Raw genomic sequence first — 144179 nt, 5'->3', positions numbered from 1 at the left:
ACATTCAACCAAATCTTTCCTTCTTGACACTAATACTTTCCTTGACCTTATTAGGAACATCAAGAAAATCAACCCCTCAGACCTCTTAGTCACCCTTGATGTTAATAGCCTTTACACTTCCATAGCTCACGACAAAGGCATCAGAGCAGTTCATGAACTACTCAAACAAACCTCATACTCGACTGACATTATTCACCTATGCCTGGAATTACTAGAAATCGTTCTTACTGAGAACCACTTCATGTTCCAAGACTCCTTCTATATTCAACGTCAGGGCACAGCTATGGGGTCCAATGTTGCACCCCCATATGCAAACACGTACATGTCATTTTTCGAAGAAACATACATATACTCTAACCAACTCTTTATAGCCCACTGCCGCATTTGGAAACGTTATATCGATGACGTGTTTTGCATATGGGGGGGCCCATTGGACTCCCTACAAGAATTTCTCAGTGACCTTAACTCCATATGGCCAGAATTGCAATTCACCCTACACAGTGACAAACACCAAATCAACTTCCTCGATACCTTGATTATTAAAGAATCTGACGGGTCACTGTGGTCCGACCTCTACACGAAGCCTACAGACCGTAACAATCTCCTCCATTTTTCTAGTTACCATCCCACAGCCACAAAGAACTCACTGCCCATTTCCCAATACAAGAGACTAGAAAGAATAGTCAGTAAACCTGAGGTCCTGACCACTAGGCTGGATGAAATGCAACAGAAATTTTCCCAGAGAGGCTATCCCTCCAACACACTATCGCAATACAAAAGAAAACCCCCCAGACCAGATAAGACCCCCACCAAACGGATACCATTTGTGCATACATATCATCCGTTCTCTTTTAAAATTCACAAGATAATACGCAAACACTGGCCTATCCTACAAAGAGGACATCCCAACATTCAGGAATTCAAAGAGCCATTCCTACCATGCTTCAAACGCCCTGACAACCTACGAGACAGACTAGTTAAAGCAGACATAGGATCAGACACCAGATTACCAAAGCAACTTTTTCTGAGAACTCAGAAAAAGGGTACGTTCCCATGCCTTAGATGCGCCCAATGCAACAACGTCCAAAAGGGTGACACATTTACACATCCACAAACCGGTAAGCGATACCCAATACGAGATTTTTTCACATGCAACTCCGATTTCGTTATTTACCTAATCAAATGTCCCTGCGGACTAGCATACATAGGTGAAACTACTCTACCCGTCAAAGAAAGAATCTCCAAACATAAATCCACTATCAGACTCAAGAACACACTTTTACCGGTACCAGCTCACTTTCTGGAGGCCAACCACTCAATTAATCAGTTGAAATTCCAAATAATTGAACAAGTAGGGACCCCGAGACGCAACGGGGACCGAGTCACAATTCTCAAGAAACGTGAATCCTTCTGGATTCACACCCTAGAGACATTATCACCCAAAGGACTCAATAGGGACTATAATATACAAAGTTTCTGCTAATCCCGTTTAACATATCACCATTCTAATTTCTTTACAGAGACGTTGAAAAATTTTCTAGACTGTTACCAACGACATGGTATTGTATAATTCTCTTCATTTGTACAATATGTTGGCACAATTTCAATTTGGCATATATCTTCTATATCTATGCATAACCAAAATATCCCTCATTTATTTTCATTGTATCTTGTACAATAATGTTGTTCATCTATATATTCGTGTTTTTCTCCATACTCTAATATAACTTTTATACTAAATACACATTCATTATCTCTTGTCCAACATTACCCATAACCAATACATAACTCCTGTCCGTATTTTACTTTCATTTTCATTTTTGTCATTTTCACTTTTTCTATATTGCACTACAATGTTGTTCCATTTCCATACGTTACTCCCCATTTCAAACTGATACATGCCATTCCTAATAGTCATTGAATTTCCATCTATCCCCTTACCAGTTTTTTGACAAGAACTGGTCTCTCACACTATCGATATATACCTCCGTTACTCCAGCCACAGCGCATGTCCAAAGTTATTTCATGCGTTCCACCACGATCTCCAGGTGGAACGCACACGATGACGCACTTCCGGTCTAAACCGGAAGTGACCGCGTAATCACGCGGTACCACCCACAACCTTTAAAAACTCACCTAACACACACCAGACTGAGCGCCTTCTCCATACAGAGCGGTTCGCCCGCCAATTTCCTCAGCGCCACCAGCCTGCACAGCAGCAACAAACACTTTTTCCTATTCTAAATGGTGAGTCTCATACTTTCTCTTATATATCCTTTTTCCACAGGACCTTTTTTTGCCGCTAGCCAGCATTAACCTTTGACTCTGACTCAGACTCATTCCTAATCACCAGAGAAACCTCCTCAGCGACACTCTGGCACAACGGTTACCCCACTTCTGATGCATATAACTATTGTATTGCCATGTATTATCTGACTTTGTATCCCCCCACCCAGGACTTTGTATAAACTTTTTGTATATATGTATATAGTTTGTTGAACACCCCTCTTTATAAATTGTCCATGTCCTCTCTCAATGCGACATATACTTATTATTGTATCACAATGTTACTATATTTTCAGTGTCCGATGAAGGTCAGGGACTGACCGAAACGTTACACACAATTTTTGCAATAGTAAAATAAAACTACTGTAAGCAACCAAAACCAGTGTGACTGGATTCCATGATTTATGTATACTACAGGGGACTGGCCGGCTGTATACTACCTGGGGCTGGCAGGCTGTATACTACTGGGGGCTGGCAGGCTGTATGCTACTGGGGGCTGGCAGGCTGTATATTACTGGGGGCTGGAAGGCTGTATGCTACATGGGGGCTGGTAGGCTGTATACTACATTGAGCTGGCTGTAAACTACATGGGGGCTGGCAGACTGTATACTACATGGGGGCTGGTAGGCTGTATACTACATGGGGCTGGCTGACTGTATACTACGGGGGGCAGGATGGCTGTATACTATATGGGGGCAGGCTGGATGTATACTACATGGGGGCAGGCTGGCTGTATACTACATGGGGGCAAGCTGGCTATATACTACATGGGGGCAGGCTGTATACTACAGGGGGCTGGCTGTATACTGCACGGGGGCTGGCTGTATACTACATGGGGGCTGGCTGTATACTACATGGGGGCAGGATGGCTGTATACTGCTAGGGGTTGGCAGGCTGTATACTACTGGGGGCAGGCTGGCTGTATACTACATGGGGGCAGGCTGTATACTACAGGGGGCTGGCTGTATACTGCACGGGGGCAGGCTGGCTGTATACTACATGGGGGCAAGCTGGCTGTATACTACATGGGAGCAGGATGGCTGTATACTGCTAGGGGTTGGCAGGCTGTATACTACATGGGGGCTGGCTGTATACTACATGGGGGCTGGCTGTATACTACATGGGGGCAGGATGGCTGTATACTGCTAGGGGTTGGCAGGCTGTATACTACTGGGGGCAGGCTGGCTGTATACTACATGGGGGCAGGCTGTATACTACAGGGGGCTGGCTGTATACTGCACGGGGGCAGGCTGGCTGTATACTACATGGGGGCAAGCTGGCTGTATACTACATGGGAGCAGGATGGCTGTATACTGCTAGGGGTTGGCAGGCTGTATACTACTGGGGGCAGGCTGGCTGTATACTACATGGGGGCAGGCTGGCTGTATACTACATGGGGGCAGGCTGGATGTATATTACATGGGGGCAGGCTGGCTGTATTCTACATGGGGGCAAGCTGGCTGTATACTACATGGGGCAGGCTGGCTGTATACTACATGGGGGCATGCTGGCTGTATACTACATGGGGGCAGGCTGTATACTACATGGGGGCAGGCTGGCTGTATATTACATGGGGGCAGGCTGGCTGTATAGTACTGGGGGCTGACTGGCTGTATGCTGCTAGGGGCTGGCAGGCTATATACTACATGGGGCAGGCTGGCTGTATAGTACATGGTGCTGGCTGTATACTACATGGGGCTGGCTGGCTGTATACTACAGGGGGCTGGTGGCTGTATGCTACTAAGGGCTGGCTGTACACTACAGGGGGCTGGTGGCTGTATGCTACTAAGGGCTGGCAGGCTGTATACTACATGGGGGCAGGCTGGCTGTATAGTACATGGGGCTGACTATATACTACTGGGGGCTTGCTGGCTATATACTACAAGGGGCTGGCTGGCTATATACTGGGGGGGGGGGTCTGTGACCAATGCATTTCCCACCCTCGGCTTACACTCAAGTCAATAGTTTTTCCCAGGTTTTGGTGGTAAAATTAGGGGTCTCGGCTTATACTCAGGTCGGCTTATACGCGAATATATACGGTATTTTAACTTTTTTCTTTTGCCCCAGTGACATTTTTTGCTGTATTGGGACCAAGGATTATCCATAAATCTTCATTACAGACACCTTACAGCTGATCATTGCAGCCTGGGACTATAGTAACATCCAGAGAGGTCACCAGAGGTCACAGGGGGCAGAGGGTCTGTAACTAGAGGTCGTCTGTAAGTCAGGTGTCCTTAAGTAGGGGACCGCCTCTATTTCAAAGAAAACAAGTTTCTTATATGTCCTCAGGATAACAAAACAGCACATTCTCTAATTCACTGTAACAAAAATCCAGCATTTCACAGAAATAATCCCAGGTCTCTATCAGTCTCTATCAATTTGGTTGTCCCTGGATACGACCACAGATTGGTCTGGCAGATTCCTCTCTCATATGAATCTCCTGTCCTGCAGGGGGAGGGTCGGGAGGCACTACAGGAATCGAAGAAAAGATTTGTGACCTTAGGAAGGGCATGGAATAGCGAGGGGAATAAAGAGGCATTGGGAAATTATCTGCAGAAAGTCCAAGAGTTTTGTGAGTCGCTGGATGTTTGGTCATTTAGATGGGAGGAAACTCTAACTAAACGTTCCCGAGCACTAGTTACATTTATAATTGGTGAAGATCAGAAGATCCTGGAATCTTTTGAGAGATAAAACACAACAGACTCTTATTGCTGAGAATTCAAGAGTTTTGAGCAAACTTTGGAGCTTGGACCTTAATAAGCGGGAGAAGGAAATACACAACATTTTCGGAGAGAAAGTAACAAAGTATATTGGTGGCAGAGATTCCCAATCACACTCCATTGCATCCTCTGTGTCAGCGGGAGAATGTGGGGGCTCCAGGGCAGGGGTCCCCGCGTACAATCCAAGAACCCCCTCAGTCAGATGCAAGGGAGGCCGATCCAAGAGCAAGGACAAGCGCAGCAGGAACAGTAAAAGACAATTGCGCCTCCTAACCATGTCCTGACCCCGCAGTGGCACAGAATGGATCATCTTCCTCATCCACTGATAACAATGATATAATCAATACTATTAAAGATCTCACTCTTGACGCGCTTCTGAAGAAACATTTTGGGGATCAGATAAAAGCCCCTAAACCTTATCGCAGGTTGGAGCACAGGATGTATGAGGATCTTCATGCTTTATGAAGGGGACACGGTGAGTAGTGTCGGACTGGCCCACCGGAGTAGCAGAGGATCCCCCGGTGGGCCCTGGCTCAACCCAATACTGAACCCCAGAGGTCCATAGGAAAACAACACAGTTTGGAGGTGCTGGGGGATAATGAAGAGTGGACCCCCAGATTGATTTTCTCTGGTGGGTCTAAGGAAACCCAGTCCGACAGTGACGGGGAGGGACTTAGTATGAGGACCACAACGTTTATACAGGAGGTCACCGTATTCCCCTCTTGGCAGCTTCTTTTCCAATGGAAATACTCTTTAAGCAGCTGAGAAAAGGTTTGGAGAAGATTGACCCAAAATATGTTCACCCAAATCTCACTAGAAGACAACGTGAAGCTTCTCAAAAATTAAGACAATTACAACTCAGTGAGGCACATTTACTAAGGACCTTGCACCAGTTTTCAGGGACTTTGGGGGTTATTTATCATTCGGCTCCTTGGGGCAGTTCTATGTCTAATTTTGGAGCTTCGCTGCATCCGATTCATCAAAGTGACTTTGACCCTTTAATAAATGTTCTTATGTCTGGGATTTTTTTTCAAAAAGTCCCAAAAAAGTCTCTAAATGCATAAAAAGTCCCAGCACATAGACCAGCAGGGACTGGAATGTCTATGACACTTTTTATGAGACATGACTCTGGCTTTGCACGTTTTGCACTTGCAGTAGTTCTATGTTTCGGTCAGATTCATGAAGAGGTGTATGTAGTCCTGTGAGACTTCTAAGCAGTGAAAGCCCTCAATGGGACTACTTTGAGACCTTTTGACACCAAAAAGCCCAGGAAAACCTATGATTAATGACCCCCATTGTGTGTTCTTTTTGGTGCAAACTCCTCGTCTCCCGCAATCCTTTTGTGGTGCGGCTGCACTATTCTGCACTGCAGGAGCGTTCCAGTGTTCCGTCGCACCGTGCGCCAGATTCAGAATGCAAAGTGCAACAGAATTTTGGGCCCCCTGACACTGCTGGCCCCGTAGCAGCTGCATGGGCGGATCTCTGTATACCCATACACATACATACAGTACCATATACAGACATACAGTATATACAGACATACAGTATATATACACACATACAGAACATGCACACCATATACAGACATACAGTATATACACATCACTAGTCATGTGGCTGGGCCCCCTGACACTGCTGGCCCCGTAGCAGCTGCATGGGTGGATCTCTGTATACCCATGCACATACATACAGTACCATATACAGACATACAGTATATATACACACATACAGCACACGCACACCATATACACACATACAGTATATACACATCACTAGTCATGTGGCTGGGCCCCCTGACACTGCTGGCCTTGTAGCAGCTGCATGGGCGGATCTCTGTATACCCATACACATACATACAGTACCATATACAGACATACAGTATATACACCTAGCTAGTCATGTGACTGGGCCCCCTGACACTGCTGGCCCTGTAGCAGTGGCATGGGTGGATCTCTGTATACCCATACACATACATACAGTACCATATACAGTATATATACACACATCCAGCACACGCACACCATATACAGACATACAGTATATACACATCACTAGTCATGTGGCGGGCCCAATGACACTGCTGGCCCTGTAGCAGCTGCATGGGCTGATCTCTGTATATCCATACACATACATACAGTACCATATACAGCATATATATATATACACATACAGCACACACACACCATATACACACATACAGTATATACACATCACTAGTCATGTGGCTGGGCCCCCTGACACTGCTGGCCTTGTAGCAGTGGCATGGGCAATATTCTGTATATCCATACACATACATACAGTAGCATATACAGACATACAGTATATATACGTACATACAGCACACACACACCATATACAGACATACAGTATATATACATACATACAGCACACACACACCATATACAGACATACAGTATATACACATCACTAGTCATATGGCTGGGCCCCCTGACACTGCAGGCCCTGTAGCAGCTGCATGGGCGGATCTCTGTATATCCATACACATACATACAGTACCATATACAGACATACAGTATATATACGTACATACAGCACACACACACCATATACAGACATACAGTATATATACATACATACAGCACACACACACCATATACAGACATACAGTATATACACATCACTAGTCATGTGGCTGGGCCCCCTGACACTGCTGGCCCTGTAGCAGCTGCATGGGCGGATCTTTGTATATCCATGCACATACATACAGTACCATATACAGCATATATATATACACATACAGCACACACACACCATATACACACATACAGTATATACACATCACTAGTCATGTGGGTGGGCCCCCTGACACTGCTGGCCTTGTAGCAGTGGCATGGGCAATATTCTGTATATCCATACACATACATACAGTACCATATACAGACATACAGCATATATATATACACATACAGCACACACACACCATATACAGACATACAGTATATACACATCACTAGTCATGTGGCAGGGCCCCCTGACACTGCTGGCCCTGTAGCAGCTGCATGGGCGGATCTTTGTATATCCATGCACATACACTGGGATGTCCTGGATGTCACATATACATTAATCACGTAGCTGTTACATATCATAAGACCCAGTAACACATTAGTCTGAGGATAAGTCCTGGAGGTCCGGCTGCTTCCTCCCCCCTGAGGGTCTCATCCATCACTAATGAACCTTCTTCTATTTTATAAATCTATTTCCTGAATCATTAACTTTAAATTTTAAATACAAAAATAGATTTCAGTATCAAACAAAAATGCAGGAAGCTTAACCCCTTACCCCCCTCATACGTGGCAAGTATTTGCATATGAGGTCAGTCCGGAAGATTTTTATTACGACTATGAATAATTATAATGAAACGACTTGACCTTTGGTTCACTGACAAATCCAACAGCAGAGAAGCCGATCAGACGCGTAGGAAGGACCCGCAGGTAAGAACCTTCTCTCTGGTATTTGGGGGGGACTTGGGGAGATGGGTCAGGGGTCGTGTACAATCATCTGTGACCCCTAGAGATGGAGAATTATAAAGTGAGTGTGAATAAGCCCCACCACCCCCTTATAGCTCTCACTGGTCCTGTCGGATCTGCCCCAGTATATTCCCATGGTGCAATGTCCCCACCAGACGTGGACGTGGCCCTTGTAGAACACTGACATTTATTGTACTGACACTTTCTTATTGTCGTAACATTGGGGCAGATTTACTTACCCGGTCCGTTCGCGATCCAGCGGCGCGTTCTCTGCGCTGGATTCGGGTCCGGCCGGGATTCATCAAAACAGTTCCTCTGACGTCCACCAGGTGGCGCTGCTGCGCTGAAGTCCGCTGGAATGCCTCGAAACACACCGGCCTATCCAGGATGAAGGTGAGTGAAATTTTCGCGACACAAATTTTTTTTTAAATGCGGCAGTTTTTCCGAATCCGTTGGGTTTTCGTTCGGCCACGCCCCCCGATTTCCGTCGCGCGCATGCCGGCGCCGATGCGCCACAATCCGATCGTGTGCGCCAAAAACCCGGGGCAATTCAGGTACAATCGGCGCAAATCGGAAATATTCGGGTAACACGTCGGGAAAACGCGAATCGGGCCCTTAGTAAATGACCCCCATTGTGTCCAGTCCCAGAAGAAGAATTTCATCCTCCACTTTTACACTGAGCCCTTGATATGGTGTGAAGGGAACCCGGCACCAGGATTTACCCCACTACAAGCCCTTTCAGATGAGTCAAGTTTAGTGGTATCAGTGCCAAACCAGAAGCCCCTGTTCTCTAGCACCCAGAAACATGCTGCTGGTGTCATATTAAAGACAAGGATCTCATCTTCCACATCCCACCAGCCTTATAGTTTTGTGGTTTGCAGAGCGGACATACAATAAATAGTCAGAAACTGGATCTTTATTTGCTGCTTGAATTTCCAGCTATGTATTTATCTGTCTGTATCTCTGGTTCTGTGGCTCACATAAGCCTGAGGGGATCTGACAGAGGAGATTGTTATCTTTAATATGACCTACCTGCTTCTAGAAGACAGTGGCTTCTGAGGAGACACTACACCTGCAACCACTAAACTTCACTCATCTCAGGAAATGAGGTGAGAAGAGTCATATTTGCCTGACTTTGGAGGAGGTTATTTATAGGTAAATCAGAGAAATTCGGAGGGAATTCTATCAAGGACACCTGAGGGGACAAGTAGTTTAGTGTGGTAAACCCTGGTGACAGGTTCCCTTTAAGACCCAAGACCCCCATAAGGAAAACACAATGTTGTGTGTAGGAAGGTCTCATAGCTCACCTCTGATAATGTTTGGAATAAAAGATCAAGTATGTTATTCTGTAAATCCCCAGCCTCTTCCCACACAATCCCTATATATATATATATATTCAGGCCGCCTTGTAGGCATGTGGAGACTCTGATGTGACAGTAGGGGATTCTGGGAAATATGCAAATATGTATTCCAGGATGGGAAAAAGGAAAACATTGCCTCTTAGGAGCAGATTCCCAGCAGTAGACAGCTCTGTTTCCAGGTCTTCGTATCTTATCAGTACAGTGTAGGGAACTGGTTTAGCTGAGGGGGAGGCTTTTTGAGTTTAGTTGTCAATGGCTGTAATTCTTCTCTTCTTCTCTTAAGTGATAAAGTCTCTGTAAGGAGAACTCTTACTTCCTGACCCTAGTCACAAGCCTCTCACTCAGCTTAACCAGCTTCCTACACTGTACTGAAGAGCCCAACCAGGTGGATACAGCCCTGTCTACAGCTGGGAGTCTGCTCCTTCTGGAATAGATAGACTGGATGAAGGATTGTAAACCAAGCACACTGACATACTGGTGTGCGCCCCCCTGGCAGGAGCCGCTCATCTTCTGGCTTCTTGTGACGTTTTTTTTAAAACAAAGTTTAAAATTATGCAAATGTGAGGATTATTTGCATAACTGTTAAAGCATTAAAAAAAAAGAAGAAGCTTAAAGAAGATTGGATCTTGCTAGAGGGGGCGCGCACCAGTATGTCAGTGTGCTTGTTGTACAACCCTTCATCCTGGTGATAGATTTCCTTTAATCCTGAATCATGTCGTCAGGCTACCTTAAAGTCATGCTTGATGGTACGGGGGCTGCCTTACAAGGTAGCTAAGAGGCAATGTTTTCCTTATCCCATCCTGGGAAACTTTCTACTGCAGTCTTTTGTAGCTCATTCCAAGTGCTTTATAATCCTGAGTTTAAGGGATCATTTCTGTAGCCGCCGCCACTTCTACTCCGATGATCACTTACAGACCAGTATTTTAGGAACCTTCTTTTATATTTTCCTGGAGGCAGACATTACTAATGGATCTCCCCACCATTCCCACCTACGGGGCTCCCCCTGTGACCCATCAACAACGCAATCTGTTCCCGGTGGTCCCTCATGGAAGCCAAGAACACTACCGGTCCATCATCCAAGCTCAACCAAAACTTTTTGGGGTAGGTAACAAAATGCAGACACAGAAAACACGGATGAGATAACAGTGCAGAGCGATCGGATAGAGACTCGTAGTCCTGCCATGGATGGTGATATGACTATATTCTGCAATCCAGTAGTAATGCTGTATACTGCATGAGTGATCAGACCCTGCAGGGCGAAAATACCCAAGGGGGTCTGAAATAATAGTAAAGAATAAAAAAATATATAGAAACAGAAAGTAAAAGTTTAAATCCCCCCATTTCCCTAGAACACACATAAAAATAAATTAACAGTAAAAATCATAAACTTGTCAGGTATCGCCGCGCCCCAAAATGCCTGATCCATCAAAATATAAAAAAGATTATCCCCAACTGTAAACACAGAAAATAGCGCCCAAATGTCCGAATCGCCACTTTTTCCTCATTTTTCCATCCACGAATATTTGAATAAAAAATAATCACACAGTCACATATAAAGGTCCCAAACTGATGCAAACTAAAATGTCAGAGCGTCCGGCAAAAAATGACGCGTTTCTTACCTTTACTGAGAATAACTTAGTGGCCTCAGAATTTGGCAAATATTTATTTTGTACAAAAGATTGACATTTTTTTAAATCTACTAAAACCTCATAAAACCGACATAAATGTGATGTCCCTGGGATTGGATCGACCCAAAGAATAAAGAGAAAGTGTCATGTGATGCGCAGAATGAAAGCCGTGAAAACAGTCCATACGGAAACGCAGACAAAGATTGGGCCACTTTTATGAACGTGTTTGCGCCAGTTTATGTTGCGGCCGCTCTGTCGGGGCGTTCCGGAATTTGGACCATGCGACACATTTATTAATGCGTCTCAACAGAGGTGCATCGTACGCCCCATGTTAACCCCTTCACACTGTATGAAGAGGGCGCACGGGCTGAACCCTTCCATGCAGGTTGCCCCGGTCCAATAGATACAGTCCCGGTGCCGGATCTATGAGCGATGTCCCTGGTTTATCCGGATGGGTTTTCATGGCAGATTTCCTTCAATAACACAGCAGAAGGGACTGCGGAAAGTCTGGGCCGGATGTGAGGGATTCGCGGATCGCCATGATTATACACAAGCTGCACATTATCAGACACGTTCTCACTTCGCTCCTTGTATTTCAGGTTGTGCAGATTGTTCTGCTGAGCTTACAGCTGGCGCTGGGGGCAATAGTGACATCAGCCCTGGAATATGACGCTTATGTCACAGCACACAGCGGAATAAACTACTGGGGGTCACTGATAGTGAGTATACAGGAGAATGCACAGGCCGCAAGCATGGAATACATCACAGGGACCTGAGCACATTGTACATAGTGTCCTATCTGCAGGCAGCATGTTATAGAGCAGGAGTAGCTGAGCAGATTGTACATAGTGTCCTATCTACAGGCAGCATGTTATATAGCAGGAGGAGCTGAGCAGATTGTACATAGTGTCCTATCTGCAGGCAGCATGTTATAGAGCAGGAGGGGCAGAGCAGATTGTACATAGTGTCCTATCTGCAGGCAGCATGTTATAGAGCAGGAGGAGCTGAGCAGATTGTACATAGTGTCCTATCTGCAGGCAGCGTGTTATAGAGCAGGAGGAGCTGAGCACATTGTACATGGTGTCCTATCTGCAGGCAGCATGTTATAGAGCAGGAGGAGCTGAGCAGATTGTACATAGTGTCCTATCTGCAGGCAGCGTGTTATAGAGCAGGAGGAGCTGAGCACATTGTACATAGTGTCCTATCTGCAGGCAGCATGTTATAGAGCAGGAGCAGCTGAGCAGATTGTACATACTGTCCTATCTGCAGGCAGCGTGTTATAGAGCAGGAGGAGCTGAGCACATTGTACATGGTGTCCTATCTGCAGGCAGTATGTTATAGAGCAGGAGGAGCTGAGCATATTGTACATAGTGTCCTATCTGCAGGCAGCATGTTATAGAGCAGGAGGAGCTGAGAAGATTGTACATAGTGTCCTAACTGCAGGCAGCATGTTATAGAGCAGGAGGAGCCGAGCAGATTGTACATAGTGTCCTATCTGCAGGCAGTATGTTATAGAGCAGGAGGAGCTGAGCAGTGTGTACATAGTGTCCTATCTGCAGGCAGCATGTTATAGAGCAGGAGGAGCTGAGCACATTGTACATGGTGTCCTATCTGCAGGCAGCATGTTATAGAGCAGGAGGATCTGAGCACATTGTACATAGTGTCCTATTTGCAGGCAGCATGTTATAGAGTAGGGGGAGCTGAGCAGATTGTACATAGTGTCCTATCTGCAGGCAGCATGTTATAGAGCAGGAGGAGCCGAGCAGATTGTACATAGTGTCCTATCTGCAGGCAGCATGTTATAGAGCAGGAGGAGCTGAGCAGTGTGTACATAGTGTCCTATCTGCAGGCAGCATGTTATAGAGCAGGAGGAGCCGAGCAGATTGTACATAGTGTCCTATCTGCAGGCAGCATGTTATAGAGTAGGGGGAGCTGAGCAGATTGTACATAGTGTCCTATCTGCAGGCAGCATGTTATTGAGCAGGAGGAGCCGAGCAGATTGTACATAGTGTCCTATCTGCAGGCAGCATGTTATAGAGCAGGAGGAGCTGAGCAGATTGTACATAGTGTCCTATCTGCAGGCAGCATGTTATAGAGCAGGAGGAGCTGAGCACATTGTACATAGTGTCCTATCTGCAGGCAGTATGTTATAGAGCAAGAGGAACTGAGCACATTGTACATAGTGTCCTATCTGCAAGCAGCATGTTATATAGCAGGGGGAGCTGAGCACATTGTATATAGTGTCCTATCTGCAGGCTGCATGTTATAGAGAAGGAGGAGCTGAGCACATTGTACATAGTGTCCTATCTGAAGGCTGCATGTTATAGAGCAGGAGGAGCTGAGCACATTGTATATAGTGTCCTATCTGCAGGCAGCATGTTAAAGAGCAGGAGGAGCTGAGTAGACTGTACATAGTGTCCTATCTGCAGGCAGTATGTTATAGAGCAGGAGGAGCTGAGCAGTGTGTACATAGTGTCCTATCTGCAGGCAGCATGTTATAGAGCAGGAGGAGCTGAGCAGATTGTACATAGTGTCCTATCTGCAGGCAGCATGTTATAGAGCAGGAGGAGCTGAGCAGTGTGTACATAGTGTCCTATCTGCAGGCAGCATGTTATAGAGCAGGAGGAGCTGAGCAGATTGTACATAGTGTCCTATCTGCAGGCAGCATGTTATAGAGCAGGAGGAGCTGAGTAGACTGTACATAGTGTCCTATCTGCAGGCAGCGTGTTATAGAGCAGGAGGAGCTGAGTAGACTGTACATAGTGTCCTATCTGCAGGCAGCGTGTTATAGAGCAGATTATACATAGGGGCAGATTTACTTACCCGGTCCGTTCGCGATCCAGCGGCGCGTTCTCTGCGGTGGATTCGGGTCTGGCCGGGATTCATCAAGGCAGTTCCTGCGCCGTCCACCAGGTGGCGCTGCTGCGCTGAAAAGCATCTGAACGCACTGGAATTCACCGAGCTGGACCAAGTGAAGGTAAGCGCGTCCCAAGCGACACTTTTATTGTTTTAAATGCGGCGGTTTTTCCGAATCCGTCGGGTTTTCGCTCGGCCACGCCCCCCATTTCCGTCGCGTGCATGCCAGCGCTGATGCGCCACAATCCAATCGCGTGCGCCAAAATCCCGGGGCAATTCAAGGAAAATCGGCGCAAATCGGAAATATTCGGGGAAAACGTCGGGAAAACGTGAATCGGGCCCTTAGTAAATGACCCCCATAGTGTCCTATCTGCAGGCAGCATGTTATAGAGCAGGAGGAGCTGAGCAGATTGTACATAGTGTCCTATCTGCAGGCAGCATGTTATAGAGCAGGAGGAGCTGAGCACATTGTACATAGTGTCCTATCTACAGGCAGCATGTTATAGAGCAGGAGGAGCTGAGCACATTGTACATAGTGTCCTATCTGCAGGCAGCATGTTATAGAGCAGGAGGAGCTGAGCACATTGTACATAGTGTCCTATCTGCAGGCAGCATGTTATAGAGAAGGAGGAGCTGAGCACATTGTACATAGTGTCCTATCTGCAGGCAGCAGGTTATAGAGCAAGAGCAGCTGAGCAGATTGTACATAGTGTCCTATCTGCAGGCAGCATGTTATAGAGCAAGAGCAGCTGAGCACATTGTACATAGTGTCCTATCTGCAGGCAGCAGGTTATAGAGCAAGAGCAGCTGAACACATTGTACATAGTGTCCTATCTGCAGGCAGCATGTTATAGAGCAGAAGGAGCTGAGCAGATTGTACATAGTGTCCTATCTGCAGGCAGCATGTTATAGAGCAGGAGGAGTTGAGCAGATTGTACATAGTGTCCTATCTACAGGCAGCATGTTATAGAGCAGAAGGAGCTGAGCAGATTGTACATAGTGTCCTATCTGCAGGCAGCATGTTATAGAGCAGGAGGAGCTGAGCACATTGTACATAGTGTCCTATCTGCAGGCAGCATGTTATAGAGCAGGAGGAGCTGAGCAGATTGTACATAGTGTCCTATCTACAGGCAGCATGTTATAGAGCAGAAGGAGCTGAGCAGATTGTACATAGTGTCCTATCTGCAGGCAGCATGTTATAGAGCAGGAGGAGCTGAGCACATTGTACATAGTGTCCTATCTGCAGGCAGCATGTTATAGAGCAGGAGGAGCTGAGCAGATTGTACATAGTGTCCTATCTACAGGCAGCATGTTATAGAGCAGAAGGAGCTGAGCAGATTGTACATAGTGTCCTATCTGCAGGCAGCATGTTATAGAGCAGGAGGAGCTGAGCACATTGTACATAGTGTCCTATCTGCAGGCAGCATGTTATAGAGCAGGAGGAGCTGAGCAGATTGTACATAGTGTCCTATCTACAGGCAGCATGTTATAGAGCAGAAGGAGCTGAGCACATTGTACATAGTGTCCTATCTGCAGGCAGCATGTTATAGAGCAGGAGGAGCTGAGCACATTGTACATAGTGTCCTATCTGCAGGCAGCATGTTATAGAGCAGGAAGAGGTGAGCACATTGTACATTTACTAGTCCAGTGCGTTCCGATCCTTTTCAGCGCAGCAGCGCCACCTGGTGGACGTCGGAGGAACTACCTTAATAAATCTTGGCCGGACCCGAATCCAGCGCAGAGAATGCGCCGCTGGATCGCGAACGGACCGGGTAAGTAAATCTGTCCCAATGTCTTATTTGCAGGCAGCATGTTATAGAGCAGGCGGAGCTGAGCAGATTGTAGATAGTGTCCTATCTGCAGGCAGCATGTTATAGAGCAGGAGGACACTACACATAGTACAGACTGCACTGGTTCTGATAAATCTGGGCCAATGTATAGACTGGATGGAGGATCCATGGGGAACATTCTATTATATATATATACAGCGCTGTGCACATTGTGCTTTCCCCCCGCAGTATCTCACTTCCGGAGTTCTCTCTATTTTGGCAGAGTTAAAGCCCAGTCGCCTCCTGGTGAGTAGACACGGGACACGTTCACAGATTTTCTTCTTGTTCTAATTCATAATTCATTTCTTTTTCCTTCTTATTGAGCAGGTGAAGATGTTACTGGTTTCCAGCATTTTGAGCTGCTTGACTTCATTCATAGAGTTTTGCCTGATCTGTAAGGATTTGCAGCCGATCTATTATGAATTCTTATTTAAGGTAAGGAATGCAGAGACATATAGGGATGTATAGGGATGTATAGGGATGTGTAGGGATGTGTAGGGATGTATAGGGATGTATAGGGATGTATAGGGATGTGTAGGGATGTGTAGGGATGTATAGGGATGTATAGGGATGTATAGGGATGTGTAGGGATGTATAGGGATGTATAGGGATGTATAGGGATGTATAGGGATGTATAGGGATGTATATAGATATAGAAATGCAATACTGCTAAAGCATAAAAAGGCCAGAAATGGAACTTGAGGGATTAAAGGGATTTTCTTACTGTTCTTCCTGTTTAATCTTATTAATCTGCCATATATATATATACACACACATTTTTTAATTGGATTTTATTTTAAAAAATGTTCCTGTGTGAAGATAATTTCCTATGATTGTAGACATGTCCCTTGGAAATGAGATAGCTGTCCTTGGATACAACCACCCCGCACTCTGGCAGCGGTGGTCAGACATGCGCTATTGAGCCCTGCCTGACCTCCTGGATTCACAGATCATAACCACAGGACGGCTGCAGGACCTGCAATAATTCCCGGACATTTCATATCTAAAGAATATTTGTTTCTTTCCGCAATTCAGCAGAGGTGGTCGTATCCAAAGACAGCTGTCCTCTGTTTCTAAGGAACCATATGGCTACATTTCTGGCAAGTTATCTTCACACAGAGACATTTTTTTATAACTTCCAATTGAAGAAATGTTTATACATGGCAGATGAATTAAATGTGAATACCCATTTGAAGTAATTCTAGCACCAAAGGAGCTATACTATAGATGCAGGTGCCGTGTTCTTATACTTCTTATCCATGGCCTCCTCCCTTTTAAAATCAACTTTTATATTTATTCTAATGAGCTAGAATGGCTCTGAGGGACATTATCAAAGCTACTCCATGCTGTAGCTTCACAGGCTGTTATACTGTGCAGATGCTCTTCCCCTTCTCACTGTGTGAGATTACACTGTTCTGAGAGGGGCTCTGGTTATGTCCACAGCAGCCCTTCAGGCTCATTAGCATAATTTAAAAATTATATTTTAGAGGCCATGGAGAACAAAAACAATAAAAGGAGATTAGCACAGTCCCGGTGCCTGGATCTATGAGTAATGTCCCTGGTTTATCGTAAGGGATTTTATGGTAGATTTCATTTATGCATAACATGACATCATTTATAGCAGGACAGTACAACACAGGCAGGACAGTACAACCTCCAGGGCAGGACAATACGACACAGGCAGGACAATACGACACAGGCAGGACAGTACAACCTCCAGGGCAGGACAATACGACACAGGCAGGACAGTACAACCTCCAGGGAAGGACAATACGACACAGGCAGGACAGTACAACCTCCAGGGAAGGACAATACGACACAGGCAGGACAATACGACACAGGCAGGACAGTACAACCTCCAGGGCAGGACAATACGACACAGGCAGGACAGTACAACCTCCAGGGCAGGACAATACGACACAGGCAGGACAATACGACACAGGCAGGACAGTACAACCTCCAGGGCAGGACAATACGACACAGGCAGGACAGTACAACCTCCAGGGCAGGACAGTACCATGCAGGCAGGACAGTACAACCTCCAGGGCAGGAGAATACGACACAGGCAGGACAATACGACACAAGCAGGACAGTACAACCTCCAGGGCAGGACAATACGACACAGGCAGGACAGTACAACCTCCAGGGAAGGACAATACGACACAGGCAGGACAGTACGACACAGGCAGGACAGTACAACCTCCAGGGAAGGACAATACGACACAGGCAGGACAGTACAACCTCCAGGGAAGGACAATACGACACAGGCAGGACAGTACAACCTCCAGGGAAGGACAATACGACACAGGCAGGACAGTACAACCTCCAGGGAAGGACAATACGACACAGGCAGGACAATACGACACAGGCAGGACAGTACAACCTACAGGGAAGGACAATACGACACAGGCAGGACAATACGACACAGGCAGGACAGTACAACCTCCAGGGCAGGACAATACGACACAGGCAGGACAGTACAACCTCCAGGGAAGGACAATACGACACAGGCAGGACAATACGACACAGGCAGGACAGTACAACCTCCAGGGCAGGACAATACGACACAGGCAGGACAGTACAACCTCCAGGGCAGGACAATACGACACAGGCAGGACAATACGACACAGGCAGGACAGTACAACCTCCAGGGCAGGACAATACGACACAGGCAGGACAATACGACACAGGCAGGACAGTACAACCTCCAGGGCAGGACAATACGACACAGGCAGGACAGTACAACCTCCAGGGAAGGACAATACGACACAGGCAGGACAGTACAACACAGGCAGGACAGTACAACCTCCAGGGCAGGACAATACGACACAGGCAGGACAGTACAACCTCCAGGGAAGGACAATACGACACAGGCAGGACAATACGACACAGGCAGGACAGTACAACCTCCAGGGCAGGACAATACGACACAGGCAGGACAGTACAACCTCCAGGGAAGGACAATACGACACAGGCAGGACAATACGACACAGGCAGGACAGTACAACCTCCAGGGCAGGACAATACGACACAGGCAGGACAGTACAACCTCCAGGGAAGGACAATACGACACAGGCAGGACAATACGACACAGGCAGGACAGTACAACCTCCAGGGCAGGACAATACGACACAGGCAGGACAGTACAACCTCCAGGGCAGGACAGTACCATGCAGGCAGGACAGTACCACGCAGGCAGGACAGTATGAGGCAGGCAGGACAGTATGAGGCAGGCAGGACAGTATGAGGCAGGCAAGACAGTACGATACAGGCAGGACAGTACAACCTCCAGGGCAGGGCAGTACAACACAGGCAGGACAGTACGAGTCAGGCAGGACAGTACGAGGCAGGCAGGACAGTACGAGGCAGGCAGGACAGTACCACGCCGGCAGGACAGTACCACGCAGGCAGGACAGTACCACGCAGGCAGGACAGTACCACGCCGGCAGGACAGTACCACGCAGGCAGGACAGTACCACGCAGGCAGGACAATACAACACAGGCAGGACAGTACGACGTACACAGAACAGTACCACGCAGGCAGGACAGTACCACGCAGGCAGGACAGTACCACGCAGACAGGACAATACCATGCAGGCAGGACAATACAACACAGGCAGGACAGTACGACGTACACAGAACAGTACCATGCAGGCAGGACAGTACAACGCAGGCAGGACAGTACCATGCAGGCAGGACAGTATGAGGCAGGCAGGACAGTACGATGCAGATGGGGGAGCAGATTACCCTGTAGCAGAAGCCTCTTCCCGCTTTCCCGGTGCCTTGTACTTAAACACTTCTATGATTTTGTCCACAGGTGAAGAACATTGCGTTTGCTTTCCTCTTTCTGGCCACGGTCGTACAGTTCTGCATCTCCACGTTCTTGGCCCTAATAACCTGGAAGTCACTGAAACACAACTTTGACTTTGCGTCACAGGTAAGACACGTCCACACATCGCAGGACCATGGGCGGATCACCAGATACTGGAGTAACATCCAGCGCAGGACCATGGGCGGATCACCAAATACTGGGGTAACATCCAGCGCAGGACCATGGGCGGATCACCAAATACTGGGGTAACATCCAGCACAGGACCATGGGCGGATCACCAAATACTGGGGTAACATCCAGCGCAGGACCATGGGCGGATCACCGAATACTGGGGTAACATCCAGCGCAGGACCATGGGCGGATCACCAAATACTGGGGTAACACCTAGCACAGGACCATGGGCGGATCACCAAATACTGGGGTAACACCTAGCACAGGACCATGGGCGGATCACCGAATACTGGGGTAACATCCATCGCAGGATCATGGGCGGATCACCAAATACTGGGGTAACACCTAGCACAGGACCATGGGCGGATCACCGAATACTGGGGTAACACCTAGCACAGGACCATGGGCGGATCACCGAATACTGGGGTAACACCTAGCACAGGACCATGGGCGGATCACCAAATACTGGGGTAACACCTAGCACAAGACCATGGGCCGATCACCGAATACTGGGGTAACATCCAGCGCAGGACCATGGGCGGATCACCAAATACTGGGGTAACACCTAGCACAGGACCATGGGCGGATCACCAAATACTGGGGTAACACCTAGCACAGGACCATGGGCGGATCACCAAATACTGGGGTAACATCCAGCGCAGGACCATGGGCGGATCACTAAATACTGGAGTAACATCCAGTGCAGGACCATGGGCGGATCACCAAATACTGGGGTAACATGCAGCGCAGGACCATAGGCGGATCACCAGATACTGGAGTAACATCCAGCGCAGGACCATGGGCGGATCACCAAATACTGGAGTAACATCCAGCGCAGGACCATGGGCGGATCACCAAATACTGGGGTAACATCCAGCGCAGGACCATGGGCGGATCACCGAATACTGGGGTAACATCCAGCGCAGGACCATGGGCGGATCACCGAATACTGGAGTAACATGCAGCGCAGGACCATGGGCGGATCACCAAATACTGGAGTAACATCCAGCGCAGGACCATGGGCGGATCACCAAATACTGGGGTAACATCCAGCGCAGGACCATGGGCGGATCTCCGAATACTGGAGTAACATCCAGCGCAGGACCATGGGCGGATCACCAAATACTGGAGTAACATCCATCGCAGGACCATGGGCGGATCACCAAATACTGGAGTAACATCCAGCGCAGGACCATGGGCGGATCACCAAATACTGGAGTAACATCCAGCGCAGGACCATGGGCGGATCACCAAATACTGGAGTAACATGCAGCGCAGGACCATGGGCGGATCACCAAATACTGGAGTAACATGCAGCGCAGGACCATGGGCGGATCACCGAATACTGGGGTAACACCTAGCACAGGACCATGGGCGGATCACCGAATACTGGGGTAACACCTAGCACAGGACCATGGGCGGATCACCAAATACTGGGGTAACACCTAGCACAAGACCATGGGCCGATCACCGAATACTGGGGTAACATCCAGCGCAGGACCATGGGCGGATCACCAAATACTGGGGTAACACCTAGCACAGGACCATGGGCGGATCACCAAATACTGGGGTAACACCTAGCACAGGACCATGGGCGGATCACCAAATACTGGGGTAACATCCAGCGCAGGACCATGGGCGGATCACTAAATACTGGAGTAACATCCAGTGCAGGACCATGGGCGGATCACCAAATACTGGGGTAACATGCAGCGCAGGACCATAGGCGGATCACCAGATACTGGAGTAACATCCAGCGCAGGACCATGGGCGGATCACCAAATACTGGAGTAACATCCAGCGCAGGACCATGGGCGGATCACCAAATACTGGGGTAACATCCAGCGCAGGACCATGGGCGGATCACCGAATACTGGGGTAACATCCAGCGCAGGACCATGGGCGGATCACCGAATACTGGAGTAACATGCAGCGCAGGACCATGGGCGGATCACCAAATACTGGAGTAACATCCAGCGCAGGACCATGGGCGGATCACCAAATACTGGGGTAACATCCAGCGCAGGACCATGGGCGGATCTCCGAATACTGGAGTAACATCCAGCGCAGGACCATGGGCGGATCACCAAATACTGGAGTAACATCCATCGCAGGACCATGGGCGGATCACCAAATACTGGAGTAACATCCAGCGCAGGACCATGGGCGGATCACCAAATACTGGAGTAACATGCAGCGCAGGACCATGGGCGGATCACCAAATACTGGAGTAACATGCAGCGCAGGACCATGGGCGGATCACCAAATACTGGAGTAACATGCAGCGCAGGACCATGGGCGGATCACCGAATACTGGAGTAACATGCAGCGCAGGACCATGGGCGGATCACCAAATACTGGAGTAACATCCAGTGCAGGACCATGGGCGGATCACCGAATACTGGGGTAACATGCAGCGCAGGACCATGGGCGGATCACCAAATACTGGAGTAACATCAAGCGCAGGACCATGGGCGGATCACCAAATACTGGAGTAACATGCAGCGCAGGACCATGGGCGGATCACCAAATACTGGAGTAACATGCAGCGCAGGACCATGGGCGGATCACCGAATACTGGAGTAACATCCAGCGCAGGACCATGGGCGGATCACCAAATACTGGAGTAACATGCAGCGCAGGACCATGGGCGGATCACCAAATACTGGAGTAACATGCAGCGCAGGACCATGGGCGGATCACCAAATACTGGGGTAACACCTAGCACAGGACCATGGGCGGATCACCAAATACTGGAGTAACATCCAGTGCAGGACCATGGGCGGATCACTGAATACTGGAGTAACATCCAGCACAGGACCATGGGCGGATCACCAAATACTGGGGTAACATCCAGCGCAGGACCATGGGCGGATCGCCGAATACTGGGGTAACATCCAGCGCAGGACCATGGGCGGATCACCAAATACTGGGGTAACACCTAGCACAGGACCATGGGCGGATCGCCGAATACTGGGGTAACATCCAGCGCAGGACCATGGGCGGATCACCAAATACCGGGGTAACACCTAGCACAGGACCATGGGCGGATCACCAAATACTGGGGTAACACCTAGCACAGGACCATGGGCGGATCACCAAATACTGGGGTAACATGCAGCGCAGGACCATGGGCGGATCACCAAATACTGGAGTAACATGCAGCGCAGGACCATGGGCGGATCACCGAATACTGGAGTAACATGCAGCGCAGGACCATGGGCGGATCACCAAATACTGGAGTAACATCTAGTGCAGGACCATGGGCGGATCACCAAATACTGGAGTAACATCCAGCGCAGGACCATGGGCGGATCACCAAATACTGGAGTAACATGCAGCGCAGGACCATGGGCGGATCACCAAATACTGGAGTAACATGCAGCGCAGGACCATGGGCGGATCACCAAATACTGGAGTAACATGCAGCGCAGGACCATGGGCGGATCACCAAATACTGGAGTAACATGCAGCGCAGGACCATGGGCGGATGACCGAATACTGGAGTAACATCCAGCGCAGGACCATGGGCGGATCACCAAATACTGGGGTAACATCCAGCGCAGGACCATGGGCGGATCACTGAATACTGGAGTAACATCCAGCGCAGGACCATGGGCGGATCACCAAATACTGGAGTAACATGCAGCGCAGGACCATGGGCGGATCACCAAATACTGGAGTAACATGCAGCGCAGGACCATGGGCGGATCACCAAATACTGGAGTAACATGCAGCGCAGGACCATGGGCGGATGACCGAATACTGGAGTAACATCCAGCGCAGGACCATGGGCGGATCACCAAATACTGGGGTAACATCCAGCGCAGGACCATGGGCGGATCACCAAATACTGGGGTAACATCCAGCGCAGGACCATGGGCGGATCACTGAATACTGGAGTAACATCCAGCGCAGGACCATGGGCGGATCACCAAATACTGGGGTAACATCCAGCGCAGGACCATGGGCGGATCACTGAATACTGGAGTAACATCCAGCGCAGGACCATGGGCGGATCACCAAATACTGGGGTAACATCCAGCGCAGGACCATGGGCGGATCACCAAATACTGGAGTAACATGCAGCGCAGGACCATGGGCGGATCACTGAATACTGGAGTAACATGCAGCGCAGGACCATGGGCGGATCACCAAATACTGGAGTAACATCCAGTGCAGGACCATGGGCGGATCACCGAATACTGGGGTAACATGCAGCGCAGGACCATGGGCGGATCACCAAATACTGGAGTAACATGCAGGGCCTGGTCTGATCCTTCCTCTTTAGATGATTCAGTAGATCGGCAGCTCCGGTCCCCATTACTCTCGTTGGGTACAGACTTGTCCCATAAAAAACCCCATCGCCTTTTCCTTCAGTTGTGGGTAAAAAAGTCCAATAGAAAGTTTACAACATTTTTTGCCATTTCTGTTTATTGAGCTTTTCAGATCAAAGTCATCACTTACCTCCATCCTGTCCTGGGAGCTGAAGGGTCTTTGTTTGGGACCACCAATGCTGGGGGGGGGGGGTCCAGCTTCTACTTTGTTAGATGAAGATTAAGGGAAACAATTGCGAGTTTTCCAGGAACATTTAAAGCCCCACGGCAGGGGGGGGCAAGACAAGAACTCATACTTACCCCACCCCGGCGCTACATCCTACATATGTGTCTACAGAGAAGCGGCCAAATAGACGTCTGTTACACAGATGGGCTGATATATAACATCATAGAATATAAACTAGGGGGGGAAACCTACCATGTGATGCAGTATGAAGCAAACATACCCTGAGACTGCTGTAGCTACACTGATGCAGGATCGGATCTTGGTTAATCCCTGAGCTGAGTGGTTTTGCTGATAAAACAATTATAACATTCAGGACCTTGGGAAAGCTTGGTCAGCATGGCTGCCTAGTTCACGGAGCTTAGAATTAAAAATGGAGTTTAGTCAAGACATGACTAATCAACCTGAGCTGGATCACTCACGCACAGCAGCTGGGGGATGGTGCAGTAATTGATTGTTCTGTCTGGCAGGGAGAAAAGTGATTGCATCATCATCTCCTGCAGAGAAAAACTCACATGCTAGGAGAAGCGCGGAAGAAAATGCTGAAGCAGCCATAGAAGGGACAGAACTTCATTATCCTTAATGTTATATCTGTTTTATCAGCAAAACCCCTCAGCTCAGGGATTAACCAAGATCTGATCCTGCATCAGTGTAGCTACAGCATCTCAGGGTATGTTTGCTTCATACTGCATCACATCACATGGTAGGTTTCCTTTAATTAATACATTCATTCACTCATCTGTTTTATCAATGTCCCCACAGGTGTGTGTTGTGAACAATGAATACCGATATGCTATGTCTTCTGAATGTCCACAACCAGGTTACAGCAATCCAAATTAACCCCTAGAGGAAGAGAACCTTCACCTCCCCAGGAAGAAGAACCAAGAAAAATCATTGGAGCAAGTACAAAACTCCTTCTATGAAGATCTGTGATGTCACTGACCTCCGCGTCTCTTTGGTTCTTTGCAGTTTCCTTTATTCCAGGATTTCAAGGAGATTTTTGTGACCTGCAAGTGATCAATCGTTGGTTTCTACTGTGACCCAAGCCAAACCTGAAAAGATCCTCTGCCGACCTCACAAATCTGGACCTGATCAGATCATCATAAAGGTCACAACGTTTGTCAGCGCAGGAAATAATCTCATCCACAAGGGGTTTTTTTGTGTTTCTCAGACCTGGTTGTGAAGTCCTTAGTCACTGGAGCCGGAGACTGATGGCCAACGACTTCCATAAAACTTCACGTTTTTGCTGCTAGGAGATAAAAACCTTTTTAGAAAAATCCCAGGACGACTTGGGATTGAACGGAGTGTTTTATATTTGGACACTTGAATATAACATTTAAGAAAATCTAATATCAAAATCCTTCATGATAAACCAGGGACACTAATAGATCCGGGCACAAGGAGAACAATAAGATACCACAGTCCCGGTGCCCGGATCTCTGAGTAATGGAGTAACTTGTACCGCCCATACATTATAGTTATCACCCTATACTATACATAGAGGGTAAACGTCTTTCCTAATAAAGGTCCTTAATGACAGAAATATCTTATACTTGGATGGGACAATGCTGCAATACCATGCACTGCCAATAGATGGCAGATAAGGAATGATATCGGCATTGAGACACTTGCACTGCGTTGGGCCAAGCTGATTGGTGGGATGCCAAGAGTAAGATTCCCGACTATCTGATACTGATGGTCCATTATAGGGTACTGTAATAAAAAACCTCCTTTAGAGTCTAAGTGGTGCCCGGTTTTCACCAGAGCCCGCCGCGGGTTGGACTTGCTGTGGCGTGGTACCACCAGGTCTTTGTCCGTGGTGGCAGCCAAAGTGAAGTACGAGGTCGTGTAGCAGAACCATGGTCAGGGACAGTCAGGGGGTCGCGGAGGTTCAGGACAGGCTGCACAGCATCAGAATCGGGGACGTAGCGGAAGGTCAGGACAGGCTGCACAGGAGCGAAGTCAATAATGGAACCAGGGTCACAACAGGAAATCACAGTATAAGCTCAGAGAACAGGAACAAACTTTCTCAATGGCAAAAAGGCAGAAAGATCAGACGGGGTGTGTAGGGAGAGGTTGGCTTATCAGGGATTCTGGGAATGGCCAGCACCAATCAACGGGGGCTACTGGAGGGGCACAATAAGAGAGGGAGATGCTGGGGGCACAATACGAGGGGGGGCTGCTGGAGCACTATAAGAAGAGGGCTACTGGGGGCACAATAAGAGAGGGAGATGCTGGGGGCACAATACGAGGGGAAGCTGCTGATGCACAATAAGAGGTGGAGCTGCTGGGGCACAATAAGAGGGGGAGCTGCTAGGAGGGCACAGTAAGAGGGGGTGCTGCTGGGGCACAATAAGAGGGGGAGCTGCTAGGGGCACAATAAGAGGGGGAGCTGCTAGGGGCACAATAAGAGGGGGAGCTGCTGGAGCACAATAGGATGGGGAGCTGCTAGAGCACAATAAGAGGGGGGGCTGCTGGAGCACAATAAGAGGGGGAGCTGCTGGGGGCACAATAAGAGGGGGAGCTGCTGGAGCACAATAGGATGGGGAGCTGCTAGAGCACAATAAGAGGGGGGGCTGCTGGAGCACAATAAGAGGGGATGCTGCTGGAGCACAATAAGAGGGGTAGCTGCTGGAGCACAATAGGATGGGGAGCTGCTAGAGCACAATAAGAGGGGGGGCTGCTGGAGCACAATAAGAGGGGATGCTGCTGGAGCACAATAAGAGGGGGAGCTGCTGGGGCACAATAAGATGGGGAGCTGCTGGAGCACAATAGGAGGGGGAGCTGTTGGAGCACAATAAGATGGGGAGCTGCTGGAGCACAATAAGAGGGGGAGCTGCTGGGGCACAATAAGAGGGGGAGCTGCTGGAGCACAATAAGAGGGGGAGCTGCTGGGGCACAATAAGATGGGGAGCTGCTGGAGCACAATAGGAGGGGGAGCTGCTGATGCACAATAAGATGGGGAGCTGCTGGAGCACAATAAGAGGGGGAGCTGCTGGGGCACAATAAGAGGGGGAGCTGCTAGGAGGGCACAGTAAGAGGGGGTGCTGCTCGGGGCACAATAAGAGGGGGAGCTGCTGGGGGCACAATAAAAGGGGGAGCTGCTGGAGGCACAATAGGAGGGGGAGCTGCTGGGGCACAATAAGAGGGGGAGCAGCTGGAGCACAATAGGATGGGGAGCTGCTAGAGCACAATAAGAGGGGGGGCTGCTGGAGCACAATAAGAGTGGATGCTGCTGGAGCACAATAAGAGGGGGAGCTGCTGGTGCACAATAAGAGGGGGAGCTGCTGGGGGCACAATAAGAGGGGGAGCAGCTGGAGCACAATAGGATGGGGAGCTGCTAGAGCACAATAAGAGGGGGAGCTGCTGGAGCACAATAAGAGGGGGAGCTGCTGGAGCACAATAAGAGGGGGAGCTGCTGGAGCACAATAAGAGTGGATGCTGCTGGAGCACAATAAGAGGGGGATCTGCTGGGGGCACAATAAGAGGGGGAGCTGCTGGAGCACAATAAGAGGGGGAGCTGCTGGAGGCACAATAAGAGGTGGAGCTGCTGGGGCACAATAAGAGGGGGAGCTGCTAGGAGGGCACAGTAAGAGGGGGTGCTGCTGGGGGCACAATAAGAGGGGGAGCTGCTGGAGCACAATAAGAGGGGGAGCTGCTGGGGGCACAATAAGAGGGAGAGCTGCTGGAGCACAATAAGAGTGGATGCTGCTGGAGCACAATAAGAGGGGGAGCTGCTGGGGGCACAATAAGAGGGGGAGCTGCTGGAGCACAATAGGATGGGGAGCTGCTAGAGCACAATAAGAGGGGGGGCTGTTGGAGCACAATAAGAGGGGATGCTGCTGGAGCACAATAAGAGGGGGAGCTGCTGGGGCACAATAAGATGGAGAGCTGCTGGAGCACAATAAGAGGGGGTGCTGCTGGGGGCACAATAAGAGGTGGAGCTGCTGGGGCACAATAAGAGGGGGAGCTGCAGGAGGCACAATAAGAGGTGGAGCTGCTGGGGCACAATAAGAGGGGGAGCTGCTAGGAGGGCACAGTAAGAGGGGGTGCTGCTGGGGGCACAATAAGAGGGGGAGCTGCTGGGGGCACAATAAAAGGGGGAGCTGCTGGAGGCACAATAGGAGGGGGAGCTGCTTGGGGCACAATAAGAGGGGGAGCAGCTGGAGCACAATAGGATGGGGAGCTGCTAGAGCACAATAAGAGGGGGGCTGCTGGAGCACAATAAGAGTGGATGCTGCTGGAGCACAATAAGAGGGGGATCTGCTGGGGGCACAATAAGAGGGGGAGCAACTGGAGCACAATAGGATGGGGAGCTGCTAGAGCACAATAAGAGGGGGGGCTGCTGGAGCACAATAAGAGGGGATGCTGCTGGAGCACAATAAGAGGGGGAGCTGCTGGGGCACAATAAGAGGGGGAGCTGCTGGAGCACAATAGGAGGGGGAGCTGTTGGAGCACAATAAGATGGGGAGCTGCTGGAGCACAATAAGAGGGGGAGCTGCTGGAGGCACAATAGGATGGGGAGCTGCTAGAGCACAATAAGAGGGGGACTGCTGGAGAACAATAAGAGGGGATGCGGCTGGAGCACAATAAGAGGGGGAGCTGATGGGGCACAATAAGAGGGGGAGCTGCTGGGGGCACAATAAGAGGGAGAGCTGCTGGAGCACAATAAGAGTGGATGCTGCTGGAGCACAATAAGAGGGGGAGCTGCTGGGGGCACAATAAGAGGGGGAGCTGCTGGAGCACAATAGGATGGGGAGCTGCTAGAGCACAATAAGAGGGGGGGCTGTTGGAGCACAATAAGAGGGGATGCTGCTGGAGCACAATAAGAGGGGGAGCTGCTGGGGCACAATAAGATGGAGAGCTGCTGGAGCACAATAAGAGGGGGTGCTGCTGGGGGCACAATAAGAGGTGGAGCTGCTGGGGCACAATAAGAGGGGGAGCTGCAGGAGGCACAATAAGAGGTGGAGCTGCTGGGGCACAATAAGAGGGGGAGCTGCTAGGAGGGCACAGTAAGAGGGGGTGCTGCTGGGGGCACAATAAGAGGGGGAGCTGCTGGGGGCACAATAAAAGGGGGAGCTGCTGGAGGCACAATAGGAGGGGGAGCTGCTTGGGGCACAATAAGAGGGGGAGCAGCTGGAGCACAATAGGATGGGGAGCTGCTAGAGCACAATAAGAGGGGGGCTGCTGGAGCACAATAAGAGTGGATGCTGCTGGAGCACAATAAGAGGGGGATCTGCTGGGGGCACAATAAGAGGGGGAGCTGCTGGAGCACAATAGGATGGGGAGCTGCTAGAGCACAATAAGAGGGGGGGCTGCTGGAGCACAATAAGAGGGGATGCTGCTGGAGCACAATAAGAGGGGGAGCTGCTGGGGCACAATAAGAGGGGGAGCTGCTGGAGCACAATAGGAGGGGGAGCTGTTGGAGCACAATAAGATGGGGAGCTGCTGGAGCACAATAAGAGGGGGAGCTGCTGGAGGCACAATAGGATGGGGAGCTGCTAGAGCACAATAAGAGGGGGACTGCTGGAGAACAATAAGAGGGGATGCTGCTGGAGCACAATAAGAGGGGGAGCTGATGGGGCACAATAAGAGGGGGAGCTGCTGGGGGCACAATAAGAGGGGGAGCTGCTGGGGGCACAATAAGAGGGGGAGCTGCTTGGGGCACAATAAGAGGGGGAGCTGCTGGGGGCACAATAAGAGGGGGGCTGCTGGAGCACAATAAGAGGGGATGCTGCTGGAGCACAATAAGAGGGGGAGCTGCTGATGCACAATAAGAGGGGAAGCTGCTGATGCACAAAAGGAGGGGAAGCTGCTGATGCACATTAAGAGGGGAAGCTGCTAGAGCACAATAAGAGGGGAAGCTGCTGGAGCACAATAAGAGGGGCAGCGACTGATGCACAATAGGAGGGGAAGCTGCTGATGAATATTAAGAGGGGGAGCTGCTGGAGCACAATAAGAAGGGGAGCTGCTGGGGCACAATAAGAGGGGGAGCTGCTGGGGCACAATAAGAGGGGGAGCTGCTGGAGTACAATAAGAGGGGATGCTGCTGGAGCACAATAAGAGGGGGAGCTGCTGGGGCACATTAGGAGGGGAAACTGCGGAGGCACAATAGGATGGGGAGCTGCTGGAGCACAATAAGAGGGGATGCTGCTGGAGCACAATAAGTGGGGGAGCTGCTGGGGCACAATAAGAGGGGGAGCTGCTGGAGGCACAATAGGATGGGGAGCTGCTAGAGCACAATAAGAGGGGGACTGCTGGAGCACAATAAGAGGGGGAGCTGCTGGGGCACAATAAGAGGGGGAGCTGCTGGGGGCACAATAAGAGGGGGAGCTGTTGGTGGCACAATAAGAGGGGGACTGCTGGAGCACAATAAGAGGGGGGCTGCTGGAGCACAATAAGAGGGGGAGCTGCTGGGGCACAATAAGAGGGGGAGCTGCTGGGGGCACAATAAGAGGGGGAGCTGTTGGGGGCACAATAAGAGGGGGAGCTGCTGGGGGCACAATAAGAGGGGGGCTGCTGGAGCACAATATGAGGGGATGCTGCTGGAGCACAATAAGAGGGGGAGCTGCTAATGCACAAAAGGAGGGGAAGCTGCTGATGCACATTAAGAGGGGGAGCTGCTGGGGCACAATAAGAGGGGAAGCTGCTGGAGCACAATAAGAGGGGCAGTGACTGATGCACAATAGGAGGGGAAGCTGCTAATGCATATTAAGAGGGGGAGCTGCTGGAGCACAATAAGAGGGGGAGCTGCTGGGGCGCAATAAGAGGGGGAGCTGCTGGAGTACAATAAGAGTGGATGCTGCTGGAGCACAATAAGAGGGGAGCTGCTGGGGCACAATAGGAGGGGAAACTGCTGAGGCACAGTAAGAGAAGGAGCCACTGGGGCACAATAGGATGGGTAGCTGCTGGAGCACAATAAGAGGGGGAGCTGCTAGAGCACAATAAGAGGGGAAGCTGCTGGAGCACAATAAGAGGGGGAGCTGTTGGGGCACAATAAGAAGGGGAGCTACTGGAGGCACAATAGGAGGGGGAGCTGCTGGAGCACAATAAGAGGGTGAGCTGCTGGGGCACAGTAAGAGGGGGAGCTGCTGGGGCACAATAAGAGGGGGAGCTGCCGATGCACAATAAGAGGGGGAGCTGTGATGCTCAATAGGAGGGGAAGCTGCTGGAGAACAATAAGAGGGGGAGCTGTTGGAGCACAATAAGAGGGGGATCTACTGGAGCACAATAAGATGGGAAGCTGCTGGAGCACAATAAGAGGGGAAACTGCTGGGGCACAATAAAAGGGGGGGCTGCTGGAGCACAATAAGAGGGGGAGCTGCTGATGCACAATAGGAGGGGGAGCTGCTGGAGGCACAATAGGAGGGGGAGCTGCTGGAGCACAATAAGAGGGGGAGCTGCTGGGGGCACAATAAGAGGGGGAGCTGCTGGGGCACAATAAGAGGGGGAGCTGTGATGTACAATAGGAGGGGAAGCTGCTGGAGCACAAGAAGAGGGGGAGCTGTTGGAGCACAATAAGAGGGGGAGCTTTTGGAGTACAATAAGAGGGGGAGCTGCCGGAGCACAATAGGAGGGGGAGCTGTTGGAGCACAATAAGATGGGGAGCTGCTGGAGCACAGCCTCCAGTAGCTCCCCTCTTATTGTGCCCCAGAAGCTCCCCCTCTTATTGTGCTCCAGCAGCTCCCCCTCTTATTGTGCTCCAGCAGCTCCCCCGCTTATTGTGCCCCAGAAGCTCCCCCTCTTCTTGTGCTACAGCAGCTCCCCCTCTTATTGTCCCCCAGCAGTTTCCCTCCTATTGTGCCTCAGCTGCTCCCCCTCTTATTGTGCCCCAGCAGCATCCCCTCTTATTGTACTCCAGCAGCTTCCCCTCCTATTTTGCATCACAGCTCCCCCTCCTATTGTGCCTCCAGTAGATCCCCCTCTTATTGTGCCCCAGCAGCTCGGGGCTGATGCACAATAAGAGGGTGAGCTGTGATGCACAATAGGAGGGGAAGCTGCTGGAGCACAATAAGAGGGGAAGCTGTTGGAGCACAATAAGAGGGGGAGCTGCTGGAGCACAATAAGATGGGGAGCTGCTGGAGCACAATAAGAGGGGGAGCTGCTGGGGCACAATAAGAGGGGGAGCTGCTGGAGCACAATAAGAGGGGGAGCTGCTGGGGCACAATAAAAGGGTGAGCTGCTGGAGCACAATAAGAGGGGGAGCTGCTGGGGCACAATAAAAGGGGGAGCTGCTGGAGCACAATAAGAGGGGGAGCTGCTGGGGCACAATAAAAGGGAGCGCTGTATTTGTGAAAAATGTAGTGACAGGTTCCCTTTAAGATGTCTATGCCCACCAGCCGAACTGTGGTTGTAGCTGCATTATTCTGCCACTGCCCGTGTCTCTGCCTGTGATTGCTCTTTGCGCTACACCAAGTTTGTTATTGGGATTAACTAGAGATGAGCGAACATACTCGTCCGAGCTTGATGCTGGTTGGAGCATTAGCGTACTCGAAACTGCTCGTTGCTCGGACGAATACTTCGCCCGCTCGAGAAAATGGCAGCTCCCGCCGTTTTGCTTTTTGGCGGCCAGAAACAGAGCCAATCACAAGCCAGGAGACTCTGCACTCCACCCAGCATGACGTGGTACCCTTACACGTGGATAGCAGTGGTTGGCTGGCCAGATCAGGTGACCCTGGGATAGACTAGCCGCTGCCCGCGCTGCTCGGATCATTCTGTGTCTGGATGCCGCTAGGGAGAGAGCTGCTGCTGGTCAGGGAAAGCGTTAGGGTGTTCTATTAGCTTACTGTTAGGCAGGAGTGATTCTCCAAGAACCCAACAGCCCTTCTTAGGGCTACAATAACGTTCTACTTTTTTTTTTTGTTGTTTGCTTGTGGCTGGGCTTGCTGGCATTAGTAGTGCAGCTAGTACCATATTGTGAGGAATTTGCAGGGGGACTTGCTACCGTTGTGTTTAGCTCTTAGTGACACACATATCCACCTCAAACACCAAAGTGGGAAAATTTATTAGGGGTTGGATTTCAATTAGGCACAGTCTGCCATTTCCTTTTTATTTTACGTTTATTTTTTCATAACTCAGCGTCATCTCATCTGGCATAGCAGTGTGCTTTCATACTTGGCTAGAAAATAGCCATAGCAATAGGATAGCATCGTTTGGTTTTAAAAACTAAAAAACACAAAAAAAAACTAAAAAACACAAAAAAACACAAAAAAAAGTTAAAAAAAAATTAAAGTTATAACTCTCATTTAACCCGAGGGCTAGGGGTAGAGGACGAGGGCGGGGACGTGGGCGTCCAACTACTGCAGGGGTCAGAGGCCGTGGTCCTGGCCGGGGTGAGACACCACCTGCTGATGAGGGAGCAGGGGAACGCCGCAGAGCTACACTCCCTAGGTTCATGTCTCAAGTTACTGGGACTCGTGGTAGAGCACTGTTGAGGCCAGAACAGTGCGAACAGGTGATGTCGTGGATTGCTGACAATGCTTCGAGCAATTTGTCCACCAGTCAGTCTTCCACACAGTCCACCCATGTCACCGAAATCGCCACTCCTCCAGCTCCTGCACCTCAGCCTCCTCCCCCCCAGTCTGCCCCCTCCCAGGAAAATTTGCCATTTGAACCGGCATACTCTGAGGAACTGTTTTCTGGACCCTTCCCACAGTCACAAACCACTTGTCCGGTTGCTGCTGAGCAATTTTCCGATGCCCAGGTTTTCCACCAGTCGCAGTCTGTGGGTGATGATGACCTTCTTGACGTAGTGGAAGAAGTGTGTAAAGAGGTGTCCGACGATGAGGAGACACGGTTGTCAGACAGTGGGGAAGTTGTTGTCAGGGCAGGAAGTCCGAGGGGGGAGCAGACTGAGGGATCGGAGGATGATGAGGTGACAGACCCAAGCTGGGTTGAGAGGCCGGGTGAACACAGTGCTTCTGAGACGGAGGAGAGTCCTCGACCAGAACAGGTTGGAAGAGGCAGTGGTGGGGCCAGACGGAGAGGCAGGGCCAGAGCAGGTGCATCAGCGCCAAATGTGTCAACTAGTAAAGCTCCCGTGGCGAGGGCTCCCGCGGCGAGGGCTAGATTTTAAGAAGTCTGGAGGTTCTTTAAGGAAACACCGGATGACCGACGGACTGTGGTGTGCAACCTTTGCCAAACCAGGCTCAGCAGGGGTTCCACCACTACTAGCTTAACTACCACCAGTATGCGCAGGCATATGAATGCTAAACACCCCACTCAGTGGCAACAAGCCCGTTCACCTCCGGCCGTGCACACCACTGCTCCTTCCCCTGTGTCAGCTGATAGTGAGCCCCCTGCCCAGGACCCTGGCACAAAAACCCCATCGTCGCCTCCACGATCCTCCACAGCATCCACCAGCGTTCAGCTCTCCATACCCCAGACACTGGAGCGGAAACGCAAATATAGTGCAACCCACCCGCAAACCCAAGCCCTTAATGTCCACATCTCCAGATTGCTTAGCCTGGAGATGCTGCCCTATAGGCTAGTAGAGACCGAGGCCTTTCGCAACCTCATGGCTGCGGCCGCCCCTCGGTATTCGGTCCCCAGCCGCCACTACTTTTCCCGATGTGCCTTCCAGCCCTGCACCAGCACGTGTCAGACAACATCATCCGTGCCCTGACCAATGCCGTTTCTGACAAGGTCCACCTGACCACGGACACGTGGACGAGTGCTGCCGGGCAGGGCCACTATATATCGCTGACGGCACATTGGGTTAACTTGGTGGAGGCTGGGACCGAGTCTGACCCTGCGGCTGGTCATATACTGCCGACGCCGAGGATTGCGGGGCCTACCTCGGTCCAGGTCTTTCAGGCCTACTATGCCTCCTCCTCCTCCCACCCCTCCTCCACCTCCTCCTCCGAACTACCATCCGTGGCCATGCCGCCATCAGTCGGTAGCTCTAGGCACAGCAGCAGTGCCGTCGCTAAGCGACAGCAGGCGGTGCTCAAACTGCTGAGCCTAGGCGATAAAAGGCACACCGCCCAAGAACTATTACAGGGCATCATGGCGCAGACTGATCTGTGACTGGCACCGCTGAACCTGAAGCCAGGCATGGTTGTGTGTGACAACGGCCGTAACCTGGTGGCGGCTCTGCAACTCGGCAGACTGACACATGTGCCATGCCTGGCCCATGTGTTAAATCTGATAGTTCAGCGTTTCCTCAAGACATACCCCAATCTGTCTGATTTGCTCACGAAGGTGCGCCGCATCTGTGCGCATTTCAGGAAGTCCAGCACAGATGCTGCCACTCTCAGGGCAGCGCAGCGCCGCCTCCAACTGCCCGCTCACCGACTGTTGTGCGAAGTGCCCACGAGGTGGAATTCAACATTAACCATGTTATCCAGAGTTTACCAGCAGCGCATAGCGATTGTAGACTGCCAGATGTCAACTTCCACCAGAACTGGTAGTCAGGTCAGTCAGCTTCCTCAAGTCTACAATGAGGAGTGGACGTGGATGTCTGATATCTGTCAGGTGCTGAGTAACTTTGAGGAGTCAACACAGATGGTCAGTGGCGATGCCGCCATCATCAGCCTCACCATCCCGCTGCTTGGCCTGTTGAAAAACTCTCTGATCAGCATGAAGTCGGAAGCTTTGCGCTCGTCACAAGAGACGGGGGAAGAAGATTCCCTTGTTGATAGCCAAAGCACCCTTAGGTCTGTTTCTCAGCGCATATCGGAGGAGGTGGAGGTGGAGGAGGATGAGGAGGAAGAGGAGGAGAATGTTGGCGAGACACAAGAGGGGACCATTGTTGAGTCCTTCACTGTTCAGCGTGTATGGGCAGAAGAAGAGGAGTTGGAGGAGTTGGAGGAGGAGGAAATGGACAGTCAGGCCAGTGAGGGGAGTGAATTCTTACGCGTTGTTACTCTGGCGCATATGGCAGATTTCATGCTAGGCTGCCTATCCCGTGACCCTCGCGTTCAAAGAATTTATTCCAGCACCGATTACTGGGTGTTCACTCTCCTGGACCCACGGTACAAGCAAAATCTTTCCACTCTCATCCCTGCAGAGGAAAGGAGTGTGAGAATGCATGAATACCAGCAGGCCCTGGTGCACAAGCTGAAACAGTATTTCCCTTCTGACAGCGCTAGCGGCAGAGTGCGTAGTTCTGCGGGACAAGTAGCGAGGGAGAGTAGGCGAGCAGGCAGCTTGTCCAGCACTGGCAAGGGTACGCTTTACAAGGCTTTTGCCAGCTTTATGTCACGCCAGCAAGACACTGTCACCTGTCCCCAGTCTCGGCAGAGTAGGGCTGATCTTTACAGAAAGATGGTGAGGGAGTACGTAGCTGACCATACCATCGTCCTAAATGATCACACAGCTCCCTACAACTACTGGGTTTCAAAGCTGGACATGTGGCACGAACTGGCGCTGTACGCCTTGGAGGTTCTTGCCTGCCCTGCCGCTAGCGTCTTGTCCGAGCGGGTTTTCAGTGCAGCTGGTGGCATCATCACCGATAAGCGTACACGCCTGTCGACTGACAGCGCTGACAGGCTGACACTTATTAAGATGAATAAAGCCTGGATTTCTCCTAATTTCCAATCTCCAGCAGGTGAAGGAAGCTCAACCTGAATAATTGATCCACTCCTCCTCCTCCTCATTTTCCTCCTTCTCCTCCTCTTTGTACAGTAAAGCAGAGGAAACTGGCTATTTTTTGACAGGGCCCACTGGCTCTAGCTATAATACTTTATGCATTTAATTTTTCTGGAGGGCCACCTACCCGGTCCTCTGTTTTAAACAATTTTTGGGAGTGCCACATACAGGCACTCAATCTATTCAATTTTTCTGGAGGGCCACCTACCTGCTCCTCTGGTTTGAAAACTTTTTTGGACTGCCACATACAGGCACTATCCAAATTAAATTGTCTCCATAGCAGCCTCCACACGTTGTCTCCATTGCTACCTCCAAAAGTCGTCCATATAGCTGCCTCCATACATCGTCCCCTTATCAAACGAGGTGTGTCAGGCAGAAATTTGGGTTGTTTTCATGGATTCCACATCAAAGTTGTTAACTTTGTCGCCACCCAGCTGTGTTATCCACAAAATATACTGGCAAACTTTTATCATTTACCAATATTATTTCAGCGCTTCTTGCGCTTCTGTTTACATTCCCCTCACCCGGCATATCCTAAACTTATAAGAACGCTACTACACTTGATCTTATCCGAAAGGTTCTTAGAAGTGCTGTTTGGGGAGTAGCCTAGAGACAGGGGCTTGGATTGGCGAAAGCTCGCCTGGCAGCGGAGCGCCAGCTCCATGCCAAGATCCAACTAACATAGTTTTAACTGCAGCACCTTTAATCTACTACTAGTTCACTGCCTCCATACATGGTCCCCTTATCAAACGAGCTGTGTCAGGCAGAATTTTGGATTGTTTTCATGGCTTCCATGTTAACTTTGTCGCCACCCTGCTGTGTAATCCACGAAATATACTGGCAAACTTTTATCATGTAGCGATATTATTTGAGCGCTTCTTGCTCACCTCCTTTGGTTCCTCTCTGCCACCCATTGGTTTGAAGCCTGAGTCCATTTAGGGTATGTCGCCATGACACTCTCTAGCCTGCCGCTGCTGCCGCTGCCTCTGCATGCCGTCCCCTATAGTGTCAGGGTCAATTATTGGATGTTTTAGATGCTATCTAGCTTCATTCTGTCACTCTGTCATGGCCATGCTGTTGCCCATAATTTTGGCATAATGGTGCGATTAAGCAGCCTCAGAGGCATCCATGCATGCTGCCCCTGCTGTTTCCTGTCCATTTCCGTGGTGTTTCCATCCTTTTCTGAGGTTCCCAGGTGTTTGGCCAAGCTTCCCTGTGCAGAGCCTTGGTCCCCTTGAAAAATGCTCGAGTCTCCCATTGACTTCAATGGGGCTCGTTATTCGAGACGAGCACTCGAGCATCGGGAAAAGTTCGTCTCGAATAACGAGTACCCGAGCATTTTAGTGCTCGCTCATCTCTAGGATTAACCCCTAACACCAGATACAGCTACATCTGTTCTCACCTGCATTTTATTCCAATTACGTTTGCCACAAAAAAACACATTTTTCCAACAACAACTTTTCGTTGTCGCTCAATTTGGGCACAGCTTTTGTTTCCAACACTTTTCCCACTCCTCTTTTTGGCCTACATATCCATTAACAAAAAGTCTACAAACTTTTAAACTTTTTAAGTGTTATTTCTGCCGCCCATTCTTTCTTCTTGCGGTGCACAAATAAATGAAAGCTGCGTTACAATGCAAAATAATGCAGGAAAAAACTAGAAGTGTCGGAAACAAGAGCCGTGCAAGTCCCCAGCGCAAAATCCTGTTAAATACCTGTGAAAGCTGCACAAATCCCAAAAACCGTGAACAGAACTTCGAAAGTGCGATCCGCAACCCTAAGTAAATAAGCCCCATTATGATGCATCTAGATCTGTGGGGTGACATTATAAAGGTACAAGGTGTATGTAGACTTTCATTTGGCTTCTGTACTGACACATAGAAGGAGATGAGAAAGATCAGAGATACACAGAGATTACAGAGAGACTGTATTACACAGAGACTGATAGACCATTACACTGTTACACTGTGAGCTCTGCTACATCTCACAGACCTGTGCCTGCCTCCCCCTTGCCCTGGATCACTTATATCCTTGTAGCTTGCAGTTTGCAGCCTCTCTCTCTGCTCACCATGTGAAGACAGGAAGTGATCAGTAAGAGTCTCTGAGCTCCAGGCAGGGGGCGGGGCTACAGACACACAGAAGAGACAGACAGAAATCTCAGCTCCACCATCACATCCAAGATGGAGCCCGACCCCAAGTCAGAAGTTACAGGGTCGTGTCTAGGGGCAACTGAAATTGTGTCCAGCAGGACAGATAGAGACATGTTGGACTTCTATCTGTGAGATGCTGCATTTTTGTTAATAACAGTGAATTAGAGAATATGTGGTATTTTGTTATCCTGAGGACATAGAAATATCACTTTAACACTTTTACCTTTGAAATGTCACGTCCAAAAAAACTTATTGTCAGGAAATTCTCACCAGATGGATTTTATCTTCTATAAAATCTTGTGAGGAGCTTTCCACTTCCACATCAGGACCCCAAAAGTGTTCAGTGGAACCAAAGGTCCTGAGACAGATCTCTGAGGTTACACATCATAAGATGAACCTTGTGGAGCCTAAGGGTCATGCCACACGTTGCGTTTTTGGTCCGTTTTAGAGCCTGCGTTTTCAGACCGTTTACCATACGTTTGGCTGATTAGAACCTGTTTATCTATTAAGATAATCAAGAAAAACGGTGAAAAATAGACAAAAATGGATGTGTTTTAAAAATGCATCCGTTTTTTTAATGGACTGAACGCGCATGCTCTAAAACGGACCAAAAACGCCACGTGTGGCATCATCCTTAAGCCGGCGGGACACGTGGCGTTTCAAACTCGTTTTTGGTCCACTTTTAAGCAGTCCGTTAAAAAACGCATCAGTTTTTGACAGATTTTTCCAATTATCTAATGAGGATAATTGGAAAACGAACAAAAACGGTCAAAAAACTGATACGTTTTTCAACCGTTTTTCTGTATTCCAATTATCCTCATTAAGATAATTGGGGGAAAACGTGTTCAAAACGCCACGTGTGCCGCCGGCCTCAGTGATGAGACACCTGTTTATTGAGCAGCTGATGTAATAATTCACCAGGTGGCAGTTTTGCTTTCTAATCACTGATGGATTTCAGCGGTGCCATGACTTTCCGTGGCTGTTTCGTGGTACTTCTTGTAATTTATATACATCGTAGATTATAATAGATTGAATGAGTTGTTACTGACATCTGCGAGAACTTCATGTGGAAAGCGCCATTATTATATTATACTATTATTTCAGCCCCCGGGTACAGGTTTTATAGTGAAGTATCCACAGTATTTTGGCTTCTAGGGTAATGTAGAAAGTGTCCGCTTTAATCACACAATCAGAACATCGCGGTGACATCATTGAACCCAGCGCGGAAAGCAAAGGTTAAGCTGACGTCATACATCACACTGCCAAATATTTTGGCCTTCATTTTATATGTATAACACAATCTTCTTACCTACTTTTATAGTTTTATTGACCCTGCTTACCCTGTGTGTCTGTTATTTTTATAGGTCATCGTCATAATACAGATAGAGAAATGAAGAGGGAATTTCCTGCTTCTAGATAATATTTTACTGGGAGCCGATAAACTGTAAGCAGCCACAGGGATGGTCAGGTAGACGCTGACGAGTAGAACATCTGCTGGACCAACACAGCTCGACATAGCAATCATTGAGGACAATAGGTGATACAGAGGAGAATTGATCGTGTGAATGTCCATCCTTCATCTTCCTGGTGCATGTAAGTGCATTGTCCGTGTATAATGCGCTGTGTGGGGAGTTACTAAGATCCTGCGCCCGATATCCTGCATGTGTCACTTCCCCGCTCAGGTCCCTGGAGTTCACCTTCTTCTTCCTGGTGCATGTAAGTGCATTGTCCGTGTATAATGCGCTGTGCGGGGAGTCACTAAGATCCTGCGTCCGATATCCTGCATGTGTCGCTTCCCCGCTCAGGTCCCTGGAGTTCACCTTCTTCCTCCTGGTGCATGTAGGTGCATTGTCCGTGTATAATGCGCTGTGCGGGGAGTCACTAAGATCCTGCGCCCGATATCCTGCATGTGTCGCTTCCCCGCTCAGGTCCCCGGAGTTCACCTTCTTCTTCCTGGTGCATGTAGGTGCATTGTCCGTGTATAATGCGCTGTGCGGGGAGTCACTAAGATCCTGTGCCCGGTATCCTGCATGTGTCGCTTCCCCGCTCAGGTCCCCGGAGTTCACCTTCTTCTTCCTGGTGCATGTAAGTGCATTGTCCGTGTATAATGCGCTGTGCGGGGAGTCACTAAGATCCTGCGCCCGATATCCTGCATGTGTCACTTCCCCGCTCAGGTCCCTGGAGTTCACCTTCTTCTTCCTGGTGCATGTAAGTGCATTGTCCGTGTATAATGCGCTGTGCGGGGAGTCACTAAGATCCTGCGTCCGATATCCTGCATGTGTCGCTTCCCCGCTCAGGTCCCCGGAGTTCACCTTCTTCTTCCTGGTGCATGTAAGTGCATTGTCCGTGTATAATGCGCTGTGCGGGGAGTCACTAAGATCCTGCACCCGATATCCTGCATGTGTCACTTCCCCGCTCAGGTCCCTGGAGTTCACCTTCTTCTTCCTGGCGCATGTAAGTGCATTGTCCGTGTATAATGCGCTGTGCGGGGAGTCACTAAGATCGTGCATCCTATATCATGCATGTGTCGCTTCCCCGCTCAGGTCCCCGGAGTTCACCTTCTTCTTCCTGGTGCATGTAAGTGCATTGTCCGTGTATAATGCGCTGTGCGGGGAGTTACTAAGATCCTGCGCCCGATATCCTGCATGTGTCACTTCCCCGCTCAGGTCCCTGGAGTTCACCTTCTTCTTCCTGGTGCATGTAAGTGCATTGTCCGTGTATAATGCGCTGTGCGGGGAGTCACTAAGATCCTGCGTCCGATATCCTGCATGTGTCGCTTCCCCGCTCAGGTCCCTGGAGTTCACCTTCTTCCTCCTGGTGCATGTAGGTGCATTGTCCGTGTATAATGCGCTGTGCGGGGAGTCACTAAGATCCTGCGCCCGATATCCTGCATGTGTCGCTTCCCCGCTCAGGTCCCCGGAGTTCACCTTCTTCTTCCTGGTGCATGTAGGTGCATTGTCCGTGTATAATGCGCTGTGCGGGGAGTCACTAAGATCCTGTGCCCGGTATCCTGCATGTGTCGCTTCCCCGCTCAGGTCCCCGGAGTTCACCTTCTTCTTCCTGGTGCATGTAAGTGCATTGTCCGTGTATAATGCGCTGTGCGGGGAGTCACTAAGATCCTGCGCCCGATATCCTGCATGTGTCACTTCCCCGCTCAGGTCCCTGGAGTACACCTTCTTCTTCCTGGTGCATGTAAGTGCATTGTCCGTGTATAATGCGCTGTGCGGGGAGTCACTAAGATCCTGCGTCCGATATCCTGCATGTGTCGCTTCCCCGCTCAGGTCCCCGGAGTTCACCTTCTTCTTCCTGGTGCATGTAAGTGCATTGTCCGTGTATAATGCGCTGTGCGGGGAGTCACTAAGATCCTGCGCCCGATATCCTGCATGTGTCACTTCCCCGCTCAGGTCCCCGGAGTTCACCTTCTTCTTCCTGGTGCATGTAAGTGCATTGTCCGTGTATAATGCGCTGTGCGGGGAGTTACTAAGATCCTGCACCTGATATCCTGCATGTGTCGCTTCCCCGCTCAGGTCCCTGGAGTTCACCTTCTTCTTCCTGGTGCATGTAAGTGCATTGTCCGTGTATAATGCGCTGTGCGGGGAGTCACTAAGATCCTGCGCCCGATATCCTGAATGTGTCGCTTCCACGCTCAGGTCCCCGGAGTTCACCTTCTTCTTCCTGGTGCATGTAAGTGCATTGTCCGTGTATAATGCGCTGTGCGGGGAGTTACTAAGATCCTGCACCTGATATCCTGCATGTGTCGCTTCCCCGCTCAGGTCCCTGGAGTTCACCTTCTTCTTCCTGGTGCATGTAAGTGCATTGTCCGTGTATAATGCGCTGTGCTGGGAGTCACTAAGATCCTGCCCCCGATATCCTGCATGTGACGCTTCCCCGCTCAGGTCCCCGGAGTTCACCTTCTTCTTCCTGGTGCATGTAAGTGCATTGTCCGTGTATAATGCGCTGTGCGGGGAGTCACTAAGATCCTGAACCCGATATCCTGCATGTGTCGCTTCCCCGCTCAGGTCCCCGGAGTTCGCCTTCTTCTTCCTGGTACATGTAAGTGCATTGTCCGTGTATAATGTGCTGTGCGGGGAGTCACTGAGATCATGCGCCCGATATCCTGCATGTGTCGCTTCCCTGCTCAGGTCCCAGGAGTTCACCTTCTTCTTCCTGGTGCATGTAAGTGCATTGTCCATGTATAATGTGCTGTGCGGGGAGTCACTAAGATCCTGCCCCCGATATCCTGCATGTGTCGCTTCCCCGCTCAGGTCCCCGGAGTTCTCCTTCTTCTTCCTGGTGCATGTAAGTGCATTGTCCGTGTATAATGCGCTGTGCGGGGAGTCACTAAGATCCTGCGCCCGATATCCTGCATGTGTCGCTTCCCCACTCAGGTCCCCGGAGTTCTCCTTCTTCTTCCTGGTGCATGTAAGTGCATTGTCCGTGTATAATGCGCTGTGCGGGGAGTCACTAAGATCGTGCACCCGATATCCTGCATGTGTCACTTCCCCGCTCAGGTCCCCGGAGTTCACCTTCTTCTTCCTGGTGCATGTAAGTACATTGTCCGTGTATAATGTGCTGTGCGGGGAGTCACTAAGATCCTGCCCCGATATCCTGCATGTGTCGCTTCCCCGCTCAGGTCCCTGGAGTTCACCTTCTTCTTCCTGGTGCATGTAAGTGCATTGTCCGTGTATAATGCGCTGTGCGGGGAGTCACTAAGATCCTGCCCCCGATATCCTGCATGTGTCACTTCCCCGCTCAGGTTCCCGGAGTTCACCTTCTTCTTCCTGGTGCATGTAAGTGCATTGTCCGTGTATAATGCGCTGTGCGGGGAGTCACTAAGATCATGCCCCCGATATCCTGCATGTGTCGCTTCCCCGCTCAGGTCCCCGGAGTTCACCTTCTTCTGCCTGGTGCATGTAAGTGCATTGTCTGTGTATAATGTGCTGTGCGGGGAGTCACTAAGATCCTGCACCCGATATCCTGCATGTGTCGCTTCCCCGCTCAGGTCCCTGGAGTTCACCTTCTTCTGCCTGGTGCATGTAAGTGCATTGTCCGTGTATAATGTGCTGTGCAGGGAGTCACTAAGATCCTGCACCCGATATCCTGCATGTGTCGCTTCCCCGCTCAGGTCCCTGGAGTTCACCTTCTTCTGCCTGGTGCATGTAAGTGCTTTGTCCGTGTATAATGCGCTGTGCGGGGAGTCACTAAGATCCTGCACCCGATATCCTGCATGTGTCGCTTCCCCGCTCAGGTCCCTGGAGTTCACCTTCTTCTTCCTGGTGCATGTAAGTGCATTGTCCATGTATAATGCGCTGTGCAGGGAGTCACTAAGATCCTGCGCCCGATATCCTGCATGTGTCACTTCCCCGCTCAGGTTCCCGGAGTTCACCTTCTTCTTCCTGGTGCATGTAAGTGCATTGTCCGTGTATAATGCGCTGTGCGGGGAGTCACTAAGATCCTGCGCCCGATATCCTGCATGTGTCACTTCCCCGCTCAGGTCCCCGGACGCATGCATTAACCGCGATGTTAACAAATGCGTTAACAATGCATTAACGGTTGCATTTGTAAACACACATGTTAACAGCTTTTTAATTAGGCAAATCCCTCTTCAGCTATTCCAATGCGTTTTAAACGCATCCATTAAACGCTACGTGTGACCGCACCCTTTGACATCATATTGACTTTTGTGCAAATAGCTGACCATATAACGCTACATGTATGTGATAATACTTTAGCAATGCAATATTTGTGAAAATGTTCACTCTTAAAGAGGACCTGTCACCCAAAATTTCGGGTCTTGAACAAATGCCACAGTGTAATAAGGATAGCGTTACCGGAAACACTGGGGCGGTCCGCTCGCAAAGCTGTCCACCGTGCATGAGGGGGCAGGGTTGGGGCGTGGTTAGGAGCGGTGATTTCCGCATGATGCGCGGCAGTCACAGCCACCCTATGGAGCGAGTGGGGTGGTCTGGGGAAGAGGTAGCGAGGACTACACTGTACCCCGCCGCGGTGTTTGAGGTTTCCGGTAACGCTATCACTCTAACACTGCAGCGTTTGTTCAAGCACTAGGAGCTGCGCACTTTAGTGCCGAAATTATGGGTGACAGGTCCTCTTTAACATGTATTATGCGCAATACTCAATAAAAATATATTGAACCATAAGGACACAGGGTTTTTTTCGCTCGTTTTTGGTCCTTACACTGTGATGTGAGAGGCTAAGTCCTGGGACCTGCGCACTGCCTTGTGGTGCTGCACACATTCACCCGCATGTGCACAAGAAGAACCTCTATTGGGTAAAAGGTCCCGTGTAAGGACCAATATTGGGTACTAAGGATATGTTGTCACTCCAATACAAGGCTATGATTTGTCTAACACTACATCTATCCACCTTCTGACCTATACTAGTCCCATAGACAAGGGAGCCTGCACGTATGGTCAATCTATGGAACGGGGAGGGTCCCGATAGGCTTTATAGCCCCAAACAATGCATGCCGCCATCATGTAGAGCCCATTCCCCCTGAGGAGTCAGAGAGCTGGCCAATCATGTTGGGGGCTGTTAGAATTAGTCTTTTAGCAACAATGAATGAGTGGAAGTACTGAGCTAAATAGCGTGGTTAGGCAGCTCTGAGCTGCAGACAGTTATCCTACATCAGGCGCGTAGCCTGCAGATAGTACCAGCGGTCAGTCCAGTATAGGCGGAGCGAGTGCTTGCTGGAGTGTTGTGGACACCTCGTAACTTCTCAGTTCAAGATGTACACGGACATTCCCTGTAGGAAAAGAAACATTAAACAATACTGACAACAATTAGACACTTCCTGATACATTGGGGGTCATTTACTAAGGGCCTGATTCGCGTTTTCCCGACGTGTTACCCGAATATTTCCGATTTGCGCCGATTTTCCCTGTATTGCCCCGGGATTTTGGCGCACGCGATCGGATTTTGGTGCATCGGCGCTGGCATGCACGCAACGGAAATTGGGGGGGGGGGGCGTGGCCGAACGAAAACCCAACGGCTTCGGAAAACCGCTGCATTTAAAAAACAAAAATCTGTCGCGGAGCTTGCACTTACCTTTACTCAGCCCGGCTCGGTGAACTCCAGTGCGTTCCGATGCTTTTCAGCGCAGCAGCGCCACCTGGTGGACGGCGGAGGAACTGCCTTAATAAATCCTGGCCGGAACCCGAATCCACCGCAGAAAACGCGCCGCTGGATCGCGAATGGACCGGGTAAGTAAATCTGCCCCAATGTATATATTTAAATGAGCCGAACCCAAGCAATGCAACTGTGCAGAACACTGATTGCTGGAAAACATTAGCAATCACATTGATGGCTTTACAGACAGCAAGAGAAATAATTTCTTCCACACAAACATTGGGGTTTTATTTGCTTAAATCATTTCTGTTTATTTTATTCAAAACTAATAAAAGTTACATTTTATTGACACCTGGATACGGCCCTGGCCAATATTCTGTAAATAAGTGAACCCTGCCGAGTGTTATTAGACCTCAAGTTCTGTCAAGTAACAAATGTAACTTTACCGTGATGTTATTTATTATTCCCTGCCGTGTACTGGGAAGCAGGAAAAAAATTCCAAATGTGGAAAACTTGGAAAAAAAAACGCATGTGCGTCACGTTCTTGTGGGCTCAGCTTTTAGGACTTTCACTCTGCGCTCTGCTTTATTCTTTGGTTTGGTACCAGGTTTATAGGTTTTAATACATTTTCCAAAATTAAACGAATGTGTACGAAAAACTAAAAATTGTACTGTGTGAGGTGTCATTTTCATTGCTGCCATATGAGGTCCGTGCGACATTTTGATCACTTTTAATTCAATTTATTTATTTGTGATGTAAAATGGTGTAAAAGTTGCGTTTCGGACATTTGGGCGCTATTTTCCGTTAGGTGGTTCACCGCCGGCAATAACCGTTTTTTTTTATTTTGATAGATCGGGCATATCGGGACGCAGCGATACCTGATGTGTCTGTGACTTTTACTGTTTATCACGTTTTATATCAGTTCTAGGGAAAGGGGGGAGGAACTTTTAGGTTTTTAATTTTTTTAAATTATTTTTTAAACTTTTTTTAAACTTTTTTTAAACTATTTTTTAGACCCTCTAAGGTACATTAACCCTAGACGGTCTGATTGTTCCTACCATATACTGAAATTCTACTGTATTGCTGTATATGGCATTTCTACACAGTATTCATTACACTGGCTCATTGTAACAGAACTGCAGAAATCAGACAGCCTCAGGTCTGACAAAGAACTTGGCAACCGAACTTTTGCAGGAACCAACCTTTATATTCAAAAAAGAAGGAACTTGTAATATTTTTGTTGAGATGTCTCCTGATTTTGTCCTCTAAAACAAGCTAAGGGCGCAGTCACACAGTGCGTTTTGGTAGCATTTTCGTTAGGGTTAGGCCCCTCCCACACTTGCGTTGCAGATCACGTCAGAGTTTGATCAGGGAGCGATCAGGGTTTGGTCAGTGAAAAACGCACATTTTGCATCAGAGTTTGTTCAGTGTCTCAGTTTTTCATGCGCGTTTTCAATGCATTTTCAATGCGTTTTTCATGTGCAGATAACGCACGGGATAAGGACTCAGGACTGAACTCTGTCTTTTCTATGGCAATTGATGCGTGAAAAACTCGCATTGCACTTGCTTGTGTCTCAGAGTGCGATGCGTTTTTGATGCGTCTCCATAGACTTGTATGGTGCGTTTTTCACACGCGTGACTTGCAAAAGTAGAGCATGTCGAGATTTAAACGCTCGTTTAAAAAAACGCGTGTGTGCGTGAAAAAAAATGTCTGAAAAGACCCATTGGTTACAATGCGTCAGAGTGCAATGCAAGTTCTGCGCGTCAAAAGCATGCGCAGAAAACGCGCGTGAAAAACGCAAGTGTGAAAGGGGCCTTAGGGTTGAGATGATGTGATTTGCCTAATTACATTACTGTTAACATTTGCGTTTACAAAACGCTGTATAAACCCGATGTTAACAAAGGTGTTACCAAAACACAGCGTAAGCACAAGCGTTAAAATGGCATTTACACTGCGTTTTTTAAACGCAAATGTCACAGTAATGTAATTGGGCAAATCACCTCATCTCAGCTGTGGTAATGCGTTTCAAAATGCAACCAGAAGGCACCGTGTGACCGCGCCCTAAAAATGCACAGTCACTGGAGCCTTTTCACCCCGCATCACTAAGGGGTTAAACAAATCCCCTCTCCAAGCTGTTGAATTGTTTTCTAAAATGCAACGTAAATGCAACACGTGCCGCACCCTGAACATGCGCCGAGTCCTCATTCTTTATAGGATGAAGAACATTCAGCTTGTAAAGTAATTAAAGTGAAATAAAACAGACTACAAGGGGTTAAGGAGACACAAGCTCCGCCCATTGATTCTTTACAAGCAGAGAAAATCCTTCTTCCTGGAGAATCAGTAAGTGCGGATGAGCCGAGAGACGAGAGGTAAGTGCACTGTGTGCAGAATAGAGTGATACTATACTGTATATAGATATAGGATAATGTACGAGGAGGATCTTCCCCACATGTGCTGCTGCACTAGACGCTCAGTTACCAGTCATGTGGCGGCTGAACATTGTAAAACTTCCTGTGTGATGCATTTTCATAAGTGGGGTCGGCCCATGGGGGTTTTCATTCTAAAAACACCTGAAAATCACCTTAAAACTGAATCGGGAATTGTGAAAGTAAGTTTGGGAAATTGTATTGAACACTAGAATTATTGTAGCTTTCATTTATACAATTTTAATTTAAAGGGAACCTATCACCAGGATTTACCTCGCTAGATTCAGATACAGTATGAAATGTCTTTCTAGAATTTCCTCTTTTATATGAAATTCCCCAGAAGTCAGGTAAAAATGACTCTTCTCAGCTTCATTTCACATGAGATGAGTCAAGTTTAGTGGTTACAGGAGCAGTATATATATATATATTCAGAAGTAATTAAAAAATAGGTGTGAATTGGATTTTTATCTGCAGCTCACATTTCCGACATTTCCGTATCTCCAGTTCTGACAGGTTTTTGCCAGTTTTCCTCTGTAACTGAGGCATCTGAGCCCCTTTAGACCGGGAGCTCTGCTCCTCCGTGCACAGCGCTCATTCAGTGCCATTCTGTGAGGAGCGGAGACGGGACAAGTGGTAACTGAAGGCTCCAGTGCGAGAAGAGTTCATGTATTTTGCTCAAACGAGAGTCCGAAATTACAACCACATTCATGAAGGGGTTAAGAAGTTGTTGCCTTTTTGTTTGTCTTATTTTGCACCAAAAATGTAGCCAAAAATTGTGTCTGCAGAGAGCAGCTGCTTTGTGGTGCCAAAAAATCTGCCAGGACAGGCACAAAGGGATAAACACTGGTATCGCCCGACAAAAACCAGGCGCAAAACCACAGGGGGAGGGGGAGGGGGGGGGGAAGGTTTGTTTTCCCTTTAATTTTACTTTTCGAAAATGTTCGTAAATGTATTTTTATTCACAAGTTTTAATCTCTTGCTAAAAATATTTTTTGCCTTGTCGCCTTTCCAGACCTATTTTTTTTTTCTAGCAATGAATTATGTGGGGACTTGTTTTTTGTGGAAAGATCAAGTTAATTCTACATAAAACATTTTGATTGATTTGTCGGCATTTCTTCTCTGTGAAGGGTAAACAGTAAAACATCTGATGAGGAAGTTTTTATTGTGACTTGCAGGATAAATATAATTATATACTGACGCGGTGAATGTGAATATTTATCACTATTTTGATGTAGAAGACACTCGGGTTGTTGTTTTATACTTTTCACCACTGCTCTGGTGCAGATTCTATGACGTCCGGCGTTCTGGTAAGGAATGGACTGATATACCATAGGCAGACGTGGGTCCTCCATAGACTCTGGGCTGCTGTATGAGCTTATCAGGACCCATCTCTGAAGACACTCAGGTGATGCAGGCAAATGATGACTTCCGCATCTAAGGCTCCTTACACACTTGTGTTTGTGATAGGCGCAGAACTTGGATCGCTCTCTGACCCATTGTAATCAATGGGCTTTTTCAGACTTGCATTTTTTTTCACGCACACACATGCGCAAGTCACGCGTGTGAAAAAAAGCACCATACAAGTCTGTGGAGACGCCTCAAAAACGCATCGCACTCTGAGACACAGGCAAGTGCAATGCATCTTTCACGCATCAATCGGCATAGAAAAGACAGAGCTCAGCCCTGGGTTCTTATCATGCGCGTTATCTGCGTGTGAAAAACGCATTGAAAACGCGCATGAAAAGCTGAGACACTGAACAAACTCTGACTGAAAACTGATTGATCTCTGATGGAAAATGTCAGTCACTGACCAACCCCTGATCGCCCCCTGATCAGACTCTGATGTGATCTGCAACGCGAGTGTGGGAGGAGCCTAAGGCATTAAACTCCCAGGACTGACACCTTCCAAGCAAATATTTTTGAGCAGCAGAAGACGAGAACCATCCGGACCCAATGTATTGTTAACATCTTCTGAACGGCACCACGTAGAAAGGTGAGAGATCCTCAATCTCTTCCAGCAGCCTTACATAGTTGTAGATGTCAAATCTTGAAAATGGGGCTCAATGCCCCAACCGGCTGTGGCAGGAAGCGCTTAGCACCTGTACTACCCGGTACCTGCACTTACACCTGTACTACCCGGTACCTGCACTTACACCTGTACTACCCGGTACCTGCACTTACACCTGTACTACCTGGTACCTGTACTACCTGGCCCCTGCACTGTCTGGCCCCTGCACTGTCTGGCCCCTGCTATGTCTGGCCCCTGCTATGTCTGGCCCCTGCTATGTCTGGCCCCTGCACTGTCTGGCCCCTGCACTGTCTGGCCCCTGCACTGTCTGGCCTCTGTACTGGCTGGCCCTTGTACTGCCTGGTACCTGTACTACCCAGTACCTGCACTTGCACCTGTACTGTCTGGCCCCTGCACTGTCTGGCCTGTGTACTGGCTGGCCCTTGTACTACCTGGCCCCTGTACTGCCTGGTACCTGTACTACCCGGTACCTGTACTTACACCTGTACTACCTTGTACCTGTACTGCCTGGCCCTTGTACTACCCGGTACCTGTACTTACACCTGTACTGCTTGGCCCCTGCACTGTCTGGCCTCTGTACTGCCTGGCCCTTGTACTACCTGGCCCCTGTACTGCCTGGTACCTGTACTACCCGGTACCTGTACTTACACCTGTACTACCTTGTACCTGTACTGCCTGGCCCTTGTACTACCCGGTACCTGTACTTACACCTGTACTGCTTGGCCCCTGCACTGTCTGGCCTCTGTACTGCCTGGCCCTTGTACTACCTGGCCCCTGTACTGCCTGGCAACTGTACTACCCGGTACCTGTACTTACACCTGTACTACCTTGTACCTGTACTTCTTGGCCCCTGCACTGTCTGGCCTCTGTACTGCCTGGCCCTTGTACTGCCTGGTACCTGTACTTACACCTGTACTACCTTGTACCTGTACTGTCTGGTACCTGTACTTCTTGGCCCCTGCACTGCCTGGCCCTTGTACTGCCTGGTACCTGTACTTACACCTGTACTACCTTGTACCTGTACTGCCTGGCCCCTGCACTGCCTGGCCCTTGTACTGCCTGGCCCTTGTACTACCTGGTCCCTGTATTGCCTGGTACCTGTACTACCCGGTACCTGTACTTACACCTGTACTACCTTGTACCTGTACTGCCTGGCCTCCGTACTGCCTGGCCTCCGTACTGCCTGGCCCTTGAACTACCTGGCCCCTGTACTGCCTGGTACCTGTACTTACACCTGTACTACCTTGTACCTGTACTGTCTGGCCCCTGCACTGTCTGGCCTCTGTACTGCCTAGCCCTTGTACTAACTGGCCCTTGTACTACCCGGTACCTGTACTTACACCTGTACTACCTTGTACCTGTACTGCCTGGCCCCTGTACTGCCTGGCCCCTGTACTGCCTGGTACCTGTACTACCCGGTACCTGTACTTACACCTGTACTACCTTGTACCTGTACTACCTTGTACCTGTACTGCCTGGCACCTGTACTGCCTGGCACCTGTACTACCTGGTACCTGCATTTACCCCTGTAATACTTGGCCCCTGTACTAACTGGCCCCTGTGCTATCTACTACCTGCTACCTGTACCACATGGCCCCTGTGCTATCTACTACCTGCTACCTGTACTACCTGCTACCTGTACCACCTGGCCCCTGTACTGCCCTTACACCTGTACTACCTTATACCTGTACTACCTGGTACCTGTATTTACCCTTGTACTACCTGGTACCTGCACTTACACCTGTACTACCTGCCACCTGCACTTACACCTGTACTACCTGCCACCTGCACTTACACCGGTGGCTCCGGACACACCTGTGATATTGTGGATTTGAAAGGTCGATGATTCAGAACATTTTGGCTGCGATGATACAATTACACGATGAGGCAAAGTCCACGTCCGCGCCATTTCCTTTTGTCAGGGTGGAGAACGATTGATTTGTATGAACAGAACGTCGTCTCCTGAATGATCCATCACCAGCAGGAAAGTAATAACAATGAGGTGAACTTGGCGCATTTGGTTTTAATGTTATTGATAGAAATGTCTGATTCCCTTTACGGAATCTTTCCCAATTTGGGTCTGAATCAAATTGGTCTAAACCCAAGTTGTCTTAAAGGAAATCTACCACCAGGATGAAGGATTGTAAACCAAGCACTGACATACTGGTCTGTGCCCCCACTGGCAGGACCCAATCTTCTTGTAGGCAGGACTCCCTCCCTTTAAAATCTATTTAACATTTTTACTTGTACAGATACAAGGGTTTCCTGCGTAACAAATTCTACCTTCCTGGTGACGCTATTTCATATTCCATGCCATGTACAGGCAGTCCCCCGGGTTACGTACAAGATGGGGTCCATAGGGTTGTTCTTAAGTTGAATTTGTATGTAAGTCGAAACTGTATATTTTATCATTGTAGATCCAGCAAATATTTTTGAGCAGCAGAAGACCAGAACCATCCGGACCCAATGTATTGTTAACATCTTCTGAACGGCACCACGTAGAAAGGTGCGAGATCCAAAGATGTGTCCTCAATCTCTCCCAGGAGCCTTACATAGTTGTAGATGTCAAATCTTGAAAATGGGGCTCAATGCCCCAACCGGCTGTGGCAGGAAGCGCTTAGCACCTGTACTACCTGGCCCCTGTACTACCCGGTACCTGCACTTACACCTGTACTACCCGGTACCTGCACTTACACCTGTACTACCCGGTACCTGCACTTACACCTGTACTACCCGGTACCTGCACTTACACCTGTACTACCTGGTACCTGTACTACCTGGCACCTGTACTACCTGGCACCTGTACTACCTGGCCCCTGCACTGGCTGGCCCCTGCACTGGCTGGCCCCTGCACTGGCTGGCCCTTGTACTGCCTGGTACCTGTACTACCCAGTACCTGCACTTACACCTGTACTACCTGGTACCTGTACTACCTGGCCCCTGCACTGTCTGGCCCCTGCACTGTCTGGCCTGTGTACTGGCTGGCCCCTGTACTACCTGGCCCCTGTACTGCCTGGTACCTGTACTACCCGGTACCTGTACTTACACCTGTACTACCTTGTACCTGTACTGTCTGGCCCTTGCCGTACTGTACTGCTGTACTTGCCGTACCTGTACTGTCTGGCCCTTGCCGTACTGCCTGGCCCTTGTACTACCCGGTACCTGTACTTACACCTGTACTGCCTGGCCCTTGTACTGCCTGGCAACTGTACTACCCGGTACCTGTACTTACACCTGTACTACCTGGTACCTGCACTTACACCTGTACTACCTTGTACCTGTACTTCTTGGCCCCTGCACTGTCTGGCCTCTGTACTGCCTGGCCCTTGTACTGCCTGGTACCTGTACTTACACCTGTACTACCTTGTACCTGTACTGTCTGGCCCCTGCACTGTCTGGCCCCTGCACTGCCTGGCCCTTGTACTACCTGGCCCCTGTATTGCCTGGTACCTGTACTACCCGGTACCTGTACTTACACCTGTACCTGTACTGCCTGGCCCCTGCACTGCCTGGCCTCCGTACTGCCTGGCCCTTGTACTACCTGGCCCCTGTACTGCCTGGTACCTGTACTTACACCTGTACTACCTTGTACCTGTACTGTCTGGCCCCTGCACTGTCTGGCCTCTGTACTGCCTGGCCCTTGTACTAACTGGCCCTTGTACTACCCGGTACCTGTACTTGCCCCTGTACTGCCTGGCACCTGTACTGCCTGGCACCTGTACTGCCTGGCACCTGTACTACCCGGTACCTGTACTTACACCTGTACTACCTTGTACCTGTACTACCTTGTACCTGTACTGCCTGGCCCCTGTACTGCCTGACCCCTGTACTGCCTGGTACCTGTACTACCTGGTACCTGCATTTACCCCTGTACTACCTGCTACCTGTACTACCTGGTACCTGCATTTACCCCTGTACTACCTGGCCCCTGTGCTATCTACTACCTGCTACCTGCACTACCTGCTACCTGTACCACATGGCCCCTGTATTGCCCTTACACCTGTACTACCTGGCCCCTGTAATACTTGGCCCCTGTACTAACTGGCCCCTGTGCTATCTACTACCTGCTACCTGCACTACCTGCTACCTGTACCACATGGCCCCTGTACTGCCCTTACACCTGTACTACCTTATACCTGTACTACCTGGTACCTGTATTTACCCTTGTACTACCTGGTACCTGCACTTACACCTGTACTACCTGCCACCTGCACTTACACCGGTGGCTCCGGACACACCGGTGATATTGGGGATTTGAAAGGTCGATGATTCAGAACATTTTGGCTGCGATGATACAATTACACGATGAGGCAAAGTCCACGTCCGCGCCATTTCCTTCTGTCAGGGTGGAGAACGATTGATTTGTATGAACAGAACGTCGTCTCCTGAATGATCCATCACCAGCAGGAAAGTAATAACAACGAGGTGAACTTGGCGCATTTGGTTTTAATGTTATTGATAGAAATGTCTGATTCCCTTTACGGAATCTTTCCCAATTTGGGTCTGAATCAAATTGGTCTAAACCCAAGTTGTCTTAAAGGAAATCTACCACCAGGATGAAGGATTGTAAACCAAGCACTGACATACTGGTCTGTGCCCCCACTGGCAGGACCCAATCTTCTTGTAGGCAGGACTCCCTCCCTTTAAAATCTATTTAACATTTTTACTTGTACAGATACAAGGGTTTCCTGCGTAACAAATTCTACCTTCCTGGTGACGCTATTTCATATTCCATGCCATGTACAGGCAGTCCCCGGGTCACATACAAGATGGGGTCCATAGGGTTGTTCTTAAGTTGAATTTGTATGTAAGTCGAAACTGTATATTTTATCATTGTAGATCCAGCAAATATTTTTGAGCAGCAGAAGACCAGAACCATCCGGACCCAATGTATTGTTAACATCTTCTGAACGGCACCACGTAGAAAGGTGCGAGATCCAAAGATGTGTCCTCAATCTCTCCCAGGAGCCTTACATAGTTGTAGATGTCAAATCTTGAAAATGGGGCTCAATGCCCCAACCGGCTGTGGCAGGAAGCGCTTAGCACCTGTACTACCCGGTACCTGCACTTACACCTGTACTACCCGGTACCTGCACTTACACCTGTACTACCTGGTACCTGTACTACCTGGCCCCTGCACTGTCTGGCCCCTGCACTGTCTGGCCCCTGCACTGGCTGGCCCTTGTACTACCCAGTACCTGCACTTACACCTGTACTACCTGGTACCTGTACTACCTGGCCCCTGTACTGTCTGGCCCCTGCACTGTCTGGCCTGTGTACTGGCTGGCCCTTGTACTACCTGGCCCCTGTACTGCCTGGTACCTGTACTACCCGGTACCTGTACTTACACCTGTACTACCTTGTACCTGTACTGTCTGGCCCTTGCCGTACTGTACTGCTGTACTTGCCGTACCTGTACTGTCTGGCCCTTGCCGTACTGCCTGGCCCTTGTACTACCCGGTACCTGTACTTACACCTGTACTGCTTGGCCCCTGCACTGTCTGGCCTCTGTACTGCCTGGCCCTTGTACTGCCTGGCAACTGTACTACCCGGTACCTGTACTTACACCTGTACTACCTTGTACCTGTACTACCTGGTACCTGCACTTACACCTGTACTACCTTGTACCTGTACTTCTTGGCCCCTGCACTGTCTGGCCTCTGTACTGCCTGGCCCTTGTACTGCCTGGTACCTGTACTTACACCTGTACTACCTTGTACCTGCACTGCCTGGCCCCTGCACTGCCTGGCCCTTGTACTGCCTGGCCCTTGTACTACCTGGCCCCTGTATTGCCTGGTACCTGTACTACCCGGTACCTGTACTTACACCTGTACTACCTTGTACCTGTACTGCCTGGCCCCTGCACTGCCTGGCCTCCGTACTGCCTGGCCCTTGTACTACCTGGCCCCTGTACTGCCTGGTACCTGTACTTACACCTGTACTACCTTGTACCTGTACTGTCTGGCCCCTGCACTGTCTGGCCTCTGTACTGCCTGGCCCTTGTACTAACTGGCCCTTGTACTACCCGGTACCTGTACTTACACCTGTACTGCCTGGCCCCCGTACTGCCTGGCCCCCGTACTGCCTGGCCCCCGTACTGCCTGGCCCCCGTACTGCCTGGCCCCTGTACTGCCTGGCCCCTGTACTGCCTGGCACCTGTACTACCCGGTACCTGTACTTACACCTGTACTACCTTGTACCTGTACTGCCTGGCCCCTGTACTGCCTGACCCCTGTACTGCCTGGTACCTGTACTACCTGGTACCTGCATTTACCCCTGTACTACCTGCTACCTGTACTACCTGGTACCTGCATTTACCCCTGTACTACCTGGCCCCTGTAATACTTGGCCCCTGTACTAACTGGCCCCTGTGCTATCTACTACCTGCTACCTGCACTACCTGCTACCTGTACCACATGGCCCCTGTGCTATCTACTACCTGCTACCTGTACTACCTGCTACCTGTACCACCTGGCCCCTGTACTGCCCTTACACCTGTACTACCTTATACCTGTACTACCTGGTACCTGTATTTACCCTTGTACTACCTGGTACCTGCACTTACACCTGTACTACCTGCCACCTGCACTTACACCTGTGGCTGTTGTGGATTTGAAAGGTTTTGGCTGCGATGATACAATTACACGATGAGGCAAAGTCCACGTCCGCGCCATTTCCTTCTGTCAGGGTGGAGAACGATTGATTTGTATGAACAGAACGTCGTCTCCTGAATGATCCATCACCAGCAGGAAAGTAATAACAATGAGGTGAACTTGGCGCATTTGGTTTTAATGTTATTGATAGAAATGTCTGATTCCCTTTACGGAATCTTTCCCAATTTGGGTCTGAATCAAATTGGTCTAAACCCAAGTTGTCTTAAAGGAAATCTACCACCAGGATGAAGGATTGTAAACCAAGCACTGACATACTGGTCTGTGCCCCCACTGGCAGGACCCAATCTTCTTGTAGGCAGGACTCCCTCCCTTTAAAATCTATTTAACATTTTTACTTGTACAGATACAAGGGTTTCCTGCGTAACAAATTCTACCTTCCTGGTGACGCTATTTCATATTCCATGCCATGTACAGGCAGTCCCCCGGGTTACGTACAAGATGGGGTCCATAGGGTTGTTCTTAAGTTGAATTTGTATGTAAGTCGAAACTGTATATTTTATCATTGTAGATCCAGACAAAAATGTTTTTGCCCCAGAATTGGAGTTTCAAATTTTTTGCTGTAATTGGACCAAGGATTATCCATAAATCTTCATTACAGACACCTTACAGCTGATCACTGCAGCCTGGGACTATAGTAACATCCAGAGAGGTCACCAGAGGTCACAGGGGGCCGTCTGTAACCAGGGGCCGTCTAAGTCGGGTGTCCTTAAGTAGGGGACTGCCTGTACTGGGAAGCTGGAAAAAATTTGAATGCAGTGAAATTATAGAAAAACACATTTGCACCATTTTCCGGAGCTTTCACTGTCTGCCCCAAATAACCCCTCCCCTTTTTCTTTTTGTCCGTGTGATTACACAGATACCACATTTGTGTGGGGTTTATTGTGTTTTAAAAGATTTTAAAAAATGAAAGCTTTTCTAAAAATGATTACTTTTGCCATATTCTGATAGTAAGAACTTTTCCATATTACGGTGGGCGGAGCTTGGGGAGACATTTTTCGTGGTACGATCCGATGTCTTCGTTGCTACCATTTCAGGAACTGTATATCCTATCGGTCGCTTCTTCTTTTATGTATAATGACGAAAAAGCTGCAATTCAGAGATTTGGCCACTATGTGCCTTCACCGAAGATATAATCCGCATAATCGTTTTAAAACTGAGGCAGGCTATATACTGGGAGAAAGTGGGTGAGTGGCTATATACTGGGGGGGCAGGGGCTGGCAGGCTATATACTGGGGGGCAGGGGCTGAATAGCTATATACTGGGAGAAAGGGGGTGAGTGGCTATATACTGGGGGGGCAGGGGCTGGCAGGCTATATACTGGGGGGCAGGGGCTGAATAGCTATATACTGGGAGAAAGGGGGTGAGTGGCTATATACTGGGGGGGCGGGGGCTGGCAGGCTATATACTGGGGGGGCAGGGGCTGGCAGGCTATATACTGGGGGGGCAGAGGTTTACAGGCTATATACTGGGGGCAGGGGGCTGCTGGCTATATACTGGGGGGGCAGGGACTGGCTGGCTATATACTGTGGGGCAGGGGCTGGCAGGCTATATACTGGGGGCAGGGGGCTGCTGACTATATACTGGGGGGCAGGGACTGGCTGGCTATATACTGTGGGGCAGGGGCTGGCAGGCTATGTACTGGGGGCAGGGGGCTGCTGGCTATATACTGGGGGGGCAGGGACTGGCTGGCTATATACTGTGGGCAGGGTCTGGCAGGCTATATACTGGGGGCAGGGGGCTGCTGGCTATATACTGGGGGCAGGGGGCTGCTGGCTATATACTGGGGGCAGGGGGCTGCTGGCTATATACTGGGGGCAGGGGGCTGCTGGCTATATACTGGGGGGGCAGGGGCTGGCAGGCTATATACTGGGGGCAGGGGCTGGCAGGCTATATACTGGGGGGCAGGGGCTGGCAGGCTATATACTGGGGGGCAGGGGCTGGCAGGCTATATACTGGGGGCAGGGGGCTGGCAGGCTATATACTGGGGGCAGGGGGCTGCTGGCTATATACTGGGGGGGCAGGGGCTGGCAGGCTATATACTGGGGGACAGGGGCTGGCAGGCTGTATACTGTGGTGCAGGGGCTGGCAGGCTATATACTGTGGTGCAGGGGCTGGCAGGCTATATACTGGGGTGCATTTTCCACCCTCGGCTTATACTCGAGTCAATAGGCTTTTCCAGTGGGAGCCTCGGCTTATATTGGGGTCGGCTTATACTCGAGTATATACAGTGTTTTATCTAGTTTCACAGATGGACACATGAAGCGCACATAGAGCCGTCAGAGATAAGGTCGCTCTCAGTTTCTTTCACGTACACAGCGAGGCTGAATATAACGAGGACCCGTATACTGGGACCTTTCTTATAACACAATGAGGACATAATAAATATTCCCGTGTTTATTGCAGATGTCCCTCTATAAAACCTGTAAATGTTTTGTGGTCTCCCTCATAAGAAAGTCCTGGAACATCACCCAGACAATGGCCGCCTGACGGAAAGTCCTCAGGGATGAGATGTAACCAGAGAATTCACCCACAAACGCCGGATACAAATCACATCGGACACAAGGATGATACGAAGGACCCCGCATCCTATAGTACAAAAAGTAGGGGGAAAAAACAAAACAAAGGCAAACAAGAGGACGGCGCCTCGTGTGATACTGTGAGGATAAGGAGAAAGAGGTACGTATGGTATCCAATGGAACCACGCAGAAAATAGGGGGGGGTATGTAGGAAGTGACCCCCCCTAGAGGTGTGCTCACCTTATTATAAAGCTTTTAAAGTATCCGTAAGCTGCCCTTCAGCGTGCTGGTGTCTAACCTAAGTTAAACCAGTGATCCAATAGACAGAAAGGGTGGTTTAGAAAACCAAAAGAGGGCTGGAACGGCGCTATTCGGACAAGGGTCTTCAAGAGGGTTAAAATGCTTTATTCCATAGTAGACGCGTTTCGGGCTAATCAGCCCTTCTTCAAGTACAATTGGATAAAATATGAGGTGATATTCAGCGGCAGCTTAATCCGCCAAACCAATCCTATAGTACAAATCTAGGGATTGAAATACAGAAGCTTAGGATGTGTGTTTGGACCCATGGATCATGGCCGGACGAGCACGTGCACCGCCTTTCCATTCACTGTCTATGGTGCTGATGGCGATCGCCGAGCTCGATGCAGAACTACCCCCCGGCAGCTCGGAGCAGGATGTGTCCATTGTGGTGGAACGGACCCGGGTTCTGGTGATCACTGGGCACCCCGATTGATTATTTGCAATATAACAGGGGGGAGCGGCTTTCTATGGTTCACCTCAGGCAGTATACATATATAAATATAAGTCTCAGGGTATATGGGATGTGTCACAACACAAAGAACAATGTTTGGGAGGGGTCAGGGATAGCTTCCCCTCCGGTTGGGGATTCAGTGTCTCGCACTATGATCCCCTCTTGTGGGACTACATTTAAATCCGGTATCGATTAGATAATATAAACCTATATGCACAAAGACCAGATTTCCTTTGTTAAATATTAAAATTCATGAATTTTTATTGAAAAATACACAGTATCACAAATACATTAAAATTGTTGGAGGAGTGGGGGAGGGGGGAGGGGGTTACAAGTGTGAGTAGGGTCGAACAGTCTGTGCTGATGAGACAATATATAACAAATATCCAGTACACGTGGAGCGGTAAGTATAATGGGTTACACTATACAAGTATGGTACAGGTCACCCCTTGACGAAGGCAGCGTGCCGAAACGCGCGTCGGGGTGTCAGCTATCCAGATCCACGTGTACCCCCATCAGCAGGTAACAATGTAGAGACTCCAATCATATGTTGTATGGACACACTGGCCTTACAGGGACTTGATGCACATCCAAAAGCACTTTAACCAAACCAAGGGCAAGTGCAATACATTAAATACGTATAACAGGTCATTTAAAACACTTATAAACCCAGGTGTGTCCCTGTGATGGCAATTTTTGGTTACCATGTTAAGCTACAATGTTTACCAACTAACCTGTACCATACTTGTATAGTGTAACCCATTCTACTTACCGCTCCACGTGTACTGGATATTTGTTATATATTGTCTCATCAGCACAGACTGTTCGACCCTACTCACACTTGTAACCCCCTCCCCCCTCCCCCACTCCTCCAACAATTTTAATGTATTTGTGATACTGTGTATTTATCAATAAAAATTCATGAATTTTAATATTTAACAAACGAAATCTGGTCTTTGTGCGTATAGGTTTATATATGGGATGTGTGTATGGGGTATATTGGACAAGCGGCATGGACTGGGCACTTGCTGCAGACGGCAAATTTTCCCACTCGAAAATCCGCTGGCTGCATTTCTCCCTAAACAGGGCACTTCCTGGCATGTAAATAGACTCTGTGTAGCCCCAGCAGATGACCCCCATACCCCCCGGCAGATGACCTCCACACCCCCCAGCTGATGACCCCCACACCCCCCAGCAGATGACCCCCACACCCCCCAGCAGATGACCCCCACACCCCCCAGCACATGACCCCCATACTCCCTGTGTATCTCGTATATCCCCAATGTCCAGTGATCCGTTCTCATTGACCTCCTGTGTTTGATAAGTGACAGATGACGTCCTGACGCCGGATCCTCTTGGCTTCGTGTTTGGCTAATTCCATGTTACACACAGTAAATACTCGGGATCATGCGGCTACTTACCTGCGTCCGTCTCCGTTACACTTCCCTATTATCTTTCTTGCGTTGCTCTTCTTATGTTTTTTGCATTTTTTGCTTATTTGTCGTCCTGTGTCATTATTTTTGGAGAGATAATTTGTATCACAATTTTAAACGATAAACTTACAAGAACAAAAGACGAAAGATGAAGAATTGTTGTTGTTCTGTAAAACTTCAATTCATCAAATCTTTTATTTTCCTGAATTTTATTTTGCGCAGCCGGAAACGATGGATGTAAAGAGTGAGAATGGCCGCGTCTCGTGTCAGACCGCCGAGGGAACCGTGCTCCATATCAATATCAACCAGCGCTCTGCCGGGGACTGCCTGCTGGACGCCCTGCGCTTCTTCCGAGATGTGAAGAAAAGTGGGGGGAAGACCGGACCCTCCCCCATATCTGGTGCTGCCGCAAACCTAGGATTCGGGGTAAGATTTCCCACTCTGTGTAGATACGGAGATCGGGAGCATGAGATGAGCAGAACCTCGGAGATCTTGTCTTATCAGATGTCGTACGGGAACATAAAGATTGCAGGAAATCCCTTCCCTGTGACTGGTGAGGAGTGACTGGTGAGAGGTGACTGGTGAGGAGTGACTGGTGAGAGGTGACTGGTGAGAGGTGACTGGTGAGGAGTGACTGGTGAGGAGTGACTGGTGAGGAGTGACTGGTGACTGGTGAGGAGTGACTGGCGAGGAGTGACTGGCGAGGAGTGACTGGTGACTGGTGACTGGTGAGGAGTGACTGGTGACTGGTGACTGGTGAGGAGTGACTGGTGAGAAGTGACTGGTGAGGAGTGACTGGTGAGGAGTGACTGGTGAGGAGTGACTGGTGAGGAGTGACTGGTGAGGAGTGACTGGTGAGGAGTGACTGGTGAGGAGTGACTGGTGAGGAGTGACTGGTGAGGAGTGACTGGTGAGGAGTGACTGGTGAGAAGTGACTGGTGAGGAGTGACTGGTGACTGGTGAGGAGTGACTGGCGAGGAGTGACTGGCGAGGAGTGACTGGTGAGGAGTGACTGGTGACTGGTGACTGGTGAGGAGTGACTGGTGACTGGTGACTGGTGAGAAGTGACTGGTGAGGAGTGACTGGTGAGGAGTGACTGGTGAGGAGTGACTGGTGAGGAGTGACTGGTGAGGAGCGACTGGTGAGGAGCGACTGGTGAGGAGCGACTGGTGAGGAGCGACTGGTGAGGAGCGACTGGTGAGGAGCGACTGGTGAGGAGCGACTGGTGACTGGTGGGAAGTGACTGGTGGGAAGTGAGTGGTGAGAAGCGACTGGTGAGAAGTGACTGGTCCCTAGAGAAGGTCCATCCATGGTCAGGACAAGGTGCCGGCCACAGCTAAAGATTTTCTTTGGACAGGAGTGGAAAGGGGTCATGTGCCCAGAAAATAATTCCCTCGGCTGCCCCTGATTACTAGATGCCCTCTAAATGTCCTCAACCGGGCTGGTGCTCCGCTCTACATGAAAGAAAGGTGAAGGGGAGACAAATGAAAGTTATCTATCCGTGTCCAAACCAAGAGAGAACATCCAGATGAGATCAATAACCAAAGTCCAAGCCAAAGTCGTAATAAGACTTCTGGGTAATGCCGAGACAAATGTGTAGAGGAGGAGTCAGGACATAAGATGCCAGGGGCACAAATCTTAATAATAATTGAGTAGGAAGAAAGCAGATCTACTTGCCCCTGTCAGATCTACTTGCCCCTGTCAGATCTGCTTGCCCCTGTCAGATCTGCTTGCCCCTGTCAGATCTGCTTGCCCCTGTCAGATCTACTTGTCCCTGTCAGATCTACTTGCCCCTATCAGATCTACTTGCCCCTATCACATCTGCTTGCCCCTATCACATCTGCTTGCCCCTGTCAGATCTGCTTGCCCCTGTCAGATCTGCTTGCCCCTGTCGGATCTACTTGCCCCTGTCGGATCTACTTGCCCCTGTCGGATCTACTTGCCCCTGTCGGATCTACTTGCCCCTATCAGACCTAGTTGCCCCTATCAGACCTAGTTGCCCCTATCAGACCTAGTTGCCCCTATCAGACCTACTTGCCCCTGTCAGACCTACTTGCTCCTATCACATCTACTTGCTCCTATCACATCTACTTGCCCCTATCCAGCGCTCTGGTCCTGCGCCTCCTGCCCAGGCCGGTCTCACTATGTATACAGAGAAGGTAAGTGTCGCTGCTTTCTTGTTTTCACAATCTCCCGCACCATTTACTACCTACCTGCTCTCTCAGGATCAGACGCAGCGGCCTCTCCCATGGGCATGAAGTACTGGAGGTGGTGGAGAGGAGCCGCTGCTCGTGACGTCCCCGCTCCTAGGACAGCGCCATCAGTGCCGGATTTATAAGCTACTACTAATCCAAATCTCCTCAAAGGAAATTTCTGGGAGATTCCCCACGGTAGATTCCCGGTCCGGCAGCAGCTGAATCCTGTTTTTCGCTAATTCCGAGATGCAGCTGCGCCAGGAATAAAGTTTAATGCTTTAATATGCAAATGAATTCCGCCGCGGGGAGCCCTGCGCATGCACAGGAGCGGATGGATCACAAGTGGAAGATGACTTGATATCATGAGAACCAATACAATGGACGCCCTGCATAGATCCTGGTAAGATCGGTCCAGTTTGGTCCTGGTTGAGGTGATTACATGTGCCACGTGGCTGAACATTTAGTGGTACGGGGGACATTCATTTTTGTAGGTAGACAGAGGGATTGGTTCTCAAGTTGGACTTCACTTCTGATCCATTCACCCTGTTCTGACTCCCACTTTTACAAGGGAAGTACCTATGGAAGTGCATCGTATGGCATTGCATTGGATCCATGGAGACATAATGGGGCACATTTACTTACCCAGTCCATTCACGTTCCAGCGGCGGCTTCTCCAACGAGCGTTCGGGTCTTCCGGCGATTCATGAAGGTCCTGCGCCCGATGTCCACCAGGTGGCGCTGCTGCGCCGAAGTCCGCCGAGGTGCCCCGGAGTTCATCGTCTTCATCGTGGTGCATGTGAGTATGGCCCGTGCGACCAATTTTTTTTTTTTTAATGCGGCGGTTTTTCCGAATCCGTCGGATTACCGTTCAGCCACACCCCCCCGATTTCCGTTGCGTGCATGCCAGCGCCGATGCGCCACAATCCGATCGCGTGCGCCAAAATCCCGGGGCAATTCAGGGAAAATCGGCGCAAATCGGAAATATTCGGGTAACACGTCGGGAAAACGCAAATCGGGCCCTTAGTAAATGACCCCCAATGTGTCCTACTAGATACAGCTACATAGAATGGTGGAGAACATCGCACACACACCGGCCTTCCACGCGCTGGTGAGGACTTTGGTGCCAATGTTCTATATACTGAATAAACAGTTTGAACTTGTCCATTACGTTCAACATTAGACATTTGTGAATGACCCCCGACTGCATAACTTCAATTACAATGGAGGCCTAGAGAATAGTGCAGAAAGTTCTACGTCTGTAGTAGGAGTCATTGTTACTATGTGACCACATTTAAACATGTTATACACGTACTTGTTACATATATATATAATGGCACACATGTTATACACGTACTTGTTACATATATATATATAATGGCACACATGTTATACATGCACTTGTTACATATATATATAATGGCACACATGTTATACATGCACTTGTTACATATGTATATATAATGGCACACATGTTATACACGCACTTGTTACATATATATATATATATATATATATAATGGCACACATGTTATACATGCACTTGTTACATATATATATATAATGGCACACATGTTATACATGCACTTGTTACATATATATATATAATGGCACACATGTTATACATGCACTTGTTACATATATATATATAATGGCACACATGTTATACACGTACTTGTTACATATATATATATATATATATAATGGCACACATGTTATACATGCACTTGTTACATATATATATATAATGGCACACATGTTATACACGCACTTGTTACATATATATATATAATGGCACACATGTTATACACGCACTTGTTACATATATATATATAATGGCACACATGTTATACACGCACTTGTTACATATATATATATATAATGGCACACATGTTATACACGTACTTGTTAGATATATATATATAATGGCACACATGTTATACATGCACTTGTTACATATATATATAATGGCACACATGTTATACACGTACTTGTTACATATATATATAATGGCACACATGTTATACATGCACTTGTTACATATATATATATAATGGCACACATGTTATACACGCACTTGTTACATATATATATATAATGGCACACATGTTATACATGCACTTGTTACATATATATATAATGGCACACATGTTATACACGCACTTGTTACATATATATATATAATGGCACACATGTTATACACGCACTTGTTACATATATATATATATAATGGCACACATGTTATACACGCACTTGTTACATATATATATATAATGGCACACATGTTATACATGCACTTGTTACATATATATATATAATGGCACACATGTTATACATGCACTTGTTACATATATATATATAATGGCACACATGTTATACATGCACTTGTTACATATATATATATAATGGCACACATGTTATACATGCACTTGTTACATATATATATATATAATGGCACACATGTTATACACGCACTTGTTACATATATATATATATATAATGGCACACATGTTATACATGCACTTGTTACATATATATATAATGGCACACATGTTATACACGCACTTGTTACATATATATATATAATGGCACACATGTTATACACGCACTTGTTACATATGTATATATAATGGCACACATGTTATACACGCACTTGTTACATATATATATATAATGGCACACATGTTATACACGCACTTGTTACATATGTATATATAATGGCACACATGTTATACATGCACTTGTTACATATATATATAATGGCACACATGTTATACACGCACTTGTTACATATGTATATATAATGGCACACATGTTATACACGCACTTGTTACATATATATATAATGGCACACATGTTATACATGCACTTGTTACATATATATATATAATGGCACACATGTTATACATGCACTTGTTACATATATATATAATGGCACACATGTTATACACGCACTTGTTACATATATATATATAATGGCACACATGTTATACACGCACTTGTTACATATATATATATAATGGCACACATGTTATACACGCACTTGTTACATATATATATAATGGCACACATGTTATACACGCACTTGTTACATATGTATATATAATGGCACACATGTTATACACGCACTTGTTACATATATATATAATGGCACACATGTTATACATGCACTTGTTACATATATATATATAATGGCACACATGTTATACACGCACTTGTTACATATATATATATAATGGCACACATGTTATACATGCACTTGTTACATATATATATATATATAATGGCACACATGTTATACACGCACTTGTTACATATATATATATAATGGCACACATGTTATACACGCACTTGTTACATATATATATATAATGGCACACATGTTATACACGCACTTGTTACATATATATATATAATGGCACACATGTTATACACGCACTTGTTACATATATATATAATGGCACACATGTTATACACGCACTTGTTACATATATATATATATATATAATGGCACACATGTTATACATGCACTTGTTACATATGTATATATAATGGCACACATGTTATACACGCACTTGTTACATATATATATATAATGGCACACATGTTATACACGCACTTGTTACATATATATATATAATGGCACACATGTTATACATGCACTTGTTACATATATATATATAATGGCACACATGTTATACACGCACTTGTTACATATATATATATATATATATAATGGCACACATGTTATACACGCACTTGTTACATATGTATATATAATGGCACACATGTTATACACGCACTTGTTACATATATATATATAATGGCACACATGTTATACACGCACTTGTTACATATATATATATAATGGCACACATGTTATACACGCACTTGTTACATATATATATATAATGGCACACATGTTATACATGCACTTGTTACATATATATATATAATGGCACACATGTTATACACGCACTTGTTACATATATATATATAATGGCACACATGTTATACACGCACTTGTTACATATATATATAATGGCACACATGTTATACATGCACTTGTTACATATATATATATAATGGCACACATGTTATACACGCACTTGTTACATATATATATATAATGGCACACATGTTATACACGCACTTGTTACATATATATATAATGGCACACATGTTATACACGCACTTGTTACATATATATATAATGGCACACATGTTATACACGCACTTGTTACATATATATATATAATGGCACACATGTTATACACGCACTTGTTACATATATATATATAATGGCACACATGTTATACACGCACTTGTTACATATATATATAATGGCACACATGTTATACATGCACTTGTTACATATATATATATAATGGCACACATGTTATACACGCACTTGTTACATATATATATATAATGGCACACATGTTATACACGCACTTGTTACATATATATATATAATGGCACACATGTTATACACGCACTTGTTACATATATATATATAATGGCACACATGTTATACACGTACTTGTTACATATATATATATAATGGCACACATGTTATACATGCACTTGTTACATATATATATATAATGGCACACATGTTATACACGCACTTGTTACATATATATATATATATATATATATATATAATGGCACACATGTTATACACGCACTTGTTACATATATATATAATGGCACACATGTTATACATGCACTTGTTACATATATATATATAATGGCACACATGTTATACACGCACTTGTTACATATATATATATAATGGCACACATGTTATACACGCACTTGTTACATATATATATATAATGGCACACATGTTATACACGCACTTGTTACATATATATATATATATATAATGGCACACATGTTATACACGCACTTGTTACATATATATATATATAATGGCACACATGTTATACACGCACTTGTTACATATATATATATAATGGCACACATGTTATACACGCACTTGTTACATATATATATATAATGGCACACATGTTATACACGCACTTGTTACATATATATATAATGGCACACATGTTATACACGCACTTGTTACATATATATATATATATATAATGGCACACATGTTATACACGCACTTGTTACATATATATATATAATGGCACACATGTTATACACGCACTTGTTACATATATATATATATATATATATATAATGGCACACATGTTATACATGCACTTGTTACATATATATATATATATAATGGCACACATGTTATACACGCACTTGTTACATATATATATATAATGGCACACATGTTATACACGCACTTGTTACATATATATATATATATATATATATAATGGCACACATGTTATACATGCACTTGTTACATATATATATATATAATGGCACACATGTTATACACGCACTTGTTACATATATATATATATATAATGGCACACATGTTATACATGCACTTGTTACATATATATATATATATATATATATAATGGCACACATGTTATACATGCACTCAGGGCCGGATTAAAGGAGGGGCTCCCGGGGCTCGAGCCCCGGGGCCCCCACCACTTTCACTTTTAAAGGGGCCCCCACCAGTTTCAGTGAGACACAGCTGCCATCGCTGGGGGAGATCGCCGATGCAGGGTGCTGGTGGCTGTATACTACAGGGGGCTGGCTGGCTATATATTATTGGGGTCTTGTGGCTGTATTCTACAGTGGGTTGGTGGCTGATTACTACAGGGGCTGAGCAGGCTATATACTACAGTGGGCTGGTGGCTGTATACTACAGGGGTCTGGTGACTTTATTCTACAGGGGCTGGCTATATACTACAGGAGCTGGCTGGCTATATACTTCCACAAGCATTGTTCGAAGGGCCCCACCAGTTTGTGCCCAGGGGCCCCCACCACCCTTAATCCGGTCCTGCATGCACTTGTTACATATATATATATATATAATGGCACACATGTTATACACGCACTTGTTACATATATATATATAATGGCACACATGTTATACATGCACTTGTTACATATATATATATATAATGGCACACATGTTATACATGCACTTGTTACATATATATATATATAATGGCACACATGTTATACATGCACTTGTTACATATATATATAATGGCACACATGTTATACATGCACTTGTTACATATATATATATAATGGCACACATGTTATACATGCACTTGTTACATATATATATATAATGGCACACATGTTATACACGTACTTGTTACATATATATATATATATAATGGCACACATGTTATACACGCACTTGTTACATATATATATATATAATGGCACACATGTTATACACGCACTTGTTACATATATATATATAATGGCACACATGTTATACATGCACTTGTTACATATATATATATATATAATGGCACACATGTTATACATGCACTTGTTACATATATATATATATAATGGCACACATGTTATACATGCACTTGTTACATATATATATATAATGGCACACATGTTATACATGCACTTGTTACATATATATATATATAATGGCACACATGTTATACACGCACTTGTTACATATATATATAATGGCAGACATGTTATACACGCACTTGTTACATATATATATATAATGGCACACATGTTATACACGTACTTGTTACATATATATATATATATAATGGCACACATGTTATACACGCACTTGTTACATATATATATATAATGGCACACATGTTATACATGCACTTGTTACATATATATATATATAATGGCACACATGTTATACATGCACTTGTTACATATATATATATATAATGGCACACATGTTATACATGCACTTGTTACATATATATATATATAATGGCACACATGTTATACATGCACTTGTTACATATATATATATAATGGCACACATGTTATACACGCACTTGTTACATATATATATATAATGGCACACATGTTATACACGCACTTGTTACATATATATATATAATGGCACACATGTTATACATGCACTTGTTACATATATATATATAATGGCACACATGTTATACACGCACTTGTTACATATATATATATAATGGCACACATGTTATACACGCACTTGTTACATATATATATATAATGGCACACATGTTATACACGCACTTGTTACATATATATATATAATGGCACACATGTTATACATGCACTTGTTACATATATATATATAATGGCACACATGTTATACACGCACTTGTTACATATATATATAATGGCACACATGTTATACACGCACTTGTTACATATATATATATAATGGCACACATGTTATACATGCACTTGTTACATATATATATATAATGGCACACATGTTATACATGCACTTGTTACATATATATATAATGGCACACATGTTATACACGCACTTGTTACATATATATATATAATGGCACACATGTTATACATGCACTTGTTACATATATATATATAATGGCACACATGTTATACACGCACTTGTTACATATATATATAATGGCACACATGTTATACACGCACTTGTTACATATATATATATATAATGGCACACATGTTATACATGCACTTGTTACATATATATATATAATGGCACACATGTTATACATGCACTTGTTACATATATATATAATGGCACACATGTTATACACGCACTTGTTACATATATATATATAATGGCACACATGTTATACATGCACTTGTTACATATATATATATAATGGCACACATGTTATACACGCACTTGTTAGATATGTATATAATGGCACACATGTTATACATGCACTTGTTACATATATATATAATGGCACACATGTTATACATGCACTTGTTACATATATATATATATAATGGCACACATGTTATACATGCACTTGTTACATATATATATAATGGCACACATGTTATACATGCACTTGTTACATATATATATATAATGGCACACATGTTATACATGCACTTGTTACATATATATATATATAATGGCACACATGTTATACACGCACTTGTTACATATATATATATAATGGCACACATGTTATACACGCACTTGTTACATATATATATATAATGGCACACATGTTATACACGCACTTGTTACATATATATATATAATGGCACACATGTTATACATGCACTTGTTACATATATATATATAATGGCACACATGTTATACACGCACTTGTTACATATATATATAATGGCACACATGTTATACACACACTTGTTACATATATATATATAATGGCACACATGTTATACACGCACTTGTTACATATATATATATAATGGCACACATGTTATACACGCACTTGTTACATATATATATATAATGGCACACATGTTATACACGCACTTGTTACATATATATATATAATGGCACACATGTTATACATGCACTTGTTACATATATATATATAATGGCACACATGTTATACACGCACTTGTTACATATATATATAATGGCACACATGTTATACACACACTTGTTACATATATATATATAATGGCACACATGTTATACACGCACTTGTTACATATATATATATAATGGCACACATGTTATACATGCACTTGTTACATATATATATAATGGCACACATGTTATACATGCACTTGTTACATATATATATATAATGGCACACATGTTATACACGCACTTGTTACATATATATATAATGGCACACATGTTATACATGCACTTGTTACATATATATATAATGGCACACATGTTATACACACACTTGTAACATATATATATAATGGCACACATGTTATACACGCACTTGTTACATATGTATATAATGGCACACATGTTATACACGCACTTGTTACATATGTATATAATGGCACACATGTTATACATGCACTTGTTACATATGTATATAATGGCACACATGTTATACATGCACTTGTTACATATGTATATAATGGCACACATGTTATACATGCACTTGTTACATATGTATATAATGGCACACATGTTATACATGCACTTGTTACATATGTATATAATGGCACACATGTAATACACACACTTGTTACATATATATATATAATGGCACACATGTTATACATGCACTTGTTACATATGTATATAATGGCACACATGTAATACACACACTTGTTACATATATATATATATAATGGCACACATGTTATACATGCACTTGTTACATATGTATATAATGGCACACATGTTATACATGCACTTGTTACATATGTATATAATGGCACACATGTTATACATGCACTTGTTACATATGTATATAATGGCACACATGTTATACACGCACTTGTTACATATATATATAATGGCACACATGTTATACACGCACTTGTTACATATATATATATAATGGCACACATGTTATACACGCACTTGTTACATATATATATATAATGGCACACATGTTATACACGCACTTGTTACATATATATATATAATGGCACACATGTTATACACGCACTTGTTACATATATATATATAATGGCACACATGTTATACACGCACTTGTTACATATATATATAATGGCACACATGTTATACATGCACTTGTTACATATATATATATAATGGCACACATGTTATACATGCACTTGTTACATATATATATAATGGCACACATGTTATACACGCACTTGTTACATATATATATAATGGCACACATGTTATACATGCACTTGTTACATATATATATATAATGGCACACATGTTATACACGCACTTGTTACATATATATATATATAATGGCACACATGTTATACACGCACTTGTTACATATATATATATAATGGCACACATGTTATACACGCACTTGTTACATATATATATATAATGGCACACATGTTATACACGCACTTGTTACATATATATATATAATGGCACACATGTTATACACGCACTTGTTACATATATATATATAATGGCACACATGTTATACACGCACTTGTTACATATATATATAATGGCACACATGTTATACACGCACTTGTTACATATATATATATATATAATGGCACACATGTTATACACGCACTTGTTACATATATATATATATATAATGGCACACATGTTATACATGCACTTGTTACATATATATATATATAATGGCACACATGTTATACACGCACTTGTTACATATATATATATAATGGCACACATGTTATACACGCACTTGTTACATATATATATATAATGGCACACATGTTATACATGCACTTGTTACATATATATATATATAATGGCACACATGTTATACATGCACTTGTTACATATGTATATAATGGCACACATGTTATACATGCACTTGTTACATATGTATATAATGGCACACATGTTATACATGCACTTGTTACATATATATATATATAATGGCACACATGTTATACATGCACTTGTTACATATATATATATATAATGGCACACATGTTATACATGCACTTGTTACATATGTATATAATGGCACACATGTTATACATGCACTTGTTACATATGTATATAATGGCACACATGTTATACATGCACTTGTTACATATATATATATATAATGGCACACATGTTATACATGCACTTGTTACATATATATATATATAATGGCACACATGTTATACATGCACTTGTTACATATGTATATAATGGCACACATGTTATACATGCACTTGTTACATATATATATATATAATGGCACACATGTTATACATGCACTTGTTACATATGTATATAATGGCACACATGTTATACATGCACTTGTTACATATGTATATAATGGCACACATGTTATACATGCACTTGTTACATATATATATATATATATATAATGGCACACATGTTATACATGCACTTGTTACATATATATATATATATAATGGCACACATGTTATACACGCACTTGTTACATATATATATATAATGGCACACATGTTATACATGCACTTGTTACATATATATATATAATGGCACACATGTTATACATGCACTTGTTACATATATATATATAATGGCACACATGTTATACACGCACTTGTTACATATATATATATAATGGCACACATGTTATACATGCACTTGTTACATATATATATAATGGCACACATGTTATACACGCACTTGTTACATATATATATATATAATGGCACACATGTTATACACGCACTTGTTACATATATATATATATAATGGCACACATGTTATACACGCACTTGTTACATATATATATATAATGGCACACATGTTATACATGCACTTGTTACATATATATATAATGGCACACATGTTATACACGCACTTGTTACATATATATATATAATGGCACACATGTTATACATGCACTTGTTACATATATATATAATGGCACACATGTTATACACGCACTTGTTACATATATATATATAATGGCACACATGTTATACACGCACTTGTTACATATATATATAATGGCACACATGTTATACATGCACTTGTTACATATATATATATAATGGCACACATGTTATACATGCACTTGTTACATATATATATATAATGGCACACATGTTATACACGCACTTGTTACATATATATATAATGGCACACATGTTATACACGCACTTGTTACATATATATATATAATGGCACACATGTTATACATGCACTTGTTACATATATATATATAATGGCACACATGTTATACACGCACTTGTTACATATATATATATAATGGCACACATGTTATACATGCACTTGTTACATATATATATAATGGCACACATGTTATACACGCACTTGTTACATATATATATATAATGGCACACATGTTATACACGCACTTGTTACATATATATATATAATGGCACACATGTTATACACGCACTTGTTACATATATATATATATATAATGGCACACATGTTATACACGCACTTGTTACATATATATATATAATGGCACACATGTTATACACGCACTTGTTACATATATATATAATGGCACACATGTTATACATGCACTTGTTACATATATATATATATAATGGCACACATGTTATACACGCACTTGTTACATATATATATATAATGGCACACATGTTATACACGCACTTGTTACATATATATATATAATGGCACACATGTTATACACGCACTTGTTACATATATATATATAATGGCACACATGTTATACACGCACTTGTTACATATATATATATATAATGGCACACATGTTATACACGCACTTGTTACATATATATATATAATGGCACACATGTTATACATGCACTTGTTACATATATATATATAATGGCACACATGTTATACACGCACTTGTTACATATATATATATATATAATGGCACACATGTTATACATGCACTTGTTACATATATATATAATGGCACACATGTTATACACGCACTTGTTACATATATATATATAATGGCACACATGTTATACACGCACTTGTTACATATATATATATAATGGCACACATGTTATACATGCACTTGTTACATATATATATATATATATAATGGCACACATGTTATACATGCACTTGTTACATATATATATATATAATGGCACACATGTTATACACGCACTTGTTACATATATATATATAATGGCACACATGTTATACATGCACTTGTTACATATATATATATATAATGGCACACATGTTATACATGCACTTGTTACATATATATATATAATGGCACACATGTTATACACGCACTTGTTACATATATATATATATATAATGGCACACATGTTATACACGCACTTGTTACATATATATATATAATGGCACACATGTTATACACGCACTTGTTACATATATATATATAATGGCACACATGTTATACATGCACTTGTTACATATATATATATATATAATGGCACACATGTTATACATGCACTTGTTACATATATATATATAATGGCACACATGTTATACACGCACTTGTTACATATATATATATAATGGCACACATGTTATACACGCACTTGTTACATATATATATATAATGGCACACATGTTATACACGCACTTGTTACATATATATATATAATGGCACACATGTTATACACGCACTTGTTACATATATATATAATGGCACACATGTTATACATGCACTTGTTACATATATATATAATGGCAGACATGTTATACACGCACTTGTTACATATATATATATAATGGCACACATGTTATACATGCACTTGTTACATATATATATATATATATAATGGCACACATGTTATACACGCACTTGTTACATATATATATATAATGGCACACATGTTATACATGCACTTGTTACATATATATATATATAATGGCACACATGTTATACATGCACTTGTTACATATATATATATATATAATGGCACACATGTTATACACGCACTTGTTACATATATATATATATATAATGGCACACATGTTATACACGCACTTGTTACATATATATATAATGGCACACATGTTATACATGCACTTGTTACATATATATATATATATAATGGCACACATGTTATACATGCACTTGTTACATATATATATATATAATGGCACACATGTTATACATGCACTTGTTACATATATATATATATATAATGGCACACATGTTATACACGCACTTGTTACATATATATATATAATGGCACACATGTTATACACGCACTTGTTACATATATATATATAATGGCACACATGTTATACACGCACTTGTTACATATATATATATAATGGCACACATGTTATACATGCACTTGTTACATATATATATATATAATGGCACACATGTTATACATGCACTTGTTACATATATATATATAATGGCACACATGTTATACACGCACTTGTTACATATATATATATATATATAATGGCACACATGTTATACATGCACTTGTTACATATATATATATATAATGGCACACATGTTATACATGCACTTGTTACATATATATATATAATGGCACACATGTTATACACGCACTTGTTACATATATATATATATATAATGGCACACATGTTATACATGCACTTGTTACATATATATATATATAATGGCACACATGTTATACATGCACTTGTTACATATATATATATAATGGCACACATGTTATACACGCACTTGTTACATATATATATATAATGGCACACATGTTATACACGCACTTGTTACATATATATATATAATGGCACACATGTTATACATGCACTTGTTACATATATATATATAATGGCACACATGTTATACACGCACTTGTTACATATATATATATAATGGCACACATGTTATACACGCACTTGTTACATATATATATATAATGGCACACATGTTATACATGCACTTGTTACATATATATATATATAATGGCACACATGTTATACACGCACTTGTTACATATATATATATATAATGGCACACATGTTATACACGCACTTGTTACATATATATATATAATGGCACACATGTTATACACGCACTTGTTACATATATGTATATAATGGCACACATGTTATACATGCACTTGTTACATATATATATATAATGGCACACATGTTATACATGCACTTGTTACATATATATATATAATGGCACACATGTTATACATGCACTTGTTACATATATATATATAATGGCACACATGTTATACACGCACTTGTTACATATATGTATATAATGGCACACATGTTATACACGCACTTGTTAGATATGTATATAATGGCACACATGTTATACACGCACTTGTTAGATATATGTATATAATGGCACACATGTTATACACGCACTTGTTACATATATATATATAATGGCACACATGTTATACACGCACTTGTTACATATATATATATATAATGGCACACATGTTATACATGCACTTGTTACATATGTATATAATGGCACACATGTTATACACGCACTTGTTAGATATGTATATAATGGCACACATGTTATACACGCACTTGTTAGATATATGTATATAATGGCACACATGTTATACACGCACTTGTTACATATATATATATAATGGCACACATGTTATACACGCACTTGTTACATATATATATATATAATGGCACACATGTTATACACGCACTTGTTACATATATATATATATAATGGCACACATGTTATACATGCACTTGTTAGATATGTATATAATGGCACACATGTTATACATGCACTTGTTACATATATATATAATGGCACACATGTTATACACGCACTTGTTAGATATGTATATAATGGCACACATGTTATACACGCACTTGTTACATATATATATATATAATGGCACACATGTTATACATGCACTTGTTACATATGTATATAATGGCACACATGTTATACATGCACTTGTTACATATGTATATAATGGCACACATGTTATACACGCACTTGTTACATATATATATAATGGCACACATGTTATACATGCACTTGTTACATATATATATATAATGGCACACATGTTATACACGCACTTGTTACATATATATATATAATGGCACACATGTTATACACGCACTTGTTACATATATATATATAATGGCACACATGTTATACACGCACTTGTTAGATATATATATATAATGGCACACATGTTATACACGCACTTGTTACATATATATATAATGGCACACATGTTATACATGCACTTGTTACATATATATATATAATGGCACACATGTTATACATGCACTTGTTACATATATATATAATGGCACACATGTTATACACGCACTTGTTACATATATATATAATGGCACACATGTTATACATGCACTTGTTACATATATATATATAATGGCACACATGTTATACACGCACTTGTTACATATATATATATATAATGGCACACATGTTATACACGCACTTGTTACATATATATATATAATGGCACACATGTTATACACGCACTTGTTACATATATATATATAATGGCACACATGTTATACACGCACTTGTTACATATATATATATAATGGCACACATGTTATACACGCACTTGTTACATATATATATATAATGGCACACATGTTATACACGCACTTGTTACATATATATATATATAATGGCACACATGTTATACACGCACTTGTTACATATATATATATAATGGCACACATGTTATACACGCACTTGTTACATATATATATAATGGCACACATGTTATACACGCACTTGTTACATATATATATATAATGGCACACATGTTATACACGCACTTGTTACATATATATATATAATGGCACACATGTTATACACGCACTTGTTACATATATATATATAATGGCACACATGTTATACACGCACTTGTTACATATATATATAATGGCACACATGTTATACACGCACTTGTTACATATATATATATATATAATGGCACACATGTTATACATGCACTTGTTACATATATATATAATGGCACACATGTTATACACGCACTTGTTACATATATATATATAATGGCACACATGTTATACACGCACTTGTTACATATATATATAATGGCACACATGTTATACACGCACTTGTTACATATATATATATAATAATGGCACACATGTTATACACGCACTTGTTACATATATATATATATAATGGCACACATGTTATACACGCACTTGTTACATATATATATATATAATGGCACACATGTTATACACGCACTTGTTACATATATATATATATAATGGCACACATGTTATACACGCACTTGTTACATATATATATATAATGGCACACATGTTATACATGCACTTGTTACATATATATATATATAATGGCACACATGTTATACACGCACTTGTTACATATATATATATATAATGGCACACATGTTATACATGCACTTGTTACATATATATATATATATAATGGCACACATGTTATACATGCACTTGTTACATATGTATATATATAATGGCACACATGTTATACATGCACTTGTTACATATGTATATAATGGCACACATGTTATACATGCACTTGTTACATATATATATATATAATGGCACACATGTTATACATGCACTTGTTACATATGTATATAATGGCACACATGTTATACATGCACTTGTTACATATGTATATAATGGCACACATGTTATACATGCACTTGTTACATATGTATATAATGGCACACATGTTATACATGCACTTGTTACATATATATATATATAATGGCACACATGTTATACATGCACTTGTTACATATGTATATAATGGCACACATGTTATACATGCACTTGTTACATATGTATATAATGGCACACATGTTATACATGCACTTGTTACATATGTATATAATGGCACACATGTTATACATGCACTTGTTACATATATATATATATATATATAATGGCACACATGTTATACATGCACTTGTTACATATATATATATATATATATATATAATGGCACACATGTTATACACGCACTTGTTACATATATATATATAATGGCACACATGTTATACATGCACTTGTTACATATATATATATATAATGGCACACATGTTATACATGCACTTGTTACATATATATATATAATGGCACACATGTTATACACGCACTTGTTACATATATATATATAATGGCACACATGTTATACATGCACTTGTTACATATATATATATAATGGCACACATGTTATACATGCACTTGTTACATATATATATATAATGGCACACATGTTATACACGCACTTGTTACATATATATATATAATGGCACACATGTTATACACGCACTTGTTACATATATATATATAATGGCACACATGTTATACACGCACTTGTTACATATATATATATAATGGCACACATGTTATACATGCACTTGTTACATATATATATATAATGGCACACATGTTATACACGCACTTGTTACATATATATATATAATGGCACACATGTTATACACGCACTTGTTACATATATATATATATAATGGCACACATGTTATACACGCACTTGTTACATATATATATATATAATGGCACACATGTTATACACGCACTTGTTACATATATATATATAATGGCACACATGTTATACACGCACTTGTTACATATATATATATAATGGCACACATGTTATACATGCACTTGTTATATATATATATAATGGCACACATGTTATACACGCACTTGTTACATATATATATATAATGGCACACATGTTATACACGCACTTGTTACATATATATATATATAATGGCACACATGTTATACACGCACTTGTTACATATATATATATATAATGGCACACATGTTATACATGCACTTGTTACATATATATATATATAATGGCACACATGTTATACACGCACTTGTTACATATATATATATATAATGGCACACATGTTATACATGCACTTGTTACATATATATATAATGGCACACATGTTATACACGCACTTGTTACATATATATATATAATGGCACACATGTTATACACGCACTTGTTACATATATATATATAATGGCACACATGTTATACATGCACTTGTTACATATATATATATATATAATGGCACACATGTTATACACGCACTTGTTACATATATATATATATAATGGCACACATGTTATACACGCACTTGTTACATATATATATATAATGGCACACATGTTATACATGCACTTGTTACATATATATATATATAATGGCACACATGTTATACATGCACTTGTTACATATATATATATATAATGGCACACATGTTATACATGCACTTGTTACATATATATATATATAATGGCACACATGTTATACATGCACTTGTTACATATATATATATATATATATAATGGCACACATGTTATACATGCACTTGTTACATATGTATATATATAATGGCACACATGTTATACACGCACTTGTTACATATATATATATAATGGCACACATGTTATACATGCACTTGTTACATATATATATATAATGGCACACATGTTATACACGCACTTGTTACATATATATATATATAATGGCACACATGTTATACACGCACTTGTTACATATATATATATAATGGCACACATGTTATACACGCACTTGTTACATATATATATATAATGGCACACATGTTATACACGCACTTGTTACATATATATATATAATGGCACACATGTTATACATGCACTTGTTACATATATATATATAATGGCACACATGTTATACATGCACTTGTTACATATATATATATATAATGGCACACATGTTATACACGCACTTGTTACATATATATATATAATGGCACACATGTTATACATGCACTTGTTACATATATATATATATAATGGCACACATGTTATACACGCACTTGTTACATATATATATATATATAATGGCACACATGTTATACATGCACTTGTTACATATATATATATATAATGGCACACATGTTATACATGCACTTGTTACATATATATATAATGGCACACATGTTATACACGCACTTGTTACATATATATATATAATGGCACACATGTTATACACGCACTTGTTACATATATGTATATAATGGCACACATGTTATACATGCACTTGTTACATATATATATATAATGGCACACATGTTATACATGCACTTGTTACATATATATATATAATGGCACACATGTTATACATGCACTTGTTACATATATATATATAATGGCACACATGTTATACACGCACTTGTTACATATATGTATATAATGGCACACATGTTATACACGCACTTGTTAGATATGTATATAATGGCACACATGTTATACACGCACTTGTTAGATATATATATATAATGGCACACATGTTATACACGCACTTGTTAGATATATGTATATAATGGCACACATGTTATACACGCACTTGTTACATATATATATATAATGGCACACATGTTATACACGCACTTGTTACATATATATATATAATGGCACACATGTTATACACGCACTTGTTAGATATGTATATAATGGCACACATGTTATACATGCACTTGTTACATATATATATAATGGCACACATGTTATACACGCACTTGTTAGATATGTATATAATGGCACACATGTTATACACGCACTTGTTATATATATATATATAATGGCACACATGTTATACACGCACTTGTTACATATATATATAATGGCACACATGTTATACACGCACTTGTTAGATATGTATATAATGGCACACATGTTATACACGCACTTGTTACATATATATATAATGGCACACATGTTATACATGCACTTGTTACATATATATATATAATGGCACACATGTTATACACGCACTTGTTAGATATGTATATATAATGGCACACATGTTATACACGCACTTGTTACATATATATATATATAATGGCACACATGTTATACACGCACTTGTTACATATATATATATAATGGCACACATGTTATACACGCACTTGTTACATATATATATATAATGGCACACATGTTATACATGCACTTGTTACATATATATATATATAATGGCACACATGTTATACATGCACTTGTTACATATATATATATATATAATGGCACACATGTTATACACGCACTTGTTACATATATATATATAATGGCACACATGTTATACACGCACTTGTTACATATATATATATATAATGGCACACATGTTATACATGCACTTGTTACATATATATATATATAATGGCACACATGTTATACACGCACTTGTTACATATATATATAATGGCACACATGTTATACACGCACTTGTTACATATATATATATAATGGCACACATGTTATACACGCACTTGTTACATATATATATATAATGGCACACATGTTATACACGCACTTGTTACATATATGTATATAATGGCACACATGTTATACACGCACTTGTTACATATATATATATAATGGCACACATGTTATACACGCACTTGTTACATATATATATAATGGCACACATGTTATACACGCACTTGTTAGATATGTATATATAATGGCACACATGTTATACACGCACTTGTTACATATATATATATAATGGCACACATGTTATACATGCACTTGTTACATATATATATATAATGGCACACATGTTATACACGCACTTGTTACATATATATATATAATGGCACACATGTTATACATGCACTTGTTACATATATATATATATATAATGGCACACATGTTATACATGCACTTGTTACATATATATATATAATGGCACACATGTTATACACGCACTTGTTACATATATATATAATGGCACACATGTTATACATGCACTTGTTACATATATATATATATAATGGCACACATGTTATACATGCACTTGTTACATATATATATATATATATAATGGCACACATGTTATACATGCACTTGTTACATATATATATATAATGGCACACATGTTATACATGCACTTGTTACATATATATATATAATGGCACACATGTTATACATGCACTTGTTACATATATATATATAATGGCACACATGTTATACACGCACTTGTTACATATATATATATAATGGCACACATGTTATACACGCACTTGTTACATATATATATATATAATGGCACACATGTTATACACGCACTTGTTACATATATATATATATATAATGGCACACATGTTATACATGCACTTGTTACATATATATATAATGGCACACATGTTATACACGCACTTGTTACATATATATATATAATGGCACACATGTTATACATGCACTTGTTACATATATATATATATAATGGCACACATGTTATACATGCACTTGTTACATATATATATATAATGGCACACATGTTATACACGCACTTGTTACATATATATATAATGGCACACATGTTATACATGCACTTGTTACATATATATATATATAATGGCACACATGTTATACATGCACTTGTTACATATATATATAATGGCACACATGTTATACACGCACTTGTTACATATATATATAATGGCACACATGTTATACATGCACTTGTTACATATATATATAATGGCACACATGTTATACATGCACTTGTTACATATATATATAATGGCACACATGTTATACATGCACTTGTTACATATATATATATAATGGCACACATGTTATACATGCACTTGTTACATATATATATATAATGGCACACATGTTATACATGCACTTGTTACATATATATATATAATGGCACACATGTTATACACGCACTTGTTACATATATATATATAATGGCACACATGTTATACATGCACTTGTTACATATATATATATAATGGCACACATGTTATACACGCACTTGTTACATATATATATATATAATGGCACACATGTTATACACGCACTTGTTACATATATATATATAATGGCACACATGTTATACATGCACTTGTTACATATATATATAATGGCACACATGTTATACACGCACTTGTTACATATATATATATAATGGCACACATGTTATACACGCACTTGTTACATATATATATATATAATGGCACACATGTTATACATGCACTTGTTACATATATATATATATAATGGCACACATGTTATACACGCACTTGTTACATATATATATAATGGCACACATGTTATACACGCACTTGTTACATATATATATAATGGCACACATGTTATACATGCACTTGTTACATATATATATAATGGCACACATGTTATACATGCACTTGTTACATATATATATATAATGGCACACATGTTATACACGCACTTGTTACATATATATATAATGGCACACATGTTATACACGCACTTGTTACATATATATATAATGGCACACATGTTATACACGCACTTGTTACATATATATATAATGGCACACATGTTATACATGCACTTGTTACATATATATATAATGGCACACATGTTATACACGCACTTGTTACATATATATATATAATGGCACACATGTTATACACGCACTTGTTACATATATATATAATGGCACACATGTTATACACGCACTTGTTACATATATATATAATGGCACACATGTTATACATGCACTTGTTACATATATATATAATGGCACACATGTTATACACGCACTTGTTACATATATATATATAATGGCACACATGTTATACACGCACTTGTTACATATATATATATAATGGCACACATGTTATACACGCACTTGTTACATATATATATATAATGGCACACATGTTATACACGTACTTGTTACATATATATATATATAATGGCACACATGTTATACACGCACTTGTTACATATATATATATATAATGGCACACATGTTATACACGTACTTGTTACATATATATATATATAATGGCACACATGTTATACACGCACTTGTTACATATATATATATAATGGCACACATGTTATACACGCACTTGTTACATATATATATATAATGGCACACATGTTATACACGCACTTGTTACATATATATATAATGGCACACATGTTATACATGCACTTGTTACATATATATATATATAATGGCACACATGTTATACATGCACTTGTTACATATATATATATAATGGCACACATGTTATACACGCACTTGTTAGATATGTATATAATGGCACACATGTTATACACGCACTTGTTACATATATATATATAATGGCACACATGTTATACACGCACTTGTTACATATATATATATAATGGCACACATGTTATACACGCACTTGTTACATATATATATATAATGGCACACATGTTATACACGCACTTGTTACATATATATATATAATGGCACACATGTTATACATGCACTTGTTACATATATATATATAATGGCACACATGTTATACACGCACTTGTTACATATATATATAATGGCACACATGTTATACATGCACTTGTTACATATATATATATAATGGCACACATGTTATACACGCACTTGTTACATATATATATAATGGCACACATGTTATACATGCACTTGTTACATATATATATATATATAATGGCACACATGTTATACACGCACTTGTTACATATATATATAATGGCACACATGTTATACACGCACTTGTTACATATATATATAATGGCACACATGTTATACACGCACTTGTTACATATATATATATATAATGGCACACATGTTATACACGCACTTGTTACATATATATATATAATGGCACACATGTTATACACGCACTTGTTACATATATATATATAATGGCACACATGTTATACATGCACTTGTTACATATATATATATAATGGCACACATGTTATACATGCACTTGTTACATATATATATAATGGCACACATGTTATACATGCACTTGTTACATATATATATAATGGCACACATGTTATACACGTACTTGTTACATATATATATATAATGGCACACATGTTATACATGCACTTGTTACATATATATATATATAATGGCACACATGTTATACATGCACTTGTTACATATATATATATAATGGCACACATGTTATACACGCACTTGTTACATATATATATATAATGGCACACATGTTATACACGCACTTGTTACATATATATATATATATAATGGCACACATGTTATACACGCACTTGTTACATATATATATATAATGGCACACATGTTATACATGCACTTGTTACATATATATATATAATGGCACACATGTTATACACGCACTTGTTACATATATGTATATAATGGCACACATGTTATACATGCACTTGTTACATATATATATATAATGGCACACATGTTATACATGCACTTGTTACATATATATATAATGGCACACATGTTATACACGCACTTGTTACATATATATATATATAATGGCACACATGTTATACACGCACTTGTTACATATATATATATAATGGCACACATGTTATACACGCACTTGTTACATATATATATATAATGGCACACATGTTATACACGCACTTGTTACATATATATATATAATGGCACACATGTTATACATGCACTTGTTACATATATATATATAATGGCACACATGTTATACATGCACTTGTTACATATATATATAATGGCACACATGTTATACACGCACTTGTTACATATATATATAATGGCACACATGTTATACATGCACTTGTTACATATATATATATAATGGCACACATGTTATACACGCACTTGTTACATATATATATATATATAATGGCACACATGTTATACATGCACTTGTTACATATATATATATAATGGCACACATGTTATACACACACTTGTTACATATATATATAATGGCACACATGTTATACATGCACTTGTTACATATATATATATAATGGCACACATGTTATACACGCACTTGTTACATATATATATAATGGCACACATGTTATACATGCACTTGTTACATATATATATATAATGGCACACATGTTATACACACACTTGTTACATATATATATAATGGCACACATGTTATACACACACTTGTTACATATATATATAATGGCACGTGCTTCCCTCCATCAGGCTGCCTATTGCTCCCTGGGTCTGGTCTCGGTGATGTTTGCTGTTATTGTACGGATTCTACAATGGAACTTGAACATGTTCTATACAGGACTGCACTTCTGGTTTGGATTTTCGGTAGGTATCACTAGGATGTGACTATATGATTAAGGGGTGATAACATTGAAGGTCTCTTTCCATATTCTTGCCCCGGTACATTTCCTATCATCTATCAGTAGTTTTCTTTGTTGCTCTGTCCTTATTTTCGGATGGACAGGAAAGTCTTCGCCCCTACTAATACATGGCCCTGCCTTACACTGAAATAATTAGAGAACTAAATAAAAACATGTTGATTGTTGGGGTCAAACAACTTTTTCCCATCCAGAACATGGATTAGACTTCCTGGAGCTGGAAGCAGTTGGGCACCATCCCAGCGGCCAGCAGTGATTGGAAGACATGACAAAAGTCATTCTTCACCTAACCACAGGTGTTGTGTCTTCCCACCCTTTCCACCTGGCCAAAAACGGTCATCAAACCGCACGGTTGTGTTCATGATTAAGTCTGAAAAACATCAAGGGCCACATTTATCACTCGTTTTTTCTGTTGTTTTTGCGCTTTTCATTCAGGCGCACCGTTTTTGCGCCATTTTTGCGATTAAACGCCAAACTAGCCGTGCAGCACAAATAAGCAGCTTTCCCTCATCTATCTTACCAATCCAGATGTTTTGCTGCGCCTAATGATATTCATCACTTGCAACGTTTGCATTTAGGCGCAAAAACGGGCGCAAAAACACTCCAGCCCGAAGGTGGCGTTATCTGAGAAGAAAGCACTGAGACCCTTTGCAGAAGAGCTCATTTCTAGCAGCAAAGCTCAGCCAGACACTGGAACAGATAATAGATACATTAGATACATTACAGACACTAGAACATATAATAGATACATTAGATACACTGCAGACACTGGAACATATAATAGATACATTAGATACATTACAGACAGGAGCTGCAGACTCTATTTACAGTTCATCACCTTCTATTTACAAAATATTCTGCAGAATCCTGAGCTCACAGCAAGAGCAAGAGAAGTTTGCACAAGTTTGCAGAAGTTTGCAGATACTACAAACAAGTGTCCCCCATGTAATTCTGCACAGTATCACCAGTGTATCTGAGGGGGATACTGTGCAGAATTACAGGGGTGCAGCAGGAGACCAGCACTGGGGGATCCCCTCCAGGAGAAGCCCCTGCTGAGGAGGTCACTGGGTGCTGGGTGTCACACACCTGGGTGCTGCTGAGGAGGTCACTGGGTGCTGGGTGTCACACACCTGGGTGCTGCTGAGGAGGTCACTGGGTGCTGGGTGTCACACACCTGGGTGCTGCTGAGGAGGTCACTGGGTGCTGGGTGTCACACACCTGGGTGCTGCTGAGGAGGTCACTGGGTGCTGGGTGTCACACACCTGGGTGCTGCTGAGGAGGTCACTGGGTGCAGGGTGTCACACACCTGAGTGCTGCTGAGGAGGTCACTGGGTGCAGGGTGTCACACACCAGGGTGCTGCTGAGGAGGTCACTGGGTGCTGGGTGTCACACACCTGGGTGCTGCTGTGAGTGTTATCTTCATTCTGGGCTGTGGGAGAAGCAGAGAGGAGCTTGTAGCAGGATCACATGTAACTGCCTGAATCTAACATTGCGCCTAAACTGCGCCAAAATTGCGCCTAAACTGTGTTAAAGTAAAGTGATTAATAAGAGGCAGAAAATATACTTATCACAGATGGTTGTAGCTTGTGATAATTCTGGAAAACAGTGCGACAGAATTTAGGCGCAACTACTACACTTAGGCGCACAAAAGTGATAAATGTGGCCCCAAGAGTGTTATCGACCCAAGAAGTCACATGTTTCTCACAGAGATGGTTTAGCGTCTACTATTTTTCTATCGGAGCTTTAGAGGTCGCCCAAGAAGGCTGACCTCTCCCGGAAGACAAATGGAAGAGAGGACAGGATAATGCGGAGAATCTCCATGGGAAATTGTTTCTACATTGCAGCTGGAATTGCTCACCAGTCGAGAACTGAACAGGTTAAGGATCTGTCTCTTTATATAGTGTCTCAATGTTAAGAGTTTTTTTTTTTTGGACTGAAAGCCGACTCTGCAGTGAGCAAAACTCTCATGAGCAGAAAGAATAAAAATGTTAGACTGGGGAGCATGTTGTGTGGACAGAGCAGACATGATCTACAGATCAAACAGGTTTATTTTGCTCTCATGGGAAACATTTTATTCATCATTAAACTGGGGAAAGGCTGAACCCAAAGTCTATAAAGAAGTCAATGAAAAGTGAATGGTGGAGGAGGAAGTGTCATGGTTTGGGGAATGTTTTCTGAAGCAGGAGCTGGACTACATCTACATTCAACAACACTTGATTCCTTCCTTGCGTTCATCATGCAATCAGCAGCAATTTTCATGTAGGGCAATGCCCCCATCACACAGCAAAACAGGTAAAGCAGCCCCTTGATACAGAAAACATTTATACGAAGTAATGGACAGCCCATGATCCTGACCTAAACCCAATAGAAAACCTCTTGAAATCTTTGCTGATGAAGTTATTGGCCAAGAAACCCACAGCAGTCACAGAACTGTGGAAGAGACTGGAAGAAGAGCCGAGCAGATCCCAGCAGATCTGAGTGAGAGACCCGTGAGGTCCTGTGGCCGGGGCTGAAGTCAACACAAAGCAAAGTCCTTGACGCCCCCGACTGGTGACTGGTGGAACCTTCAGAAAATGTGGTTCTAATCTTTCTCTCTGCTACAGTCATTGCTGTTCTCTAATTATCGTCGTCGTCGTCGTCGCTTTTGGCGAAATAAAGGTTTTATATCCTGTGGTCATTTTGTAAAACGCTGCTCTAGTGGCAGGTGACCCCTTACAAAAAAAAACATCCAATTTTAATTAATGGAGATTCCAGACATGATTTCTGGAATATTGAAGTAATTATCCATTGTTCTCTAATTTTGATGTCCAGTGTACAGAAAGGTTCTTGTCAGCCAGTGAACCCCAAAATGTGTCAGTGAGACCCCAAACTAGACCAACAAATGTCCATCAAACATTGTGGGGGGAGATGTAAAGTCGTTTTGGAACTATTTGCAGTGCGACCTCTCAACCGTTGGGTCCTTAAAGAGCTTGAAATCCAAGGATGAGGCATCAATACTGTAATTCAGCTGACTTTCATCTCCAAAACTTACCAGAAGTTGCATTCCCCTCAATACTCGAAGAATGACTGAGGATAAGAGAAATCATGGAAGAGTTTAGTGAGGATACGGAGAGACTCCCTGTACACATCCCAGATCTCTCTGATGGAACTCACTGGACCAAGTCCTGGGGTAGAGACTCCGGTGAAGCCCTTGCCCAGAGCATTGGGTTATATTGTGTGGGATCCAGAAATAACTTTTTGATTTCCATCCCCGATGTATAAGAAGAATGTTGGGTCGTCCAATTTATATAAGAAGATGTTCTGATAAATAGTAATGTACTACACGGGGGACCCACAACTCCCCATCTCCGGTCCTTTTCCTGAAAATTGTCCTGGAAATTTAGCTATTTCAAAAGAAATTAGGGAGAGGGAGGCCAAGTGCCGGGCTCTGAGTATCTGACCTGTTTCCTATTTCTTCATAGTTCATTATATCTGGAGCGCTGCATCTTATGGCTTACAAGTCTCCAAAAACATTCTGGGTAAGTGCCGGCCATTCTCTACAAATCAGCCAGACATTGGGCCATAATTACACTTAAAGGAATCTACCACTTGGCATACAACTATTTGATCTAAGTGTTCCTCCTCCTCCTTCTTGGTGCAGTCTATACCCTGATGTAGAAACTTATTTGGAATAGACATAAAACTTTGTAAGTTTTGCAAAAAATAGTTTTTTATATGATGGTATTTAGGCCTGGGGGCTCCTGGCACGTCACCCAGTGCTCTCTGCTGAGCTAGTTATGCACGCCTCCTGCGTGCTGCGGAAAGCAATCCCTCCCGTCACCCAGCTCACAGGAAGTCTAGCGCATGTGCGGTAATCACCCTTAGTGCACAGCAGCTGTCAGTGGGTTACCACCTGGGATCGGCTTTTTGTCTGTTCACAGTGAAGCTACTGCCAACAGCAACACTGAGGAGCAGTCAACTGTGCGATGGGGATGACAAGCGAACAAGCGCTAGAGTTCCCCCGAGCCGGCTCAATGGGAGGGAGAGATTGTTATTCGCACCACACAGGAAGTGTAATTAGCATAGGTATTCCTATGGCCGGCGCTATGTGTAGGCAAAGTGGGCAATTGCCCAGGGCCCCACTTTGTCTAGAACCGGCCCTGTCCAAATCTGATCCTGCATCAGGGTACGGACTGCAACAAGAAGGTAAGAAGGTCGGTTTGGATTAAATCGTTTTTTCCTTTAAGAACATCTCCAACATCTGGACAGAGGTCTCTGGTGGTGTGAGGTCTCCCCGGGGTGCTGGTCAGGTCAGCGCTGTACACACTCCACCCCAAACACCCGTTTCTTCTCTCCTTTGTATAGAAGGGTCTTGTCTTCATCTCCCTCTTACTGAACCTTGGTGAGTCCATCGCGGGGATCGTCCTGACCGCTGATGATACTGTAAGGATCAACTGGAATTTCAACAATGGAGTCTGCGACAAACTTCGTTATGGACGTAACGATTACTATGGAGCCACCAGGTCCTCGGGATACTACTATGAGAGTGACTACGACCTGAGGTCCTGCAGAGATCAGATCCAGAGATACCAGGTGATCGCTGAGTTCTGCTTCACGTTTCTACATCTTATCTGTTATATTCCTCCCCGGGATATTGGCTTTGGCAAATATATTTATTTTTATTTTAATTTTAGAACCAAAAGTTAAAAAAAAAATTGCAAAAAAATAAGTCTATATCTATAAATATATAATATTCTGCAGGACAGACTGACAAACTGACAGGAAGACAGATAACCAATGGGAAACCCAGACGAGTAGATAACAACAACAGTAGTAGTGCTACTAGTGGTAGTAGTGGTAGTGGTAGTAGTAGTGCTAGTAGTGGTAGTAGTGCTAGTAGTGGTAGTAGTGGTAGTAGTGGTAGTAGTAGTAGTAGTAGTGCTAGTAGTGGTAGTAGTGGTAGTAGTGGTAGTAGTAGTAGTGGTAGTAGTGGTAGTGGTAGTAGTGGTAGTAGTAGTAGTGGTAGTAGTAGTGGTAGTAGTAATAGTGGTAGTAGTAGTGGTAGTAGTGGTAGTGGTAGTAGTAGTAGTAGTAGTAGTGGTAGTAGTAGTAGTAGTAGTAGTAGTAGTGGTAGTAGTGCTAGTAGTAGTAGTAGGTGGTAGTAGTAGTAGTGGTAGTAGTAGTGGTAGTAGTGGTAGTAGTAGTAGTGGTGGTAGTAGTAGTAGTAGTAGTGGTAGTAGTGCTAGTAGTAGTAGTAGTAGTAGTAGTAGTGCTAGTAGTAGTAGTAGTAGTGCTAGTAGTAGTAGTAGTAGTGGTAGTAGTGGTAGTAGTGGTAGTAGTAGTAGTAGTAGTGGTAGTAGTAGTAGTGGTAGTAGTGGTAGTAGTAGTAGTGGTGGTAGTAGTGGTAGTAGTAGTGGTAGTAGTAGTAGTGGTAGTAGTGGTAGTAGTAGTGGTAGTGGTAGTAGTAGTAGTAGTAGTGGTAGTAGTAGTAGTGCTAGTAGTAGTAGTAGTAGTGGTAGTAGTAGTGGTAGTAGTAGTAGTGCTAGTAGTAGTAGTAGTAGTAGTAGTGCTAGTAGTAGTAGTAGTAGTGCTAGTAGTAGTAGTAGTAGTAGTAGTGCTAGTAGTAGTGGTAGTGGTGGTAGTAGTGGTGGTAGTAGTAGTGGTAGTAGTAGTGGTAGTAGTAGTGGTGGTAGTAGTTGTAGTAGTAGTGGTGGTAGTAGTGGTAGTAGTAGTAGTGGTGGTGGTAGTGGTAGTGGTGGTAGTAGTAGTAGTGGTAGTAGTAGTGGTAGTAGTAGTGGTAGTGGTAGTGGTAGTAGCAGTAGTAGTGGTAGTAGTAGTGGTAGTAGTAGTGCTAGTAGTAGTAGTAGTAGTGCTAGTAGTAGTAGTAGTAGTGGTAGTAGTGGTAGTAGTGGTAGTAGTAGTAGTAGTGGTAGTAGTAGTAGTGGTAGTAGTGGTAGTAGTAGTAGTGGTGGTAGTAGTGGTAGTAGTAGTGGTAGTAGTAGTAGTGGTAGTAGTGGTAGTAGTAGTGGTAGTGGTAGTAGTAGTAGTAGTAGTGGTAGTAGTAGTAGTGCTAGTAGTAGTAGTAGTAGTGGTAGTAGTAGTGGTAGTAGTAGTAGTAGTGCTAGTAGTAGTAGTAGTAGTAGTAGTAGTGCTAGTAGTAGTAGTAGTGCTAGTAGTAGTAGTAGTAGTAGTAGTGCTAGTAGTAGTGGTAGTGGTGGTAGTAGTGGTGGTAGTAGTAGTGGTAGTAGTAGTGGTAGTAGTAGTGGTGGTAGTAGTTGTAGTAGTAGTGGTGGTAGTAGTGGTAGTAGTAGTAGTGGTGGTAGTAGTGGTAGTGGTAGTGGTGGTAGTAGTAGTAGTGGTAGTAGTAGTGGTAGTAGTAGTGGTAGTGGTAGTGGTAGTAGCAGTAGTAGTGGTAGTAGTAGTGGTAGTAGTAGTGCTAGTAGTGGTAGTGGTAGTGGTAGTAGTAGTAGTGGTGGTAGTAGTAGTAGTGGTAGTAGTAGTAGTGGTAGTAGTGGTAGTGGTAGTGGTGGTAGTAGTGGTAGTAGTAGTGGTAGTAGTAGTAGTAGTAGTAGTAGTAGTAGTAGTAGTAGTAGTAGTAGTACCACCAGTACTAGTAGTAGTACCAAACACTGGGCTGTCCTGCTGCTCTAAACTAAAACAAGTAAAAAAAAGTAAAAATACATAGCAGAGCTAAAAAATGTCTTGGAGGAAATCCCAGGGGAATGTGTCTCCAGTGTTGACCATGCAGACTGCAAAGAACTGTGTGTGGAGAAGTGTGTAATAATACCTTGTATCTCCGGGTATTGTCTTAGCCAGGGTCGGCTCCAGGTATCAGCAGGCCCCTGGGCGGCAGACCCTCAGTGGCCCTTTTGCAGTGAACTCACATGGTGTTCCCTTGTTTATCATCCCAAACAGCCCCCTCATGATTATTTTATATAAACCCCCCCCTCACTCCCTCACCCCCTATAGATTAGATACAGCACCCTTTACCCCCATGGATTCCTTGTGTACAGCTTCATGTGGTCCGGCCCGGTGGCTCTGGGCCCCAACACTTCCCCGGGTATACCCAGTGCTGGCGTCGGCCCTGGTCATAGAAGCAGGACTGTAAACATGTGGGGGTGTTTCCTAACACTGCTGTGCTCTTAGCTCTCTGCAATATGCAGCTCCACAGCCCATTCCTTAAAGGGAACCCGTCACCAGGAGACCTCTTTTTTTAGCCCCCCCCACGTCTCCATAGAGCATTGCACGTACACTGCTAAACATTTTTTGTATGAAAAATCGGTTTTACAGAACAAAAGATAACTTCTATATTACCTATGAATGAGATGTGCTCCTGGGCGGAGCTAAAGAGGAGTCGTCTTCCCCCACCCTTGGGAAACGGCTCCTCCGTGTGTCAAATTTTCAAAAGAATATTCCCGGCCCTCACCTTTATTCTTTCGCTCCCTGCACACATCATGAACCCAGATCCCGCCCCCTGTCCTGAATTCTCGCTGCGGTCAGCATGTCTCGTACTGTGCAAACGAACATGCGCAGATGAAGAGGTGCTGGTCGCAAGGCCCCCGCATTTGTCTGCGCATGCGCCACACTGCGCTGCCTACTCGGAGTAGCTACGTAGTTTGCGTAGCTCCCAACGCCTCACTGTCTATGTAGCCAACCAGCAGCGTAGTGTGGCGCATGCGCAGTCGAATGCAGGGACCTTGCGGCCGGCACCGCTTCATCGTCATGTCCGTGTGCACAGTACGAGATATCCTGACCGCACAGGCACGAGATTGCCTGGTGCTCAGCGAGAATTCACGAAAGCGGGCGGGATCTGGGTAGGTGACGTGTAGGGGGTGAGGCAGGGGCCGAAAGAATAAAGGAGCACCCGGAGGAAACCCATGCAAACTCCATGAGAGAACATACAAACTCTTTGCAGATGTTTACCCTGGGACTTGAACCCAGAACCCCAGTGATGCAAGGCTGTAATGCTAACCACTAAGCCACAGTGCTGCAAGGGTGTAATGCTAACCACTAAGCCACAGTGCTGCAAGGCTGTAATGCTAACCACTAAGCCACAGTGCTGCAAGGCTGTAATGCTAACCACTAAGCCACAGTGCTGCAAGGTTGTAATGCTAACCGCTCAGCCACCGTCATTCCAAGCATATTATGGACAGACGTACACACTACCAGCTTCTACTTACCCCCTAAGGCTATCTACACACGTTGTCGATTCCATGCAGATTTTACGGAAAATCCGCAGCATAATACAGTTGCATTAATGTGAACGTGATTTAGAAAAGTATATATAGATCATGCGTGTTTTGGGGGGACGAAAATGTTGCTCAGTGCGGATAATAAAATAATCATCCTGTAACTTTTCTTGTGCGTCCTCTTGGATTTTTGCGTATGCGTTTTTTTTACATTACAGTCTATGGGACTGCAACAAATCTGCAACAAATCTGCAACAAATCTGCACCATGAAGCGGAATTGATACAGATTTCTGCGTGAAATGATGTCATATAAAAAACACACAAAACCTGCAGGGAGCCCTAGAAGTCTGCAGTCAGTAAATTGCCCCCTTTGTCCTGATCGGTCAGCGCTGAGATGCGGATGGGGCTGATCTCAGATATTTGCTCTTTGTGTTATTACATGATGTGTAATAATAATGTTGTTTTTCTCATTTTCAGATTTTAGCGAATGCCTTGGTGTACATGACGCTGCTGCTGATGATCTGGGGTCTCTGCCTCTCCATCCTGAGTCTGGGCTACAGAGTCAAATCGTTTTGCTCTTCCTGCAAAGTCGGGGTAAGTGATCGATACTTTATAACTTGCTATAGGACTGGAGTGATACAGCCCCCTGGTCATTATCCAGTGACTCTATGGCAATAGGTCCCGCTATTCATAACACGCTGCCCGTATGTTGGTCCGATGCCAGGGTCTGCACTATGGGAGTCCCTACATTATACAGAAATATGATGCGAGGACTCCCTTTCTACTGGCCAAACTGCAACACCAGCAATTTAAAAACTGTTACAATGACTGAAGCTCAGCCAGCAGACAGGGAGTCCTTGCATCATATTTCTAAATATTGGGTTTGTGCCTGTGCTATGCTGATTTAAAAAATACCTTTGTCAGCATTCTGATTAATTTCAGCACTTTATATAAGTTTATTTCACATTACCTGGCTCCCTGTCAGCAGTATGTGGTGAGTCCTGGGGGAGCGGCAGTTGAAACCTGTGTGTGCTGGTGTCTCCTCATGCCTTCTTCCTCTACTCCACACCATCCCCCTGTCTCCCCTGCCTGCTCAATGCACATTACAGGAAGTAGGGAGAGGGGAGGCGCACACAGGCTGCAGCTTCCCCCTCCCCCAGGACTCCCCACATGCTGCTGGCAGGGAGCCAAGTGCGGTCCATTGCAGGCATTGTGACTACAGCCGCACGCTGACATTCTAGTGTATGTGCCGGCAGTGAGTACACTATTTGGGTTTTTTCTACACTCATATATTTCGGACAGGAGCTGCAGGCTGTATACTACAGGGGCTGCAGGCTGTATACTACAGGGGCTGCAGGCTGTATACTACAGGGGCTGCAGGATATATACTACAGGGGGCTGGCAAGTCACAGGGAGGGGGCTGGCAGGCTATATACTACAGAGGCTGCAGGCTATATACTACAGGGGGCTGGCTGTATACTACAGGGGGCTGGCCGGCTGTATACTATAGGGGGCTGTCAGGCTATATACTACAGGGGGCTGTCAGGCTATATACTACAGGGGGCTGGCTGGCAAGTCACAGGGAGGGGGCTGGTAGGCTATATACTACAGAGGCTGCAGGCTATATACTACAGGGGGCTGGCAGGCTTTATACTACAGAGGCTGCAGGCTATATACTACAGGGGGCTGGCTGTATACTACGTGGGGGCTGGCCGGGTGTATACTACAGGGGGCTGTCAGGCTATATACTACAGGGGGCTGTCAGGCTATATACTACAGGGGGCTGGCTGGCAAGTCACAGGGAGGGGGCTGGCAGGCTATATACTACAGGGGGCTGGCAGGCTATATACTACAGGGGGCTGGCAGGCTATATACTACAGGGGGCTGGCAGGCTATATACTACAGGGGGCTGGCAGGCTATATACTACAGGGGGCTGGCAGGCTATATACTACAGAGGCTGCAGGCTATATACTACAGGGGGCTGGCTGGCAAGTCACAGGGAGGGGGCGACTCTAATGTCCCGTGTCCTCGGTGGTTAGCTGACAAGGCAGGGGGAGTGAGGAGGGGAGAGGTCTCTAGTATTACATATCATCATCATAGTGTTCGCTCTCTTTACAGAAAACTGAGGTAGAAGAAGAAGCTCTGATAAACCCAATCGCTTATGATAACGTCATCATTGCCTAAGGGGAAGAATGAAGTCCTATCATAAAAAGGAGCGGTGATTCCCTTGCTTGGCTAACGGCTTATAAACGCTCATATAATCCACCACACGTATTTATGATTCCTGTTATTTTTAATTATTTTTTGGAAATAAAGGTTCATCCAGCACCGGGTTAAAAGTAGTTTCACATTTTATTCATTTCCGTACATGATACATACATTGAAGCTGACGCGCTTGGAGCCTTTACTGGTCCATAGTCGTGGCCTTTAAGGCTCGAAACGTGTCAGCTACAATGTATCATGTACAGAAATATTTTTTTAGAAAATGAAGAATAAAATGTGAAAATACTTTTAACCTGGTGCTGGATGAACCTTTATTTCCGAAAAAATCTTTGTGGATACCCTGGAGCCTGGCCAGGACATCCAAGCTTAGTGGCGGCTCCCTTCCGCCGTCCAGGAGGAGGGGGAAAGCTGGAGCAGTAAGAAACCCTTTAGGACTTACAACTATTTTTAATTATTGCTTATTGCCTTTTTTAATTCAAAATGTAATTATTGTTCAAAAATGTTTTATTTGCATATTAGATAATAAACAAAGGAACTTTGCTGAGGCACCAACCCATTTGTCTCTCTGTATTGTACATTAATAAAACAATTGTATCACAGCAAGAAGTAATAGAATAACACAGCTCGGGATCGCTCTGAATGCCCCGGAAGAAGCCAAGTGTCCTCCGTGACCCCCCCTCCTTTTGGATCCCACCAGATGGGGATGGGCACCCACCGTAGGGAGCCATACAAAGCGTTGGTGAGGATGAAGAAGAGATCAGTCGGCCAAACATTCTGCTTTCACATTCGGCCTATGAAATGGTGAGGAGCGGATAATCCTTTACACACATTCAGCTCCTCCTTCTAGCGGGACATTTATATACTGTTACTGTTACTCTTTACTGTTACATATCTTTCGGTTGATAACGTGTAGTACAATCAGAAATGACACTATGCCTGTAGCACGGGGTAGAGTGTATGTGCTCAGAGAACTTTGGCGCTATCGCCCTGCGTCCCCATCGAGAGGCCTCGGAAACGTTGGAATACAGAAGATCTGTGCAAAAGATCCCGGAGCGTCCAACTGAGTGTTGAATTATCTTCTTTTCTACAATAAAAAACTTACTTGTTAACAAATTACAAGTTATGTTTTAACGTTGTCAATTCTGTCCTCCATGGAGGTCCCTGATTGGTCGATGCCTGAGACCCCGCCTAGAAGAAAAATGTCATTTATACAGTTTCTGGCTGGAAGTTCCAGATTGTTCTGCTGTCTCGTCTAAGGGGAAATTCCCTCTGCCCGGCCTGCAGCTCTGTCCATCTATACAGAGCCTCGCTCAACCTTGCTGCCCAAGCAGCTCCTTCCTTCTCCAGCCCCAACATCCTGAATCTGGGCTGTGAGTTTCCTCCACCAGACTGCACCGAACCGGCTGCCTCGGGTACAGGTAGATAGGCCCTCTACCTCAGCCTGTTACATCTGCTACATTGAAGTCTTGGAATAAAGAGACTGTAAGTGCAATGGTCTACACCTTGTTTCCACGTGTGATACCTGGATACCCTAACATCACGTGCCTCGCCTCTACCATCCACCTGGAATGGACGGGAACTGTTCCACCTGGTCCAAGCGACTGTGACAAGTCTAGACCGTGCTATAGCCAGACACTCCGGCACCAGGGGAATCCAGCTCCCCCAATGGGTTAGGCCTGAGTTGGAGAATGTTGTAGTAAGAGGCACCCAAGTGTTTATCTAGTTTACATCTATGTGACTACATTACCAGGCACAAGCGTCATTGTCTTGCTTAGGCAAGGTAGCATCTAGACTGGACGAGAAGACCTCAGGGCTGTGATGGTTGGAGGCTTCAGTGAGAATGCTGAGCATTAGATACGGTAGTCATCTGGTGGTGTCACAGTATGGGCAGGTGTCTAGTCCATACAGAACTGCCCTACACTTAGTAACAAGCCCCAATTACTTGAATAATATAATTAATCCAGTCATTGTGCCTCTAAATGAAGAATTCATCTACACGGATGACAATGCGTCAGCTGGGTGGTCTCCTGCAGATGTTGGTGCATGGTGGTATTGGCATAGATCCAGCTGGCTGTCTGCTAAACCAACAATTTTTACTGAGGATTTCAGCCAGTGGACCATCACCACTGCCGGCACCATGGTACTGGGTGTATACAGCAGGTGAGCCCTGGGGGAAACCTCGCTCCACATGGTCCACTTTTTCCTGTTTCACCCTGTTTGCCCTGAGCAGGAGAGAGATACAGTGTAACCATAATAATATGTAACCATTCGGTGTAATATCTGTAAATATGTATTTAAAACTACACAATTTCTTTCCTTTGTCACTAAGAAATCTTACCATATACACAAAACTGCTCCAGTGACCACGTAGTGTATTTAGCTGCCTGCATGTTTTGTAAAGTCCAATACGTGGGTTGCACAATTAGATCCTTTAAAAAAAAGAATTGCGGATGCTACAATCGCTGATGCTACAAAGTCAAGTCTTACATTCTCCTCTGCTGTGTCTGGCCTCTCCAGACATTTCCGTGAGGTTCATAATTGTGATGTTTCCCATTTGTCCGTCATTCCGATAGAACGTGTGCCCCGCCCCCCCCCCAGAGGAGGAGCTTGGACGAGATGCTTGCGCTCTCGTGAAGTGTATTGGATCTTAACTCTTCAAACCAGGTTCCCACAAACGCGTCAGTTTTACTATGGACGTCTGTTAATGTTTTTATATCTATTTTTTCTAATAAAGTGGATTTTTTTAACTAAATATGTTTTGCACGTCGTTGGGAGCTGGACAAGCTCTGCTTCTCTCCTCTCTGGTTACTGGTGCCCCAGCCCAGGTGTCCACGCTTCCATATAGCATCTATCCCATTATGGAGGTGAGCTGAACCGTGTGTACACAGACCACAAGAACCTACTGTACCTGCAGACATCCCAGCGCCTGAATCCCAGGCAAGCCCGTTGCTTGTTGTTCTTCTCCCGCTTCAATCTGTTAATCCACTTCCGTCCTGTGGAGTAGAATGTCACGGCTGATGCCCTGTCCCGGGCTTCGGTTGTTGTTGGAGAGGAGCCAGTTCCTCGGCATATCATCTCTCCTGAACATATTGGGGCAGATTTACTTACCCGGTCCATTCGCGATCCAGCGGCGCGTTCTCTGCGGTGGATTCGGGCCCGGCTGGGATTCATTAAGGTAGTTCCTCCGCCGTCCACCAGGTGGCGATGCTGCGCTGAAAAGCATCGGAACGCACTGGAGTTCACCGAGCTGGGCTGAGTGAAGGTAAGTGCAAGCTCCGCTACAGATTTTTTTTTTTTAAATGCGGCGCTTTTTCAGAATTCGTCGGGTTTTCGTTCGGCCACGCCCCCCGATTTCTGTCGCGTGCATGCCAAATGCACGCCGATGCGCCACAATCTGATCGCGTGCGCCAAAATCCCGGGGCAATTCAGGGGAAATTGGCGCAAATCGGAAATAATCGGGTAACACGTCGGGAAAATGTGAATCTGGCCCTTAGTAAATGACCCCCATTGTTGTTGCAGCTCTGGAGGATCTTTGGCAGCTACCTCCCGGCAAGATGTATGTCAGACCTGCTCTCCAGAAGAGGATTCTGTCTTGGGGACATTCTTGGTGATTGGCTGGGCACCCAGGGGTGCGACATTCCGTTGAGATGTGGGGTCTTCTGGTCGTTAAAAAAAAAAGAAATCTTTACTCAGGCTTCAGGTCCAAAGAAAAGGCTTGCATTTATTTGCGCAAAAATAAAATGTACAGAACAAAATTGCAGATAATTCAGGGGTCCGGTTGCAGCTACCTTGGATTAAGCAGCTCCCCTATGGTCAGACCAGAGACACTGACCTAGAGACAATCCATGTACACACAGGTGTCATTAATTACCCAACTATTTCCCTTGAGCCTTAAAGGGATACACCCCTGGGTTGCACCTTTAACAACAAACATCACACAAAGATATATTTCTTACTTAATATACATAATGCCACAATACAATATAATATACAATATAAAAATAAAGGGGAGTTTACAATATACACAAAGTAACCAAAGTAAGAAATACAAACATAAACCGCATGGCTTCAGCTCTGCATCACCTGGCAGTAATCAGGTACAGGCTATATAACCCCAGCTCACCCTCTGCTCAGGTTTTGCACACACAGGTAAGATCAGGTAATGCCGAGTGGTGACTGCTGAACCAATAGTGGGCAGAGACAAAGGTTTGCTGGCCAGCAGGAGGAGAAAAATACGAAAGGGTACAAACACACAGACAGACAAACAGTTCACCATTCACCCCTCAACAGGCCCTCATCTCCCGCAACTACTGGTGACAAGACTTGGTCAGAGATGTCCGGGATTTCGCGGGATCCTGTTCCTCCTGTGCCCATTACAAAGCCTCTTGTCTTAAACCGGCTGGACTGTTACTTCCATTGCCGATATTCGGTCGTCCGTGGTCTCACGTGGCTACGAATTTATCACTGATCTTTGTCTCTCCTCTGGCAATACTGTCATCTGGGTGGTGAGGGACCGGTTTTTCAAGTTTTTCTTCCGTCTTCCCCATGGCTGGCCAGTTTGTTCTTCCAACATATCTTCTGGTTGCATGGACTTCCGCTACACATCTTGACTGACCGAGGGGTCCAGTTTGTGTCCAAGTTTTGGTGTTCCTTGTGTAACCAGCTGCAAGTTACCACCCTTAGTCGAATGGTCAAGTAGAAAGGGTGAACCAGACTTTGGGCTGTTACCTTCGCCACTTCGTCTCAGATCGCCACGATAACTGGACTGTTCTGCTACCATGCGCTGAGTTTTCCTATAACTATCTGGACTCTGGGGCAGCTCAGGTCTTTGTTGTCTACGGACGAATTCCCTTCCCTCCTTGCCCGCTGTCAACTCACTCTGAGGTCCCTTCTGTAGAGGACCTGGTGCAGGACCTCAAACCCCTTTGGGAAGAAACCCGCCAGTCTCTCCTCTGAGCCACTGATCGCACCAAGACCAAGGCTGATAAGAAGCGCAGGACTCCTCCTGTCTTCTCTCCAGGTGACAAGTTGTGGTTATCTTCCAGATATGTCCGGCTGAAGATACCCAGCTACAAGCTTGGTCCCCGCTTCCTTGGTCCCTTTGAGATGTTTCAGCGCATCAATCCATTGGCCTACAAGCTCCACCTTCCTCCCTCTATGCGCATCCAAAACTCCTTCCATGTCTCTCACCTGAAGCCAGTCATCCTTAAGGGGGTTACTCTCACGGGTGTCCCTGCGATTCATACATCGGATCGCAGTAACTCCTGTGCCCCTCTCCATGGCGGCACTGCCCCGTCCTTTGCCCTGCACTCACCTCTCCACACTCCTGCTCCTGTCCAACCTAGGCCACGTATGCAGCCCCGCTCTCTAGGGTGTGCATCGCTGATTGGCATTGGACGCTTCCAGGTTTCCATAAAGACCAGTGGCTCCCATCATTCCCTGACAGATCTTTGATCTACCAGCCTCAGTGAAAGCTTCCCTGGGAGTTCCTGTACCTGGCTTGCCTGGATCTTCTGTTGCTGACCCTGGACCTGACCTCTGCATCTCTGCTGCCTGCCCTGACTACCTGCCTGTGCCTGACCACGAGCCTGGACTCTGATTCTGTACCACGACCTCGGCTGCCACCGCGGGCTAGTTGCCCCTGTGGAGCGACCTGGTGGTACCCTGTCACAGCAAGACCATCCGCTTAGCGTCGGGCTCTGGTGAAGACCGGGTGCCACTTAGACTCCGGTCCCAGGTGTCGGCTAGTACCATCTCCCGCGGTGGTCCAGGGGGTTCACTGACTCCGAACCCTGACAATAAATTACTAAAAAAATATATAACGTAATAATAATCTTTATATAGCGCCATCAAATTTCATAGTGGGGGAGGGAAAAGTATGAAATATAGAAAAAGCCGGCTCAGCACTTTGTATCCCCCTCATGTTCATGGCGCACGGACACAAATCCCTGGCAGAGGCAGGAAGATACAGGAACTATAGAACAGGTGGATCCAGCTCTCCGGATCTTAGAACTTTGCATTAAAGGGGATTCCCGAGATTAATGGAGCGGACGGCCGCGCATGTCCCCACTGCCCCATCTATCTCTATGGAGCTGACGGAGATTACCCAGCAACCTACATGCTTTGGACTTCATGTCCTCACTCCTGGTCTCCAAATGTTCAGGATAGCATTCACATATACAAGCAGGAAGGACATGAAGCAATGTCTGCAGGGCTGGTTCTAGAAAAAATGGGGCCCAGGGCAAAACTAAGTGGGGCCCCTAAATAAAACTATTTTATGACCAGTCACAGTCAGCAAGAGGCTCCTTTTAGTATGGTAACATTTTTAGCACTACAGCCTTGCAGCGCTGGTCAACATCTGCATAGAGTTTGTATGTTCTCTCTGTGTTTGTGTGGGTTTCCTCCGGGTCCTCCGGTTTCCTCCCACACTCGAAAAAATTACTTGTAGGTTGAATAGATTGTGAGCCTCGTGGGGACAGAGACTGATCTGGCAACTCAGTGCAGCGCTGCGGTATCTGTGTGCGCCATGTAAATAAAGAATTATTCATTATAAGTATTATGATAGAAGATAAATGTGAAAGATGATAGAGATGTCTAGATGCAGAATATAAAGTAGATGATATACACAGGAGGTGATATATACAGGAGATGGAAATGAGGGAGAAATACAGTAGAAGAGAAATAGAAGATTGATTGAAAATAGAGAAAAAGTGAGACATAGGTCAGATTATAGGAGATAGATAGCTAGACAGATGGATATATAGACAGGAGAGAGATGATAAACATCTTCACCTGGGAATTAAACCAAGGGGTATTGGGGTAACCCAAATAAATAACTATATATCCATAAACGTCAAAAGTCACGCATTGTATTATCCGCACAATAACAGAGCCCTCCGCGCTTCACAAGAATATGAGTGAGAACGTCATAACATGGGGGTAAGTAATGGAGGATGATGGGAAATAAAACCTTTATTCCAGAACATGTGAGTGTTTGGTGTTACATATAACTTTATGGACACGTTCTGGGTCGCAGTGTTAATATGTCGCGACATTAGGGGAAGAGGATGGAATATTCATCGTATCAGTCAATTTTCTCCAAAAAAAAAAATATCACGAAATAAAAGGCAATAAGAGAGCAAGTGTGTTCTTAGATAGTTCTGCATAGTGAAGGGTTAAAAACATGAATATTAGTTTATATTATCCCTTCTCAAAATGTAGTAACATATAAAGTGAATATTTCCATTATCTGTGAGGTGCAGCAGCTCCTGTGTGCAGCAAACTCTCCCTGTAGCCTGATGGCTAAGAATCTGGAGGGGGGGACACTACAGGCGGCTGTATCTCTGGCTCTGTGACACATAGAACATCACTACTTTTTATATGATAGAAGAAAGTCTCCTCTTTTATATGAATCTAAATCTGTGTTTCTAAGTCTCAGGAAAACGGAGATATTAACTGTTAAACTGCCGTTGGAAGTGATTTTTATGTATAACAATCGCACCTGAAATTCTCACTTTAAACCTGAATATCTCCGGATCCCTGGCACCTAGAAACACAATTCAAGATGCATTTGAAAGAAGAGATTCTCCCCGCTCATGGGGCCCTGGGAAATTGCCCACTTTACCTACACATAGCACCGGCCCTGAACGTCTGAAACATGTTGCCTGCTTATAGGAGACACAGTAACATGTATTTCTAACTGTTATGAATACAGACCAGAGTTTTACGTTAGAGATCTAAGATTTCCACTGCTGGATTCACCTGAATAAATTACTAAGTGTGATGGAAACACAATGGGGCACATTTCTATATGTGTAATATAAAGTCAGAGTGAAAAACAAACAGACTACAAGGGGTTAAGGAGACACAAGCTCCGCCCATTGATTCTTTACAAGCAGAGAAAATCTTTCTTCCTGGAGAATCAGTAAGTGCGGATGAGCCGAGAGACGAGAGGTAAGTGCACTGTGTGCAGAATAGAGTGATACTATACTGTATATAGATATAAGATAATGTATTACACAGGATCATCCAGATATCCTCCTGCACAGAACATTTATTATGTCAAATGCCTGTAGTCTCTGTCCCAGATCCCCAGTTACTGGCCACCTCCGAGATGATTCCCACGAACAGGACCCCCTACCCTCACCTGCCAGCACACTGCAGGACCCCCTACCCTCACCTGCCAGCACACTGCAGGACCCCGCACCTATCACCCACCAGCACACTGCAGGACCCCCCACCTATCACTCACCAGCACACTGCAGGACCCCTCACCTATCACTCACCAGCACACTGCAGGACCCCCCACCTATCACTCACCAGCACACTGCAGGACCCCCCACCTATCACTCACTAGCACACTGCAGGACTCCCTACCTATCACTCACTAGCACACTGCAGGACCCCCCACCTATCACCCACCAGCACACTGCAGGACCCCGTACCTATCACTCACCAGCACACTGCAGCACCCCCCACCTATCACTCACCAGCACACTGCAGGACCCCCCACCTATCACCCACCAGCACACTGCAGGACCCCCTACCCTCACCTGCCAGCACACTGCAGGACCCCCTACCTATCACTCACCAGCACACTGCAGGACCCCCTACCTATCACTCACCAGCACACTGCAGGACCCCCTACCTATCACTCACCAGCACACTGCAGGACCCCCTACCTATCACTCACCAGCACACTGCAGGACCCCCTACCTATCACTCACCAGCACATTGCAGGACCCCCTACCTATCACTCACCAGCACACTGCAGGACCCTCCACCTATCACTCACCAGCACACTGCAGGACCCCCTACCTATCACCCACCAGCACACTGCAGGATCCCCCACCTATCACCCACCAGCACACTGCAGGACCCCCCACCTATCACTCACCAGCACACTGCAGGACCCCCCACCTATCACTCACCAGCACACTGCAGGACCCCCCACCTATCACTCACCAGCACACTCCAGGACCCCCTACCTATCACTCACCAGCACACTGCAGGACCCTCCACCTATCACTCACCAGCACACTGCAGGACCCCCCACCTATCACTCACCAGCACACTGCAGGACCCCCCACCTATCACTCACCAGCACACTGCAGGACCCCCCACCTATCACTCACCAGCACACTCCAGGACCCCCTACCTATCACTCACCAGCACACTGCAGGACCCTCCACCTATCACTCACCAGCACACTGCAGGACCCCCTACCTATCACCCACCAGCACACTGCAGGACCCCCTACCTATCACTCACCAGCACACTGCAGGACCCCCTACCTATCACTCACCAGCACACTGCAGGACCCCCCACCTATAACTCACCAGCACACTGCAGGACTCCCTACCTATCACTCACTAGCACACTGCAGGACCCCCCACCTATCACCCACCAGCACACTGCAGGATCCCCTACCTATCACCCACCAGCACACTGCAGGACCCCCCACCTATCACTCACCAGCACACTGCAGGACTCCCTACCTATCACTCACTAGCACACTGCAGGACCCCCCACCTATCACTCACCAGCACACTGCAGGATCCCCTACCTATCACCCACCAGCACACTGCAGGACCCCGCACCTATCACTCACCAGCACACCGCAGGACCCCCACCTATCACTCACCAGCACACTGCAGGACCCCCTACATATCACCCACCAGCACACTGCAGGACCCCCTACATATCACCCACCAGCACACTGCAGCACCCCCCACCTATCACTCACCAGCACACTGCAGGACCCCCTACCTATCACTCACCAGCACACTGCAGGACCCCGTACCTATCACTCACCAGCACACTGCAGGACCCCCCACCTATCACTCACCAGCACACTGCAGGGCCCCCTACCTATCACTCACCAGCACACTGCAGGACCCCGTACCTATCACTCACCAGCACACTGCAGGACCCCCCACCTATCACTCACCAGCACACTGCAGGACCCCCTACCTATCACTCACCAGCACACTGCAGGACCCCGTACCTATCACTCACCAGCACACTGCAGGACCCCCCGCCTATCACTCACCAGCACACTGCAGGACCCCCCACCTATCACTCACCAGCACACTGCAGGACTCCCTACCTATCACTCACTAGCACACTGCAGGACCCCCCACCTATCACTCACCAGCACACTGCAGGACCCCCCACCTATCACTCACCAGCACACTGCAGGACCCCGTACCTATCACTCACCAGCACACTGCAGGACCCCCCACCTATCACTCACCCGCACACTGCAGGACCCCCCACCTATCACTCACCCGCACACTGCAGGACCCCCCCTACCTATCACTCACCAGCACACTGCAGGACCCCCTACCTATCACTCACCAGCACACTGCAGGACTCCCTACCTATCACTCACCAGCACACTGCAGGACCCCCTACCTATCACTCACCAGCACACTGCAGGACCCCCTACCTATCACTCACCAGCACACTGCAGGACCCCCTACCTATCACTCACCAGCACACTGCAGGACCCCCCACCTATCACTCACCAGCACACTGCAGGACTCCCTACCTATCACTCACCAGCACACTGCAGGACTCCCTACCTATCACTCACCAGCACACTGCAGGACTCCCTACCTATCACTCACTAGCACACTGCAGGACCCCCCACCTATCACTCACCAGCACACTGCAGGACCCCCCACCTATCACTCACCAGCACACTGCAGGACCCCCCGCCTATCACTCACCAGCACACTGCAGGACCCCCCACCTATCACTCACCAGCACACTGCAGGACCCCGTACCTATCACTCACCAGCACACCGCAGGACCCCCCACCTATCACTCACCAGCACACTGCAGGACCCCCTACCTATCACTCACCAGCACACTGCAGGACCCCTACCTATCACTCACCAGCACACTGCAGGATCCCCCCACCTATCACTCACCCGCACACTGCAGGACCCCCCACCTATCACTCACCAGCACACTGCAGGACCCCGTACCTATCACTCACCAGCACACTGCAGGACCCCCCACCTATCACTCACCAGCACACTGCAGGACCCCGTACCTATCACTCACCAGCACACTGCAGGATCCCCCCACCTATCACTCACCCGCACACTGCAGGACCCCGTACCTATCACTCACCAGCACACTGCAGGACCCCCCACCTATCACTCACCAGCACACTGCAGGACCCCCCACCTATCACTCACATCTTCACCCTTCATTGTGTGCAGCTATAACTTTATGATCTCGTGTGTCACGTCTGTGATTGGGGCGGCGGCTGGTCCTGTAATATGTTGCACTTCGCAGTATTTTGTATTATTTGCACCATATTTACAAATATCTTGTTACATGAACATTCTGCTGAGTGTCTGGTGTTTGTTCCTCTTCCTGTACTTATTGTTTGTGTATATTCTAGTAGATTATGTGCAATAAAGTGATTCCTAGACAGGTCTGAGCTCCTGCAGTGATCCCTACTGCTGGCTGGATACAGATACAGTGCAATAAAATCAGAATAAATGTTATTCATCTACTGACAGAAGCAGAGCATACACCTCACTGAGCCGAGGTCTCACCTCTCCCGGCACTGTCCGGGGCGTGGTGCTGGTGCGGCCCTTTGACTGTAATAATATATTTTTCTAGTACAGGTACAGAACATATTTCCAAATTTCTATTTAAGCAAAAATACATTAAAATCAAAGTTCAAATAAGCAAAAAGAGTTTTCACATTAACGAGTTACATAATGGCAATGCAGAATTTTAAATTCATTAGTATATTCTCAACCAATCAGTAGGGCACATCAGTAAAAATTCAGTTCTCCTTGTGGTCAGTCCTAAAGGTTTTTACTTTCGTTCCCCTCTTTCTCTTACTGTCTCAGCTCGTCATGCGCGGCCGCCTGCTTCATTACTCTCATGGAGCGACGAGGGGTCCGACTTTGGCAAATACTAGCCACTCTGACCCCTCGTTTTGGTGATCTTTAGGAGTCTCATCACTGAGACCCCACTGATCAGCAAGTGAGGTCCCATCCTGTGAATAGGGCCGGACTTTGATTTCCCGGAAAACCCCTTTAAGCAAAATATTTCAACTGAACCAATCAAACTCTTTCTTGTGCAGTTTTCGTTCAGGTCCGATTTTTTTTTATCTAATCAGAGATTTTTTGTGTTTTATTTGAAAGAACCTCCAAATGGAGCGCGCCAAACAAAAGAGGGTTGTTTTATATATGATATAAATATATCATACAGAATATTCTAAGTATTTTGACCCTTCTCTATGGGACCATGGTTATTTAAAAAAAACTATTAATTGCAACAATATGTCTCGTTTAATTTCTTGTCTAAATCTGCCCCCCCTCCAATCAGCTTAACCCCTTCCAGTCCGAAAAATATAAGATCTTTAGGGTTCTTGTTGTGTTTTTTTTTAGGGTGCACTGAACGGCTTTGTGTATTCAGTCCTTTCTTTACGTTGCAAATGTCTTCCGATGTCGTGGTTTTTTATATATTTTCCTGTTCGGCCACACGGGCAGCTGGTGGTATACACCGTATATCACTGAGCTAATATGCTGTTTAATTGTAAATTACCCACTAAAGTTTTTACTACCCCTTTATCCCTCCAACACCGATGACTACAGAGAAGAAGTCAATGGGGAATCCATTTGAATATCTTTCTATATTACGGGGCTAGAGGTAACCATATAGTTAATATTAGGGACTTTTTTAAATACTGAAGTTGTTTTTTTGTCACCCGCATACATAACTGCTTTGTTTGCTTTACAATAAACACAGTGACGACACAAAAATTCCCAGCTCTGTGTTCCAGGAAGTGAGTGTTTAATTACAGTACAGAAGGGGAGAGGTAAGAGAACTCATATACCAAGCATGCGGCAGAATCTCCTATTACACACCCTGGGGCTCATTTACTTGTAGTCCCCTTGTAGTTCACACAAAGTGCATTGTCCGTGTATAATGCATTGTGCGCGGAGTCACTAAGATCCTGCACCCGATATCCTGCATGTGTCGCTTCCCCGCTCAGGTCCCCGGAGTTCACCTTCTTCTTCCTGGTGCATGTAAGTGCATTGTCCGTGTATAATGTGCTGTGCGGGGAGTCACTAAGATCCTGCCCTCGATATCCTGCATGTGTCACTTCCCCACTCAGGTCCCCGGAGTTCACCTTCTTCTTCCTGGTGCATGTAAGTGCATTGTCCGTGTATAATGCGCTGTGCGGGGAGTCACTAAGATCCTGCGCCCGATATCCTGCATGTGTTGCTTCCCCACTCAGGTCCCCGGAGTTCACCTTCTTCTTCCTGGTGCATCTAAGTGCATTGTCCGTGTATAATGCGCTGTGCGGGGAGTCACTAAGATCGTGCGCCCGATATCCTGCATGTGTCGCTTCCCCGCTCAGGTCCCCGGAGTTCACCTTCTTCTTCCTGGTGCATGTAAGTGCATTGTCCGTGTATAATGTGCTGTGCGGGGAGTCACTAAGATCCTGCCCTCGATATCCTGCATGTGTCGCTTCCCCACTCAGGTCCCCGGAGTTCACCTTCTTCTTCCTGGTGCATGTAAGTGCATTGTCCGTGTATAATGCGCTGTGCGGGGAGTCACTAAGATCCTGCGCCCGATATCCTGCATGTGTTGCTTCCCCACTCAGGTCCCCGGAGTTCACCTTCTTCTTCCTGGTGCATCTAAGTGCATTGTCCGTGTATAATGCGCTGTGCGGGGAGTCACTAAGATCGTGCGCCCGATATCCTGCATGTGTCGCTTCCCCGCTCAGGTCCCTGGAGTTCATCTTCTTCTTCCCGGTGCATGTAAGTGCATTGTCTGTGTATAATGCGCTGTGCGGGGAGTCACTAAGATCGTGCGCCCGATATCCTGCATGTGTCGCTTCCCCGCTCAGGTCCCTGGAGTTCATCTTCTTCTTCCTGGTGCATGTAAGTGCATTGTCCATGTATAATGTGCTGTGCGGGGAGTCACTAAGATCATGCCCTGATATCCTGCATGTGTCGCTTCCCCGATCAGGTCCCCGGAGTTCACCTTCTTCTTCCTGGTGCATGTAAGTGCATTGTCCGTGTATAATGTGCTGTGCGGGGAGTCACTAAGATCGTGCACCCGATATCCTGCATGTGTCGCTTCCCCGCTCAGGTCCCCGGAGTCCACCTTCTTCTTCCTGGTGCATGTAAGTGCATTGTCCGTGTATAATGTGCTGTGCAGGGAGTCACTAAGATCGTGCACCCGATATCCTGCATGTGTCGCTTCCCCTCTCAGGTCCCTGGAGTTCACCTTCTTCTTCCTGGTGCATGTAAGTGCATTGCCCGTGTATAATGTGCTGTGCGGGGAGTCACTAAGATCGTGCACCCGATATCCTGCATGTGTCGCTTCCCCGCTCAGGTCCCCGGAGTTCACCTTCTTCTTCCTGGTGTATGTAAGTGCATTGTCCGTGTATAATGCGCTGTGCAGGGAGTCACTAAGATCCTGCCCTCGATATCCTGCATGTGTCGCTTCCCCACTCAGGTCCCCGGAGTTCACCTTCTTCTTCCTGGTGCATGTAAGTGCATTGTCCGTGTATAATGCGCTGTGCGGGGAGTCACTAAGATCCTGCCCCCGATATCCTGCATGTGTCGCTTCCCCACTCAGGTCCCCGGAGTTCACCTTCTTCTTCCTGGTGCATGTAAGTGCATTGTCCGTGTATAATGTGCTGTGCGGGGAGTCACTAAGATCGTGCTCCCGATATCCTGGATGTGTCGCTTCCCCGCTCAGGTGTCTGGAGTTCACCTTCTTCTTCCTGGTGCATGTAAGTGCGCTGTCCATGTATAATGCGCTGTGCGCGGAGTCACTAAGATCCTGCACCCGATATCCTGCATGTGTCACTTCCCCACTCAGGTCCCTGGAGTTCACCTTCTTCTTCCTGGTGCATGTGAGTGCATTGTCCGTGTATAATGCGCTGTGCGGGGAGTCACTAAGATCCTGCGTCCTATATCCTGCATGTGTCACTTCCCCGCTCAGGTCCCCGGAGTTCACCTTCTTCTTCCTGGTGCATGTAAGTGCATTGTCAGTGTATAATGCGCTGTGCGGGGAGTCACTAAGATCGTGCGCCCGATATCCTGCATGTGTCGCTTCCCCGCTCAGGTCACCGGAGTTCACCTTCTTCTTCCCGGTGCAAGTAAGTGCATTGTCCGTGTATAATGTGCTGTGCGGGGAGTCACTAAGATCGTGTGCCCGTTATCCTGAATGTGTCACTTCCCCACTCAGGTCCCTGGAGTTCACCGTCTTCTTCCTGGTGCATGTAAGTGCATTGTCCGTGTATAATGCGCTGTGCGGGGAGTCACTTAGATCCTGCGCCCGATATCCTGCATGTGTCACTTCCCTGCTCAGGTCCCTGGAGTTCACCTTCTTTTTCCTGGTGCATGTAAGTGCATTGTCCGTGTATAATGCGCTGTGCGGGGAGTCACGAAGATCGTGCGTCCGATATCCTGCATTTGTCGCTTCCCCGCTCAGGTCCATGGAGTTCACCTTCTTCTTCTTGGTGCATGTAAGTGCATTGTCCGTATATAATGCGCTGTGCGGGGAGTCACTAAGATCCTGCGTCTGATATCCTGCATGTGTCGCTTCCCCGCTCAGGTCCCCGGAGTTCACCTTCTTCTTCCTGGTGCATGTAAGTGCATTGTCCGTGTATAATGTGCTGTGCGGGGAGTTACTAAGATCCTGCACCTGATATCCTGCATGTGTCGCTTCCCCGCTCAGGTCCCTGGAGTTCACCTTCTTCTTCCTGGTCCATATAATTGCATTGTCCGTGTATAATGCGCTGTGCGGGGAGTCACTAAGATCCTGCACCCAATATCCTGCATGTGTCGCTTCCCCGCTCAGGTCCCTGGAGTTCACCTTCTTCTTCCTGGTCCATATAATTGCATTGTCCGTGTATAATGCGCTGTGCGGGGAGTCACTAAGATCCTGCGTCCGATATCCTGCATGTGTCGCTTCCCCGCTCAGGTCCCCGGAGTTCACCTTCTTCTTCCTGGTGCATGTAAGGGCATTGTCCGTGTATAATGCGCTGTGCGGGGAGTCACTAAGATCCTGCTCCCGATGTCCTGCATTTGTCGCTTCCCCGCTCAGGTCCCCGGAGTTCACCTTCTTCTTCCTGGTGCATGTAAGGGCATTGTCCGTGTATAATGCGCTGTGCGGGGAGTCACTAAGATCCTGCTCCCGATGTCCTGCATTTGTCGCTTCCCCGCTCAGGTCCCCGGAGTTCACCTTCTTCTTCCTGGTGCATGTAAGTGCATTGCCTGTGTATAATGCGCTATGCGGGGAGTCACTAAGATCCTGCGCCCGATATCCTGCATGTGACGCTTCCCCGCTCAGGTTCCCGGAGTTCACCTTCTTCTTCCTGGTGCATGTAAGTGCATTGTCCGTGTATAATGCGCTGTGCGGGGAGTCACTAAGATCCTGCACCTGATATCCTGCATGTGTCACTTCCCCGCTCAGGTCCCCGGTGTTCACCTTCTTCTTCCTGGTGCATGTAAGTGCATTGTCTGTGTATAATGTGCTGTGCGGGGAGTCACTAAGATCCTGCACCTGATATCCTGCATGTGTCGCTTCCCCGCTCAGGTTCCCGGAGTTCACCTTCTTCTTCCTGGTGCATGTAAGTGCATTGTCCGTGTATAATGCGTTGTGCGGGGAGTCACTAAGATCGTGTGCCCGATATCCTGCATGTGTCGCTCCCCGCTCAGGTCCCCGGAGTTCACCTTCTTCTTCCTGGTGCATGTAAGTGCATTGTCCATGTATAATGTGCTGTGCGGGGAGTCACTAAGATCCTGCACCTGATATCCTGCATGTGCCGCTTCCCCACTCAGGTCCCCGGAGTTCACCTTGTTCCTCCTGGTGCATGTAAGTGCATTGTCCGTGTATAATGCGCTGTGCGGGGAGTCACTAAGATCCTGCGCCCGATATCCTGAATGTGTCGCTTCCCCACTCAGGTCCCCGGAGTTCTCCTTCTTCTTCCTGGTGCATGTAAGTGCACTGTCCGTGTATAATACGCTGTGCGGGGAGTCACTAAGATCCTGCGCCCGATATCCTGCATGTGTCGCTTCCCCGCTCAGGTCCCCGGAGTTCACCTTCTTCTTCCTGGTGCATGTAAGTGCATTGTCCGTGTATAATGCGCTGTGCGGGGAGTCACTAAGATTGTGCACCCAATATCCTGCATGTGTCGCTTCCCCGCTCAGGTCCCCGGAGTTCACCTTCTTCTTCCTGGTGCATGTAAGTGCATTGTCCGTGCATAATGCGGTGTGCGGGGAGTCACTAAGATCCTGCGCCCGATATCCTGCATGTGTCGCTTCCCCGCTCAGGTCCCCGGAGTTCACCTTCTTCTTCCTGGTGCATGTAAGTGCATTGTCCGTGCATAATGCGGTGTGCGGGGAGTCACTAAGATCCTGCGCCCGATATCCTGCATGTGTCGCTTCCCCACTCAGGTCCCCGGAGTTCACCTTCTTCTTCCTGGTGCATGTAAGTGCAGTGTCCGTGTATAATGCGCTGTGCGGGGAGTCAATAAGATCCTGCACCCGATATCCTGCATGTGTCTCTTCCCCGCTCAGGTCCCTGGAGTTCACCTTCTTCTTCCTGGTGCATGTAAGTGCATTGTCCGTGCATAATGTGCTGTGCAGGGAGTCACTAAGATCGTGCACCCGATATCCTGCATGTGTCGCTTCCCCTCTCAGGTCCCTGGAGTTCACCTTCTTCTTCCTGGTGCATGTAAGTGCATTGTCCGTGTATAATGCGCTGTGCAGGGAGTCACTAAGATCCTGCCCTCGATATCCTGCATGTGTCGCTTCCCCACTCAGGTCCCCGGAGTTCACCTTCTTCTTCCTGGTGCATGTAAGTGCATTGTCCGTGTATAATGCGCTGTGCGGGGAGTCACTAAGATCCTGCCCCCGATATCCTGCATGTGTCGCTTCCCCACTCAGGTCCCCGGAGTTCACCTTCTTCTTCCTGGTGCATGTAAGTGCATTGTCCGTGTATAATGTGCTGTGCGGGGAGTCACTAAGATCGTGCTCCCGATATCCTGCATGTGTGGCTTCCCCGCTCAGGTCCCTGGAGTTCACCTTCTTCTTCCTGGTGCATGTAAGTGCATTGTCCGTGTATAATGTGCTGTGCGGGGAGTCACTAAGATCGTGCTCCCGATATCCTGCATGTGTGGCTTCCCCGCTCAGGTCCCCGGAGTTCACCTTCTTCTTCCTGGTGCATGTAAGTGCATTGTCCGTGTATAAAGCGCTGTGCGGGGAGTCACTAAGATCGTGCTCCCGATATCCTGCATGTGTGGCTTCCCCGCTCAGGTCCCTGGAGTTCACCTTCTTCTTCCTGGTGCATGTAAGTGCATTGTCCATGTATAATGCGCTGTGCGCGGAGTCACTAAGATCCTGCACCCGATATCCTGCATGTGTCACTTCCCCACTCAGGTCCCTGGAGTTCACCTTCCTCTTCCTGGTGCATGTGAGTGCATTGTCCGTGTATAATGCGCTGTGCGGGGAGTCACTAAGATCCTGCGTCCTATATCCTGCATGTGTCACTTCCCCGCTCAGGTCCCCGGAGTTCACCTTCTTCTTCCTGGTGCATGTAAGTGCATTGTCAGTGTATAATGCGCTGTGCGGGGAGTCACTAAGATCGTGCGCCCGATATCCTGCATGTGTCGCTTCCCCGCTCAGGTCCCCGGAGTTCACCTTCTTCTTCCCGGTGCAAGTAAGTGCATTGTCCGTGTATAATGTGCTGTGCGGGTAGTCACTAAGATCGTGTGCCCGTTATCCTGAATGTGTCACTTCCCCACTCAGGTCCCTGGAGTTCACCGTCTTCTTCCTGGTGCATGTAAGTGCATTGTCCGTGTATAATGCGCTGTGCGGGGAGTCACTTAGATCCTGCGCCCGATATCCTGCATGTGTCACTTCCCTGCTCAGGTCCCTGGAGTTCACCTTCTTTTTCCTGGTGCATGTAAGTGCATTGTCCGTGTATAATGCGCTGTGCGGGGAGTCACGAAGATCGTGCGTCCGATATCCTGCATTTGTCGCTTCCCCGCTCAGGTCCCTGGAGTTTACCTTCTTCTTCTTGGTGCATGTAAGTGCATTGTCCGTATATAATGCGCTGTGCGGGGAGTCACTAAGATCCTGCGTCCGATATCCTGCATGTGTCGCTTCCCCGCTCAGGTCCCCAGAGTTCACCTTCTTCTTCCTGGTGCATGTAAGTGCATTGTCCGTGTATAATGTGCTGTGCGGGGAGTCACTAAGATCCTGCACCCAATATCCTGCATGTGTCACTTCCCCACTCAGGTCCCTGGAGTTCACCTTCTTCTTCCTGGTGCATGTAAGTGCATTGTCCGTGTATAATACGCTGTGCGGGGAGTCACTAAGATCCTGCGCCCGATATCCTGAATGTGTCGCTTCCCCACTCAGGTCCCCGGAGTTCTCCTTCTTCTTCCTGGTGCATGTAAGTGCACTGTCCGTGTATAATACGCTGTGCGGGGAGTCACTAAGATCCTGCGCCCGATATCCTGCATGTGTCGCTTCCCCGCTCAGGTCCCCGGAGTTCACCTTCTTCTTCCTGGTGCATGTAAGTGCATTGTCCGTGTATAATGCGCTGTGCGGGGAGTCACTAAGATTGTGCACCCAATATCCTGCATGTGTCGCTTCCCCGCTCAGGTCCCCGGAGTTCACCTTCTTCTTCCTGGTGCATGTAAGTGCATTGTCCGTGCATAATGCGGTGTGCGGGGAGTCACTAAGATCCTGCGCCCGATATCCTGCATGTGTCGCTTCCCCGCTCAGGTCCCCGGAGTTCACCTTCTTCTTCCTGGTGCATGTAAGTGCATTGTCCGTGCATAATGCGGTGTGCGGGGAGTCACTAAGATCCTGCGCCCGATATCCTGCATGTGTCGCTTCCCCGCTCAGGTCCCCGGAGTTCACCTTCTTCTTCCTGGTGCATGTAAGTGCATTGTCTGTGTATAATGCGGTGTGCGGGGAGTCACTAAGATTGTGCGCCCGATATCCTGCATGTGTCGCTTCCCCACTCAGGTCCCCGGAGTTCACCTTCTTCTTCCTGGTGCATGTAAGTGCATTGTCTGTGTATAATGCGCTGTGCGGGGAGTCACTAAGATCGTGCGCCTGATATCCTGCATGTGTCGCTTCCCCGCTCAGGTCCCCGGAGTTCACCTTCTTCTTCCTGGTGCATGTAAGTGCACTGTCCGTGTATAATGCGCTGTGCGGGGAGTCAATAAGATCCTGCACCCGATATCCTGCATGTGTCGCTTCCCCGCTCAGGTCCCCGGAGCAAAAGTGCGATCTGCGGACCCTTAGTAAATAAGCCGCATAGTGACAGATAGAAAACCTGATATTGAAAGTTAAATCATTCATCAAAACTGACTGTTCCTTAGGCAATTCCTCTATATCTGGAAATTGTTAGAGTTGTTCCCCTTGGGGTTACTGCGTTGCCACCAACCCCCGTGCAGAGTAGAGAGCCTTTTCTCTGGGCTTAAAATAATTGGGTCAGACTTGATGTCAACTATGAAGGAGAATCTATTGGAGGCAACACTGTATCTAAGAACAAATTCACAGACTAAACAAATATTATTCAGCACATTTGCACATATCCGGCCAGTGACAGGTTCCTATAGAGCTCTAATAACTGAATGTCACCCTCTTTAAGCTAAAAAATTGTTTCCCTTACATCCATATAAATTACCTTTTATCTTATATTACCCTGCATCAGAGGGGGCGTGGCCTGCTCCTCCAGCTCCTCCCATCTAATCCCTCCCATGCCTTATGCCTCCTTACTGGTCACAGTTCATGTCATGTGACCAGAGTGACATAATCTCAGGTCCTTTAGCCTCTTAATAATATCAAACTGTACCCCATGCATGTATCTGACCACATGAAATCCCATACATGGTGTACAGTTTGCTATTATTAGAAGGCTGAAGGACCTGTGATGATGTCACCGGTCACATGTCATAGAGCTTTATGTGTCTGTAGTTGACACATAAACAGCAGACTGTTCATAAGTACAAGGAGGCAGAGCAGTGATTTGAAATGACCCAGAGCTGTCAGTCAGAATAATGGGGCGTGGCTGACTGCCAGCCTGAGAGAGAGATGAGTCACAGATACCAGAGATGAGTCATAAAAGCTGATTTGCGTATCAGAAAAACGTCTGTAATTAAGGTACAGGGCCCCACTGGCAACAGAAAAATTAGCGCAGAGGCAGAAGGCAGAGACAGTTTGATAAGATCCAAATGATCTGTGAGCCCCTCCCCTTCCTTACTGACCCGACTGATGACTCATATAATTCATGTCCTATTGTAGGAGACTCTAGTTCACACTCTGACAGTCATCACCTCTAGTGGTTAGGTAAGTAGCACTCGTAGCAAAAGCAGTTGTGCAGAGTCTTGTTGCAGGATTGGCTCACGTTCTATGGGAGGCAAAGGCAGGGGTGAACCTAAACACTCTGCTGCCTGAGGCAAACTATAGAACAGCGCCCCCTCAGCCCCATACAGGAGTAATATATTAGGTTATTTTTTTTAGTAAATGGGTACTCCATGCAGGGTCTCACACCCATGCTGACATTTGGGGTGAAGAAACACTATTTTTAAGTGTCAGGTCCTGCTTTGTAGCAGATAACTGTGCCACTGATGCCGCCCCTCATCTTACTGCAGGTGGTGCTGCCTGAGGCAAGAGGCTCAACTTGCCTCATGGCTGGTGCACCCCTGGGCAAAGGTAAGTACAGGTAAGTACACAGCTGTATGAGAATACAAAACATAAAGAATTCTGCTAGAATTACAAGAATAAACCTCTTACTTACATGTAAATTCTGGATTCTGCTTTTTTTTCTCCTCGGTGAAAGCAATGAATGTAAACACTGTAAAGAGTGAAAATGGCAAAGTCTCGTGTGAGACCGCCGAGGGAACGGTCGTCCATATTAATATTAACCAGCGCTCTGTCCTGGACTGCCTGCTGGATACCCTGCGCTTCTTCCAAGATGTGAAGAAAAGTGGGGGAAATACAAGCCCCTCCCCCTCGTCTAGTTCTGCAAGAAACCTCGGATTTGGGGTAGGTTTTTTTTCTATTCATATTATCTATTTTATATATATGTATATAATTTGTATATAGTGACATCTGCCTGGAGGAACAGGTCTATATAGTACTTCATACTAGATTAACATAAGATTTAGGGCTATAAAACTACCGTGTTGATCCAAAGGAAAGGGAAAAAGTCTTTGTCAGCTGCAGTTTAGCAAGAATTGCCAAGTAAATTGTACTTATTCCCTCATCCCTAGTGAATTACCTAAAATTTATATACACTAAACTTAATTTCTTTGACCAAGCCATAAGCTTCCACAAATCCCTCTGCAATGTTGCACTATCCTCCTCTGTAATGTTTTCCTCCTCGGTAATGTTATCCTCCTCTGTAATATTGTACTATCCTCCTCTGTAATATTGTACTATCCTCCTCTGTAATATTGTACTATCCTCCTCTGTAATATTGTACTATTCTCCTCTGAAATATTGTACTATCCTCCTCTGTAAAATTGTACTATCCTACTCTGTAATATTATACTATCCTTCTCTGTAGTGTTGTCCTCCTCTGTATTGTTGTACTATCCTCCTCTGTATTGTTGTACTATCCTCCTCTGTAATGTTGTCCTCCTCTGTATTGTTGTACTTTGCTTCTCCGTAATGTTATCCTCCTTCATAATGTTATCCTCCTCTCTAATATCGTACTATCCACCTCTGTAATGTTATCCTCCTCTGTAATATTGTACTATCCACCTCTGTAATGTTATCCTCCTCTGTAATATTGTACTATCCACCTCTGTAATGTTGTTCTCCTCTGTAACGCTGTAGATCTTTTATTAAAATATAAAGTATAAAATGTATGTAGTATAGTATGAAATGCTGTGCTATCCTCCTTTGTAATGTTATACTATTCTCCTCTGTAATGCTGTACCATCCTCCTCTGCAATGTTATCCTCCTCTGTAATGTTCTACTATTCTCCTCTGTAATGCTGTACCGTCCTCCTCTGTAATGTTATCCTCCTCTGTAATGTTCTACTACTCTCCTCTGTAATGCTGTACCGTCCTCCTCTGTAATGCTGTATTATCCTCCTCTGTAATGTTATCCTCCTCTGTAATGTTCTACTATTCTCCTCTGTAATGCTGTACCATCCTCCTCTGTAATGTTATCCTCATCTGTAATATTGTATTATCCTCCTCTGTAATGTTATACTATTCTCATCTGTATTGCTGCACTATCCTCCTCTGTAATGTTATCCTCCTCTGTAATATTGTACTATCCTCCTCAGTAATGTTATCCTCCCCTGTACTGCTGTACTGTCCTCCTCTGTAATGTTATCCTCCTCTGTAATGTTGTACTATTCTCCTCTGTAATGATGTACTATCCTCCTCTGTAATGTTATGCTCCTCTGTAATATTGTACTATCCTCCTCTGTAATGCTGTACCGCCCTACTCTGTAATGTTATCCTCCTATGTAATGCTGTAGTATCCTCCTCTGTAATGCTGTACTATCCTCCTCTGTAATGTTATTCTCCACTGTAATGCTGTACTATCCTCCTCTGTAATGTTATTCTCCACTGTAATGCTGTACTATCCTCCTCTGTAATGTTATTCTCCACTGTAATGCTGTACTATCCTCCTCTGTAATGTTATCCTCCTCTGCAATGTTGTACTATGCTTCTCCGTAATGTTGTACTATCCTCCTCTGTAATGTTGTACTATCCTCCTCTGTAATGTTATCCTCCTCTGTAATGTTGTACTATTCGCCTCTGTAATGTTGTACTATCCTCCTCTGTAATGTTGTACTATCCTCCTCTGTAATATTGCACTATCCTCCTCTGTAATGTTGCACTATCCTCATCTGTAATGTTGTACTATCCACCTCTGTAATGTTATCCTCCTCTGTAATGTTGTACTATACTCCTCTGTAATGTTATCCTCCTCTGTAATATTGTACTATCCTCCTCTGTAAAATTTTACTATCCTCCTCTGTAATGTTGTACTATTCTCCTCTGTAATGTTGTACTATTCTCCTCTGTAATGCTGTACCATCCTCCTCTGTAATGTTGTACTATCCTCCTCTGTAATGTTGTACTATTCTCCTATGTAATGCTGCACCATCCTCCTCTGTAATGTTATCCTCATCTGTAATATTGTACTATCCTCCTCTGTAATGTTATACTATTCTCATCTGTAATGCTGCACTATCCTCCTCTGTAATGTTATCCTCCTCTGTAATATTGTACTAACCTCCTCAGTAATGTTATCCTCCCCTGTAATGCTGTACCGTCCTCCTCTGTAATGTTATCCTCCTCTGTAATGTTGTACTATTCTCCTCTGTAATGATGTACTATCCTCCTCTGTAATGTTATCCTCCTCTGTAATATTGTACTATCCTCCTCTGTAATGCAGTACCGCTCTACTCTGTATTGTTATCCTCCTATGTAATGCTGTACTATCCTCCTCTGTAATGCTGTACTATCCTCCTCTGTAATGTTATTCTCCACTGTAATGCTGTACTATCCTCCTCTGTAATGTTATCCTCCTCTGCAATGTTGTACTATGCTTCTCCGTAATGTTGTACTATCCTCCTCTGTAATGTTGTACTAACCTCCTCTGTAATGTTATCCTCCTCTGTAATGTTGTAATATTCGCCTCTGTAATGTTGTACTATCCTCCTCTGTAATGTTGTACTATCCTCCTCTGTAATGTTGTACTATTCTCCTCTGTAATGTTATCCTCCTCTGTAATATTGTACTATCCTCCTCTGTAATATTGTACTATCCTCCTCTGTAAAATTGTACTATTCTCCTCTGTAATGATATCCTCCTTTGTAATGTTAGTGGCTAGAGTGATTGATAAAGTGACCTAAAGACTTTTGACCTCAGAAGTCCCTGATTGGAATCGATGAGTCTATCTATCAGTTATTACAAGTCACTGTTATTATTAGCTCACATTTGGTCCTGTTTGCTGGGACCTCTATATTACATATAACATGTTCCCTCCCTTTGCAGGCTGCCTACATGTCCTTGGGCTTTTTCTCTGCCATGTTGGCTGTTCTTATAAACGTTGTACAAGTGGGAATGATCATCTGCTATTCATCACTTCACTTCTGGGTCGGCTTTCCAGTAAGTCTCGCTAGATTATCCGCTTCCCTGACAATAGATTTATAATCATTGGTTGCTGATAATTATGTTCCAGCCGCAAATCAATCAAAAATGATGTTTGCACATAAATTTGCGAAGATTATACGCCAAGAGGCTACATATAAAGCTAATGATAAATCCCCCCCCCCCCCCCCACAGTCTTTATGGATGAGTAGTTAAAAAGGTTTCCCACAGAACCAGTTAGGTCTTATCCACAGGATAGGGACAAACTTGCTGATTCGCAGATCACTAGAATGAGGGGTCCCATGCACCCTAGTCCGACCCCTCGCCACTCCCCGAGACCAGCATAGCAGCAGGACGCGCATGTCCAGGCTTCCCCATTCATCTCTATGGAGACCCCCACGATCAGCAAGTTAGTCGGTAATAATCAAAAATAAAACCTTATATACTTGCCTTGGTCTGGAGCAATGAAGCCACTACAGCGCAGCACCAGGTATGACGCATGCACCAGGTATGATGCATGTACCAGGTATGACGCATGCACCAGGTATGACGCCTGCACCAGGTATGATGCATGTACCAGGTATGACACATGCACCAGGTATGACACATGCACCAGGTATGACGCATGCACTAGTATTATGTATGCACCAGATATGACGCATGCACCAGGTATGACGCATGCACCAGGTATGACGCCTGCACCAGGTATGATGCATTACCAGGTATGACACATGCACCAGGTATGACGCATGCACTAGTATTATGTATGCACCAGATATGACGCATGTACCAGGTATGACGCATGTACCAGGTATGACGTATGCACCAGGTATGACGTATGCACCAGGTATGACGCATGTACCAGGTATGACGTATGCACCAGGTATGATGCATGTACCAGGTATGACGCATGTACCAGGTATGACGCATGCACCAGGTATAACGCATGTACCAGGTATGACGCATGTACCAAGTATGACGTATGCACCAGGTATGACGCATGTACCAGGTATGACGCATGTACCAGGTATGACGCATGTACCAGGTATGACGCATGCACCAGGTATGACGTATGCGCCAGGTATGACGCATGTACCAGGTATGACGCATATACCAGGTATGACGCATGCACCAGGTATGACGCATGTACCAGGTATGACGCATGTACCAGGTATGACGTATGCACCAGGTATGACGCATGTACCAGGTATGACGCATGTACCAGGTATGACGCATGCACCAGGTATGACGCATGCACCAGGTATGACGCATGTACCAGGTATGACGCATGCACCAGGTATGACGCATGTACCAGGTATGACGTATGCACCAGGTATGACGCATGCACCAGGTATGATGCATGTACCAGGTATGACGCATGCACCAGGTATGACGCATGCACCAGGTATGACGCATGTGCGCTAATACAATTGTGTACTACTCCAAAATCATTGACTCACTAGCAGATGCAAGGAGCACCAGACATGAATCTTATGCGCCCTGTTGGACTCTTCTCTTGGCAAAATATTTTATTGTTAATTTTGGGACATTAAACCACAAATCCACAGGGACCTGTAGTTGGTTTTGTTTCCCAAATTTCTGTCCCTCCCATAGAGATGTGCATTGCAGCCTGTACAGTGTGTGTCTATGGAGGCTGCAGGAGCTCACATCTCATCTCCCTGTGTTACACAGCTCTGAGAAGGGAGGATTAACCCCTTCACTTTCAGCAGATGTGCCACAGCAATGTAGAAGTAACATTGTAACTAAGGGGCACATTGCAGTCTGTTTCTTTACAAGCTATGGCCCCTTCCATACAATTACAGCTGCGTGCTGGAGGCATGAGCTCCCCTCACCCCTCCCCTCTCCATAGTGACACGAGGTGCTCAGCCGCACGTATGCTCTATCTTTTTCCCATCGATGGTACAGTGACAATGGAGACTGATATCAGGCCACAATATTCGGCTGGATATCGGCCCCCACAATATTCATATGAAAGGGGTGCACCCCCCCCCCCCATGCACACACACGAACACACAATATCAAAAAACATCTGAAATGACAGCTGCACATTAAAGGGTATAAGGACTTTTTATGACTGGCAAGTCAAAAAATTCTCCCCAGTGTCCCAGATCTACTATGTGGATGCGACGTCCTAGTAAGTGCGGAGCAATCTCCCCCGGGCACATCTGCTCCACAAAACCTTTCACCCGAATGGCGTCAGACGTCATGCGGGCCCCTTCATCTCGCCTTCGGGCATGTGAAAACCCGCCAATGCTGTGACATCTGAAAGGAAGACAGAGAACAGCCAGGAACCGGAAAACCACCTGTAAAGAAAAATAACTTGAGGGCAAGGGTCGGTGGGCGACTTCACACCGCTCGGTCCTGAGGGCAGAAGGAAAGAGGCCCCGCCACGTGACCCCAATGCTTTTAAACCACAGGGCGGGCCCCAATAAGCCCGCCCAATCCAGCCCCTTTTTGGGACCGCCCAAAGAAGGGGCCAATCGCCTTTTAAGCCGCTTTCTGCACCAGAAATCCCCTACAGTCCCCAGTCCCTTCTCTATGCGATTCGGGGCTAAATAAGATTTCAGCTCTGGTTCTTATGGTAAATACGTGGGGCGGGATTAATGCCCCTGCCCTTTTCTTTCTTAACCCTGATCATCCAAAGTGGCTTGTGGGTCGGGAAAATATTCTGAGCCGGCAAAGCTGGGGAGATTAATGTGTTATCTGACAGACAACTGGCCGAGGATACGAAGTAAATCTCCCCCATTGTTTGGTTTTTGTTTTGTTACCTTTCCGGTGATTTTGTATCCAGGGCTCCACCAAACCTTCCATCAGTAGAGATACATTATTTACACTGCTTCAGGTTTCACTCTTATTTAACCTCATTTTTATTTCTTCATAGTTCCTTGTATCTGGAGCGCTGCATCTTGTGGCTTACAAGTATCCAAAAACATTCTGGGTAAGTGCCGGCCATTCTCTTCAAGCCAGGGTGGTAAATGTGGCGGTTATATAGGAGGCGGAGCCTCCACCGCGTATCGGTCAGGATATTACCAGTAACTACCTTGTCTCTTGTCATCTTCCCCCATAGAAAGTCCTCGTCTTCATCTCCGTTTTACTCAACCTTAGCGTGTCCATTGCGGGGATCGTCTTGACAGCTGATGACCTTCAATGGTACGACTGGAATCACGATAATCAAATCTGCGACAAACTTCGTTATGGACGTAACGATTACTATGGACCCACCAGGTCCTCCGGATTCTACTATGAGAGTGACTACGATCTGACGTCCTGCAGAGATCAGATCCAGAGATACCAGGTGATCGCTGAGTTTCTACACCGTGACTTCACTGTAACACACTCCCCGAGAAATATTTTCCCAAAATGTAAAATTAGCATAAAATATACATTTAAAATAGATTTTTTTTTACTTTTATGTTACTGACATTTTGTGTAGTGTTGTACAGACACAATGGAGACAAATAATCATAAACCAAACGGTATATCATGGAGCCAACACACTCAAAAAGATAAGTTTCGAACCAACAAGAAAAGGCAAGTGTGTATAGGCAAAAGAATCAAAAACTTTATTATAATATACCAAATACAAAAAAGTCCCACACATAAAAAGTGTCTAAATACACATATTTACAAAAACATAGTGGATCCGAGCCGATAACAAAGATCCACATACAGCCACAGGTACGTGCAAAGCACACAAATATACAATTTCCTTACACAAAATACTGTCAACAATTCAGATGTATATGCCAAAGTTTAGTCCCGCAGCACATATCAATAATAAGCATCCAAGGTAAATCCAACACTATAGTAGTGATACTTGATTCCCAACAATGCCGGCGCCGATGCGCCACAATCCGATCGCGTGCGCCAAAATCCCGGGGCAATTCAAGGGAAATCGGCACAAATCGGAAATATTCGGGTAACACGTCGGGAAAACGCAAATCGGGGCCTTAGTAAATGACCCCCCATGTGACGGGCAGCTGATCCGTTATCATTTTACAAACAAATTTGGGAAGATATTTCAATGAATAAATGAATTTGTAGTAAACATTCGGCCGCAGATCGGACTGTTTGGTTTCCATGTGTATCAGGACCTTTTCAGGTCATCTCACCACACGTGTTACAGTGATCCAAGTCTCTCCCAGTATATTAGGGAGCACTCACACCACCAGCCGGACTAACGTCTACATTCTGCGGATTGACCCAATTTGTCCTTATTATTTTGCAGCTCTGAGATGTCCCAGTTTTTGATGACATTGGGTTAATCTTATCATTTATGTTACTTTTCTATAAATTTGTGGCGTTTATTTACAATTCATGTGTTTTCTTCAGAGTTTAAAAACCGGCCTGAAAATTGTGACCTTACTGATAGTGGTCTGGGGTCTCTGTCTCTCCATCCTCAGTCTGGGCTTTGGAGTAAAGTCATGTTGTTCTTCTTGCAAAATCGAGGTAAGTGACACAATATCTTTTCAATCTCTTTTATGACTTGTTATAGCAGATGTCACCATCACAATATGGAGGCGCAGTGATACAACACCTGATCTCTAGCTGATATTTAGAATAACATATTCTTTGCAGGTATTCAGTGATGCTAAAAAATGCTGCATAGTAAGAATTATTTCACAAGATCTACATCCCATCAATATTTGTTGTGACCGCACTTTGTCTTCTCCCAGGTACAGGAGAAGACAGTTTTTAAAAGAGCTCAGCAGGGAGGTTGTTCCAGACATCTTAGAGAACTAGTCTTGGATGATGTAGCAGGGAGGTTGTTCCAGACATCTTGGAGCACTCACAATGGATGATCTGGCAGGGAGGTTGTTCCAGACATCTTAGAGCACTAACCTTGGATGATGTAGCAGGGAGGTTGTTGCAGACATCTAGAAGAATTCACCATAAGTGATGTGGCAGGGAGGTTTTTCCAGACATCTGGGACCACTCACCATAGATGATACGGCAGGGAGGTTGTTCCAGACATCTTGGAGCACTCACCATGGATGATCTGGCAGGGAGGTTGTTCCAGACATCTTAGAGCACTAACCAGCGATGATGTGGCAGGGAGGTTGTTGCAGACATCTAGGAGCACCCACCATGATTGATGGGGCAGGTAGGTTGTTAACTACTTCTTTATGCTGAAACTAGTTTTTTGGGACAATGGCTTGATGTTTGGGACACAATTGATTTAGTTTTCCTTTCCTTTATGGGGCTTTTATTTCTCTTAGTCATGTTACTAGTGTTAGCCCCGGAAAGTCTATTTATATGTGGATCTGTAGAGGCCACTCATGTATCAGCACATCTCATGACACTGACATCTATATTTTACAGAAAAATGACAAAGAAGACGACGCTTTGATAAAACCCGAACTTTGTGATGACATCATCATCGCCTAACGACAAAAAAAATTCAGGGATTTTATTTTTTTCAGCTTGAATCAATAATCACTTAATACAAATAATCTACTTATTGATGAATGATTGCTAAATAATTCATGACTATAATAACCTAAATCGCCTCTTCACACTAAATAATAACCTTTATGTTGATTAAAGTTTTTTTCACATGTTTAACAATAAACTTTATAGACACCAGCCCATTTGTATTTACACATAGGACAATACAAAAAAACACAGAAATGCAAATTAAAAAAAAATAGTGCTTAAAGGGGTTGTCCAGCCTTTCAAACAAACAATATATCCGGCAGGGGGGGTGAAATAAAAGAACCTTGAGCTGACCCGCGTTGTCGCTCTTGTTGCCCCTCAGTGACGTTGTTTGTCCACTGCCTCGCGCCTCCTACAGCATTGAATCTAAAACTGCATCAGGCAAGCGGAAGTATTCGGTAGGGATCGCCTGCCTTTGAGAGAAGGTAAGTATAAGCTTTTATGGGATTTTTTCTTCACAACCGGATAAGGACCAAAAGCCACAGCCATCCTTTTTGGGCAAACATTGGAGAGGTGGACTATCTATACCACGTTCCAAATTGTTGCATTCTACCGATGCAAATGGTATTCATCTCTGATTTCCCTAATTGGTCAATGCAAATGACAGTCAGTACAATCAGTCATCACCCATTAGAGCAGAAATCGAATCTTAATGAACAAACCTCCCAATGTTAACAGGATATTCTCCAAAATTTAAAAAAAACTCCAAATGCTCAGCTCCAAATTATTCTACGCAGCAGAGTTTCCAAACATTTCATAGGTCGTAAAGAACTGAAATGAGTCATTTGTTGAATTTGCAGCATTAGGAGGAAATCAAAAGCGATTTCAATCCAAAACACACAGACAGGCCTATTACATGAACTTCTTGTGATATCACCTGCACAATTCCTGCACCCATTGAACTTGGCAGTTGTGTTTCTGTTTATGGCCTCGCACCCTCATAGATCCAAAGCTTCTCTATAGGGTTGAGGTCAGAGGAAGATTCTCTCCTTGTATGCCCATAGCAGCTGATGACACAGAGGTATCTGTGCAGCATGAGATGGAGCACTGTCCTGCATGAGATGGAGCACTGTCCTGCATGAGATGGAGCATTGTCCTGCATGAGATGGAGCATTGTCCTGCATGAGATGGAGCATTGTCCTGCATGAGATGGAGCATTGTCCTGCATGAGATGGTGCATTGTCCTGCATGAGATGGTGCATTGTCCTGCATGAGATGGAGCATTGTCCTGCATGAGATGGAGCACTGTCCTACATGAGATGGTGCATTGTCCTGCATGAGATGGAGCATTGTCCTGCATGAGATGGTGCATTGTCCTGCATGAGATGGAGCATTGTCCTGCATGAGATGGTGCATTGTCCTGCATGAGATGATACATTGTCCTTCATGAGATGGAGCATTGTCCTGCATGAGATGGAGCATTGTCCTGCATGAGATGGTGCATTGTCCTGCATGAGATGATACATTGTCCTTCATGAGATGGAGCATTGTCCTGCATGAGATGGAGCACTGTCCTGCATGAGATGGAGCATTGTCCTGCATGAGATGGTGCACTGTCCTGCATGAGATGATACATTGTCCTGCATGAGATGGAGCATTGTCCTGCATGAGATGGAGCATTGTCCTGCATGAGATGGAGCATTGTCCTGCATGAGATGGTGCACTGTCCTGCATGAGATGGAGCATTGTCCTGCATGAGATGGTGCACTGTCCTGCATGAGATGGTGCATTGTCCTGCATGAGATGGTGTATTATCCTGCATGAGATGGTGCATTGTCCTGCATGAGATGATACATTGTCCTTCATGAGATGGAGCATTGTCCTGCATGAGATGGAGCATTGTCCTGCATGAGATGGTGCATTGTCCTGCATGAGATGATACATTGTCCTTCATGAGATGGAGCATTGTCCTGCATGAGATGGAGCACTGTCCTGCATGAGATGGAGCATTGTCCTGCATGAGATGAAGCACTATCCTGCATGAGATGGAGCATTGTCCTGCATGAGATGGAGCATTGTCCTGCATGAGATGGAGCATTGTCCTGCATGAGATGGAGCATTGTCCTGCATGAGATGGTGCACTGTCCTGCATGAGATGGAGCATTGTCCTGCATGAGATGGTGCACTGTCCTGCATAAGATGGAGCATTGTCCTGCATGAGATGGTGCACTGTCCTGCATGAGATGATACATTGTCCTGCATGAGATGGAGCATTGTCCTGCATGAGATGGAGCATTGTCCTGCATGAGATGGAGCATTGTCCTGCATGAGATGGTGCATTGTCCTGCATGAGATGGTGCATTGTCCTGCATGAGATGGAGCATTGTCCTGCATGAGATGGAGCACTGTCCTACATGAGATGGTGCATTGTCCTGCATGAGATGGAGCATTGTCCTGCATGAGATGGTGCATTGTCCTGCATGAGATGGAGCATTGTCCTGCATGAGATGGTGCATTGTCCTGCATGAGATGATACATTGTCCTTCATGAGATGGAGCATTGTCCTGCATGAGATGGAGCATTGTCCTGCATGAGATGGTGCATTGTCCTGCATGAGATGATACATTGTCCTTCATGAGATGGAGCATTGTCCTGCATGAGATGGAGCACTGTCCTGCATGAGATGGAGCATTGTCCTGCATGAGATGGTGCACTGTCCTGCATGAGATGATACATTGTCCTGCATGAGATGGAGCATTGTCCTGCATGAGATGGAGCATTGTCCTGCATGAGATGGAGCATTGTCCTGCATGAGATGGTGCACTGTCCTGCATGAGATGGAGCATTGTCCTGCATGAGATGGTGCACTGTCCTGCATGAGATGGTGCATTGTCCTGCATGAGATGGTGTATTATCCTGCATGAGATGGTGCATTGTCCTGCATGAGATGATACATTGTCCTTCATGAGATGGAGCATTGTCCTGCATGAGATGGAGCATTGTCCTGCATGAGATGGTGCATTGTCCTGCATGAGATGATACATTGTCCTTCATGAGATGGAGCATTGTCCTGCATGAGATGGAGCACTGTCCTGCATGAGATGGAGCATTGTCCTGCATGAGATGAAGCACTATCCTGCATGAGATGGAGCATTGTCCTGCATGAGATGGAGCATTGTCCTGCATGAGATGGAGCATTGTCCTGCATGAGATGGAGCATTGTCCTGCATGAGATGGTGCACTGTCCTGCATGAGATGGAGCATTGTCCTGCATGAGATGGTGCACTGTCCTGCATAAGATGGAGCATTGTCCTGCATGAGATGGTGCACTGTCCTGCATGAGATGATACATTGTCCTGCATGAGATGGAGCATTGTCCTGCATGAGATGGAGCATTGTCCTGCATGAGATGGAGCATTGTCCTGCATGAGATGGAGCACTGTCCGGCATGAGATGGTGCATTGTCCTGCATGAGATGGTGCACTGTCCTGCATGAGATGGAGCATTGTCCTGCATGAGATGGTGCATTGTCCTGCATGAGATGGAGCATTGTCCTGCATGAGATGGGGCACTGTCCTGCATGAGATGGAGCATTGTCCTGCATGAGATGGTGCATTGTCCTGCATGAGATGATACATTGTCCTGCATGAGATGGAGCATTGTCCTGCATGAGATGGAGCACTATCCTGCATGAGATGGAGCATTGTCCTGAATGAGATGGAGCATTGTCCTGCATGAGATGGTGCATTGTCCTGCATGAGATGATACATTGTCCTGCATGAGATGGAGCATTGTCCTGCATGAGATGCTGCACTGTCCTGCATGAGATGGAGCATTGTCCTGCATGAGATGGTGCACTGTCCTGCAGGAGATGGAGCATTGTCCTGCATGAGATGGAGCATTGTCCTGCATGAGATGGAGCATTGTCCTGCATGAGATGGTGCATTGTCCGGCATGAGATGGTGCATTGTCCTGCATGAGATGGTGCATTGTCCTGCATGAGATGCTGCACTGTCCTGCATGAGATGGAGCATTGTCCTGCATGAGATGGTGCACTGTCCTGCAGGAGATGGAGCATTGTCCTGCATGAGATGGAGCATTGTCCTGCATGAGATGGAGCATTGTCCTGCATGAGATCGAGCACTGTCCTGCATGAGATGGAGCATTGTCCTGCATGAGATGGAGCATTGTCCTACATGAGATGGTGCATTGTCCTGCATGAGATGGAGCATTGTCCTGCATGAGATGGAGCACTATCCTGCATGAGATGGAGCACTGTCCTGCATGAGATGGAGCACTGTCCGGCATGAGATGGTGCATTGTCCTGCATGAGATGGTGCACTGTCCTGCATGAGATGGAGCATTGTCCTGCATGAGATGGGGCACTGTCCTGCATGAGATGGAGCATTGTCCTGCATGAGATGGTGCATTGTCCTGCATGAGATGATACATTGTCCTGCATGAGATGGAGCATTGTCCTGCATGAGATGGAGCACTATCCTCCATGAGATGGAGCATTGTCCTGCATGAGATGGAGCATTGTCCTGCATGAGATGGAGCATTGTCCTGCATGAGATGGAGCATTGTCCTGCATGAGATGGTGCACTGTCCTGCATGAGATGGAGCATTGTCCTGCATGAGATGGTGCACTGTCCTGCATGAGATGGAGCATTGTCCTGCATGAGATGGAGCATTGTCCTGCATGAGATGGAGCACTGTCCTGCATGAGATGGAGCATTGCCCTGCATGAGATGGTGCATTGTCCTGCATGAGATGGAGCATTGTCCAGCATGAGATGGAGCACTGTCCGGCATGAGATGGTGCATTGTCCTGCATGAGATGGTGCATTGTCCTGCATGAGATGCTGCACCGTCCTGCATGAGATGGAGCATTGTCCTGCATGAGATGGAGCATTGTCCTGCATGAGATGGTCTACTGTCCTGCAGGAGATGGAGCATTGTCCTGCATGAGATGGTGCATTGTCCTGCATGAGATGGAGCATTGTCCTGCATGAGATGGAGCACTGTCCTGCATGAGATGGTGCATTGTCCTGCATGAGATGGTGCATTGTCCTGCAGGAGATGGAGCATTGTCCTGCATGAGATGGAGCGCTGTCCGGCATGAGATGGTGCTTTGTCCTGCATGAGATGGAGCATTGTCCTGCATGAGATGGAGCACTGTCCGGCATGAGATGGTGCATTGTCCTGCATGAGATGGTGCATTGTCCTGCATGAGATGCTGCACTGTCCTGCATGAGATGGAGCATTGTCCTGCATGAGATGGTGCACTGTCCTGCAGGAGATGGAGCATTGTCCTGCATGAGATGGTGCATTGTCCTGCATGAGATGGAGCATTGTCCTGCATGAGATGGAGCATTGTTCTGCATGAGATGGAGCATTGTCCTGCATGAGATGGAGCATTGTCCTGCATGAGATGGAGCATTGTCCTGCATGAGATGGTGCACTGTCCTGCATGAGATGGAGCATTGTCCTGCATGAGATGGAGCATTGTCCTGCATGAGATGGTGCACTGTCCTGCATGAGATGGAGCATTGTCCTGCATGAGATGGTGCACTGTCCTGCATGAGATGGTGCACTGTCCTGCATGAGATGGTGTATTATCCTGCATGAGATGGTGCATTGTCCTGCATGAGATGGAGCATTGTCCTGCATGAGATGGAGCATTGTCCTGCATGAGATGGTGCATTGTCCTGCATGAGATGGAGCATTGTCCTGCATGAGATGGAGCACTGTCCTGCATGAGATGGTGCATTGTCCTGCATGAGATGGTGCATTGTCCTGCATGAGATGCTGCACTGTCCTGCATGAGATGGAGCAATGTCCTGCATGAGATGGTGCACTGTCCTGCAGGAGATGGAGCATTGTCCTGCATGAGATGGTGCATTGTCCTGCATGAGATGGAGCATTGTCCTGCATGAGATCGAGCACTGTCCTGCTTGAGATGCATTGTCCTGCATGAGATGGAGCATTGTCCTGCATGAGATGGAGCACTGTCCGGCATGAGATGGTGCATTGTCCTGCATGAGATGCTGCATGAGATGGAGCATTGTCCTACATGAGATGGTGCATTGTCCTGCATGAGATGGAGCATTGTCCTGCATGAGATGGAGCATTGTCCTGCATGAGATGGAACACTATCCTGCATGAGATGGAGCATTGTCCTGCATGAGATGGAGCACTGTCCGGCATGAGATCGTGCACTGTCCTGCAGGAGATGGAGCATTGTCCTGCATGAGATGGTGCATTGTCCTGCATGAGATGGAGCATTGTCCTGCATGAGATGGAGCACTGTCCTGCATGAGATGGTGCATTGTCCTGCATGAGATGGTGCATTGTCCTGCAGGAGATGGAGCATTGTCCTGCATGAGATGGAGCGCTGTCCGGCATGAGATGGTGCATTGTCCTGCATGAGATGGAGCATTGTCCTGCATGAGATGGAGCACTGTCCGGCATGAGATGGTGCATTGTCCTGCATGAGATGGTGCATTGTCCTGCATGAGATGCTGCACTGTCCTGCATGAGATGGAGCATTGTCCTGCATGAGATGGTGCATTGTCCTGCATGAGATGGAGCATTGTCCTGCATGAGATGGAGCATTGTCCTGCATGAGATGGAGCACTGTCCGGCATGAGATGGTGCATTGTCCTGCATGAGATGGTGCATTGTCCTGCATGAGATGCTGCACTGTCCTGCATGAGATGGAGCATTTTCCTGCATGAGATGGAGCATTGTCCTGCATGAGATGATACATTGTGCTGCATGAGATGGTGCACTGTCCTGCAGGAGATAGAGCATTGTCCTGCATGAGATGGTGCATTGTCCTGCATGAGATGGAGCATTGTCCTGCATGAGATGGAGCATTGTCCTGCATGAGATGGAGCATTGTCCTGCATGAGATGGAGCATTGTCCTGCATGAGATGGTGCATTGTCCTGCAGGAGATGGAGCATTGTCCTGCATGAGATGGAGCGCTGTCCGGCATGAGATGGTGCATTGTCCTGCATGAGATGGAGCATTGTCCTGCATGAGATGGAGCACTGTCCGGCATGAGATGGTGCATTGTCCTGCATGAGATGGTGCATTGTCCTGCATGAGATGCTGCACTGTCCTGCATGAGAGGGAGCATTGTCCTGCATGAGATGGTGCATTGTCCTGCATGAGATGGAGCATTGTCCTGCATGAGATGGAGCATTGTCCTGCATGAGATGGAGCACTGTCCGGCATGAGATGGTGCATTGTCCTGCATGAGATGGTGCATTGTCCTGCATGAGATGCTGCACTGTCCTGCATGAGATGGAGCATTTTCCTGCATGAGATGGAGCATTGTCCTGCATGAGATGATACATTGTCCTGCATGAGATGGTGCACTGTCCTGCAGGAGATAGAGCATTGTCCTGCATGAGATGGTGCATTGTCCTGCATGAGATGGAGCATTGTCCTGCATGAGATGGAGCATTGTCCTGCATGAGATGGAGCATTGTCCTGCATGAGATGGTGCATTGTCCTGCATGAGATGGTGCATTGTCCTGCATGAGATGGTGCATTGTCCTGCATGAGATGGAGCACTGTCCAGCATGAGATGGTGCATTGTCCTGCATGAGATGGTGCATTGTCCTGCATGAGATGGTGCATTGTCCTGCATGAGATGCTGCACTGTCCTGCATGAGATGGAGCATTGTCCTGCATGAGATGGTGCATTGTCCTGCATGAGATGGAGCACTGTCCTGCATGAGATGGAGCATTGTCCTGCATGAGATGGAGCACTGTCCTGCATGAGATGGAGCATTGTCCTACATGAGATGGAGCATTGTCCTGCATGAGATGGTGCACTGTCCTGCATGAGATGGAGCATTGTCCTGCATGAGATGGAGCACTGTCCTGCATGAGATGGAGCATTGTCCTGCGTGAGATGGAGCATTGTCCTGCATGAGATGGAGCATTGTCCTGCATGAAGATGATTTTGATCCCGATTCTTCTTTTTGTATCATGGCAGAAAGTGGTCAATTACAAACTCTATATACTTTGCCAAGGTCATTTTTAGAGATGAGCGAACATACTCGTCTGAGCTTGATGCTGGTTGGAGCATTAGCGTACTCGAAACTGCTCGTTGCTCGGACGAATACTTCGCCCGCTCGAGAAAATGGCAGCTCCCGCCGTTTTGCTTTTTGGCGGCCAGAAACAGAGCCAATCACAAGCCAGGAGACTCTGCACTCCACCCAGCATGACGTGGTACCCTTACACGTAGATAGCAGTGGTTGGCTGGCCAGATCAGGTGACCCTGGGATAGACTAGCCGCTGGCCGCGCTGCTCGGATCATTCTCTGTCTGGATGCCGCTAGGGAGAGAGCTGCTGCTGGTCAGGGAAAGCGTTAGGCTGTTCTATTAGAATAGTGTTAGGCAGGAGTGATTCTACAAGAACCCAACAGCCCTTCTTAGGGCTACAATAACGTTATACTTTTTTTTTTTTATTTGCAGCTAGTACCATATTGTGAGGAATTAGCAGGGGGACTTGCTACCGTTGTGTTTAGCTCTTAGTGACACACATATCCACCTCAAACACCAAAGTGGGAAAATTTATTAGGGGTTTGATTTCAATTAGGCACAGTCTGCCATTTACTTTTTATTTTACGTTTATTTTTTTCATAACTCAGCGTCATCTCATCTGGCATAGTAGTGTGCTGTAATACTTGGCTAGAAAATAGCCATAGGAGAATCCAAACGGCTTACTTACGCCTACAGTAGCGTTATATATATTTGATTTCTGGTTGATCTGCTGGTGGCTGTCCTTGCTGCAGTGCATCTACTACCATATTGTGAGCAATTTGTAGTGAGACTTGCGACCGCTGTGTTTAGCGCTTAGTGACGCACATATCCATCGCAAAGACCGAAGTGGGAAAATTTATTAGGGGTTGGATTTCAATTAGGCACAGTCTGCCATTTCCTTTTTATTTTACGTTTATTTTTTCATAACTCAGCGTCATCTCATCTGGCATAGTAGTGTGCTTTCATACTTGGCTAGAAAATAGCCATAGCAATAGGATAGCATCGTTTGGTTTTAAAAACTAAAAAACACAAAAAAAAACAAAAAACACAAAAAAAAGTTAAAAAAAAAATTAAAGTTATAACTTTCATTTTCAAAATGTTTAACCCGAGGGCTAGGGGTAGAGGACGAGGGCGGGGACGTGGGCGTCCAACTACTGCAGGGGTCATAGGCCGTGGTCCTGGGTGGGGTGAGACACCACCTGCTGATGAGGGAGAAGGGGAACGCCGCAGAGCTACACTCCCTAGGTTCATGTCTGAAGTTACTGGGACTCGTGGTAGAGCACTGTTGAGGCCAGAACAGTGCGAACAGGTGATGTCGTGGATTGCCGACAATGCTTCGAGCAATTTGTCCACCAGTCAGTCTTCCACGCAGTCCACCCATGTCACCGAAATCAGCACTCCTCCAGCTCCTGCACCTCAGCCTCCTTCCCCCCAGTCTGCCCCCTCCCAGGAAAATTTGGCATTTGAACCGGCATACTCTGAGGAACTGTTTTCTGGACCCTTCCCACAGTCACAAACCACTTGTCCGGTTGCTGCTGAGCAATTTTCCGATGCCCAGGTTTTCCACCAGTCGCAGTCTGTGGGTGATGATGACCTTCTTGACGTAGTAGAAGAAGTGTGTAAAGAGGTGTCCGACGATGAGGAGACACGGTTGTCAGACAGTGGGGAAGTTGTTGTCAGGGCAGGAAGTCCGAGGGGGGAGCAGACTGAGGGATCGGAGGATGATGAGGTGACAGACCCAAGCTGGGTTGAGAGGCCGGGTGAACACAGTGCTTCTGAGACGGAGGAGAGTCCTCGACCAGAACAGGTTGGAAGAGGCAGTGGTGGGGCCAGACGGAGAGGCAGGGCCAGAGCTGGTGCATCAGCGCCAAATGTGTCAACTAGTGAAGCTCCCGTGGCGAGGGCTCCTGCGGCGAGGGCTAGATTTTCAGAAGTCTGGAGGTTCTTTAAGGAAACACCGGATGACCGACGGACTGTGGTGTGCAACATTTGCCAAACCAGGATCAGCAGGGGTTCCACCACTAATAGCTTAACTACCACCAGTATGCGCAGGCATATGAATGCTAAACACCCCACTCAGTGGCAACAAGCCCGTTCACCTCCGGCCGTGCACACCACTGCTCCTTCCCCTGTGTCAGCTGATAGTCAGCCCCCTGCCCAGGACCCTGCCACAAAAACCCCATCGTCGCCTCCACGATCCTCCACAGCATCCACCAGCGTTCAGCTCTCCATACCCCAGACGCTGGAGCGGAAACGCAAATATAGTGCAACCCACCCGCACGCCCAAGCCCTTAATGTCCACATCTCCAGATTGCTTAGCCTGGAGATGCTGCCCTATAGGCTAGTAGAGACCGAGGCCTTTCGCAACCTCATGGCGGCGGCCGCCCCTCGGTATTCGGTCCCCAGCCGCCACTACTTTTCCCGATGTGCCGTCCCAGCCCTGCACCAGCACGTGTCAGACAACATCATCCGTGCCCTGACCAACGCCGTTTCTGACAAGGTCCACCTGACCACGGACACGTGGACGAGTGCTGCCGGGCAGGGCCACTATATATCGCTGACGGCACATTGGGTTAACTTGGTGGAGGCTGGGACCGAGTCTGACCCTGCGGCTGGTCATATACTGCCGACGCCGAGGATTGCGGGGCCTACCTCGGTCCAGGTGTTTCAGGCCTACTATGCCTCCTCCTCCTCCCACCCCTCCTCCACCTCCTCCTCCGAACAACCATCCGTGGGCATGGCGCCATCAGTCGGTAGCTCTAGGCACAGCAGCAGTGCCGTCGCTAAGCGACAGCAGGCGGTGCTCAAACTGCTGAGCCTAGGCGATAAAAGGCACACCGCCCAACAACTATTACAGGGCATCACGGCGCAGACTGATCTGTGGCTGGCACCGCTGAACCTGAAGCCAGGCATGGTTGTGTGTGACAACGGCCGTAACCTGGTGGCGGCTCTGCAACTCGGCAGACTGACACATGTGCCATGCCTGGCCCATGTGTTAAATCTGATAGTTCAGCGTTTCCTCAAGACATACCCCAATCCGTCTGATTTGCGCACGAAGGTGCGCCGCATCTGTGCGCATTTCAGGAAGTCCAGCACAGATGCTGCCACTCTCAGGGCAGCGCAGCGCCGCCTCCAACTGCCCGCTCACCGACTGTTGTGCGACGTGCCCACGAGGTGGAATTCAACACTGACCATGTTATCCAGAGTTTACCAGCAGCGCCGAGCGATTGTAGACTGCCAGATGTCAACTTCCACCAGAACTGGTAGTCAGGTCAGTCAGCTTCCTCAAGTCTACAATGAGGAGTGGACGTGGATGTCTGATATCTGTCAGGTGCTGAGTAACTTTGAGGAGTCAACACAGATGGTCAGTGGCGATGCCGCCATCATCAGCCTCACCATCCCGCTGCTTGGCCTGTTGAAAAACTCTCTGGTCAGCATGAAGTTGGAAGCTTTGCGCTCGTCACAAGAGACGGGGGAAGAAGATTCCCTTGTTGATAGCCGAAGCACCCTTAGGTCTGTTTCTCAGCGCATATCGGAGGAGGTGGAGGTGGAGGAGGATGAGGAGGAAGAGGAGGAGAATGTTGGCGAGACAAAAGAGGGGACCATTGTTGAGTCCTTCACTGTTCAGCATGTATGGGCAGAAGAAGAGGAGTTGGAGGAGGAGGAAATGGACAGTCAGGCCAGTGAGGGGAGTGAATTCTTACGCGTTGGGACTCTGGCGCATATGGCAGATTTCATGCTAGGCTGCCTATCCCGTGACCCTCGCGTTCAAAGAATTTATTCCAGCACCGATTACTGGGTGTTCACTCTCCTGGACCCACGGTACAAGCAAAATCTTTCCACTCTCATCCCTGGAGAGGAAAGGAGTATGAGAATGCATGAATACCAGCAGGCCTTGGTGCGCTGAAACAGTATTTCCCTTCTGACAGCACTAGCGGCAGAGGGCGTACTTCTGCGGGACAAGTAGCGAGGGAGAGTAGGCGAGCAGGCAGCTTGTCCAGCACTGGCAAGGGTACGCTTTACAAGGCTTTTGCCAGCTTTATGTCACCCCAGCAAGACACTGTCACCTGTCCCCAGTCTCGGCAGAGTAGGGCTGATCTTTACAGAAAGATGGTGAGGGAGTACGTAGCTGACCATACCATCGTCCTAAATGATCACACAGCTCCCTACAACTACTGGGTTTCAAAGCTGGACATGTGGCACAAACTGGCGTTGTACGCCTTGGAGGTTCTTGCCTGCCCTGCCGCTAGCGTCTTGTCCGAGCGGGTTTTCAGTGCAGCTGGTGGCATCATCACCGATAAGCGTACACGCCTGTCGACTGACAGCGCTGACAGGCTGACGCTTATTAAGATGAATAAAGCCTGGATTTCTCATAATTTCCAATCTCCACCAGGTGAAGGAAGCTCAACCTGAATAATTTATCCACTCCTCCTCCTCCTCATTTTCCTCCTTCTCCTCCTCTTTGTACAGTAAAGCAGAGGAAACTGGCTATTTTTTTGCCAGGGCCAACTGGCTCTTGCTATAGTACTTTATGCATTTAATTTTTCTGGAGGGCCACCGACCCGGTCCTCTGTTTTAAACAATTTTTGGGAGTGCCACATACAGGCACTCAATCTATTTCACTTTTCTGGAGGGCCACCTACCTGCTCCTCTGGTTTGAAAACTTTTTTGGACTGCCACATACAGGCACTATCCAAATTGATTTGTCTCCATAGCAGCCTCCACACGTTGTCTCCATTGCTACCTCCAAAAGTCGTCTATATAGCTGCCTCCATACATCGTCCCTTTATCAAACGAGGTGTGTCAGGCAGAAATTTGGGTTGTTTTCATGGATTCCACATCAAAGTTGTTAACTTTGTCGCCACCCAGCTGTGTTATCCACAAAATATACTGGCAAACTTTTATCATTTACAAATATTATTTCAGCGCTTCTTGCGC

At 45.6% G+C, this 144179-nt stretch overlaps 3 protein-coding genes across 3 annotated transcripts; all 3 read left to right on the top strand.

Annotated features, from left to right (window-relative positions):
- Nucleotides 1-8380: 8380 nt before the first annotated feature.
- Nucleotides 8381-25765, top strand: LOC140106432 (membrane-spanning 4-domains subfamily A member 6B-like). The gene is made up of 7 exons (XM_072130877.1): nucleotides 8381-8458; nucleotides 10813-10956; nucleotides 12083-12202; nucleotides 16358-16414; nucleotides 16496-16603; nucleotides 19986-20105; nucleotides 25494-25765. The coding sequence occupies exons 1-7, from the start codon at nucleotides 8381-8383 to the stop codon at nucleotides 25569-25571; spliced, it is 705 nt and encodes a 234-aa protein (XP_071986978.1). The 3' UTR covers nucleotides 25572-25765.
- Nucleotides 25766-48812: 23047 nt separating this feature from the next.
- On the top strand, nucleotides 48813-101193 carry LOC140106331 (uncharacterized). The gene is made up of 7 exons (XM_072130732.1): nucleotides 48813-48927; nucleotides 62610-62813; nucleotides 90082-90195; nucleotides 93710-93766; nucleotides 94593-94820; nucleotides 98895-99011; nucleotides 100537-101193. The coding sequence occupies exons 2-7, from the start codon at nucleotides 62619-62621 to the stop codon at nucleotides 100600-100602; spliced, it is 777 nt and encodes a 258-aa protein (XP_071986833.1). The 5' UTR covers nucleotides 48813-48927; nucleotides 62610-62618; the 3' UTR covers nucleotides 100603-101193.
- A 7359-nt stretch (nucleotides 101194-108552) lies between these two features.
- Nucleotides 108553-131390, top strand: TMEM176B (transmembrane protein 176B). Its single transcript, XM_072130731.1, has 8 exons — nucleotides 108553-108594; nucleotides 122315-122385; nucleotides 122503-122708; nucleotides 125688-125801; nucleotides 128686-128742; nucleotides 128872-129099; nucleotides 130137-130253; nucleotides 131127-131390. Exons 3-8 carry the CDS (start codon nucleotides 122505-122507, stop codon nucleotides 131190-131192), a joined length of 786 nt encoding a protein of 261 aa, XP_071986832.1. The 5' UTR covers nucleotides 108553-108594; nucleotides 122315-122385; nucleotides 122503-122504; the 3' UTR covers nucleotides 131193-131390.
- The last annotated feature ends 12789 nt before the right edge of the window (nucleotides 131391-144179 follow it).

The sequence above is a fragment of the Engystomops pustulosus genome, chromosome 11 (assembly GCF_040894005.1).
Source record: "Engystomops pustulosus chromosome 11, aEngPut4.maternal, whole genome shotgun sequence".
NCBI classification, from domain to species: Eukaryota; Metazoa; Chordata; class Amphibia; order Anura; family Leptodactylidae; genus Engystomops; species Engystomops pustulosus.
The sequence above is the reverse complement of the archived record's forward strand: the minus strand, read 5'-3'. Positions and strand labels throughout refer to the sequence as shown.

Coding starts and splice junctions, on each gene's coding strand:
- LOC140106432 (XM_072130877.1), top strand. CDS start 8,381: ATGAAACGACTTGACCTTTGGTTCACTGACAAATCCAACAGCAGAGAA. Junction 10,957..12,082: donor CTCAACCAAAACTTTTTGGG/GTAGGTAACAAA, acceptor CTTGTATTTCAG/GTTGTGCAGATTGTTCTGCT. Junction 16,415..16,495: donor TAAAGCCCAGTCGCCTCCTG/GTGAGTAGACAC, acceptor CTTATTGAGCAG/GTGAAGATGTTACTGGTTTC.
- LOC140106331 (XM_072130732.1), top strand. CDS start 62,619: ATGGATGTAAAGAGTGAGAATGGCCGCGTCTCGTGTCAGACCGCCGAG. Junction 94,821..98,894: donor ATCAGATCCAGAGATACCAG/GTGATCGCTGAG, acceptor TCTCATTTTCAG/ATTTTAGCGAATGCCTTGGT. Junction 99,012..100,536: donor GCTCTTCCTGCAAAGTCGGG/GTAAGTGATCGA, acceptor CTCTCTTTACAG/AAAACTGAGGTAGAAGAAGA.
- TMEM176B (XM_072130731.1), top strand. CDS start 122,505: ATGAATGTAAACACTGTAAAGAGTGAAAATGGCAAAGTCTCGTGTGAG. Junction 125,802..128,685: donor ACTTCTGGGTCGGCTTTCCA/GTAAGTCTCGCT, acceptor ATTTCTTCATAG/TTCCTTGTATCTGGAGCGCT. Junction 129,100..130,136: donor ATCAGATCCAGAGATACCAG/GTGATCGCTGAG, acceptor TGTTTTCTTCAG/AGTTTAAAAACCGGCCTGAA.